The sequence below is a fragment of the Lethenteron reissneri genome, chromosome 24, assembly GCF_015708825.2.
Source record: "Lethenteron reissneri isolate LAM-NWPU_2019-01 chromosome 24, ASM1570882v1, whole genome shotgun sequence".
Classification (NCBI taxonomy): Eukaryota; Metazoa; Chordata; class Hyperoartia; order Petromyzontiformes; family Petromyzontidae; genus Lethenteron; species Lethenteron reissneri.
In genome coordinates, this window is record NC_083802.1 from 1,945,549 (window position 1) to 2,089,727 (window position 144,179).

Sequence of the window (144,179 nt, forward strand, 5' to 3'; positions counted from 1 at the left end):
TGGCCCTGTCTGTCCCTGTATCCTGAATTATTATTTACGACCACTTAGGTCCCGTACTATCCTTACTTGACCCTGTCTGTTCCTGTCGCGTCAATTATTATTTACGGCCACGAGGCCCTGTACTGTCTTTACACATGTGTAGAGTAGTTGGTGACATGACGTCATACGCGCGGTGAGGCGTGATGACGTCATGCCACGGGGGATACTTAAGGGGGACCCCGTGACGAAAGCGGGGTCGTTGTGGGAGCCGGGGATGGTGAGCGGCTGAAGGGGAGCCGAAGAGACAGCCAGGGGTTGGACTGATAAGGGTCTGCAAGAGCCGGCTAGGTTTGTGTGAAGTGCTGCTCTCCTCGGTCGGGCGGTGTTGGTTGAGCCCCTGTCCCGAGCCGAGTGAGAGAGCCTTAGAGATAGCCGAGCTAGGGACCAAGAGAGCCTGAGGTCCGAGTGAAGGGCCAAGTATAGGGACACCTATCTCTGATGTGTAGTGTTAACCTGTGTGTTTAATAAACCGGCGTAAGCCCTTACCAGAAGATCTGCCTCCGAGTTGTCGTGCACTACACAACACATGTATGAGAGAGAGCGCGAGAGGGCTGTTTGATTGAATGGAGAGAGGAGGTGATATAATAGGGGATCTTGCACTGTGGTTTTTCATTAGGCGTTACATTTGATGTTTTGTTCCGATTTTTTTTATTTTCAGTAATTTGTATTTCTCATGTTAAAAAATGTTGTTCAAGAGTGGAACATTTTGGGACTGAAACGTAACTCGGCTTTTAACATGGGAGTCAATGGGGATAAAGATAATATCTGCCTCCCCAGATCTTAGGGACCTTGAGGGGACATATGGGTGCAGCATGTCAATGATGTAGGCTGGGGAAAGATGGTTCGATGCTTTGTAAATTAACAATAGGATTTGAAACTATATTCTATATGAAACTTGAAGCCAGTGGAGGGATGCCAAAACGGTTGTAATATGATGTGAAAAGGTGTTCTGGCAACCGCATTCTAAACATGCTACTAATTGATTGATTGACTTGTGGTTGAAAATAGCATTTTACATTCTGGTTCCTTCAAAAACGTTAATCATGATATAAAAGTTTACTTAAAGCTTTCGTGACTGCAGGAATTCATATTCTTTGGGTCTTTCGGTAAAATCACGGAGATAGAATAAAATAAAAATAAAAAATGTACGTGGCTTTACCGAAAGACCCAAAGAATATGATATAACACGTTTGTAAAATATACTGTGCAAATCACATTACACAACAGCTTTAAAAAAAACGCCCCTATTGTACTCAAAATAGTTCATGCCCGCCAGCTTTATAACACCACCACTACCACCACCGCCGTGCTCGCGTTTAAAGTCCAACAAACAGAGCATTGCGAACGGCTACACAGCGGCGACCGCGGGCGGGGGGAGGGCGGGGGAGGGGTGTAGGGAGGGCGGGGGGGTGTGTAGGGAGGGCTCGGGGGAGGGCCGGGGGGTGTAGGGAGGGCGGGGGGGGTGTAGGGAGGGCGGGGGTGTGTGTAGGGAGGGCGGGGGGGGGGGTGTAGGGAGGGCGGGGGGGTGTAGGGAGGGCGAGGGGGGTGTAGGGAGGGCGGGGGGGGGACGGCGGGGGGGGGGGGACCGGCGCCGCTTCCGCGGATGTCTAACACGTGACGCGTCACCGCCACTGCCACTGAGCAGTTTCTCAGCGCTCGCTGTTGGAGGAGCCGGACTTGTTGCCGCTGCTCGGGGTAGACGGAGCCGTCCGCACACACCGCGCGGGCTACAGGATCCCGACCGCTGCCGCCGCTGCCGCCGCCGCTGCTGCTCGGGTAAGAGCGGAAGACGACGAGAGTCCCGCGGTGACGGAGAGACGGCGGCGATGTGGGGTGGGGAAGGGAGGCGCCGCGCCTTACGCCCCGCGGGGATGTCTGGGGTTGTGGAACGCGAGTGATGGGAGGGGGGGGGTAAGATCCGACGGTGATTGTCCGTCTGTTAACCCGCAACGCCTGGACCCGTCCCTGTGTCGTGACCTGCCAGCGAGCCTCAACGTGCACCTAGCCTGGCACGGGGTGCCGCTGTTTAGATCGAGCGCAGTCCGGTTGAGCGTCTAGGCTCGACTCGGCTCTCCGGCCCCCCAGAGCCATTAGCCGCTGTAATCGATAAATGTTGCGTCTCGCGTGTCGCCTTTGTTGCTGCCCGTGTCGTTCACGGTGGCAGGGAGGCGATTCGTCTGTAGGTCTGAACACACAAACTCCACCCACCACCACCACCGTAGGTTTAAAGACAAGACGCACATCCTGTGTGCTGTGTTCTGTGCATCATGCAAAGGCAACGTCAACAACAGGTTCCTGTGTTAACGGCCTCCATCAGACTACAGCAGGGTGGTCCAGATGTCTTGTGACACCCCCCCCCCCCCCAAAATTAATTGACCCCCTAACGTTTTTTTTTACACCCCTCTTTGCAAATCAACTTTTGCTTTAAATAGATCTTGAAAAAAAATATAGGTTTTAGATAATTAAATGTGGGTCACAAGACATCTGGACCACCGTGCAGAAGTGACGGGACAGGGGGGGGGGCGAGTTTGGCTTCATTAAAACTCTTCGTTGCTTAAGGGAGTCGGCATAACAATTGGAATAATCTCTCAATAAGATGTTTAGGCACGATTCGAAGCCCGTGTTCTGATTGTAAGATTTTTTTTTGCCACGTTGTGTGAGGCCTGTCTCGTCGCCAGCCCTCCGCTTCGCCGCTTTCGAAACTGTCGCGTTCGTCACGACTTAATAATTCCCCTTTATCGAAGTGTAAATAACACCGTACGTGTTATCGGGACACCCTCGATGATTCTCTCGTGGACGATTCGATACACGTGTCGAGATTGCAAGAATAGATATCAATGAAGGTAAACGGGTCAGTTTCATTTATAAGACACTAGCTTTACTACTTGGATCCACCACGCCCGGCCGCCTTTGTCTCTCCAGTGGCGATGTTCACACACCACACCAGTTACTCGTTTAAGGCTGAGTCTACCTAGGGGAGGCCCAGGACCGATTAAAATAATCGTCACGGGTTCGTAGCGCAGCGCGCTCACCACTACACTACAATGCGTTGCGCTTCCACGTGCGCGGGTCACGTGACAGACGTGACGTCACAGCTCATTTGCTGTGCAAAAAATAAATGCATTATTGAGCTCCCCCCCCCCCAAAAAAAAACTAAAGTGTGTTTTTATAATGTTTGCATGGTGTACAGTCTGGAAAGTACTCACATGGCAAATTTCAAGTTTGTTGCATGTCGGGAAGTAGCTAAACATTTTGAACAGACACACATAATCACAACTTTGCCTTTTATATATATGGAGATAGCCCTGTGAGCCATTCGCCTCTTGAATCGATGCGACGTTAAGCGACAAAACTTCCAATTCGGAGCTTTGCACAATTCCAGCTAAATTCGTACTGATTGTAATCGGCGCTGGTTTCTTCCCATGGGCGGGGAAAGCTTTGGTGAAAATTCCACATTATTTTTGCTGGGGGGCATCCATCGCACGCCAGAACTGCTATTGAATTGGGCTAAGTCAGGGGTCTGCAACCAAAATAAGGGGCCGTCCATAAATGACGTCACGCACCTAGGGGGGGGGGGATCAGACATGTGTGACGATGGGGGGGGGGGGGTTAGAAATGTGACGTCACATCAAAATGCACAACTTTAAATAAATATAGACAACACGTTCTACTTTATTAAATAGACTTTTTTATAAATGTTTTCTCCTAAAACATCAGACTGCAGCGCCACATTAAATACGCACTACAATGACAATAGTTTAAAGCGATTTGAAGCATGTTTGAAAATTTTTTTGGGGTGGGGGGCAGAGCTTTGTGACGTCATTTGAAGGGGGGGGGGTCTGACTTTTTATAACGCCGTGTGACGAAGGAGGGGGGGGGTAAAAAATAGTCCACAATCGCGTGACGTCATTTATGGACGGCCCCTAACAACCATTTATTTCGAATTCGATAAACCCGCTAAGTCGACCCCCCCACCCCGACCTGGGTTTGAATGCTCGCAAACTTCCAGATCGAGTGCGGAGCTCACGCGGATTTCTTTGTGACGTGCACCAGCTCCTCCCACCCCGAACCCCGTGATGTTGGAGGCCGCTCTCTCTCTCTCTCGAGGGCAACGTGCATCCTGGTGGCGGTAGAGCAGCAGCAGTAGCAGGGTGGCTGGTGGGACTGGTGTGTTTCACGAGGTGCATTAAGGTTGTTTTTATCGCTGGAGTAACATTCACGAAATATTGAGGTCGCCATAAAAAGACCATATGAAAGTGGAAGTCACCTTTGTATTTACTACGGTGCGTGGATGTCGCCAACAACAGACCTGAAAGTTAATGGCCTTTTATAGATGGTTGCCAATGTATTGACAGGGAGTACTGAGCACATAGATACTTTGCTAAGCAATTGTAGATATATGTCAATGACAACTTGAAAAACTGCTAAAAAGTTCACCTAGGATGACTATTGAAATCATACCGCAATGAACATGGTTAAAGAGGCAAACTAGAGCAGGTTGGAGTGCTTTTCTAAAATTGAATCAATGTAAACTAACATACCAATGAACTGTGACCCCCCCACCCAACTCCTGACCAGAGCATAATTGTATCGATGGAATTACGCATGCCACTAATGGTGGCTTGCAGGTTCTGTAATGCACACGATCAGGTGCTGTGCAATGTACTCGCTGAAGAAAAATTATAAATCAGCTTGTACTGCATATTTAATAATGTATTGTGTGATGCGTGGCCTACAGTATGTAAATCTAATTTTTCTGGCTTTCACTATACAACTTAGCTTTCTTTGGTTAATTTTCATTGTCGAGAAAGCACGTTGGACTTGTTTTTAGGCAGAGATGATTCCTATGTTTATGAGGGCCCCGCAATATACGAGAGGATTTATGTCGCTATGACAGACAGGCATATGTGGAGTTACAGTAAAGGGCAACACTACAATTTTTAAAGGATACACATAAATGCTTTATATTAAGTTAATATAACGTGCTACGAATGGGCGTCAAAGCTCAAACACAATTTATAGCCTCTGGTGTTGTGGTGAACCCGGAGTGCTCTACAGCATCACTATTGTCCATCTTGATTTAAAGCTTTCGTGACTGCAGGCATTCATACTCTTTGGGTCTTTCGGTAAAGTCACATAGATAGAAAAATAATAATTATTATTATTATTTAAATAAATATTGTCCATCTGAGAGGGTATTAAAACTTGCTTTTAAACAATAGCATTGGCTCTCGTTAAAGAGCTTCACTCATGCATTGGCAATTGTCAGTTCACATCCCAGTCAGGGCGTGACTTATCTATTCATCCCTCCACGGATTATTAAATAGGTATCACTTTATGGAAGGCCAGCAGTGGTTAAATTAACTGCCCCCTGCCATGGGAATGTGTGATTTCCAACCAAAACTCGTTTTAGTGAGGAGACACTTTTTTTTTGCACAGAAAAGCACAAGGTTGCTTTTTCCAGTAGACCGAAACTTACAAGGGGATGCAAAGAATAAACGCCATCTGTTTATGTACGAGATGCATACACAAATCCATTGTACCTCATTGACCACCTCCTGGACGGACTCAGTATGGACATTTTGTATGAACCTTATGTGTATACAGGGAGGCCCTCGTTTATGTCGATTTGATCAATGTTTCTTCATGATACTATTGTCAATACAATAGGGAACATATTCCCTTATAACGTCATGATGTTCGCTTTTATGTCGTCACTGCTAGCAACGGGAACTACTTTGTGGGGCAGAGAGCATCGTCATGTGCAGCACAATGCGGCATAGGTCCGGCATCCCTTGCGTCCCGTCTCTCTCTTTGGTACATTACACGATATTGTTGCGTGTGAACTGAGAGTGATAACATTATATTGTGCTGTTGTAATATAATCCTTTCGAACTATGAGTCGCAAACGGCCATACGCCCGTTTCACATCCATCATTGCTGAGTGTTATCTTATTAAAATGTACCTAGATTTGTATTAATTCTATTTGTATTTATTTTCTATTATGTTGCTGTATTTCAACTTAGAAAATGTACACTGGAACGTAACCTCAGACTTTACTTTATTCCCTTTGGGGAAAATATGTTCACTTTATGTTCCGCTTAAAGTCACACTTTTTGGGAACGCAACTACGATGTTATGCGAGCACTCCCAGTATATGCGATGGAGTGATGGCATAGTGCAGGGGTCGGCAACCTACGGCTCCGGAGCCGCATGCGGCTCTTTACGGGCTGCTTCTTGACGATATGTACGTATGTACAGTATGTACTCAGATGCATTGCGGCTCTTGAAATACTGAATTTTGTACCGAATTGGAAAGAAATGGCTCTTCTTGTTATTTTGGTTGCCGACCCCTGGCATAGTGGTTCGCGCATTGCACTATGAACTTGGCAATATAAGTATGAATCACAGCTACGGCTAATATCAGTGGTGAGTTATATCTGAACTTGTCCTGCTGCCCCTTTGCCCTCCAATCTGCACTGGCATACGTGGTGAAATATGATCAACCAAACCTCAGAACCAACACAGTGTGGGAAGGCCTTCATCCAGTTGTGGAATAAGAGAGAGCTAGAAATTAGAAGTGATATGATATGTATTATCTACACGTATATGTATCTTTTAAACGAGATGAAAGCTTATTGAAACCAAAAGTCTTTAAAGGCCTCAGAGGACACGAAATAATATGGTTAACATGCTTGTTATGCAGGATTTTTGGGCACAATGGAATTGGTAAACAAATAGCTGAATCAACCCAAACAGACAATTACTATTTCAGCTGTGCACACCACAGCAGTTTTACACACCTGGTCATGGCATTCTTCTGTATTATGTACAGTGTGTTAATCGTGTGCCATATGTGTGGGGTTTTCTCAGGTCATTCTCATGCTCTTGTATCCCCTCAGTCTTCATAGTGAGACTGTGCCTCCATCAATGAGTGGTGATAGAGTGCTGACCCGATTCACTCAGCCGTCCCTAGTGGTGATGACATGGGGTCACCACAGCAACAAGACTCACCATGGCGTAACTCGCATCACTCACCCACATGGCCCTGCCCACTTAAAAAAAACCATGACCAGAATCTAGAAAATACATGCTCATCCAAATGAGCAAGTTGAGTTCATGAACAAAATTTGGGTTACGAACAATTCCAATGATGTCAATTGAAATAGTAATAGATTCCATCCACACTGTGTAATAATTTATTTACGCATTCATGCCCTATTGAGTCTGGAGACTTTTTTTGTAGGGTTCTTGACATGTTTCACTTTCAGTCAATTGAAGACGGCACATATCATTACAAATGAGTTTGTTTAATTTGGTTTTTGTGACAGTCTTTCCATCAAGTGACCTGTCTCCGAAGTCCGAATTCAAGTTGCATATGGCGCACTGTGCCATGGGGCTAAATAGTTGGAGCGCTTCTTTCCTGCACTCACGGCAGCGAATCCTGATGCAGGAAAGGTTGTGCAGGTTTGGAATTTTTACCCGAGTATCATGACATCAACGTGTACATTTTGCTGCAGATGGAGCTAACCAATCAGGCCCTCATTCTTAACACATGCAAGCATTTATGTGTATTGTCTCGTAACACATGTACACACAAGCATACTTATCCATGTAGTGAAGGGAGGTCCAGGACTTCAGATATTACTTGCCAATGCTTTTTTTTTCCATGGCTGGGAATCAGACTCGGGGCAGTGGCTCATAGAGCAGTGTGCTAACCACTGCACCGTCAATAATTTTGAAGATATAAATGAAGCTGACAACTTTGGCTCCCCCCACATGTATACAGTAACTGCATTGTTGGCATTATCCAGGCTTCCTAAACAACACCAACTGTAGAAACTTTACAATGGGGATCAGACATCCTGTTGTCTGTGTAGAAGTTATATCTATATTAAATTACACTTAATCTGACTTGCATTATATACTGCAAGAGGAAATCATTAATGGAGAAATATGTTCACATTTTGGTAACCTTGTAGCTTACATGTCTGAGTTACAGTGCCTAATTGATGCAATGCCATATGTTTTATGTGGAAATCTCTTCAGCTATTCCACTGCTTTGTTGTTGTTGAGTCTATATTACAGTAGATTCGATTTTATTGAAATATATTAGTCCACTCACACCGTAGGTTGACTCTACTGTCATTACATAAGTATTGAGATGGATGCTTTTCATTAAGGAGTAAATGGATAATTATATATGTGTAGTGACTGTGAATGTCACTGTGTGGTGCCGAGCTTGCGAAGCCATAGCGGATAATATGTTGTCATTATGTGGGCGTAGTACCAGCCCTAGCGGGGCTTGGGTGAGCACTGGTCAGCGCGGAGGCACCACGTACAGTGTGCGGTGCGGGCTCCCAGTGAGGGAGCGAGAGGGAGTGTCAGCCAGCCAGGGTTACATTGGGGCATGATACGCTGGTTGACCTGCCGATACGTGACCGCATGATATTGGAGGGGGGCCACCGGTGCATGGGGGCCGCTGGGCGGTCACGTGGTATAGAGGAGCTCTCGGGAGTCTTCGGGAAAGAGCTCGAGAGATCTAGAAGGTGGCGTGGTGAGGGGCGGAGCCAGCCCCAGCCCAGGCCGATATAACGGGGCCCCGTGAGGGGCTCGGGGTTCTTCGGGTTGTTGGTGAAGAAGATCCACATCGGGTTGAAAAAGCCTCTAGCCACAGTGGTCCGGGACCCAGCTCATGGTCTGGACCGGGATCGCGAACCGTGTCTAGTTCTGCCGTAGTGTGGTTAGATGGCCGTTCAACACCGAAGTGTAGGTTACGTTATGTTGTGTTGAGTTGGTGTAATAAATAGTGTTGCTCCCAAGACAACGTCAGCGACTCAGTTGGACTCACTACATATGTGTTAATAGTGGTCAATATCAATTATTGTTATTGCACAACCTAAGTTAGGTCAGTAATTAGAGTGATGGGTGTGCTTATAGGACATCTCATAAGAGAGATGTCCTTTGCCTTTAGGAGTGCCTGTTTTCTTTGTTAAAGTTTAGTTGCAGGTAGAGTTTCCGAAAGTGACAGAAGCAGGTGCCCACACGACTATAAAAAAACAGACCTATTACAAAATGTGTGAGAACTGTAATAAAAGGCATTCGGTCAGTATTGTTTTTAGTAGAAAGAGTAAACTTTTACAATTATTTTACGAGGAAGTGAAACATCGCTCCAGTCATGGGAATAGTAAAAGGAAGAATCTGTCACAACCAGGTTTGTGCAGAAGAGTTTTTACTTTTAAGTATTGTTCCTTTATATTGTATTTAATGTAGCAATATCACATGTATTCGAATTTTTTTTTATCGTGAAGGTTATTCACATAAGCCAAAATAAGGCCCAGGACAAAGAGCAAATATCACTTTTTTTGCTGTACGGTCACTATTTTCAGTGGGTAGTGCTGATGAGCAGTACATCACTGCCAAGAGTTGTAGACAACTTTCACATTTGTGTGACTGTAAATGGGGATGGCGCTTAGTAGCATGAGCCTTTGACAGTTGAAAGAAGATTGTTACAGTTACTATAAGGTTGTAATGGTACTCCTGATGTTATTTAATACATTCTTAAATTGTTTCATAAAGGCTTATTTATTGTTATGAGACCACCCTAAAAGTAATTGCCTTAGACTTCTTGATAAGGTGTCGACAATGAAAGAAAAATAGACAACACTTTAGAAAAATTCGATAGACTCAGGTCTGAGTAAAGAAGTTAAAGAGTAAGTCCTACTTTCAGAGAGCCATGCCGAATCCGCAATTAGCGCACTGTCTTTGTGCTGCGTCTCCACGCTACGTCACTATTAGCGTACGGTCTGCATGTGCCGTCATTGTGGCTTGGTGTTTGTGTCAGTTGAGGCACATTGTTGTGGACTCCCCATTGCCATAAAAAAACCTCGCATGTGTGGCATCTGTAAGCAGGAGGGACATGGTTCCTCAACCTGACCCGTGCGGTCACGTCAGCAGGAAGAAAGAGGCACGCGGAGGCGTGCGGGTGACCTGCACGCAGGTGGGAGCATAGGAGGCCTCGCAGGTGGGGGTGTGTTCGAGAGGCCCATGGGTCATGTAGCCACATGCCCAGCCACGGCGTGCCCAAGCAACATCTGTTTGGCTGGATAGATGGTGCTACATGGACATGCCACGGGTTAGAGAAGATATTGACTGATGTGGTACAGAAGGATGTGGAGTTGATTATATTTTCCGATGACTGTTACCAGCAGTGTCAAGATCGGCCTCTATGGAGGAGGTCCGTGAAGGATGCTGCTGGGGAGGTGGAGGCAGTCGCCCTCCAACAACAGTGGAGGGCAGAGGAGCAACAATGAGCAGAGTGCCGGGCCTACAAAAATGCATACAGTTGGCATAGTGGGGAGCACAGTTGCTGCATTTGCCAGTCATCTCAGTCAGTCAACCCATGGAACCTGGGTTTGTTCCTCGACCTCCTGCCAGCGGGCCTTCAACACTTCACTTGACTTCAAAGTGCACTTAGCATGGTATAAGCACCGTGGTGACGTCACCGCCAGTGGCGGTTGTTGTTGAAGAGCCATGGGGGGGTCACGCACGGGTGTGTGTGGAGGCGACCGTTAGTTAGCTTGGATACTTCCGCTACTATATAAGCATTTAAATAGGAATATAGTTATTATTTACATTCTATACGTTATTTATATCATATAAGTCAGGCATAAAATAATCTGTTGGCATTTGATAAATGTGTCTGGAAGAAAACTCATGGGAAGAGAGTAAAGTATTGGCCTTGTAGAAAGACGGTCATGGGTAGGATGGCCGTTTAGGACAGGTAATTTGAAGGTGACAGTTTATTTTGATAGGCATTAAAGTGGACACCCCGTGATGAATCCTGAATAAGACCTGAGACCATTTGTAGGATAAAGTGATATTATAGTCTGGTGTCAACTATATAACTACTAGCTTTTTTGCCTGTCCAAGGACGGGTATATATTGCAGTACATCTGAAATATTCAATAGAAAAATTGTTCAGCTTATCATTATTAATGAGGGGGGCGTTGCCCCATGTGGAATGACGTCACCCGCTAATGGTTATTGGGGAGGGGTGCAGCATGTGGAGTGCGCGACCTTCTTGTGCATTAGTGTAAATTTCCACGCAGACATGAATATTAATGAAGGGGGGGGGTCTCTTTCGCAGTGACGTCACGCACGGATGTAGCACTGTGCTGCATAGATTTTTTTTTTTTACCATCACTTTCTGTAAAGAAACGTCATATTTGAAGCGACTTTGCATAAGTAATTATTTAATTCAGCTCGACCTTCCTCTGCATTAGTGTAAAAATCCACCCACTCATGAATATGAATGAGGGGGGTGGGGCCTCGTGTGAAGTGACGTCACGCGCGGGACGGACAGACATTTCTGGGTGATTATAATAGGTAAAATGTATTTAACTACGTTTTTTTATTTACCAGGTAAGGCTTCATGAGATATATAGCTCTTTTTCAGAAGCGACCTGGTCACAAATAATAGCCAAATGAATTGGCTTATCATGTGGAAATTATAGCAGCCAAATACTTTCCAACGTATGTGTCTGAATGTGGAGAGAAAAACCAGATGACCCGGAGAAACATTTATGCAACCACGGGGAGACCATGCAAACTCCAAATAAACAGTCAGGATCGAACCCACAACCTCCAGTATACCAAGCGAGCTAGTTAACATTTTGCCAAAGCGTCAATGAAAGTAAAATGTAATACCAAGCTGTGATAACCTCATTGACCTCCTTCATAGAATGATGGCCATTTATGGAAAGAGACTGATGTAATACAGAAGTGTGTTCTCAAAGATAATTAATTTTCTGACAACTCATTATAGGTGATAAGAAATCACGAAATGCTATATTTAGTTTTAGCATCTAGGCTACTGCCAATTTTGGATAAGTTTATATACTGATAACCATCTCGTGTGCAATGTAATGTAAACATCACAGATTTTGGAAGCAGATAGCTTCATATTATTATCTCTGTGTTGCCGTGTAAGCTTGTCACTATTCTTTGGGTCTTTCGGTAAAGTCACATAGATAGAAAAAATAATAACAATAAAATTATAAATATACAATGAAAATGAAAATAAAGTGAATAAAAAATTATAAAAATATCACGACGTTTCGATCGCAACACAAGCAATCTTCATCAGGATAAACACGCTTCAATGAAATGTACCGTACTCGTAATGGCAGAACTCCACGACTCCAGGAAGTGGCCGCAATGCTTGCCACAACGTAAGGGGCCGTGGTGATTTACAGCCAACGTCAGTTGAACGTGGACAATTAGAGCTAAGCTGAAACACAACATATAAAAAATAAGTTTTCAGTCGATACCACATTGGGAAGTGGGTTAAAATTGAGTTACAAGATTTGAGGATACGAGAACAACAACAGATAGAGTGAGTTAATAGAAAGCGTGTAAAAAGATGGGGGAAAGCTGCTGAGGAAAGCTGTTTTAAAGGTTTGAAATGGGTGTAGCTCAAGGGTCATAAACGAAATGGGCGGGGCTCGTGATGTTAAAGTAATAAATTTGCATGTAAATGTAAGATCTGTGAGCTACCTCCACGATAAGGGCACGGAGGTGGCCATTGTATTGTGAGAGATTAGCATGTGAATGTAAGATCGCAGAGCCGCCGTCGCCACATCGAGGACACGAGCAATGGCGGCTGTGTTAGTGTGAACCTGTTAATGTAAAATCAGAGAGTCGAAAATAACTGCTAACATCGGAAGGTAAGATGGAAACATCACAGCCAGTTAGGACTTAAACTGCTTAATAACGTTCTTCTAATGATTGCTCAGTTTGTACCCATCTTCTCGGTTGAAATTGTGTCTGTGTTTATATACCTGGATGGCTTCATTACGAATCTTTGTTGATAGCCATTGGGTTTGCAGAGTATCTTCTTCTTGGAGAAATCAATTTCGTGTGAGCCCACCGCATTAAAACAATGATCAGCCACGGCTGCGGTATTGGTCCATCCGTGTTTCAGATCTGCCTTATGTTTACGAACACGGTCCGAGACATTTCGCTTAGTTTCCCCAATGTAACTACTGCTGCAGATACAGCTTAGTTTGTAGACGCCGGGGTATTGCATGTCAGGGATCACATCCTTCACAGATGGGAGCAGATCTGAAACACTGATAACCAACGCATTTTGAGCCATATTATAAATAAGTCACCTTCCCTGTGAGGTTTTGGAAATCTTATTGTGCAAAATGTTGTCTTATGTAATTGCAGTAACTAGCATATGCTAGTTAGTAGACTGTTTCTGTTTTAGAAAAATCATTACAAATATTTCACAATGATTTTTGTAATATATTTACAAAACAGTATGATTCATAAAACATCTTTATGATTCTCAAGATGCTCTACAAGCAGAGTTGACATGTGAATCATGATTGCTTGGAAGGAGGGTAGATCAGGGAAAGGGATTTTTGCGATGACAATGGTTGTTTTGTAGGTGGGTTAAGAGACATGTGGCTGGGGGGATGGAGAATAGAAGCGAGTGGCAAATTACACTTCTGGATAGAGGGAAACAGTGAGAGGCGGGGGAGAAGATGAAGGTCTTAAGTCTGGCCTTGAACATGGAGATGAATTCAGGTGTGAGGAAGAGGGATTTGAAACAGTGGGAATGATAAAGAAACATAGGAAAGGGAGTGACCTCTTGAGTGGAGGTTGAGTGGATATCGACAGAAAGAGCTTGGTTGCTGGAGCAGGGGGCACAGAAAGGCGAGTATGCTAAATTCCTCTTCATATGCACATTCTTTTTGTTAAGGCACTCTTCCACCTTCAACGCAGCTTATATATAAGCTCCTAGTTTGGTAGTGTCTCATTCTTCACCTGAAGACGGCTGCTTGCGTTGTAGCCGAAACGTCGTGAGAATTATTTTATTTTATTATGTTTTATTTTTATTATTTTATTACTTCCCTTCTACGTGACTTTACCGAAAGAACCAAGAAGATAGATGAAGATGATATGGGAAAGGTTAGAAATGGCAAATTAATATCCAAATTGTATCCAGACTGGCCTACTGCATGAGCAAATGTGCAATGCATGCCATCACAACTCAACATTTAGAACTGTTCATTGATGAATTGTTCTCTTGGAAAGATAACGCATCCTATGACTGTTTGAAGGATCCTAACGTCTAATGTAGGATACTAGAAGATTGTGTACTGGAGCTTCGTGGGTTCTTCTTGACATCGGTCGTGGTGGAGAGGGGCCTGAATACTTAACTTTGTGGATTATTCGTGTAGGAATGATTCATTATTTTAAAAGCAATGTATACATTTGTAGAGGAGTAGAGGAGAGTGGTGGCGTCGTGTGCGCTGTCCGGTGCGGTGACCTCACGGGACGTGGGGTCGCACGCGCTGGGCAGCGCACGTGACGTCACCCCTCCTAGGGTATTTAAGGGAGACCCCGTAACGTAAGCGGGGTCACTGGAGGAACGGGGATAGTGGAAAGGGTAAAGAGGGAACCAGGGTTAGTGATAAGTGTTAATAAACCCTGGCGGAAGCCCCTAACTCAACCTCCGTCTCCGAGTACCTCCGTCTACAACACAACACATTCATAGCACTGTAATGAAAGTATTTAGTTATTCATTTGCACTGATTCACCACTTGCCCCTTGGAGGTGAAAGGTATAGACAGGACAATGGACCCAATCGATCCTCTTGGAGCTTTTCAATAATACAATAAATAGTATTACGCTGCCGTAAAAACATTTACAATGTAACTAGATTATAATCTATAACCAGGCACATTTAAGCAAATGGTAATTATCTTTGATGATAATTATCATTTGTTTAAATGTGTTTTATAATTATGTGTTTTATAATTATTTGTAATATATGGTAGTTCCATTTAAAACTAATTGCTGGTAATGTCTCACCCCGTAGCTAGTTCACTGTACTGTCATCATTTTCCCTTGGTGGTTGCACATGTTTGCACCTTTGCAGTTTGTGCATTGAGCTCATTTTCGTGCCAAAAATAGGTCCAACCTGCAAATGTAAATTTCCACTCATCTGCCTTATTATTTAATGGCTGTTTTAGTGTTTGTTATGTTTACTCTTGTCCAAGTAATTACAATTGTTTCTTATTGAATGCCTCCTAAACATGGCTGCATCTCTCATGTACAAACCGAACATTTGTAAATCGAGGGATACCTTTACTGTATGGCTTATAGTATAGATGTTTCATTGCATGAGTAAAGGTACATATGTCAACCAACTAAACAATGACCAAACTGAAATGTGTGTGTGTGTCTTTTTATAGGTATAACCTTACTGCAACCGTTTCTACTTTGGGTGTAACCAGGTTATGAGATCATCATGACAGGTGAGGATGTTTTTTGTCAACTGATAACCTAACCACATCGCATATTTCAAATGTGGTCATGATTAAACAATTTTACAAAGATACAAAGACGTTGTCCAGTTTATTTTCTATCGCAATTACTTACATTTATGATAACATAAATAATATATGAATACTTATGCTTGCATACCCTCGTCCTATATCATTGTTACTTTACATAAATTAAGAGGAGGTACTACAGTTTTCTGCTTCAAGGAAATATTTTTATTCCTATACATTCATATTTGTATTCATATACATTAATATTATAAATGTACAATCCATAACACACATTCAAATTTGAACAAAGGTGTTTTCTGGAGACCCAGCTATGAACATCAGCATGTACAGACTTCATTGGCCAACCACTGCGGTGGTTAGTTATTTACAATTGGAAGTGTAATGAGGAAATATATTCACTTTCCTTCATCTTTATTGATATTATCTTCCACTGTGAAACCACACATTTCATCTGTGCAGGCTACAAACTTTGACTCGATTTTCCAATCTAACCCCATTTTACATGACCATGAAAAACTGTGCTCCATCTAGAACGGGTGAACAACTTTCCTCCACTGCCAAAGTTTGTGCGCTTGAAGCCATGCTTTTATCAAGACTTCAATGAGGATATCCCTGAGCCGCACAGACTGTCTGTCAAACGGCTGTACTACCTGTGGATCAGTAAGTGGTGGTGTGATCTCGAATGCTTCCGCTTGAACAGTTGTTCTACGAGCAGTCCACTGGGGAATGTTAATTGTTTTGTAAAGGATGTGTTTACACTACCTCAGTCACACAGTAAGGCACTATAACCATATCATTATATCCCAAAATGGTAGTATCCCTCTGACAGTCTTATTTGCCCACACCTACTGCAAGTGGTGACCCAAGTGTTTGTAAGAAAGATGATTGAACTACATAATCTGTAATTCCACGATAAGGGTGGGTGGAGGAATGGTGCTTGAAGGAATTTGCATCCGACAGAACCGAGGTCTGGTAGATACACGTCTGCTCTATATGGTTGATACCAATACCCTAAAGCACTGGGGTGCTACCTGGGCCACATTATCGTGCAAAACATATTTGTGTTGAATTACCTTCTCTACCCACGTACAATGTCAGGAGAGGTGAATAAGATCGCAATGTATCTAACTTTCCCTCGGCACCGGTGAAGCTGTCACGTCTCTTAAATTAAAGCAACCAATGATAATGTGATGCCTTTCACCTGAGACCCCTACGTGTGCTGCAATCTAGCGATTCTAGTACTTCGTTACTTATAGGATACATGCTTATATGTTGTGATGGACCCCTATATTTCAAACATTGAATGTCATCTTGACACCTCCATCTGATGCCCTTTATAATACTTCAACCACTACATATATCCAAACATTACAAGCTTACAAAATAGCCACTGTACAAACTATGCTATGTCTTTAAAATATCTTCTCTGTTGTTTTCTCTAGTGCATGGTATTACCCTGGTGGTGAATTTGATTGGATGTCTGGCTTGGTTAATCGGTGGAGGGAGTGCAGTCAACTTCGGACTGGCCATCCTGTGGCTGATCCTTTTCACTCCCTGCTCCTACGTGTGCTGGTTTAGAGCTGTCTACAAAGGCTTCAGGTGAAACAGTAGTTTAACTTCACAATTTAGACCCTCATTACAAACACGGTGTGTTGCTCTTCTTAAATGGGACTTGGGTATTGTTAATCTCCTTTGGTAGTTCTGAGCCCATGGTGGAAATTCAATATTTCTATGATTAGTGCCAGATTCTCTGAGACATCCACGTTTTACTTTCCACAAACTCGTACTTTTATATTATCCACTGTGAAAAGATGATGAGCAAAGTTGACCTGCACCGAGGTTTTTATTCCAAAACGTTCTGATTGTTATTCAAGGCACTTTATCACAGCACAACCCAGCTGCATCAATAGGACACCATTGCAAGATTTCAGACTTAAACCATCATTGGTTCAATACAATAGATTTACACATTTTATGTAGATTTGGTGGTTTTTATTCACTTTTTTGAATATTTTTTTACAGTGTAGAATGCAGTATAGTTACTAAATACATTATAATAATGCGATATATTGTATTTATGACATGTAAGACGTTTATATTTATTATATTTATACTTTATTCAATCTTGACATTTTCCTATACTGTAGCCTCAAAATATAATTATCAGGACTGATATGTACAAGTCAAATCAAAATGTATATTTTTTTTATTTTCAGAGCTTGAATTTTGCCAATTAAGCAAAAACATCTGTAAATATGTAAGTGGTTGTTTTGTGTGCAGCCGTTTATTAATGGAACAAGACTGCCAAATTGTTGAACCCATGATCTCAGCATTGTCAGTTCAATGCTATGACCCCTCAGGCAACCTTGGCTCAATTGTCGTTTTTTTTTACCTTCAACAGTAATTGAAGTTGCCTTAATATGTCAATATGTTAATTGTCTGGTTGCTTTTCAGGAGTGACAGCTCCTTCAACTACATGCTGTTCTTCTTCACCTTCTCCGGGCAAGTGGTACTGAACATCATCCAGGCAGTGGGCATCCCTGGTTGGGGAGTATGGTAAGGGCAGCATTCATTACTCATTTTCCAGGGACATTAGTGGTTCATATAACATTGCCAACCCTGATTCATTGGGCCAATACTTATTTGTGAATGTCAGAAGATGTTTATTTTACCAGATCTTCGATGGCTTCATTGCACCAGTTTATAATGCGTTTTGGATTTATTTAAAATACAAGAGCCAGTATGAGTGTGTAATAGCAGCACTTTAAGTGTGTAAACTCAGTAAAACCTATGCCAGCCTGATCTGGCAAGCTGGAAAGTCCAGCCAGTTGCTACAACAATGAGCGTCAATGGCAATAAATATTATAACACAGAAATAACCCCATTAATCATGAAAATAAATGACACGATAAGCATTACAAGTGAAATGTACTGACAATTATTTTTTAACACTTGATGTGATAAGGGAATGCAAAGCAAAACCTTGCAAATTGATTCAGACTATGATTCAACGTCTAATTGGACTCTACTCTGAGTCATTTCCTTGACATCAGTGTGAAGCTGCGTTGTATATTATATTCAATCTTTATTAAAAAAAATATCACAAACTTTATAGGATATCTTAATACAGTGAAAATTGAAAAGTAGAATATTAATGCTTTAATAGCTATATGGTCATATGGTCATGTGTGACAACCGGAGTTCCACAATTCACATCTAAAATAAATATAATATAACAGAGGATGTGGGCAAATTATATTGGTGTCTTTCGTTTAATTTGTGTTAAGTTCACAGGAAACTTTAGTGTAGTCAGTTGATTTTGGGGAGAAAAAAACGGTCGTTTCTTTATTAGACAGCATATTTGTGTCATAAACCATTGCCCAGTGGTATTTCTTATGGGCAATGGTTCTGGAACTCTCTACCTTTGAGAAGTGTTACGTTAGCAATCCCACATGGATGAGCCTGTGTGTCAGACCCATAACATTTTGTTAACAAAGTTTTTGTAAATAGTTTCCTTTCTTTTTTTATTCTCATAGTTACGTTACTACAGACTTATGACTTTATCTTAGCATAGTTTTTGTAACTCATATGATAAATAATGTATGTATAAGCTTACGTTTACTTCCAATTACTTTGGCTATAAATATGTTACTTAGACAATTTGACTGGCTAGCCTTAAAACAACTGCCCTTTGCCAAGGAGTGGTGGTGACATTACCATAGTGCTTGTGTCAGGCTAGATGCACTTTGAGGCCATGTGAAACGTTTAGAGAAGGGAAGGCATAACTGTGGCTGGTAGCTTTCGCACAGTGTTATGCAACTCATAAAAATACTGATTGGAGCAACACCTCTGCTGCCAATCCGGAACGAATCTTAAGCATACTTGTCCAAGTATGGGAATTCCTTAATTCTCTCCACAACTGCTCCATCACTCATGGGGAGTTGAGGGGGTGCGGAGTGTTTGATTATATAGAATACCCAGGCATGTGCTTAGTTGTGGGGCTGATGGTAAGGCCCCACCTCTTAGTAGCCGTTCAAGGTTCAGCAGCAGAGACTCCCAACTACTCAGATTGAGCAGTAATTAACAGGTCATCAGGATCATCATTTGATTGACAAATAAAGAGCCATCCCTTGACTGTATCCAGGCATCGATCAGCTTCCCATTGTACCTGTACCAGATATAAATTCCTCTGGTACAGCCATGGAAAGCTTTTAGAACTCTGTGGTCCAAACAAATGTTAAATATTGGAGGTGCAAGAGGGCATTCCTGTCGTACCCCAAAGTAAACAGAGAATGGCTGTCACTCTCGGCCACACAGATTTACACAGGCCTGCCCACCATCATGGTAATGATTGTAAGCCCTATTTTCCTCATAAGGTCTATTATTTGTCAAATACGATTTTGCCCAACATGGCATTTTCCAAGAATGTAACCCCTGCATTCGGCGAGGTTTTCCCATATTTACCAGTTACACTTGCTAATGGCATGGTGATCGCAGCCCATTGAAAAATAAGCACTGGAACTTCAAATCGAGATTTGGGGGCCTTAAAATGAAAAATCTCGGATTTTCAGATGTTCTTGCTGTTTGTGTCCGAAAAGCTACTGATGTACCCACATTTCAGCTTCCTACCTTGTCAGGAGTATCCTTGAGGTTTTTGAGACATACAGATTCAGGTCTTATTTATATATTTGTTCACGTGAGATCTGCTGCCACTAGAGGTCCTACCATTCGCCATAATTGTGCAATGTACAGTACATTATTCAATTCAATCTGATCACTGAATCGTTACCATCCATACATTGCCAGAGAGATTAATCATTCTACCACTAGTGTCATTGCGAAATTTCAATTCTGGATTTCAGAATTGTTGGCTCAGTAGTATTATGATGAGGACATGACGATGATTGCTTGTGTTGCAATCGAAACGTCGTGATTTAATTTATTTTATTTTATACCTACGCGATTTTACCGAAAGAATCAAAGAGTATAGACATTTGTTACCTGAGGACTGCATTCGTGTGTTTATTGAAACAAAGACGGTAACTTATTTTTCCACTCAAGCAAACGAGGATGGCCGATGCTTTCTTCCTGAGCATACTGGCACTTAATGGCTGTGGCTATTGGTAAAGTATATGTGCGGGTGAGGTCCTAGGCAACTTTGCAGTGTGGTGTGCATGACCTGAGCTCTGGGGTCAACCATAAGTTATCACTAATGAGCATACGAGCAGTGTTCTTAAGATTGGCCGAGATGATACACTTCACAGATTTATGACTTGTAATAAAAAATATAATCGCGTAAAATACTAGTTTTACTTCACTCAGAATGTAGTTTGGAATAAATCTTATTTTTGTATGCTCGTTAAATGATGGTAATTATGTTCAACCCCTTGACACTGTTTGGTTGTGAGTTTGTTATAGTTGAAATGGCACCAACATTTTTAAAATGAATAACAACCATTTGTGTTAATTATGTTGCTTATTTCAAAGCCTAAATTATCCCACTTTCATAAAAGTATAGAAGTGCTTGTCAGTATTTAGGATAAAAAAAGTTTTATGCAAATGGCTGTGTATTGGTGCATATATAATTAGCATTATTTAATAACTATGTAGTAATGCATTTATGCATTATTGTTTTTATTTCAACAACAAAGATGTTTTACTTTGGAGCAGTGCAACTTAGCAATACAAGGGGATATTATTGTATTCTTGTTCAGCGCAATTTGTTGTAATTAGGATACGTGCAGCTCATTATAATGCTGTTTTGTGTTAACCTCCATTTTTGTTCAAGTACAAGCCTAAGGTGAAATTGTACCTTGTAATGCCAACTCAAATATAATTGTTAGAGACAATGTCTCAGAATAACACTGTTATTATACATGTTGCGCTTTACAAGTATGCAATTTTTCGTGTATGTACAGTATCTCAAGTAATGCATGTAGATGCTGTATTAAAATACAAAGATCCTCCATCTAACCTTAGACTGTTTGAGCTAGTGCTGTGAGCACGGCACCTATTAGGCCGGCACAGAAACACGGTGCGGTCATTGGTCAGCACCATGCCCAGCTGCCGTCGTTCCTCCAGTGCTGATGTTTACACACTGCACTAGGTACTAATTTAAGGCTGAGTTGACCGAGGGGCAAGCCCAAGTCTGGTTCTCATATTTTCCGCTGTTATTGGTCGTGAGTGGGAATCAAATTTGGATCACTGGGTTCTTAGTGCAGTGCACTCACCACTGTACCACTGCTCTCCACGCATCCCTTAATATGCATGTTTATATTTCTCTGATTTATTAAATGGGACAGTTTGGGGTTTTAGATTTCCAGTGGCAGATGTGACTAGTCAGTACAAGCAATGGCAACAATTTAAATAATTTCCTTAATAGTATTGGCCACATGCAGTTTTTATGAATTTAATTTGTTTTTATTGATGACTTGGAGAAAAGTTAATGTTCACCCCGGTAGAAATTATGGAACCAACTTAATGCATTTCCAATAATCAAATACAGGAGAAACCCCTCTTATCCATGGTCTTATCATCGACCTCTTGTTTCCTGGTAGCTGAAGCATCCACACAACTATTATCCATCACTTTTCACATAAATCTTTGCGGAATGGCATCTTATTCACAACTTTTTTGTGTACATTATAAAGACAGAGAGAGATAGAGACATAGAAGCACAGAAACACATAACAGACCTCCCACCGCTATTTAAATGCCAATCCTATTCATTATGTTTTCTTGGTTAAAAGGAGTTGTGTGCAGCAAGTACATTTTACCCGTGGGCTTTCATGTTTTACCCCCCAGATAAGAGGAGTGCTATCTTAGAATAACCCCATGATTAATAGGATCTGTGATATGGTTCCCCCACATTAACATGGATAAGACTAGTGTTCTGTATGGTCCAAATGTATTCACAGAATTGGAATTTGCTTTATTTGTCTGCACAGCATTGGATGCAGAAGAATATTCCCACTGTGCTTGATTATGAAACTATGGCATTACATTAATTTGGCTTATTATTCCATTTGTCACGTATTGTTCAAATATAGGTGGTAGAATGTTGTTAAGCTTTTGGTTTTTGTGAGCATTTTTTTTAGGTCTCTACAAACTTCCAGATTTCTTTCACGGGTTCCAGCCTATTCACAGGACATCCACTGTTGATTTCCTACAAATTGGTATATAAATGTAGAGATGACCCACGGTGCCAATTTCAATTCACCTGGTTGAATGTTTCTTTTCTCGTATAGGATATGCAACAAATACCCAATACTGTTTATTTTAAAAATAAAAGTAGGACTGTATATGTTTGATACTTTCCTCTTCATGCTGAGAATATATATACACATATCCATTAGTTTAAGAGATAATAAAACTGTCACAGTTATGTAACCTTAACATTACACCTTTTGGAATTAAATGAGTGACTTTCCTGATTTACAGCATTAATCTCACATAATAATAATTGGCATTCAAGCTACAGCACAATATAGAGTGATGACCAGAATACTAAAGAACTGGAGAGCATAATGGGTATTGGTGTAATGAATTGTGTTGTAATGTTGCGATTTGTTTTTGTTCCTGCAGTGGATGGATAGCTACCATCACCTACTTTGGCACCAACATAGGTGTAGGAGTGGTGATGCTGTTTCCCACAATCATGTTCACGGGGCTGGCTGTAATCTCCTTTTTAGCTCTAATTAAGGTGAGACACAGTTATATTTTTTAACACTAAGTAATATGATTAATGTCTTCTGATGAACAGTATGCTTATTCAAATGTCTCGTGATCGTGATTTTACAACTGCAGAGTTTGTAAAAAAAAATGTCTAAAGTACTCTCAATGCTTATTCATGATGCAAAAACAATCTTCTGGAGTGAATGTTTTATTTTGTAAGTTTGGAAGATTCACAAAATGTATGTGTGTGGAAAAATAGTTGAGTGATATGTTAAATTATTTTGCCTTTTCGTACAGTAGTATTTTTTTCCAATGCATCTCAGAAGTCAAAGTATCCGCTCAAAAAAGACATGTGGCAGCACTCGCCTATGCTGTTGGTCTTGAGCCAGCAATGTCAATTCCACATTCTCATGGCAGGGGTCATTCTCTCCCAAGGATAACCACGATTTACTTCTAGCAACGTGGTATTCGTGTCTTTGACCCTGGAAAAATGATAGGTTGAGTCACCATCTCAAGCAGGAACCAGGATATCATGTCACAGCCCTCTAGTTTTGCCTTCAGTGCTCTTCCAACAGTGCAATCAGGATAGAATCAAATTGTGTATATATCAGTCTACATGGATATATATACGTACATTTTATCAATCCACTGCTGAAAGAGGGCATCCTCACACCATGTAGGCCATGTGGGATTGTAAAGGTGGGGAGCAGAGAAGTCAGAAGCATATAATCACAGTACAACATATAATCACAGTACAACATATAATCACAGTACAACATATAATCACAGTACAATATATAATCACAGTACAACATATAATCACAGTACAACATATAATCACAGTACAACATATAATCACAGTACAACATATAATCACAGTACAACATATAATCACAGTACAACATATAATCACAGTACAACATATAATCACAGTACAATATATAATCACAGTACAACATATAATCACAGTACAACATATAATCACAGTACAACATATAATCACAGTACAACATATAATCACAGTACAACATATAATCACAGTACAACATATAATCACAGTACAATATATAATCACAGTACAACATATAATCACAGTACAGCATATAATCACAGTACAACATATAATCACAGTACAACTTATAATCACAGTACAACATTTGGAGTTTTCTAAACTGCCCTCTGATTATTTGTTTTATGTCATTTAAATTTGTCATTAGAAAAAATATGACTACAAATTCTGACTATAAAAGCACATAAATGAATAACTGCAGCTTTGTATAAAATACTATTTGGTGATATCTATATTTAGAAACATTACAAAACGCCAATTTTAGAGTAACTATTTCAATGTAAGTTATACACGCACTAAAGCCATGTTTTGGTTAAATCATTAAAGCCCTAAAAGTTGAGCTTGTCTTGACCAAGCTACCAAATGCATTTGCAGGCCTGATGCTTTGTCTTGTTGCACACAACGGCAGGTGCACACCTTCTACCGTGGGGGTGGCGGCAGCATGGGCAAGGCACAGCAAGAGTTCTCCACTGGTGCCTGGAAGAACCCATACGTGCAGCAGTCGGCACGCAATGCAGCTGCAGGAGCCATTCCTGAGGCCTTCTGATGGCAGCGGTCTCTACTCGGCCACCGTTGCCGCAGTCCCGAGTTCCACATGTGCTGGTCCTGTGGTCCTCCCCTATTTAAATGTTAAAATTGATGTGACATTTAATTCCCTCCCCAACCACCCTCTTCCTCCCCAATAAAGACATTAATTAGATCATCTTGTGTAGGTGTTAACTAATCCTTCGTGATGGAATCTCAAAATGCATACTTAAATTTACGTTGAATTAAATGTTATTTTTAATTGTCATTTAAACTACTGGACCAATTTTTATAACCAACAGCACCTTCGAAATATCTTAATCTAACTGGAAATAGGCAATTAGGAAGTATTTTTGTATCTTTACCTTACCCAATGATCAATGGAATAAATATAATTCATTGATGGGATTTTTATATTCATCTGGAGAGCCACAGTACAACAATGTTATTTCAACAGTCATTTTTTGTTTAATAACTTTGTAACCTAAAACAGTGCTATTTCAATGGAAATTGCTTGTGAAAAGGGCATGACCCTGCTACTCATGTACAATATATGTCAGATTTGCCACTATATGGAAGACATATTACTTGATTAAAGATAGTGGCATCCATGTGTAACCGCAGATTAGAGTTGCAGCAAATTATTACAGTTTATATTTTATCCTTTGAGGGTGTAAATAGGGAAATTTATCGACAAATGTCATGAAATGGAGAAATTTTATGAATATTTCTACCCTCGGAATGAAAAATGGATAACAGCTGAATGCATTTCTGTTGTGCAGTAGTGCTATCAGTATCACGTCAATGGGATACAAATTATCCATTTGAATCTCTCACAGCATGGTAGAGAAGGTACCAGAGCAGCATGTGATGTCTGCCACCTAGCAACCTCTTGAAAAATAATTGCACAATAAGTACCAGGGTCATGTCCCATTCACTTCAAAATAATTCACTGGGCATAGCTTACAGATTAAAAGGCTTATTACTGATTAAAATGGCTGCAGTTCACATTGAAATAATTTGTACAAATAAATCCTGATGCAGTTTAGCCTTCCATTACAATATTTTGTGGAATTCTGTCGCATATTACCTATGTACACATAAACAATACAGTATAGTACTTACAATTGCACTGTTTTAATGGAAAAGCCAACATCTATAACATTTGCATAGTCCACATGAAACTGCATGGCAACAGTAATGTGCCTTCTATACAGATAGTCACAGTTTACAATGGCATTCTTGATACCTGCTGTCAGGTTAAAGTAAAGCCACATTTAAGCACATACTGGTTTTGGCACACCATTCCATTGCAACATATAGGGACTATGTATTAACATGAATTAGAGCCTTGTCTTTGTGTAAGAACATGCAAAGATATTAGTTTGTTGTAAATATCCAAAGTGCTTGGATTGGCTTAGATTACCATGTCTTCTGCTGCAAATTGCACAGCTTGTGCATATATGTATTGCCAACAATTTGAAAGCGATGGGCATTCCATCTGGAAAGTCATTGGGATTATCCCAGCTCTGGTTCTAATACAGCTTGTGGAGGGGTGAATTATACATCTCTAGAATTTGGAACTAATTGTGGAATGGAACAAATGAGTATTCAAACACAAATTAAGTTCAAAGAAGAATCCAAGAAAACAAAAACTTAAGTCAGAATTAAAAAAAAATCCGAAAATATTAGAAACTTAAATATATTTTGGTAGAATGTTATTTTGGAATATTACAATGGGAACTGGAAAATATACAAACCAAAATCCACATCAAACTGGAAATTAAACTGGGTTTCGAACCTCTCAGAACATGAAGTTAGCAGGACGTTTTCTATAAATAGGTGTAGTTGGTAAAAATAATATATTGTAGTTAACAAGCTGGTAACCCAGTTTATGAAGGCTCTCTATTTTTTGGAGGAAATAGAACGATATACTTAAAATAATTCAGATTCCTAAAAATCAGAAGGGAATTCCGAGCAATCAAAAGTTGGTCACCAGGTTTCAATGTTCATGTTTCTTATGTTGGGTGTGGAATGGCAACTGCTAATTTCCAAACGTTTTTTTTCTCCAATTGTAGCCTAATTATGCTATCAGTATCATGTCAATGGTATACAAAGTATCCATTTGAATTTCTCACACAACAATGCAACCCTTCATGGTAGAGAAGGGTCCAGAGTAGCAGGTAACCAGAGCTACATCTGAATACATTTCAAGTGACCTGGTCCACACAGCAGCAGACAGCACTTTCCCACCCACTGTCACACAAGAGTAATTCATATTCGTTGCGTGACAGTCACACCGTTTTTTAAAATGTCAGAGGTGTAATGCATCCAAATGAAGTTAATAACCTAATTTAATTTGATGGTTGTTTTGAGTAGTCATTCGACTGATAGCATTAACGAATTGCACCTGAGAACCCAGAATATATACAGGTGATTATCTGGAAGTGAACCCAGAACCTCAGCAGAACTCAGGCCTCTGAACTACCCAGCCTACCTCAAACGATCCCAAACTTTAATCGCCATGTCCCACACCTCACATCCATTCCAATAAAATACTACAAACGCTTATATACTTAATCATGTTATTTCAATAGTGATGACATGTATGTATGCTTTCTCGCCACAATAGAATCAGCAATGTGCTCTAGCAGCATACGTTAAAGAAAAGAAAGATTAAATGTTTGTGGCCGAGTTGGTTGTTTAATGTAACAATTACAGAAATGAAAGAAAAAAATATGCATTCTCAACTATATTTCGATGTTGTATATTTCATTGCATAAAACTTGGGGCAAAAAATACAAAGTATGTTGCCAGAAAGGATCACAGGTGGACAGTGGCCAAATTATACTTCTACAACAGCAGCAGCACCACATCAAATATGGGGAGATAAATTCACCATTTGTTCCATTCCACAATTAGTTCCAAATTCCTACCTGCAAATGTATGATGAAACAATATCCTCATATAAATGTATGTTAAAAAGACAAACTGTATGTTTGCACATTTATATGCACTGTACTGTATTCACAAATAGACAGATGAGGGCCGAGTTGATATTTAGTCATGAGCCTGAACGTGTGTAATGTGACGCAGGTGGTAACGCTATCATTCCTTTGCCTTTCTACAGCTGCCATAGAGTATAACTGTATACTGAACTGGATCAATACAAAAGGTAACATTTTCTAATTTCATCAAAAATAAAGAATGAAACGAGAGATCTTTATTAAATATTAACATTCTCAGTATAGCTTGGTGCCAGGATTTGTTTTGGTCAAAGTGTCCATTGACTGAGTTTCAAGGAAGGCATACGTATGTAAAGTAGAGTGTACTGAAACCATCAACAATACACATACAAATGCTTACACTGACTGACCTATTTCTGTGAAGAGTCGGCATATTGTAATAAAACAAACTAAAGGGATGAGTTTTATGATGTGGACATGGACAAACTGACAGGACAGCTGAATATAAGACAACCATGGGTATGAGCACAATTGTCATCATAACCGCATCATAGATGTGCGTTGTCTCCATCACTTGCCAGCCTCTGATTAAAGCATGGGCAAGCAGGACCTTTGTCCCAGGTCTTTGATCTAGGGTAGGTTAGTCAGGTAGGAAGCATGACAGTGCATTGTACCATTTGCATATAAAGTTGTCTAAATCTTATAAGATAACGAGTTATTTTGATAAAAAACATGTCTTTTTTTAAAGTCCATCTAGGATATTTCCATCTAGGATTTTTTTAAATATAACCTGCATAGATATAAAATCTTGTTTTCATTCACATCATGCATATGCTAAATTTATTGTAAAATGCAGCATATATCCCAGAAATCCAGTGCAACTTAATTTATAGTTCTTTTCATTTCAGTCTTTTGTGTTATAAAAATGTTAAAAATACGTTCTTATTCTCCTGAAACCAACTTCATCAGTTCAGAGGACGTAAGCATTCAACTACCCTATTTCTTTAAACGTTAACTTTTATTTAACCCTTTTCAGGCAGACCCTGACAATTGAATCTCATTGCCGGAGTGTAACGTGCACATATGTGTAGAAAGTGCATTGATTAGATTATGCACAGATATTACATAATACCATTTCCCATTGATTAATGTCAGTTTAAGGAACAAAAATAATTATTGCATTATAAAATCTCATCTTAAAACGTTTTTCAGTGCAACGTGTGAAAGCAAATTCTTGCCATTCTCTATACAATGCTTGTGCTTGCCCAGAAGCATTTCATGAGATGAGGTTATTCCAACAATATTTGAAGTCCCAATGCAGCAGAATTTTCCCAGTTTTGAGACAAGATAACTAATTACCCTCATAGCTCTGGTTCAGCAGTCACTATCTCAAGAATATCATGACTACATCAGTTTTTTACTTTAAAACTTATTTTGATATATGTTTGAGTACGATCTTTTGGTTGCTATTTATTTTCCTTAACATATTACTAAAATTATACAAGTTCTGTGCATCTTGGTAAATATGGCATTGTTAAATATTGGCGTAAATGTGATGGCACGCTGTGAAGTTATGGATATTTAAATGTTCTACAAGAATTATCATTCTGTTGGGAAAATGTTAATTCACGTGAGATGGTGTGGACATGGAATACATGTTTGATCATGACACACTTTAATAAAAAATCAATAATGCTAATTGTAACAGGTCTTTAATACATATTTTGTATAGCATATTGTGATAGGTGTTTAGAGATAATACATTGAATAGTCCTTATGTAAGGTTTGATGTGATTATATTGTGGTCCAACTGGTAAGATTGAATACGGTCTCGCTGTTGTGTTTGGTTGTTAAAGTTTAAAGACCCTAACATTGCGATTTTGAGAGTTACAAATTTGCTCTTCTAACAAGTTTAGATTCTGTGTAATTGGTTGTTCATTAATGGTGTCCCTTCGTCAACAACTGCAGCTCTTCGGATTTTTTCAGTTCAGGGAAACCCGCGGGTTGGAGAACACGTTTTCTGACGCTCATGCATTGATTGTCTGATGGTATGGTCATGTGTTTTCATTTATATATATATATTTTAAAAATTGCTACTTACGATTGTGTAAACTACACCCGCTATACTTTGTAAGCCTTTGGTAAAGCATAGGAAAGCAAGAATCTTGCACACCTGGTCAGGAACTTCGATCAAATTTGAATTGTAGCAAACTAAAAGACAACTGTAAACCTACTCTATGATTGTACAACTGCAAAGGTTGAATAGGTTTCTATAATGTGTGAATCTGTAGGTGCTCCTACATGACCATAATTAGGATGTGTAACTGCTGGTGCATATACAGTAATATGTTTGCCATTCAACGTGAATCATGTCAGCACAGTACGGTGGTGTCGGATTCATTAGCCTAGGACTTTGTATGGCAACGCATGGTAAGAACAGTTGCAGTACTGTACTCAAGCAGGAGCCATTTTTTAATATCATGTTTACAGTGCTGAGTCATCTCAATTTGTATGAAACGTAAACCTTGGAACACAATAAGGAAACACATTTTCTTATATACTATAAGCGTACACCTCCACAAACAAACCCAATGGGAATTAATATTCCACAACACCGCATTTGAGGAATGTTTTTTTACAGGTGGCACTTTTTTTTTGTATGACCTCTGGATGGAAATACTATCGCTGTTTTTAAGTTAATTAAGGGGTGGGTAGTATCCAGGGTTGCCTGACACCTAGGGCTTGCAGCATCGTTTAGAAAGACCCAAGTACAAGAATGCTAACCACAGCTGGTAATATTGTTGTCAGCTTATGTTATATAGTTTTTATTTCTGTTTTAAACAGAATTTACCTTCGGCAGATGCTGTGAGTAACATGTTAAGGGTTTAATACTGTTATGTTACGTGCCTTGTGGAGTTCTATATTTAGATAATTTTTGGATTTACACGTGCAAGCCAGCAATATATTTCAGTTTTAAGTCTTTATTTGCCTTCATTTAATTGCCAAACATAAACATTCTTACTAGGTGAAATTATTTTCCCATTCTTTTAAACTGCCAAATATGAAGTTTGGAAATTGTATGAATATTAATAAGTGTCTTTTACATATCTGTACAACTTGTTGATAGTTTCTGTCAAACCAAAACACATTTACATTTTCTGACTCATAAATTACAGCTGTTTTAGACCATAAAGAACAATGTATTTATATCCATTGTAAATTCTTTCATACTTTATTGTGATCGGTGGTGGATAAAAAAGACTGTTGGCACAACATCTGATGCTATGTGATAACAAAGATACTCATTTACACATTGAAATACGATGATATTGTTTCCAGAGACCCTTTCTAAAAAACATTTTTGGCAGAATAAATGTAACTGTACATTAAAAAAATTTGTTCCCTAGATTTTATTTTTCCCGAGCCTGCACGTTCTCCACATTGTGAAAGTGTATGGACGTGGGTTGTGTGGTGTATTGTACGGTGTGGTAATAAATGCTTCAGAATAGTGTGAAGTTGAAGTGTTCTTTTTTACCTATAACCCTCTTCATGGTACGTTAAATGTTGAAGTTTGTTTCTTTATGGAATAAAGATCAAGGTCAACAAGTCCTAGCTAATGGCAATGCCGCCACACATTTCCGCCTCTTTTGACCTGCCAGATCCTCCAGCTGTTGCATAACCTGATTTCTAAGATGTGCTTCGACAATTTTCTAACGTCTCGTTTTATGATCGTATCACTACAACCCATGCCTGATTAAACCAGACTCGTTTTTTATCAAGTACAATTAAATATTTAGTTTTTATATATTTTTTTCAATCTCTTCTTTGACGACTTATCCAGCTCTAGAATTTCTTTTTGCAAAATGTCCTGTTCAACGTTTCTCAATTAGTCCTGTCTTATGATGCCACTTAATTCAGAACATAGCTACAAACATATTTTCATATCTCAGTACTTCCACCTCTGAAAGTTCTGCCCAGCTGCTATTTTAAACTGATTACTGTATAACCCATAGTGTAGCGACTGCGATTGAGGGGCTTGAAGGCCGATGTCATTGATATTGGTGTTGGTGATAATGAAGTGGGGGGATGTAGTGAGCCATGAGTTCATCTTACACTGGGGAGAGGGAGTCGCATCAAGAGGGAGCCAATCTTGGAAAATCTGCCGGGGTTGGATCATAGGAGAACCAATTGGGAAGAAGACAGCGAATGGTGGGAAACAGAGACTTTTCCCTTGCGAGATTTATACATTTTAGGATCTAGAGGGATTTCGTACTTGGGGACTATATAAAGAGACATTGAATGTCAAATAGAAGGTTGAGTGACCTGGGACACGAGTATGCAAGATATCCATAGAATCCTCCAGGCAGTGAGTTTCGTCGGCTCCGAAACAGCGTTGTGGATAATGCAGAGTACCACTGCACGTCCTAGCAAGATTGCGGAAATTGGCTCACTGCAGTGATTGCTAGGGATGACATCATCACACCCGTTACACCAGCCAATCAGCTGTCATGAAGACAATCTTGATGCAACAGATGCTATACCTACGTGACTTTACCGAAAGAACCAAAGAGGATGGATTCCTGCAGTCACGAAAGCCTAAAATCAAGATAGATGCTGTAAAATCATCGCTCTTCATTCAGTCTATAGCTGAGGTAAGTTTAGCTTGACTTAAAGCGGTCGTGACTTTACCAAAAGACCCAAAGAGTATAAGTGTATCTTACACATGCTTTTTAAAGTAATTGGAGTGTTAATTGTGTGCATTTATTTGTGCGAGGTGTATGAGTGTGTGTATGTAATGGTTTGAGTGTTATTTTGCATGGGCATGTCTACGTGCTAGGTGTTTGAGAGTGTTTTGTGTGTTTTCTTTGTATTTAATCAGAATAACATGTATCTACACTGAAGGAATCTTATCAGCTATGACGCTCTTTTTAAATCCTTTATATTAAGTTTGCTTGCTTGCTTACGACCGTGCAAATATTTCGGTCGTTTTTTTAACCCACTTCCCGTGATCCAATCGAGCTGACATTTTCCACACAGACTCGTTGTGCGTGACAATTAATGTTCGTGAAATTTTTTTTCAAAAATTTTACACTTTTTAGGACAAAAATATATTTAATTACCAATTGCTTAATGGTGCAATGCAATCATCTGACCCATAGGTGGCAGCCATCTCAAGCCAGAGGACGAGAGGACTCTAGCCGCCACGCATATAAAGGATTTATAGTGAAAAACTTTGTTTTTACGGGTTATACTTGTTCACATGTCCAGTTGGGGCGGTGCTAACCTTAACAGGTGCTCGCTAACAGTGTTAAAAGGTTATATGGGGGATATTTGACAGTGCGTGTCTGTGTGGGGGGAGGATTTGTATGGGGTTGTGCACGCGTGTGCTTTGGTGTGTGTTTGTGATGGATCCTGCAAAACAACCCCTCTAATTCCTCGTTGGTGCCGAACGGTAATGCTGTGGTAAGCAGTGCCAAGGGGGGGAGGGCCAATTTTGATTGGCCAATCCCCTCATGGTGCTTGTAGCCATCACAATGGCCACAGGGGGCTTTGGACGGGTGCGAGGGGCTAGTAACCCCTCCACCTTCAATTAATTACCACTAAACTACGAAAAAAATATCCAGCTAAACTTGTGCTGGTGGCCCTGGGGGGGGGGGGGGGGGGGGGGGGGGGGGGGGGGGTTGGCAGGCGTCTATGACGTCTCCTGACCAAATCCCATTTGGCGGAGCCAGGAGACTGAATCCTTACCCTCGGAGCTCCTCCAGAAACAGTTAAAAGCCACTGCGGGTGGCCATGTGGAATGTTCGAACGCTCACTGCGGAGGAGAGGCTGCCACTCCTCTATCGGTAGCTGGACCGGTACCGCCTGGATCTCTGCAGTATTCAGGAGGTCTGATGGACCGCACTGGCTCCTGCCGCCATGAGGGGTGGACAGTCCTCTACTCGGGGCAAGAGACTGCAAACAGGGAGTGGCTCATCTTTTGAACAAAAGAATGAAGGGGGTGTGGGAGCGTGGCAGTGAGGTCTGGGAAGCTGTAGACACCAAGCTACTTTGGACTCGCCTTCCCATCAACCAGAGGTGAAGAGTGGTGGTCATGGTTACTTATTCCCCCACCAAAGATGAACATCAGTGGAGGGATGCAAGGCAAGGTTGATGAGTCAGATTCCTTCTATGACATTCTGTCACAATATCTAGCTCAAGTGACTTTAATGCTCGAGTTGGTCATGATGCTGGCACCTGGTCTAGAGTAATTGGAAGGCATGGGTCAGATCGACTCAATAACAACGGTAGGAGGCTGCTAGACTTTGGTGCAGCCCATGGGCTTATAATTACCAACACACTGTACCGGCATCGGCACATCCATATAACATCATGGATGCACACTGGGTCCAGGCAAGAACATCTGCTGGACTATATAGTGACAGAACAGCGGATGTGGGCCCATGTCCCTGACACCAGGACCTACCGTGGAGCTGATCTGCCCACTGACCATCGGCTTGTCATCTGTAAGATGCACCTGCCATTCTTCCACTCCGGTGGTGGGTGTACACCCAGGCGACAGGCCGACTCTCATCGTATACAGCATCCCACGTCAGAAAATGAGGAGGCTTACCGCAGCCTTTGCTCGGTGGTTCAAAGAGCCGTGAGGCGCTGCAAGAATAGGTGGTGGTCGTGGGTTGCTGAGGAGATGGAGTCTGGTTCAGTGGCCCATGATCATACATCACTCTTTAACTCCATCAAAATAGTAACTTGCAGCACCACACCGATCACCATCCTGAGGGGAAAGGTGATCCAATCTCCCACCCCTAGGAACAGGTTTGCAGATTTGCTGAGCATTTCTGTGAGGTCTTGGTGGAGGGGAAACCCCTCAGCCTAGAACACATCTTGGGGCAAAGTGGGGATGACACTGCTGAGGCTGTGGTGCCTCAACTATTGGAAGTAGGGACCCCCTGTGAGTGGCTGGCTGAGGTGCCATCTGTTGAGGAAGTATAGATGGCGATCCAGAGTCTGAGACCAGGAAAGGCACCGGGCAGAAATGATTTCCGAAGCGAAATGCTGAGGGAGGGTGGCGTTTGTGCACAAACTGCTCTACATGACGTAATAATAACAGTTTAGACCACTGGATGGGTTCTGTAGGACTGGAAGGATGCCCTGGTGGTCCCCCTCTTTAAGAAGGGGGACCGCACAGACTGTAACAACTACAGGGGCATCTCACTCCTCAGTGTGCCGGGTAAGGTCCTGGCAAGGATTATTCAACATCGTCTTGCCAAGCTCACTGAGGAGAGGTTAGCGGAGCCCCAATGTGGTTCCAGGAAAGGACGATCCTGCACAGATGTCATATTTTCTGTCCGTCTGCTACAGCAGAGGTGTAGGGAATTCCAACAAGACCTACATGTTTGCTTTATTGACCTGGCCAAGGCCTATGATACCATCAGTAGGCCTGGGCTCTGGGTTGTTCTTCATGCTTTCAGAATCCCTGACTCTCTGCTCACAATAATTAAGGTCCTCCATGATGGTGAGTTCGATTCTCACAGCCAATACAAGTGATGATTAAGCCAGTCCTAGGCCTCCCCTAAATCGACTTAGCCTCAGCTGGTGTAATGTGTAAACATCGCCACTCGGGAGTCAAGGATGGCCGAGTATGGTGCTGACCACCCACCCGTCATGCATCATGCCGGCCTTCATAGGTGTTCGCTAATGGCACTTTCCCCAACAGTCTGTTGAAGGCTATATGGTGGGGTCTTTGACTTTGTGTGGACGTGAGTAATGGCAAACTTACGGGTAGTCTAGATCACCCCTATGTTCTCATGGAATTTATGTGATTTCTGGAATTGGATTGGGCCTGAGTAAATTTTTGCAAGAGTTTGTTTATTGGATGTGAGTGATATGTCGGGAGATGTTAATGCCACGGTTAATGGACAGAAGCAAGGTTAAGGAAATAACTGGGGGAATACATTAATGAATGCCCAGGGAGGGGATCACAGATGTTCAGAATCGTTAATTACAAGACTTGGAAGATAATCAGGATGTGTTAAGGCAGACAACATTTGATTTAGATATAACTTAGTTCATTACACATGATACAGGTGCTGTAAGGCTAGTACGCCAGAAGGCATACAGGACAGCCGTACTTAAAAAGGAAAACATTTTGCAATGTGTTAAAGGAGGTGCTACTGGCAGACATAATTTCCCCATCCACAAGTCCGTGGGAGGCCCCAGTTATTCTCGTAATAAAAGGCTCCACTAAGTTTTGCATTGACTATCAGGTCGTTAATTAGGTGACAGGGGATGCATATCTGTTGCCCATGATCGCTTGATGCGCTGGCTGGAGCCAGATATTTTACCGCATTGGATTTGTTATCAGGATATTTACAATTGGCTTTCTATTAACAAAGTACAAACATGGCATGTATGACACTAGCTGGAGTGTTCGCATTTAATGTTTTGCCAATGGGTCTGAATTTGGCACGGCTACCTTTCAGAGGTTAATGGAGTTGGGTTTTATGAACTTGCAGTGGGAGACGTGTTTAATAAATTTGGACGATGTCGTGTTTAGCAGCACTTGAGGAACTCGGTCCTAAGCAGGTTGACATTGGTTTTTCAGCACCTTAAATAAGCAACCATCAAAATTAAAGTACCAAAATCATCGATGGAGGTTTGGCAATTTATAGGTCTGGCATCCAAGTACAAACAATGTGTGCTGGCATTTACCTAGATTGCACGACCATGTCATGTTTTGACTGCCAAAAACTGTAAATTCAAGTGGAAGAATGGGGAGCAGATGGTAAACATTGGCTCATTTTGGCACCTATAATTGCATTCCCCTGATTTAAACAAATATTTATTCTGGACACGGATTTGAGTGATAAACGAATAGTGGCGGTGTTGTTGCAGAAGTAATAGGGTAGGAAGTTTGTGGTTGTATATAGTAGCAGAGCATTATCAAACACGGAGAACAAATATTGCATGACTCACCAGGAACTTTTTCTAGTCATGAATTTTGTGACAGCGTTTAGACCTTACTTATACGGGACGTCGTTTATTGTGCATACCGACCATGCGGCCTTACAATATGCCCGAATGATGGACCAACTATCTGGCCAATTGGCCCATTGGATTGAGAGGCTGCAAGAATTTCAGTTTATAGTACAGCTTAGGGCAGGTTGTTAGACATAACAATGCCGATGCGCTGTCAAGGCTACAGCCGTGGGGCGGCAGTGAGTGCCGCTATAAAATGTGCATTAGGACGGTTAAATTGTGGGATATTTGAATGGAGAAGAATTGTGGGAGCAAATGTTCGTAGCGAAATAGGGGGTGATGATGACTCATGGTTGTCTTGGGAGCAGTGTAAATTGCAGCAGCAGGGGGGCGACTACTCAAGCGTATTGTTTCAAATAAATAATAAAATAACAAGAACTGGAGCACGGAAACCAATTCCTCAATGAACTGGAGCACGTACATCAAGCCCTGAAGATGAATGGATTTTCGGATTGCACAATCCGTAAAGCTGTCACCCCAACCGTTGGGAGAGAACCACATGAGGACCCAATCAAAACCATCACCTTGCCATATATGGCAGGAGTCACCAAAAAGATTTCCAAAATCATGAGCAAACACAAGATCCAGGTTCGATTCAACACAGTACATAAAATTCGTGATCTGATCCTATTTGTGAAGGATGTAATCTCTGACATGCAATACCCCAGTGTCCCTCCCCACCCAGCCCCTCCCCACCCAGCCCCACCCATCCCACCCCCCACCCAGCTCCACCCTCCCCACCCAGCCCCACCCCTCCCACCCAGCCCCACCCAGCCCCACCCCTCCCACCCCCCACCCAGCTCCACCCTCCCCACCCAGCCCAGCCCCTCCCCACCCAGCCCCACCCAGCCCCACCCTTCCCACCCCCCACCCAGCTCCACCCTCCCCATCCAGCCCAGCCCCTCCCCACCCAGCCCCACCCAGCCCCACCCCTCCCACCCCCTACCCAGCTCCACCCTCCCCACCCAGCCCCTCACCACCCAGCCTCTCCCCACCCAGCCCCTCCCCACCCAGCCCCACCCCTCCCACCCCCCACCCAGCTCCACCCTCCCCATCCAGCCCAGCCCCTCCCCACCCAGCTCCACCCAGCCCCACCCCTCCCACCCCCTACCCAGCTCCACCCTCCCCACCCAGCCCCTCCCCACTCAGCCTCTCCCCACCCAGCCCCTCCCCACCCTCCCCTCCCAGCTCCTCCCCACCTAGCCCTCCCCTCCCCACCCAGCCCCTCCCTCCCCACCCGGCCCCTCCCTCCCACCCAGCCCCTCCCTGCACGACGGACACCAATAACCCCCTGTGGGCTGGTGTAACCAGGACGACTCCTACCAGTATAATGGATCGACTCCGCTAATTGACGCAGCCGTAGTCGACGCACGAGAATCGATCGCCATAGAATCGAGGAGTCGCGTACTGCGCCGTTCACCGCGCACCGCTGTGGCCTAGCCCACTGAAAGCTGCCGCCTCGACAACCTCCCCCCCCACGGCGCGTCGCACGAGCACGGCTCGCCATGGCGGACATGCACGGCCTCTTCGGCAGCGACGACGACAGCGAGGCGGAGCGCGCGTCCCATGGTGACCACCACGACTCCCCACCCCATCCGACCCCCTCCGACCCCCCCCGCCTCGGATAGCGACGCGCGGCCGGGGAACCCGCGCTTCTCCCGGTAGCGCGGCTAGGCAAGGCGGGGTTCGGGGCCCGTGCCCGGACAGGCCTCGCGGGACGCGTGGGGCAGTGTTCGAGATAAACAATAAACAATGTCCTAGATGTAAACAGTCTCCTAGATGTAAACAATGTCCTCGAGATAAACAATAGTCCTAAACAAGACAAAAACCCCCAACCCACCCACCCGGGTATCTTTAATAGACTGTTGGGGCAAGTGCCTATGAAGGCCGGCACGGGCACACAAGACGCCAGCACCACGCCCGACCGCCTTTGTCTCCCTCGTGGCGACGTTTTACTACACATCGCACCGGGTACTCGTTTGAGGCCGAGTCTACCTGGGGGAGGGCCCAGGACCGCTTCAGATAATCATCACCGGTGTTGGCCGTGAGCGGAATTCGAACTCGCTGGACATGAGTTCAGGAGGTCATCAGTTGTTCGTGGAGAAGGGGGCGCCGGAATTTACACAAACGGCTGATAATCACAAAGTTATTTAAAATAGCTTACTTTTGCACATTCTTGAATAACATTAAATATACGTAAATAGACATAAATGTCCGGTAAAAAGTTACTTGTACCGTACCACTCCAAGACTCTGCATGTGATGATGTATGTACTACTACGCTCTTTACTCTTGAGTATGGATCCTTGCAGTCACGAAAACTTCAAATCTAGAATTACTACGCTCTTGTTTCAACAACTTTGTGTTTGACGATCGTCGGACTGATGCAGCCTTTAGACCGGTGCTCCGGCGAACGCCAGATCGCACTCTATATTTTCATTTTTGTATTACTGTACCCATTAGTCATGAAAACATACGTGCATTATTTTCATTGTTTCAGTTACGTAGTGTATAATGTATTTGACAGTGAAATCAAGCATAGCTACTTGTTTTACCACACACGTAGTGCCGATTTCGCCGGATCGGTCCAGGACCGCCGGATAATGTTGCAAGCAGCCGAGATAATCGGTGATGAGCTGTACACACAAATATAACTTAATCACCGTCATGCGATATGATCGCAGTTAACAATTATCAGTAGCATGTTTCTTCCCATAATTATAGCCAAGTAGAGTTGTAGTACGTGAATAATTTGAATGTAATCATAAAAAAACATGACAAATAATTAACACGAGCATCTGTCACTCGTTTTTGTTTATGCCCTCCTAGTATTTGGCTCCGATTCGGAGTCTGAGCATGAGCAGCATCAGCAACAGCAACAGCATGAACGGGCGGAGTCTCTGAGCGGGAGATCAGCGAGCGGGAGTGAGCGGGAGGGTGCTGGTGAGGAGGAGGAAGACGACGAGGATGATGAGAGGCAAGTAGCCCAACCCAGCAACAAGGAGCTGTTTGGTGATGACAGTGACGAAGACGCTGCCTCCCGGCACAGTGACAACCACTCCGAGCACTCTGCCGTGTCAGCCGCGTCAGTCGCGTCTGCACACAATGATGACAATTACCACTCTGATGCAGAGGACCACCACAGTGGCTCAGAGGCCCACCACTCGGACGTGGAGGAACACCGCAGTGGATCGGAGGGCCACCACTCAGACGTAGAGGAGCACCACAGCGGCTCCGAGGCCCATCAATCTGATGCGGAGGAGCATCACAGCGGCTCGGAAACCCACCACTCGGACGCAGAGGAGCAGCACAGCGTGTCCGAGGGCCACCATTCTGATGCAGAAGAACCACAGAGCGGCCGCTCTGAGGACGGCCGTCCCTCGGATGTGGAGGACAGGCACAGTGAGGGGGGCCTGAATACAGATGTGGACGAGGGCGACCTGTGGGGTCCCTCAAGCCCCAGATCAGCAGCCGAGGGCTCGGACAGGGAGCACGCGAGCCCCCGCTCTGCAGGGGAGGATGAGAAAGCCCAGGAGTCTGACGAGGAGAGGGCTCATTCTGACAATGAACATGAAGACAGTCGGCGTGTATCTGGTAAACTGGCCACCACGACTTATTGATGGAGTGATATGTTTCTTAGGATTTTAACTGAAAACTGTTTAACATTCTTACTATATTCACAGTTATTGGCCTTTAAAGCCATGCTTTATATACCCATGCATATTACCGTAATGAGGATATTTAAAATCGAATTGTTGCTAAACAATATGTAATTCATAATGTAATAACATTTAGTTTAACATAAAATATAAAAATGTAATGACGTGGTTAAATATAATTGTGAAGCTTTTTCATGACACAGCTTTTAGACACTTATTTCATTAGCAAGTTATAAAGTACTGTACAATATTTGGAGGACGTTTCATACCCTCAGTGCCCATTCTATCAAATTTTACATTGACTCCACTTACCCTAAATAAAGCACACATGGTATGGAAAATAATAACGCTGTTAGCATTGTGATATCAACCGAATTACGATCTTGCTCGATATTATTTGACACCTGTGTACATATGCGCACATACTTGCAGATACAGAGCAACACTCGGCGCGTGGTAGCGACAGTGAAGATGAAATTGGACGGAAGCCCAGGAGGACTGTGGCCACGCACTCCGGCTCTGACAGCGACTCTGACACTGCAGCAGGTACATTCCTAAACATCTCGATGTCACCACATTGGCCACTAGCATTGAGTACATCATATTTTAAGGAGAGGAGTAGAACACATCCACTGGTAAGGAATTAGAGAAAATTAACTACACAAAACTTTAGAAACTACTGCTTCCGGCTTGTCTGTGGTTTCCCTTTGGGAGCGAGCAAATAATGTGTGTGTTAAAAGTTGAAAATATAAATATAAAAACAGCTGCAAAGTTGGGCTCATGAATAATTTGAGGAAAATAAAGGTCATGATAATTAGATATTGTTTGGAAGGATTAAACTGGAAAACAATAACGTGTACCTAGGACCGTTATTGAAGTGTACTGGAATCAAAATGATGAGAAAGGGAGGTGGACAGAGCTGATGAAAGTTATTTTATAAGCTGAACTTAATAGTGCGAAGCAACGTATCAAGTGACCAAAGAAGAAACTGTTGAATCGGTGCATTTTACTTGTGAAATATGGATCCGAAATGTGGACATTAATGAGGAAAATATAATAAAATCTTAAAGGGGCATGAAAAAGTATGGAGAGATGCTCGGAATAACATTGAGAGAGAGATAAAAAAAAAGAAAAAATTGAGATAATAGGTTATAGGCGTTTTATTTAGAAAAGTAAGTGGGTTTCGGCAGGACATGTCGATAGAGAACGACATGGCATTCAAGGGCAGAAATGCATCTGAAAGTACGTTTACCATGGAGATAGTCCACTCATCCAGGTTCTGGGTGAATTGTTGCATCACAGGTTGATCATGTCTGCTGATGAATAAGGTAGAACCCAAGCCATTGTAACATATGGCTAATAAAGCACAGTTTCAGCATTGTCTTTTGAACAGCTCTGTTCCAATATTCACGTGTACACATCTTTTGAGAAGTTAATTAAGTTTGCCATGTACTGCACTCATGCCGTTTGTTTGGTTATCATTGTGTTCATGTTCGAGTTTAATAAGGATTTCACATCTCATGTTTTAACAGGATTACTTTTTCTTGCGGTTGGTAATTGAACTGATGTTTACGTGCATTACTCCTCCCGTAGATAAATGACAGTTTCAGCTTGCTTAATATCTGTTTACAGTTAAATTATCCTGTGAATAATGTGGATTTTCTAAAAAAAACGCTTTGAACTGCAAACATTTTCTCAGACTCATTGAGTATGGAGATACCTTTATTTAAACATTTCCATACTTTTGCATATATTAGGGCTTGCATATATGTGGAAAAGCAGTGTTTCTCATACATTTAAGTGTCTTGCGTGTTAGTGTTAAATATAAATTATTATACTTGTCCATTGAACTGCAGTGCACAACATTATGTTTCTGTACTTGTTGAACACCCATCTCCTGCCTCAGATAAGAAAGCCACAGTGGACACCCTGTTTGGTGATGCGGATGACATCTCGTCAGACAGCGATGAGGAAAGAAAGCCTGCTACACCTGGTCGGCCACTGGTGAGTAACAAAAACTGCAAATTCGGTTTAATACAGTTGTCTCCGAGCCAACTTATAGCAAAGTTGTGGTGAAATCGTTATTGCAAATGATGTCTTAAGGTAGAACACAAATTTCTGATGTATTTGTGTTCCTCACTGTGTGCTCCTGGTATGTACAATCTGCATTTGTCTTATTTCCTGCAGATCAGTGTATAGTTGAATTATTTATCAACTTTCTACCGTTGTTTTAATTAAACAAAATGTGAGATTTATTTTTCTGAAATATAAATTATTACATTTTAAGTAAAATAATTTAAGTTAAAACTACATATGTAATGGGTTCAACTGAGTCGCAGACGTCGACCTGGAGGCAACACATTTATTCAGTTCCAACACACGGGGTAACTTTCCCCTTAACAGAATAACAACCTATAGTCGTGACCACCAGGCTAACTACACTAATTACAACGAAATTGCTGCTACGGACCGGGACCAACAGCTTCGGCCCGGGTCCACGTGTTGGAGACTCATTGAACAGAGATCGTAGATGAAGGGTTCTTCCAGGATGAACAACAACCACCCTGGTCCCTCCCGGGGACCCGGCTTATATTCTCTGTGGCATGGCCGGCTCCGCCCTTGGCCACGTCCATCTTCCAGAATCCTCGGGAAGGATCTGGGTCCCAATCACGTGACCACCCCTAGCCCCCTCTTGGGGCCCCTTTGTCAACTTAACTGGTCAAGTGTCTTCCCAGGTCAACCAGAGTGCCATGGCCTCACGTAACCTCATCCTTCAGCCGGCACCCACACACTCTGTCTTGTCGGGGCGGCACTGCACGTAAAGCATGGTGCCATCTAGTGCTATTATATTCGGCGTTCACCGGGCCCCTCTAGGGCTGGCACTGCACCCAGCATGTTGACATCCAGTTATGTCACTACATATACATTATTATGTGTTTATGTGAAATAGGCTTGCATGTGTGTTTCGTGTGTGCTACCTACGTGTTACACACTTTCTGCTGGTGTGTAGGACGGAGAAGATGGTGAACAAGAGCCAACTGAGGCACCTCCTCCAGAGACTCGCATCGAGGTAGAGATCCCCAAAGTGAACACAGACCTTGGCAACGAGCTGTACTTTGTCAAGCTTCCCAACTTCCTCAGCGTGGAAACAAGGTGCGTGATTTCTTGGGGCCTTGCTGTTATGTTGTCTCGTCGAGCAATCATTGACATGCTATTAAATTATGTTTGGCACTAATTCGAAGTCGCATTTATTTCTTCCAAAAATGCTCTGCCTTGGTGATGATGTAGCTAGTGCATCTACTCTGAAGGCTAATCTCTGAATATGTTTTGGTAGATAATATTTTTGCTTAAAATTTTTATGTAAGTAGCCTAAATATAACTTCGTGGCATCCATGGTATTGAGGCAGTATGTTATGAAATAAGAATAGGCAAGGAGGTAACACTTAATTTAAAATTACCATGTTAAACATTTCACTAAATTATTTTTTGGATGCAAAGTAATGTTTGAACCTATATCATTAGATGCCATCTATTTTTAGCGAAACGTGCACTTATATACTTTGCAAAGTTCTAATTTTAGTCAAATTTACAATATACAGGGATATTTATATTTTTTCTTCACATGGCAGAACCAAGGAAGTTATGTAATCCTATGGATGCCACGCAACACATGTTGCCAAAAAACCATTACAATATTTCACCCTTGAGAGAAATGTTGCAATGGTTGCATATGTTGCTAAAATTACGAGATTCTCCCTTGCAGTAGCCTATCCTCTGGCTCCCGGAGTCTTTACCTTGGTAACCAACCCTCCATTCCACAAATATATCGTTGTAATCTCCCTTTCTTCATTATGTCTGCAATGTTTTTCTACCACGTTCTGGTGTGCTTCGAAATTAAATTATCCTGCCATGAAATTCCAAGTATCCTTCACAACCTCTGAATAATGTATTCACTGCATTTAGCACTTTACTCCATCAAGGCATGAAGTCCTTTTTAATGTGAATTGAGTTTCATGAAAATTCAATTAACCAGTCTCCATGTTAACTGTCAGTAGCTGCACCCAACATCACAAATGCATCATAATTCCGTTTAATCCACCACGCCTCACCCGTTGCTTCCTTTTACTATAACCTGAAACTGATGCACAGTTAACATTGAACCTTAATGTTCGATCCTAGAGTATCCTACCATTTAACTCAAGGTCTTTTCTTCATAATACCTCACTTGAAAATCAACTCGTTGCATTGTTGCACATGTTCCCTATGCATCGTAACATACACTTTCTATTTACCTATGCATGTTTCCTTCCCCCATGTTCTCAATGTACATCTAAATTACTTACCCCATCCTTGTATGAAAATCAAGGAGTTCTTTTTATCATGTACTTGGTATAGCTCTTTGACCCGTACAGTAACACAGACAGTACTGCTGTCTTAAACATGCATACATTATTTATTTCTTTTTTTATATTCCAGCACTTTGCCTTGGATCATATTAGGTGGATCCAGGACATAATTTCTTATGTGTGCATTCTCATGACTGTGACATGTATTTTACATTCTTATGACTTAAACATTGATGGAAATGTACTTGCTGGACAGCATATGCTCCATTAAAAACTAAACTTAAAAAAAACTATTTATTTTACCAGGTAAGGCCCACTGAGCTACATTGCTGTTTTTCAGAAATGACCTGTGATAGCTCAACAAAAGTGGCTTATCACGTGGTCATTTATACCAGCCAAATACTCTAAACGCGTTTCTAAATATGGAGGGAAAAACCCGAGGACCTGGAGAAAAATCCACGCGACTACGAGGAGAATATGCAAACTTCAAATATACAGCAGCAGCAGGCGTCAGGGTCTGGATCGAACCCACGACCTCCTGTATACCAGGCGACGTAATTAACATCTTTCCACCATGGCGTACATATTGCATGCAGGTCTCAGTGTATTTAATGTTTATCCCTTTCAACAGGCCATTTGATCCCCAATATTATGAAGATGAGTTCGAAGATGATGAGACAATGGACGAAGAGGGACGCACGAGATTGAAATTGAAGGTAAATGGTGTTTTGATCGTTAATCTAGTTTGTTATTTGTTCTTCGTCACAATAAACTAAAAATTAAAAAAAAATTAGTTTGACCAATTTCTGTCATCCGAAAGGTTTTTCCTGTTTCACAATTATACCTAATGCCATAACGATATTCTTAAATTAATTTTGGTGAGCCTATATCATTGAACCTGTAGCTCTACATACAAATCTCATGATTTTCAAGTATGCGAGGCTTGCTTGAAGAGGAGATAGGGATAAAGAGGAAAATATGTGTGTGTGTGCATGACCGAAATCAGTACTTTCCTCCAATGGGAGAAACTTAATGAATACCACTATACTGATTTTGTTTCTTTACCTTGGACCTATCACATGCGTGACATGATACTTTCATCATCTGTGAAGCTGTAAACACTACAGCAGGGGAACTATTGAGGTGATTAAACAATATTTGTGGATCTATTTTGCATCTGGCACCCATCATTTATTACTTGAACTTTGTGTAAGATCCGTCACATAGGATTTATCGTAGACTACATTTTTTTTTATTTGATCAGGTAGATTCTTCTGAGTTATTCTTTTTCAGAGATGACCTGGCCACACATGGTAGTTCAACGAACTGGCTCCTCATATGTGGGAATTTAGAGTTGTCAAATACATATAATGCATGTTTCTAAATATGCATTTATATGCAGAATACAAATATACAGGCATCAGGGTCTGGATCGAACCCACATCCTGCCCATACCAGGCTAAATTACTCCATTCACATGCCACACCCATAGTGGAATGAGAGTTAAATTAGTTAAATTAAGAAATTATAAACATGATCTGCATTCCGGAGTGCCTCATTTCTTATACCACAGGTTGAAAACACAATAAGGTGGCGTACGATACGGGATGATGATGGAAACGAGGTGAAGGAAAGTAATGCACGCTTCATCCGCTGGTCCGATGGCAGGTACTGGATCCGCACAAACGTCACACTGCTTCTATTTGTCTTCCGAGATGACTGCCATAGAGCAGCCCCATCCTCACTAAACTAGCCTTGTTCCATTTCTTCATACAGTTTAAATCTATGTTCCCACTTTTGTAAACCAACTTTACTTGGGAAATTGGCATCGATTAACAATCTTATGCCCAGTCACTTATCTATACTTTACGGATGTGGTCTAATTTTTCAGGTTAAAGAAAACTATTTTTAAATCAGGCCTAGATGTGAAATTTTCTCGTATCTGTGACCTCAGCCTTCGTCTCCATCTACCTGTAAATTGCTTTGATTTACGTCATTTTGATATTCGTCGCACTTTTAAGGAATGCATCCCCGTCATAAACCGAGGTCTTAGTCTAATTACTTTGCGTGTGACATTTATTTCATTATAATTATCACTGCAAAGATGATATACATTTTTAAATCCTTTATATTAAGTTCACTTGCTTGCTTGCTTGCGTGCTTACGACCGTGCAAATCTTTCGGTCGTTTTTTAACCCACTTCCCGTGATCCAATCGAGCTGACATTTTGCACACAGACTCGTGTGTGACAATTTATTTTCGTGAAAATTTTTTTCCATAACTTTACACTTTTTAGGAAATTTTTTTTTTATATTTAATTACCAATTGCTTAATGGTGGCAGGCAATCATCTGACCCATAGGTGGCAGCCATCTCAAGCCAGAGGACGAGAGGACTCTAGCCGCCACGCATATAAAGGATTTATAGTGAAAAACTTTGTTTTTACGGGTTAATTTTTTATTAGTCCTACTATAGCAGAGGTTTAAAAATTAATTAGGTATACAATGGTTAATTTATTGCCATTTAAATTATTTGGTTTTCTTTATTTAGAATCAGATTTTTAGCATTTTTGTCAAGGATTTGATTACGAGATTCAGTACTTATCTGTGTTATGTGGATAATGGTCTGCTGCTTAACTGTGTAATATCTACTGTTGTGAACAGCATGTCACTGCATCTGGGAAATGAGGTGTTTGATGTCCACAAGGCCCCATTGCAAGGCGACCACAACCATCTCTTCATTCGCCAGGGCACTGGGCTGCAGGGGCAGGCAGTCTTCCGCACCAAACTCACCTTCCGGTAAGAACTGTTTAATTACCACTCTTCACAGAGGTGTGAATCTACATTAAGTATGTTATCATCATGCATTATATATAAAAAGCACTCAACCTCGTACAATATGCAAATTCATCAGCAGTTCCTGAATAACTACATTGCCATTCTCTTGTCGAAGGACACCCTTGAATTAATTTGAGTAAATGTGACCTACAGGCAGCATTGAGACTGAGACAATTTCCAACCCACGAACGCAACCCTGTTTTTCCCATAAGGTCTATGATTTGTCGAACCCGGTTTTGCCCAACATAGCATTTTTCAGGAACGTAACCCCTGCGGTTCGGCGAGGTTTCATATACAGTGGAACGTGGACATTGGTTGGCACAATCGGCCTTTGTCACTTACGCGTTCTGATGATGAGGACTTCTTTATTTATGAAGATAGGTGCAATGGTTGCTTGAACAAGAAAATGTGTGTTCAACTTGACATCTGTGTCTAATAATCTAATGGCACTGTAGGGAGGGTGTTTGTACAGTGGTTCGCGCACAGCGGTATAATTGTGGATAACCGAGTTTGGTTATTAGCCACGGCTAACATCAGTGACGAGTGGTATGTAGACCAATTCTGGACCTACTCTTTGCAAACTCCATTCTTGTTGGTGTGGTGTAGTATTGATTGGTCGTGTCGGGTAGTGGAGGTTTGCGACACATTTATAAATAACGCGATTTCTAACTCAAAAACCTTTATTATGAATAATATTGGCCGCGAAAGCCTACGTGTTAAACTGAATGAGCTGTGATGTTTAATACTGATGTGTAATTTGTATTTGTGCACCGCAGACCTCATTCAACAGACAGCGCCACGCACAGAAAGATGACGCTGTCCCTGGCAGACCGCTGCTCTAAAACACAGAAGATCAGAATTCTGCCCATCGCTGGGAAGGACCCCGAGTCCCAACGGACTGAGATGATTAAGGTGACCCACGCGTGTATATTTTTGCGTGCATTGTGCGTATAAGGATCAATGCTAATGAGCTGGTGTATCTTTATACTCTTAATGTAAATTCTTGACTGGTGTTGATACAGAAAGAAGAAGAGCGTCTACGGGCATCGATCCGACGTGAATCTCAGCAGCGGCGGCAGCGCGAAAAGCAACACATGCGGGGTCTGAGCTCCAACTACCTGGAGTCGGACCGCTTCGAAGAGGAGGAGGAGGAAGGGGAGGAGGCCATAAGCCTCGCGGCTATCAAGAACCGTTTCAAGGGCAACATGCGTGGTCAGTAGTGTGTGCACATTTTAATAAACAGTTGCATTACTTTACGTTCCATTGGCCATTCTGGTCATAGTCGATTCCATCCGGCCGGCATTGGGATAAATTCCAGGCAGCCCAATATCTACAATAATTGGCATCGAAATGTATGGCCGGTGCATATGTACTACAGCTGATTATTGATTATCCAGCGCAGCGCGCGATTATCCGGCTTCCAACATCCGATCTGGCAAAACCAGCAAAACCGCTCCAAAGGCTGTACCAGTCTGGAAATTTGGAACCATGTGCTTGACAAAAAAAGTAGCTATGCTTGATTTCAGTGTCAAATGTTACAGTACGTTATACACTGCAAACAACTATTTAAATAGTGAAAATACTGCACGCAGATACAGTAAACCCTTGTTAATTTGACAATTATGGGGTTCTGGCCTTGCCGAATTATCCAATATTCCGAATTATGTACAATGGTATTTCCCAGTGCCTCCTGCCCCAAAATGTTTTGTTTTCCAAACTCTTCACACACTATACGCATTGACACATCTGCATCAATTGTATCCAAAATATTGGGTTTGTCTCGCAGACTAAGGGATTTATGCTTCAGTCCCTTTCTATTACTATTTGATGTAGGTGTAAATGACATTTCTGAGAGGGTTGGCTTGCACAGAGCGCATAAACAAAGTAAAGTCCAAAGCAGCAGATCTGTACTAATGCTCATCACGCATGCCACCACTAGGCTGAGTCATTGTTTTGGTTGTGGTGTACGGCCTCGCTCCACGTGTATGCTGAAATTGGACCATTCAGTGCGGCAATTCAGCTCATGGCGAATTACTAATACTGTACATATGAACCTTATGGCAGGACCCCGAGGTCCCATAAGCATGAACTGCGTTGTGACGTCATTTTATGTTTGTTGAGGGCGAACGATACGGCAATGTATACCTCTCGACGAGCTCTACACTATGTGCTGATCAACGTTTCAAAGTTTTGTTTATGACTACGGCAATTTTGGCAACGATGGGTGCTTGGTGAAGAACGAGAGGATTTCTGGTGGGTCGCGACGGGTGAGCGGGTCTGAGGTAGCGTAGGTGAGTGCAGCAGTGGAGTTGTAGAAGCTGCCGTGTACGGAGACGCTGTGTGCGGAGACGCTGAGAGCACACCTGCCGAGGGCAGGATAAGTTAGGTGTAACGTAGATACGAGTGGGAAGAAGTTAGATCTAAGTGACCGTACAGATAGCTTTAGGAGTGCCTACGACTGGTGCAAGAATAGGTCAAAGTGTAAGCAGGTGACTTGTTACAATGTGTCAGTCTGAGTGATTTTTGAAGACACTACACATTTACTGTACAAGTTATATTTCATGTGTGGGTTAATGTAGAGTAACATAAAACAAAAGGAGTGTCGTATTATAATTATCAACCATGAACCAAATCTTATCTTTCCACATACCTTTGAGTTTTCGGATCGCGGACTTTTTTGTTATTAAAAGACAATGCATTGCGTGTATGTGATTGCAGAGGAGCGAGCAAGGATTTACTCATCCGACAGTGATGAGGGCTCTGAAGATGATAAGAATGCTCGTGCAGCCAAGGCCAAGAAAATTGAAAGTGATGAGGTTAGCCTTGCATGCTTACAGCTTGTATGTCTCGTGTCAAAAATCTATATAATTAAAGAATTTCTCCAGATTATCCTTGTATTGTTACAGAAAATATATAATCTAGGACATCGCATAACTCGGTGTTATCCATTTCATGTAATTTTCCTAATTATACTGTTTGATGTGAATGTTTTACATTTGTTTTTTCAAGGTATGTTTGAAGTAATGTAAAACATTGATGTAGGTTTTCATGGCTTGATGTTTGATAAATGCTCTTAAAAGCTGCTCTGCTCCTTTCTCCTCTGAAACATTTTGCCTCTCACATTGGAGATCTCTTAAGGCAGTATGATCCAGCTGAGGGTTTGTTACTGCATGTATAAGTCCTGGCAACTCACAAGAATGTGATAATCATTGATTTGTAATCTATTGTGTAGATGTGTATTCTATACAATTGAAGAGTACGAATCAATCATTATCGCACATTCCTTGAGCCACCAGGACTTGTATATAAGCAGTAGTAAAACCATAGCTGGATCATACTGCCTGAAGATGCCTCCAATGTGGGAGGTGAAACATTGCGAAGGAGAAAGGACCAGTGCTTTCTTATGGCTATCCCAAAAGAGCAGCTTTGAAGATCATTTATCGTAATGTGTGAAACACTTGATTCTCTGACATTTAGAGACTAATGTAAAATGCTTAAGTGCTGCAATGATCCACGTGAATAATTATTCTGATAAAGTGCATTATGCAAGTATAAACGTATACCATGAACCATTGATAAAATAGAGCCCGTACTTTGTTAAATGTGGTTATAATAACTATCCATTGTCATCGCGTGAATGTTTCCTGTCATCAATCACCAATGTCAATTACAACTGCGTACACGAAAACCTGTTTCCAGGCTGACACGTGCGCTTCACTCAAGATGACCCTGAAAGTGCCGAGAGAGCTGTGTTTTTACAGTTGGGTGAAAATAAAGATGTTGTTCCTTACCGTTTCACAGGAGGGTACGGAAGAGGGAACATCGGGAAAGCGTAAAGCAGAGGAAGAGGAAAAGGCCAACAAAAAGCAGAAGAGATATATTATCAGCGACGAGGAGGAGGAGGAGGATGAAGAGGACTAGCAAGCTACTCCTTGTTTTTTTTCGGTAAAGTCACGTAGGTAAAAAATGTAAGTAAATTAAATCACGACATTTCGGAGGCAACACAAAGCTTCCGTCCACCTGAAGACGGAAGCTTGTGGTTGCCTCCGAAACGTCGTGATTTAATTTATTTTAATTTTTGTGCCTACGTGACTTTACTGAAAAAAAACAGTATGAATCCTTGCAGTCACGAAAACTTCAAATCTAGAATTAAAGACTAGCGAGCTGGCAATATTATGTGCAACCCGTGTAATTGGTGGCCAGGTGATGTTGAAGACGCTTTCTGTGTGTGTTCTCTAGCATATTTCTTCTTTCTCAGGGTAGTTGAACAGCTTTGTATTTATCTTGCTGACCAGGTCGATTTCCAGAACTCAGTAATTTCTCCATAGAATAAAAAACAGTTATAAATTAGACAATTTCCAAGAGAACAGCACATTAAAGCATTCACAGTTCAAATAAAACATTTCTAAAATGATCCACAATGTAAAAATGTTTTTTCTTTTATAACTATGGTGTACCATGCAAACGTGAATCTTAATAAATATTCACCTTGGTATAAATTATTTCCATCTTGATCCTTTTTATCTCAAATGCCTGCACGCATAAGTTAAAGAAATACTTTGGAATTAAAATGTCCATTATGGAAATTGAATAATTTTCTAATTGATATACATGTATTTAGCACCGTCTCATTTATTACGTTTGTAGTGACACAGAATTGGTCACTACAGTAGCATATCGCTGGCTGCTGGTAGGGAAGGGAATCTGCAGCTTGTAGCAGCCCTGACTGACAGCAGGCCACGTGATATACCCGAGAGGGATCTTGGGTCAAGGTTATGGAAGGGACACGTCGAGAGCCCGATAGGTTCCAGAAGGGGGGCGTGGCCGGGGCAGAGCGAGGCCACGCTAACAGGATAAAAGGGGACCCAGAGCAGGAGCTCGGGGCTGTCGATTGGAGTGGGATCCCAGTCGTCGCTGCTGCTGAAGATCGTCGCCATCGCCGCTGTCGTCTCAACTTGATAATTGCGCTGCTCGACGTAGTTGGCTGTCTTAGTTCAGCGCTGTCAGTGTCGGACAGCTAGCGTTGTGTGTAGGCGAGCAACCAGTGTAGAGTTGCGTATAAGTGACATACAGTATGTAATAGTGTAGGGTGTGTATTGCATGTTATACACTGATTAAAATGTTCCACATTCTGGTTTACAACTTAACTGTTCTTGTGCTTTTGAATTCTGATGGTTGTTTTTTGCAAGTCATTTTTGAAAAGGGTGCTGGTGTGGGAGTCTTGGTGTGTCTGGGGCTGTCCCCTGGCCAAGTTGTGGATGTCCTTTAAAGTATGTAGGTGACTGGAATGACCCAGTGCTCACAATGTGCTCTAACCAGTGCCACTTGGCCTTTCCAGAATTTAAACCTCTAGTGTTTTCAGACTCGGCACAATGTGAGATTAGTTACTGGAGCGCATACGATATGCATATGATTACATTCTTATTAATTTATAGTATAAACAATGCATGGAACCAAATTACATAGCACATTTGTGTTGAGGCCTTTAAAGCCTTGAGCATATTGAACTGTGAATAATTTTTCTTATGGTTTCCAGTCTCAGGTATCGACGATTGGAACCATGTTGTTCAGCCACGATGTGGAACTGAATTCGGCTCCTAAAGAAGTTTCCGGAAACCAAAAATATCTTACAGATACATTGCTATGATTTCCTCAGCCTTGGTCATTCATGCTGAAGCACAATGCGTTTAAATTGCCTGTCAGGTAGGTCACGAATGATGGCTTTACTATACTTTAGCTTTTAGTTCGGGGTAGGAATTCTACGAGCTGCAAAATCACCTGCAGCACTCCCAAGTGTTTCAATCCTCGTGCCAAATGTGGAAATCATTCTCAACTTGTGCTGAAATGTAATCAGATGTAACTAAAAGTGTTAAATTTTGATTGAAGAGAGGCTTTAATAAATACAAGTGTTAAGAAGTTCAAACATTAAATAGACACCTATGACAAGGCATCAATTCTGCATTAACCACATACTTGCGGTAAAACATGCAAAATATGCTTTGTGTTCATTGTCCATGAAACTGATTGGCCTCTATAACCTCTTTTATTATGGCTTGGTCTCACCAGTGCTAGACCAAAGGACACCAAAAGGCAAACAGTACAAGGCCGATGCAAACACCAAAGCATTAAGAGCTTGGGTTAAGCAGCTTTTCAACCATAGGTGGTACCGATTTTTGCTGTGACCCATGGACTTTAAATATTTGTTCAGCATCTTTCAATAGAAAACTCCCTGCCATTATATCATGTTTCAGCCAGTCACTTTATAATCTATCTTTTTAGAGCGTTACTTGTTTACGCAACTCTTAAGTATTTTCTGCCTTTTGAGTCTTGCAGTTCCTATATCTAACATAAATTGGTTACTGCACAATACTTCATATCTTCTCTAAATAGTAGAAACCACTGTTAAAAATAAAATTATTTTAATGCTGTTTATCGAACCCTCCTCTTACCATACGTCCTGTTAACTGAAGACAATGTGTCCCTCTTTTTGCGTAAAGCTGCCGGGAACAGTTGTTGCAGAGCTTGAAAAAGGTAATACTCCCGTGGCATTACCTTGCCAGCATATATGGAGTGTGTTAACTCCAGTGATACATTAAGCATTATAGAGCACGTTACCTAAACATAGATCTACCTCAATATTTCCATTTCCTACTGACATGTGATTTGGGTACACAAGGCCCATCCCTGCCCATGGATATCAGCTTTTTGAAATGCTTAGCTGAATGGCCCACTGTCAAGCTTCCATATTTAAAACTGCCAAATCATTGCCTATCCAATGTCTTGGGCAAAACACCTGCTGTACATGAACAATAAAATGTTGTCGAATATATCATGTAGCACTCTCTATATGCTAAAGACTTGCATCTTAGTGTTGAATGCAAGTGGCCAAATTAAGTGACTAGTTCTAACTAAAATGAATGAACTGTGAGCAGTCCATAAAAAGGGTAATACATTTTTAGCACTCTAAACAGTTCACCCAATTAAATATTAATGAGGATTTAAAAACATTCTGAACAGTTGAAATTAGGTTTGCAAAAACGCGTGATGTGTTAAATGGTGGAACCATACAAATTACATAGTTATAACATTTTGACTTATTGTTTGACAAATTATGTAATTAGTGTATTGTTTCCAAACATCGCACTACACAAGGGAAGCAAATGTGAAACTTAACTTCACAAATCATAAAGAACAAGACCGATATGAATATATAAATTCAAATATTACCAGCAAACATTACACTTCAAAAGACTCTCACGCAATCCATATAAGGTGCAAGTTTAATACAAAAAGCTTTTGGAAATATCAAGTAACAATGCAGTAAAACAATGTACATAAGACACTTCATATGTGGCTTATTTATAGCACCAAAAAGGATAACTACCAGAGGACTGTAGTATCTAAAATTACACTACTTAACTGAAATATTGCTATTAAACAATGAAACAGCAGCATATCCTAATTGATATATATAAAAAAAAATCAGTTATTGCTTCAATGAAGGTTATATTTTTGGTTAACACAGTATATGTTCTCAAAGGCACAAGCACTGTTTATGTATAAAAGCAAAAGTACATATTGGTGTAAAACCAATGCATAAAGGCAACATTAACCATCTGGTAGAACTGCAGGTCACACATCCTACACAACAATCCTACCTTTCAAATGTGCAATCAAATGCATTAGCCCAAGGCACATTTTTGTTTGGTAAAGCACACATGTGCTTTAAATCATATTGCAACTCAAACTTTCTAATTGCATTTCTACTGATTTTAGCACTCCAGGAAACCAACCTTGAGATTTAGTCATTGTTTATTTTTTTAATTGGCACACTTGCCACAGCCAAAGTAAAACGTGTGGCACAATAAAACATTTAAAACTGCCGAATTGATTTTCATTGATTTGGTTCATGTTGAAAATATATCAACATTATGAGATAATGTTGAAAATTGTAAAAAAAAATCACTAAAATGCAAAATACTGTTATCAACATTTCTTGTTACAACCCTATCACAACCTACTTCATAGTATATAAATATAAACCAACAATGTCCCCACATGTTAGTTTCTATAGTAAAGATGTCCAATACATTTTATTCCTAAAATCCTTCTTATATAGTACTGCAAACATTTTTACTTAGGACTTGAGAAATATTTATGACTAATACTTTAACTGGTTCACATTGAGGGGCTGAGGGAAGAGTGCAGCTAGAGGATAATTCAAGTTATAGTTGCTAATGCAGACCACTATCAGTGCTAGACCAGATAGACTAAGAGGCCCTTTCCCACAACCCACTCTATAATAAGCGAATAAAAATAACTAAAATGTAATCATCTTAAATTATAACTCTCTGGATGTGAAATAACTGCAATTAAATATGAAATAACACCTCTTATCCGTGGTAATGTAGGAGACTCGAATAATGGATTCTATTATCCGTAAATTTACTCTGCTTATCCTTGGGTTAAATTCAGATAATAGGATGAATTTGCTACACCGGTGACTCTTATCCACGAAATAGCACAGATACTACCAGTAGCTGTGGGGGAGGTCGGTCTTTGTGCATCTCTCTTTGTTTTGCGTGTCTCTTGTTTCTGTGAATGTCTCCATGTCTGTTTCTTATGCATCTCCACGTCTCTCTTTTTGTATCAATGTCTGTATGTTTATCCATGTCTCTGTGGGTGTCTGCCTTTGTCCACGTGTGCGCCTCCATGTCCGTCTGTGTGTCTTTCAATGTCTGTGTGTTTGTGCGTGTCTCTTAAAGAACTTGAAGAGCTTGACAGGAGAGAATGAACAGAGCTGATGTACGCAAAAGTTATAGATGTCAGAAATATCTAAGACGGGAGCAGTAAAATAAAGAAGAATGAGGAAATATTGACAAGAGCCAGAAGACATTTGAAGTAGATGAAAGAGGTACACATATAAACGTTATGAGGAAGGAAAGCCAAAGCTGGAGGACATTAGTTTAGAGAAAGCAGAAGTAGACATGGATAAAAAGGGCCCAACATAAAGAGAATAAAAACAGCCATTAAGCCCAAGAAGAGGAAAGTTGAAGGGATAAATGGGTTGCCAGAAGTTTCTGAAATACATTGGAAATAACATGACCAAAAACTACATTTCCTCTTTAAAAGCATGTACTAGCAAGGTAAACGTCCAGAAACGTTTACAAAAATAGCCGTGGTACTTTCGAAAAAAAGCAGAAATGCAATGGAGTGCGGAGACCATAGAACATTTATCCTTGTTTCACATGCATCCGAGATCATGCTAAGACTGCTCATCAGAAGAATAAATACAAAGACAAAAAATGTTATTGTAAGAAATCAATTCGGTTTCAGGAAAATATGCGGGACATGCGAAGTGATAGTGGTAATGAGAATGTTGTATGAAAGGGGCATAGAACTCGGATATTAGTTGTATGTGTGCTTTGTGGATTTCGAGTAGGCCTTTGACAGGAGGCTTTCGCGACCAATATCATCCATAAGAGGTTTGAAGCTAGTTGTAATTACTGGCGAAACGTCGTACTTAGTTTGTAAATGTTGTGGCTTGGCTCTCCAACACACCGGTATGCTGTACTAGTGACGAATTGGCATGTTCTGTTAACGTGACAACCCTTACTAGTTGGCTGTGTCGGGTTTTAACGACACGTTTATATATTTATGCGATCCAACCCAAAATCCTCTATTATGGAAAAAGGGTAATGTTGATGGAGATACTTAAGATAGGGGCGGACTAGGCAGACTGGAGATTAATATGTCGACCGTGTAAGGAACAGGAATCAGTGATCATGGTAGCAGACATATGAAACCAGGCATTATTAGTACAGTAATCGAGCAGGAGTGCTCATTATCACCGGCCTTGCTGTTAATGCAAAAATTATAACTGAGGCAACAGAATACAAAAAAATCAAGGTCAAACCTGAAAGGATGTACGGTTTGCGAATGATCAAGGGATGGTGGCAAACAAAGACTTTAAAGGTTGATGGATGGGTTAAACAACATGCAAAGGAAAACAGTATGAATATTAACATAAACAAAACAAGTAATGAGAATATAATGGGAAGGTGTAGGAACAATGTATATTATAATTGAAGGGCAACTGCGGGAACATGTGAACATATTCAGGAACTTCGGTGCATTAATCACAGAATATGAACAGTGTGCAGCGGAAATATGATCAAGGCTTGGTGGCAGAACCATTCGGCAAGACGGAAGATTGTTTACTTAACAAGAGAGTTAATACGATGGTGTGGAGCATAGCTTTGCATGGCATGGAAATGAGGACACTGAGAAAGGATTGAGACGGTTCAAAGCTTTTGAGGTGTGGGTGTGGAGAAGGATGTTGAAAGTCAGCTGTATATAAGATAATACCAATGAAGAAATATTGAATGGCATCATCAAAAATAATTGTAATGGAAGTCATCAGAAGGAGAATTATCTGAATTAGACATTCCACGAAGGGATTGGTTTTAGGAAGGACATTATAGAAGGAAGAATGGAATTAAAAAGAAGAGAAGGCTAAGGATTTAGATGGAAGAGCTGAAGGGAGAGTTGTTTGTAGAAATGAAGAGAGCAGAGAAGAGAGGATTGAAAAAATGCAGCCAAGGACCTTTTGTTAAAGCAGAGCAGCAAATAAATGCTGTTCATGTCTGCGAGGGTCTGTGTCTGTATGCCTCGGTCTGCATGTCTCCCCGTGTCTGAGTTTATTTGCCTGTGCGTGTCTGGGTTGTGTCGTGCAATGCGTCATCATCGCAAATGCCACCAATGAACTCGCTTTGATCATAGCACATTTTATGAAATGAAAAATCACGGATAACCCATGGACAATATGGTATGTTTGCCATGCAATTTCTCTTATCCATGAAAAAAATAATCGAGGATAATAAGATGCCGTTTTGCAAATACTTATGAGAAAGTTTATGATAACAGGAAGAGGAGAGCCATGGATAATAGGAGTTTTTTGCAGATTCTACAGCTGTTGTGGATAAGAGCAGTTCTGTGTTTTAGGTTGATCAGAAAATTGAGGCAAATGGAGTGTATTCATCAATGTGAAACAAAACAAAACTGTATTCCACCCCTTTTAACACAGATCATGGGCTAAGTTAAAGAAACCAATACAGTCCATTAAAAAACTAAATGTCAATGTTCATGAACGCTCATTCTGCTTGCATTAGCCTGAGGGCTTGATAGACTGAGGCTGGGGTGGCAAATGCAAAGTACTGGCAGCACAACCAGTCTTCAAGCCGGATGATATGCTCATGTTCTAGATATTTCTCAGCAAAACAGATGGTGAGAAGTGTGCGTTTCAACTCCAGCCAGTTTTGCAGAACAACCTCTCTGTTCACGAGCCCTGTGGACTGCTGCTCGTGCGCCGCTTTGCTTCCTACCAAATGCACTTGCCGGGCTGGCCTACCCGTGCCACTGCCTTCTGCTAGGCTATGATGCTGCTCACTGGGTTCTTCCAGTGTGCATGGGTCGCTTGTGCTCAACATTATTTTGTTGAGGAGTTGGTACCGGGGCCCCCACAGCAGACACTGCAACAAGCCGCGGCCTTGTGAGATGTGGATGCGCTCCATGGGGTTGGGAAGGAGTAGCAAGTGAGCTAGCTGCTCCAGACCATAGGAATACACCGACAGTGTGGGCATTGCAGGCAGGTCCTGACAGACACATGACACAAAACAAAATACACTTCTTAATACAGCCATATATTCGAAATACGTGCCAATGTCAGTTGGATTTTTATCAACACATATGTTCAGCTACGGTTATTCAGTCTTAATATTAAATATTGGAATTGTCACCAATATACAAATTACATTACCAAGATGTCCTCTGGTCTAACACCGTTTGAGATAAGATAATACTAGTATTATGCAAATACACTACATAACGTTTATTTTGTAACACTTTACATCACAACCATCGACACCAAAATTTTTACCAAAATGTTTAATAACTACAAGAGAGCTAACTAATCTTCAAGTGGTGGTCATCAAATTAACAATTGGCAGGCTAATGAATGCACTGAGGATATTTCTACTAAAGTGAAGCCCACAAGAAGGAAGCCACTGGAACTATCCATTTTTAAATCAAGATTGAAAACTAATTTATTTAGAACGGTTTTGTTTTTAGTTTGTTCTTCCCCTGTACCTCTGATTAGCACAGTTGGCTACGTACATACAGCAGCTTTGTGAAGCCTGCAACGGGCTTTAAAAACACTGGGATTGATCCATGTGCCACTCATATCCACTTGGACAGGGAACGGCTGCTACAACTACCTATGGAGTAGGTACCTAAGGTATGGAATGCGCCTTTCAAAATTCCAGAGCTTCAAAAAAAACAACACACTACAGAAGCTAACACACTCCCTTCAACCTCTTCAGGCTGAGAGCCTTCATTGCTGGAAACCCTTTATCTTTAATTTGCAAATAAGATGTTTTGGATCCTTCAAGAAGTGCTCTTCAGGGGCAGTAATTATAATGGAATGTGTAATGCGCGCAACGTTTTGCAGACTTAAATGACCATGACTCTTGAGGCATGGAGCCACGCTCAGAGTTGCTCGGCCAACAGACAGTGAGTGGGCTCATTTTGCTGATGACACAAACCCTGAACCCTTGAAGCAAAATCCCAAGTCGAGCCTGGGAACACGCAAGCCATGCCTGACCTCTGCCTCATGACACATGATGCAACTGAACTCTAACACAGATGTTTACTTGGTCTAATAGACCAGGCGGTAACAGCCCAAGATCGTAGTATGTGTTACAATGTCCCTTGATATTAAGTGCCTTATATTCTTGGTTCTTTCAGTAAAAGTCACGTAGTCGAAACGTCGTGAGAATGTTATTGTTTAATATTTTTATTATTTTATTATTTTCCTTCCACGTGACTTCACTGAAAGAACCAAGAATATGAATGCCTGCAGTCACGAAAGCTTTAAATCAAAATTAAGTGCCTTGTTCTCAACTGCTTCTATAATACAACAAAAACACCTTTAGTGGTGTCAAAGGCAATTATCACAGGTGCTAGTTCCAAAAATCAGGCGATTTAAGGTTAATGTGCAACCCTAAAAGATTTACATCACTGAAAGTTTTATGGAGAGGAAGTGGAACGATCTAGAAACTCGTGTGTGAAGTTATGTCCCTGCTGCCCAAAGCAGTTTGGGTTTTTACAAAAGGCAACAGGTAGTGTGTTACGTGCCGTGAGACAGCATCGTCGAATGGGAACTTTGATATCAGCCGAAAGTTAGAGGTGAGCTGTAAGTTAAGTGACGCACATTTCTCACAATTAAGTGTTTGAGAGATACAAAAGGCTCAACAAAAATGAACGTGAAAGCAGATGTCTTGAAATGGATGAAGTCTATGTCCTTAAGAATTACATGTTTCTAGCATGAAGGCAGTAAAACACCGCTGAGACTAATGTATACATGTAACAGGGGCACACAGTCAAACTTAGCTTATCCAGGATAAATGGGATGGGTACACTGGTTCCACATTTCCAGAGGCTCCAACTGGAGATTAACTCGTTAATCTGGGGTGCATGACCACGGACAACCCCGGATAATTGAAAGAATTTTCCAAATAACTCCATTTATCCATGGTTTCGACCAAAGATATTTGGAAAAGCCCCAATCACCTTTGACACGTGACAAAAATGTCACGAAATGGAGTGTGGCCAGCAGGCAAGGACGTGGGGACTCAAGGAACTTTGTGACAACATTTACATCATAGATCAATGTCACACAATCATTAGGTGCTTACCTCTCATGCACCAGTCTTACACAGGGTCTCTAACATGATGGCAAGCAAGCTCCGTTCCCATTCACTGGTGGCTAACAGTGAATGCAGCACTGACTGCAGGCATTTCAAGTGCTGCTACAATTGAGCAATTGCTTCTGAGTGATGGGTATTGGAAGGGAGCTAGCACACCTCAACAATGCGGTGTAGAAATCGCTGCGTCGACAATAGCATCTGTACCTGAATTGGCGGACGGAAGAGGTCCTAGTCTGTTCACCCACTTTACCACGGATAACCCTGGATAACCCCAGATATTTGGAAGCGAGAACTGGCTTTTTTGTAGAATAGAAAACAAAATCAGATAATCGGATCACGGATAAACTGAGTTTGATTGTACGTTGGGAAAAAAGGGTATGTTTTATTCACTTCACACTCCAATTTTGTAGAATAACAGCAGGTTAACCTTGAACCACCCTTATAATCGAAACTGACACGAAATCCTCATTGCAGATAAGCTGTGTACTAGGCATTTATATTAATTATGCATGTATGTATGAATGACACTCCAAGCCTGGGGCGTGTCATTCAGACGCTGTCTTCTCGACAGACCTGTTTCTTCACCTGAGGACGGCTGCTTGTGTTGTGGCCGAAACGTCATGAGAATTATTTTATGTTTTATTTTTATTATTTGATTACTTCCCTTCTACGTGACTTTACCGAAAGAACCAAGAAGATGTAAGGTGCTAGTTAATGTATACCCCATATGTTACCATTATAAAGTGTACAATAGTTATGAAAATTACTCATAACTTAAGACTAATTGAGCATTTTACCCCCTGAAAAGCTGACAGGGAAAGATAGGTGGTGGTGATTTTGTACCTCGGCTGTGCCAATGTTGCAGATACAAAAAAGGAATGTTTGTTTTCTGGATCTTAAGATAGGTTTTACTTTAAGACATTTTAAACCTTTAATTATACAACAAAAAGCAAAAAAAATTGGTTGTGGACTGAAAAACACTGAAGTCCTTGTTGCTGGGTGCAGCTTTGGTATATGGTGTAACATGTAAAGTTGAACAAAATCACGTGATCCATTGTTCCATGTCAAGCCATGACTAACCTTCGGGTTGTAGTCTCTCTCACGCAGCTCAGGCCGCTCAGCAAATGGATTTTGAAGGTGCAGCATTTCGTAGACCAGGATGCCAGTCTGGAACTCATCACATTTTCGGTACTGGCTTGCGGTAGTGAGCTCGGGCGCGAGGCGCGACTCTGCTCGTAGCATTTCTGGTGCCAGTGCCCCCACGCGCAACTGCTGCTTAGCCTGGGAGAAATTGCTGACGATGAGTCGGGGCAGCTCCGCACCAAGAGACTCGATGCCCTTGTGTCCTGGTGGCCCAGCACTCTGTCCGCTCACCAGCAATAGATTTTCCATTCGTAGGTCACTATGGCTCACATGATGCCGTTTTAAGTGCTCAAGTGCATAGCACAGCTGAAGCAGTAGAAGGCATACCTGTAGGAGAGACAAGCTAGTGCTTAGACTCATTCAGATGTTGATGAAAATGTACACCTTACCAGGGAATTCATGCAATGCATTCATACATAGTCATACTGGGAGATTTACAGGGCGCTTCAAAAAATGTTAACACTTAGGAGAATTTGCAACAATACCACGAGAAATGTGCCTCTAGGCTCGAGAGACCACCTGGAGAAGATTCCAGGCATGTGTTGACAATGATGGCAAACGAGTGGAGACTGACTTTTTGAAGCTATTAACATACATTTGTTATCATGTGAGTGTATTATCCGTTCTTTTTCCATTAGAAACGATAGCCCCGTATATGTGTTAACATTTTTGAAGCACCCTGTATATTGGGATAAGAGAGGCAATAATATAAATAAAAATCATGTTATGCAGCCGAGAACATCACTTCAAAAATAAGTATAACCCGTAAAAACAAAGTTTTTCACTATAAATCCTTTATATGCATGGCAGCGAACTTAATATAAAGGATTAAAAATATATTCACCTGTGGAGGACGCGGGGATCGATCCCGCGACCTTTGGCATGGGAAGCGAGGGCGCTACCAACTGCGCTACTCCGCCACGGCCTGTGGAGGGGTTACGCTCTGGGCTCTTATACTGTGACGTTCAACCAAAGCCAAGAATGAGTTCTATTTGAATATATGTAAAAGAAAAAAATTTTGCCTAAAAAGTGTAAAATTTTGGGAATTTTTTTTCACGAACATTAATTGTCTGGCACAACGAGTCTGTGTGGAAAATATCAGCTCGATTGGATCACGGGAAGTGGGTTAAAAAACGACCGAAAGATTTGCACGGTCGTAAGCAAGCACGCAAGCAAGCACGCGAACTTAATATAAAGGATTTAAGAAGAAAATATCGTAATAACTCATTGTAGGTAAGGGATGCGTTAATGGGAAATGCTACTTCACTCGAAATTTCTTAAAGCAAACTCTAATTTCTCAGACAATGTTCAAATCAGGGGTTGCATTCCTCGCTGACATTTCTGTAAAAATAAACGTGTGAAAAAATGTCACGAAGGCTACAAAAATGGATATGATTATAAGTTGGCTTACATTTTAACTCATAAGAAATACACTGATTTCAATCTGCAATCCAGACAATTAAAAGTCCTTCCATATTTTCTAGAATGCTACATCTGCTATACGAGTAATTTTAGTAGCAGTTAAAGGTGCCATCTTTTGAGGATGTTCTAGAATTGTTCCTGCATTAACTCAAAAAATTCTCACCGAGGTCGTGGCTAGGACAAGCATTCTGGCAATATTAACTGCCTTAACTGCTTCAAAATGCTTTAAGACTTATAATTTACGCTCTAGATCAATACTTTTCCCTATGCCTTTTCTTGCCAAAGGCACCAACATCGTTTACTGTGCATGGTGCACTTTCTGAGCCCTCTGTACATCTTTTGATCTATCACCTTACACTATTTCTACCTCATACCTGCAAAGCGATCACACAAAATGGCGGGCTCTATAGCATTGTCACATGTCCACCTATGGCTCAGGTGGACATAAAGGGCCTGACATTGAAATAAATTAGGAGACAAATTAAGTAGGAATGCAAACATTTAACATATTAACCTTTCTTCAACCTTACAAAATACCAGCAGATGACACTGACCTGCCTTTCGTAGAGCTCTGGCTGGGAGCGGTGCAGGTTCACCGAGCCTCGGATCAGATCAGCCACATTGCTGCAAGGTACCTCTCGTGTGATCACCACCACCCTGCTCTGACCAGACGAGTCTACCGAGGATAGGTCCGGTGGCTGAGAGTTCGCCTGATCCGCTGTCTGAGTACACACTGGGTTCCCATCTCGAAGACTGGCAGCAGCACAGTCACATGGTAGCAGCCTTTCCGGGACATCGGCCACAAAGTGGCCGCAGTCCTGCTGCACATTGAAGTGCACGGGGAGGCTCTGCCGCACAGCCAGGCTGTGATAGTATTGCTGTTGAGAGTCTTTCCCCTCGATCTTACATATCTGAAAACAACAAAATATATACCATTACAATTACACAGTAGCTTCAAAACGTTACAAAATATAATTAGTAACCAAAACCAAGGCTGGTCAAATTTCAACCTGCTCAGGGCATACAACCTGAAAAGAGGAGTCAATATAATTGTACAATTATCTATGTCACGGGTTTCCTTGGCTGGCTGGACTCCTCTGCAACTCAACAACAACTGTATTGTGAGTGAATGCAGGCCGTTGCCATCGAAACTAGCAGGATTACGAACTAAATGGGATTTTCTGTGGAACAAATAATCAATCAGTTGAATTGGCAGAAGAAGATTGGACGACACGGTTAATTTTACATTGCTGTGTTCCAATCTATCATCCTATAAATGTAATTGTTTCACCAAAATATTCTTTAAATCCTGGATAATATAAAAAAAAACTCACCATGCAAGATTTTATTATTTTAAAAGGTAAATTACTCTTAGTGCTCCGAGTCCAGGATTGTGAGAAGAATATGAACATGACGTTCGTCTCTCATTTCTGTTGCAAAGCAAATACGTTCTCAACTAGTAAGATGAAAAAGTTAACACCTTAACCATATCCAAGTCACTATCACAATGAAGCAGATGGCAGGCTGAGGTTCATTTGATGTGGAAGGCTGAAGAGTTTCTCTTTGGGCACGTATGTAATGTATACTTGCTAAATGAATGAAATGATGAGAGCACTCAGAGCACATGGCATCCAAAGGAAATGGGTTCACCAAACTCCTTACAAACAGAAGTGTAAAACCTTTATAAATTCCGGTGCAAAATGCAGTTCTCTGTAGCTGGGGAAAAATCGACTTACACTTCATGTTAAGAAACGCATCTCTCGAATCTCCTCACCATCATTAGCATGGCGCGTCAGAGTTTGGTTTATATCTAAAAAATATTTTTAACTATTTTCAGGTCACCTTTTGAGCTTGCACAAATTCTGGCTGACTACTGTCGAGTCTTAATAGGTTTTACTGTTTGGATTAATTGAAGATCACAACAATTAACCAATTTCCTCTTTAATTAGTATTTATTATGATGGGTATATTACTGCAAGGGGTGTAGAGGTTGTGCAGTTGTGCTTTATAAACCCATTAATCCGAATTTCATTCTCAGCCATGGCTAGCTTAATTGCCGAGCGATATCTGTCCTGGGCCTACCCTTCATCAATCTGCATTGACCAGCGTGGCTACTTGCTGCCAAACAACATTTATATAAGCAATACGGCATAGCAACACATTAATCTAGCAATAGATTGGCAAAGGGACATACATTATTACTGCAAGACTTTTTAAAAACATCACAAGTTAAGAATGAACTTACCTTAACTGCGTACAAATGCCCATGATCTTTGGCATAGGAAGCTGTATAATAAACAGCATCGCCGGCATCACAGCAGGGCTTGTCACTGGTTAGCTTGAAATTGGACCAGCTCTCTACGCCAAAGCGAAGATGTTCCTTCTGGCCACGCATGAAGTTGTCTTCACACTTTGCACACAACACATGCAGAGTCTCTGCATGCAGGCTACCAATCCGGGCAAACACCTCTTCAGAGCTTTCCAGTCCTTCATACAACATAGCTGGCACTGTTGTACCCACCCCTGTGTCTTTCTGCTCCTGTCCTTTAGTGGTCAATAGAAAGTTTGCAGGTTTGCTTCCACTCTCCAAGCTCTGGGCTGTCTTTTCCAATATATCTTCAGCAATCGCAAGCTGAACAGCACTAGCACTGCCAAGAAGGGATTTATTTTGTGGCTTAGAGTATACATTCCCTTTAATGGATTTCGATTTGTCACGAACTTTGGTATATATGCATGACGGGTCATCATCAACCTTTAGTAGTGTATCTTTTTCTGATACTGTGTAAACTATACCTTTCTTCTGATCTGTACAGGAAACATGATCTTTTATGCGAGTGGTTTCAGAAACTGGACCCTCTAAGATTGTCATACATTTTCCCTTTGATGCATTTTCATCTGCGCCATTAGAAACAAAAGATTGTGTGCTGCAAGCTTTTCGTTCTTCCTCAACAATATAGAGGGGGTTAAAAATAGATTTGAGGTCTACATTATCTGCAGAAATCGATGCTCCTGCTGGGTCTGCAGTCAAGACAGCTTTGGCACGCTGTTTCTTAGGCAGGGGCGGAGGGGTGTCATGCACTTCCGACTTCTCCTTCGCCACAGCAACAAAAGCAATGGCGTCAGTTATGGCCCCTTTATGCTGGCGCCCCTGCTTGACTGGGATTACGTTGGCCCTTGAAGAGCCTGAAAGAAACGGATGCATGTTATTGTGAACACACGTTTAAGTGATGTGACCATGTTAGGTGTTTTCAATTTTAATCAGATTATTTTATCACAATTTAACAAACTTCAATCCGCACCATAGAAATAGGTATTATTTGCATCTAGTTGATTATTCAAAATAATAACAGGTTTAATTTTTGTTCAGAAAAATATTAAATACAGTTAATAATGTGTTGTTAGCTATTAGATAAACATTGCAGCACCTTCATTCAATGTGATGTCGCAGTTCGGTGAAGAGTCATGATACTTACCCAAGTTGCTGTAAGTGGCTGCATGGCCGACAGCCTGAGCCATCCCCGTGTCCTGATGGCACACGATGTCCTTAGGCTCCAGAGTGCGTGCAGACCCTTTCGATGATATGCTTGACACTGTACTGGCAGGATCGAGCGACTCTTCACCATATGCCTCCTTTGTAGATGTACTGCACAAAGTAAGTGGGTTACAACACCACAATATTAATCCTGAGATGCCTCTGGACAGAATTATTCCCATACCTTATTTTCTTCCAAGAGTAATGTAGCACTGATACACATAATACATCAGAGAGAATCCTAGCCAGGCACTAAAGCAATGCATAATAAAGTTACGTGCGTGCACTAACGTTCAGACAGGATATGAAACGGCCAAGCGCATATACAGGAAGGTGCATTTGATTTGTTTTCTCACTACTGTCTCCCCATTGTGCCGAGGTAAAAAACACTAACACAATACCCATGAGGCTTGCGACTTCCTGCAACTCACCCCATACATACACTGTACTGTGTATACATGTAAAAACACTACAAAAAGGCATTTTTTAAAAATCTCTATTTCAGTAAGTATCCACTTTCAATGGAAGCTTTCACGGGTATTAAACATTACTACATCAAACGAGGCAAATGGTAAGGTTAATGTTTGTTTTCCCTACGTTACATTATAAACACATTAATTATCATCAACATCCCTACCATCAGTGATACACAAAGCACTGTATTATAGTAGATGTGTGCATACAGAATATCCTTTTGCTCAAAATTGGGAATTAAATTCCCGTTTCCAAAGCACATTAAACTGGGATTGATTTTGATTTGAAGCTTTCGTGACTGCAGGAATCCATACTCTTTGGTTCTATCGGTAAAGTCACGTAGGTAGAAAAATAAAGAACCAAAGAGTATGGGATTGATTTGTTGGATTTCAAATCATGGACAAACCAACAACAACCACCATTTGCCACTCAGTGGCGGTGCTGTCACCACGACGCTGTGCCGGGTGACGTGTACTGAAGCCATGTAAAATGTCGAAGGCTCGCTGGCAGGTCGAGCGACAGACCCAAGTGCCATGGGTTGACTCAGATGACTGGACAGACCATACAGGTAACATCAGTAGGCTACCCAGTTAACTCAAACAATCTTCGATATTTTCTGTCAGCCATGCATCTTTCTTTCATGTTATGCACAAGTTTGTGTAAAAAGATATCCATGTGAGAGGAAAGTTGCAGTTGTAGTTCTCTAGAAGGAAACATGTTTCTAAGCTCTTTATTTCCCCAAGAGGTTTGTGTTGAACGGTTAGTAAACTCCTTAGCACGTGGAAGGAAACTGGGCTATCCAGAAAACAACAATGTTGGGAGATAACACTCAATCGCTCGGACGGTAAATAAATGCACTATTTACTGTCCATCTTGTACACCTAAAGTTTTAGTCATAAGCACATACCACCTACAAGATCACACTGATGGTTTACTCTCCAACTCAAAATGCTGGTTTAGAGGATAGCAAAAGCTTGCTCGACCGTGTCCCGAGCAGGATCGTGGTCCCATCTCACCTGCGAGGATTGTATGGGTGCACTAAAAACCGTGTCATCCACTGCTTCGCTAGACTGATGACGTTTTCTAAGCACACTTCCTGTTGATGGAACTCCCTATTTGTATTCTTCACTTGAATGCCATCATTCACGCAGCATTTCTGTGCACCTAAACGCTGTATGCCTTAATATGACTATATTTGAGTTCCCTGGGTCACTAAACATGACCACAAAGAGCTTTTATTTTATGTTTATATTTCAGTTCCATTCATTTTAGCTATGGGTAATGCCACCTTACATGTCGTGTTGTAATTATGCTTGAGTGTTTGATTTAGGTGGGCACAAAACTGTCTTGTGCCATTTTTGCACAATATTTTGAAACATTTAACTTCTCGTGAAAATAGGGTTTCCCCTTTTTTCTGGCAACAAAACAGGTGTTGAGATGTTAAAACACCAAACTGAAACCTTTTACAAGGAATCATGTCTGCATTAACCACAATACTTGTGGTCAGAATGCCAACAAAAAAACATACTCTGATAATATATGCATTGTCTTTGAAACTGATTGGTTCACACCAGAGACAGCTTTCTTTTGACCTCGTCTCAAAACGGTGTTAGACCAGAGGACAACGCCTTAGACCAGAGGACGCCGAAAGAACAACGCCTTTTGGCGTCCTCTGGTCTAACACCGTTTCAGTATCACCCAACAAACTAAATAATTGTGGGGTCAAAAACGGATTTTCTGTGCCCACATGAGGCCTGATTATATTTTCTAAAGAAGACAAGCATAAAATCTTGACTTAAAGCTTTCGTGACTGCTTGTGTTGCAATCGAAACGTCGTAGTTTTTGTTATTTTCTTTGAACCTATCGACATGACTTGACCGAAAGACCCAAAGAATAAGACAAGCAATGTGAAATCTAGCTGTGAAAACCACCAACACCAGAACAGCCATCAGCCATTGCAGATATACAACTTATCTTAAAAATACAACGTAACAAACATGTAACTCTTACTTTGTAGTAATTAAATAGGCTGTTTTTCTTGGCCTGTACATCAAACAAGGGTATGTGTTTAATGATAAACAAAAATACATTAAATTTACGATAAGGTGCTCCATTATGTGTTCCAGTGGTGTCACTGTAATCACTTCCGTGCATTTTAATACATCAGTGCAATTATGTCACGAGAGTGCTATGATGGACTGAACTAAGATTGTAAAGTCTTTTTTAATCATTTACGAATCCTAAATCCCAAGTACGATAGCTTGGGACAAATTGCCTTGGTGTAAACTTGCAAGCATTAAACGATTCGTTTTTTTCGGGTTGCGTCTTTCATTGAGCGGGTATACAAAACTGAATATTGACTTAAAGCTTTCGTGACTGCAGGAATTTATATTCTTTGGTCTTTCGGTAAAGGCATGTAGATAGGTTCAAATAAAATAATAAAAAATAACAGAAAACTACGAAAAAAAAGCCTTTTTTTCCTGACGACCGCTTGCGTTGCGATCGAAACGTCGTAGTTTTCTGTTATTTTTTATTATTTTCTTGATCATATCTACGTGACGTTTACGGAAAGACCCAAGAATATGCAAAACTGCTTGAATAAAAACCAATGTCATAGTTCCAACAGCTCTAGCATGTGTCAAGACCAGATGGTATTTGATCCAATTGATTATGCTCTACAACAGTGGTCCCCTGACTTTCTGGACCACTGACCTACTGTTGAACCTCAACACCCTTTTCACAGACCACCACCATGCAGCAAAAAAATATGGTGTTTTGTGAAAAAACAAATCACATCTTGAAAATTCTGCAGACGACTTAACACAGCCTTGCACACTATCAGTGGTCTGCGGAGCACAGGTTGGGAACCACTGCTTTCTAACAAACCACACTAGATTATGTGCATATTTCCAATTGCTTGTGTTGCGATGGAAACGTGATTTTATTATTATTTTTTTATCGACGTGACTTTACCGAAAGACCCAAAGAGTATGTTTGTAATATTTTAATACAAATTGTATAAGATGAAATATTTAATGAAGGACATGATTTAAAAAAACATCTCTATGGCTAAGCGTATTGGGCAGTATGTGGTAGTGGTGCAGTAGCCTGTAAAACATTTAATTGTCTTTGAACTACAGACAGTAAATGGCAAAGTGAATGGAAGAAGAAAAATAACTTACAAAGTGAAATGTTTTGAAATGTTGATGCCGTCTTCCGATTTTTCCACTGCAGCACTGATAACGTTTCCACTCTCAGTTTTTTTAACGTCAACTTCAGCTCGGTGAACTTTTACACCACTTCTAGCTTCATTCAACAAATCAACATCCACCGTGGCAATTTTGATGGCTTGCTTATTGCTGCTGTGAGGTAGATGCTGTGATTTCCATAAAACATCACCGTCCTCTTTACGATGTGCTCCAGCATCTGAACTTTTAACATGCTCATTTGATGGATTTACTTCAATTTCCAAGTACTGAGTTACAGCAACCTGCTGCTCAACGCTCTTATTATCCTTGTCATCCTCGTCATCATCTGCTTTACGCCACTTAAAGAGGCTTTTCAGAGATATCTTTCGCTTGGGCTTCTGTCTTGCGACATGTGGCTGTGGTTCCAGTATCAAAGTGGGCACATCTTTCTCTGGCGATTGAGGTGGAGATATCACTTTCCTCTTGCTGCTCACCTGTGCCTTAGGTGTACTGTAAGGTGGGGGTGAATATGAAGAACTGTCCTCACGAGACTTCTTACGGGAGCATCCATGCGACGGCTGGGTAGTGAATGCGCTCGAAAGGGCTTCAATCCTTTCCCTTATGGTCGCCCCCTTTGCGGTATGAGCATTAGTTTTGCCATTATCCATTTTGGAAAAGGACAAGTTTTGTGGCCTGGCTACTTGAAAGTTAAATGATTTTGAACGTACAACTTGCATAGCATGGGAGGGCGATTCTGCAGATGGGCTATCTGGTTGTTGATTGTGAATCAGTTTTGGTTCCATCGGTAGTTTGGTTTGGATAACTTCTGGCTCATCATACATACATTTTTGCACGTCTGTTCTTTGACTTGTGCAAGACTTTTTGTAATCTTCAACAACATGTGGTCTCTCAGAAAGAAGACTCTTCACAGTATCTTCAGGACGTTTGTAATCGTGTGCATGTTTTAATTCTGAAACACTTTTATTCGAATTATTAAAGCTACCTTTGCTCATGATTTCAAAGCTACTAAGAGCTGGTGTTTTAATTTCTTCATAAGGATGATTTTTGGGCAGTTTAGCCTTACCCCTTTTCAGAACATTTCCTGGTCCAACAAAACTTTCATAACAGGAAAGGTTGTCATATGCGCCTGGATTTATTACTATGGGAACCTTCACTGCTTTCCTCTTGCAGCTTTGTGAGTAATATGGCTCGTCATGAATGATTATAGGAAATGGGGGCATCCCTGCATTGTTGTAGCTATTAAATTTGATCTCGCATGTTTTTGGTGAGGAGATATCCATAATTTTTGTAGTCACTTTTGAGCCAGTTGACTTTTCACTGCCAGAATTCTGCAATTCTGCATTATCTTCTGGAGGAATGGGTGCATTTTCCACATCTGATGCAGTGTCCTTGATTGTGCTATGAAATCCTTCACATGAACCATTATCTTTCAAAACTAGTGGATTGTGAGAGCAGGCAGTCCACATTTCATGATAGAATTTACCCCCATGTTTATTCTCAGTCTGCGAGGATGGCATAACTTGCGGTGTGGCATACACAGTAGTCGGTTGCAATGTAGTAGTTGATTTTGGATCTGAATTTGGCATTTGGTTGGTTTCTGAATTTTCAGAATCTTTTTCGTTCACTACAGACGACACATCAACAACCGTGTAAGGCTTGCAAACTGTAACAGGCTCAGATCTAACAACTCTATATGGCTTCAATAACTGATCTCTTGGTGACTGGACAGCATTATCAGTTTGTGTTTTATCATCTTCCATACTCAACTGGCGACTCCTGCCTTCCAAATGAATTGTAAGGACAACCTTCTGTTTTTCTGCCTTTTTTGTTATTAAATTGTCTTTCATACCCTCGTGGAATTGTATTTCTGCATTCTCTTCATCACTAATTGTGGCATAATCTGGCTCAAAGTCACGACTATTTTCTATCTTTTCACATACTTTTTCAGTTTCAACAGTTGGAGGTTGTTTGCTTGGATTTGCTTGTAAAGAGTCTTTTGGCTGGCTGTATGGGTACAGTTCTGCAAAATCTGATGAAGAGGACTCAGAATCAGAGGATGTATCTGAGGCCTCAAAGGTCCCCTGGCTGTGTCCAAACTCTGGATACAACATAGCTAATGCAGGATTCCGAGGGTCACATTCTAGAATTTCATCATAGCTGTCATCGTATTCCAAAACACAAACTCGCTCCATTGACTTTCTGCCCATAGGCACAGTATTCCATTTTTTGCTGAATCCACCGCCTTGTTCACCCTCTGGTAAATCTCCTTCTTGGAAATCAGGCAGCTGAAGCTGAGAACTTGTCACAGGCATTCGTGAAATGGATTCACAATAGCTGTCTTCCCAACCCTCCGCCACATGAATATGTTGCACTAACCCTTGGCCCTTAAGATTGTCTTTCTCTTGATTGGCAACCTGAAGGTTACATCTTGTAGACTGTGACGTTTTTGAACTCTCGGAGCTGTGCGTTGGACTCACATGCTGAAAATGCGAACCTCTTAAGCCATCTGGGTTTGAATACATTAGTTCAGTAGTCCTAGTGTTCTCAATGCCATGTGTTGACAACACCGGGGCCAAAAATCCTGTCTCTTTATACATTCTGGCTTGTCTCCAGCCCTGCTGTTCTTGTCCACTATGACATAAACAAGGTCCTTGTAAATCTTGTGTCTGCCTATGCTTACTTTGTGAACCAGCTCCACGTTGCTCAGAAGCTAGAGCACCTGCTTGCAATTCAGTAGCTCTTGAACCTACACCACCAGTACCGCCTCTGCTTTCTGGGTGTAATTCATCTTCCTGAACTGCAATTACCGGTGATACAAATAGCGGCCTTCTTTGATCAGAATGTGACTGTTCTCGTTCTTCACCCATCCCCAGGTCTTTCCCTTCAGAAGACATACGAGTAGGCCTTACAGCAATGGTAGGTTTATTCACAGAAGCTGTTTTTAATGACTCCAGCCCAATATTACCCTGACCTGAAGAATGCATTTTGATGCCTTCTGCAGCTACACTAGAAATTGAAGGAGGCTGCCTCCCACTTTCAAAAACTACCGCAAATCTGTTACTTCCAGCTTTGGTCACGTCAGATCTGTTGGAACGGGAAAATGCAATTCGTTCTGAATCCGTCACAGCCGTATGGAGGGTCTTTGATTTAAAACAGTTCTTGCATGCGCCTGGTTTCCATGCATGCTCGGTAAATGAGTGACAGGCAGACATCTTCGGTTAAAGTTCCATCCAGCACTGTACTTCTTTTCTTTGCAGTCTGCGTTAAACCTGTAAAACAAAAGTTGTATTTAGGGAATAATATTACTATTCACAATCAAATGTTTTTAAATATTTGACGGCATGTTTATGTAACTATTTGTCAATATTAATTTTTTTAAACCCCAATATTCCAGTTAACTGTAATATGGAATTATTTTCGGACATTGTATTTTCTAAATATAGATTTTTTTTTATGCATTTTAGAATATTGTTATTTTTTTAAATATGTAATCAAGAATTGCATACATCAAAAGAAAAAAGTGATGTAATACATAGCATAACTCCAATATATTGTGGTGATATGGGAGCACCATATCGCAGCGCACTGTTGATGTTAGCCCTAACATCCACAAAAAAATGTTCAGTCGCAGTGTGGCAAATATTACTGGAGCAATGAGCTGTGCAATTCTATTCATTCACGTAAAAACATGCGATTACAGGGGAACAGCAGCATGTGACTAGCAGCTCAATCTATCTAGCTACAAGTTTTTTTTTATGAGAAACCAAATGGTACAAATCTGCAATATTGGTCTAAGGTCAAGGATTTATTTTTACTTAATATTGAAGTCTAAAAGAAAAATTATTAATTCTCGTAAATAAATCACATCAGCACAGCTGATCTGTGCAGATGCAAAATAAAAAATATGCATTTCACCTACCTTTGCAGCTCTGCAATTATAATTGCATCTCCACAATTATATCTGCAGATGCACTCATTAAACACTTCACAGAGTTTGCATAGTGCATTGCGCAGACCATTAAAAACATTTATGGTAAAGCTAGTGAAAGTTATCGTCATCGAACGATGGTTCACCCCCACCAACATGCCCACCTCCAGGTGCGTCCCCCCTCTCTCACGTGCACGGGAACTCATCGCAATATTTGCCCCCTCACCTACAGCTCCCCAAGGTTCCACTCCCTTCACACATCCTTCCCTAGCCCTGGACCCCTCCCGGACACTGATATACAGGCATACCGCTTATGGCACTCAGGATGTGTTCTTGTTAAATGGAGGGCTATATGAAACAGCGCTATAGGTCACTATAACATGATTGCAATGAAATTGCATTCTGACAGCGCAATTTTTTACCAGAGCAAAATATGAAGGTTCTATTGAGGTATCGGTCATAATCTTAATAATGTTATTGGTACACAAGATACATTAATTTAAAATAATTTTAGAAATAAAAATAACTTTTAATGATATAAAAAATACAATCAATTATGCACCCCACTAGTGCATTCAGTCTGTGCTGACGTAAGATTAACCACCATCTGCCATAAACGCACGTTCCACGGGAAGCTATACTAACCAATGGGATTGCTCAATCCATGGTTCGCCAATGAATCGATGCAGTAATTAACCATCGCCAAATCGATACTTTAACGTGGCTGTCGGATCGACTATGAGCAGAATTAATACAATAGACCATATATTGACAAAGACATGCCCTTACGGTTAACGCCATCTCTGCATTTCTTCCATATATGGGCTGATCCGTGTGGGAATATTCCTCTAGGATAAAAAGCATGATAACAAAATAGCGTTATAAGAGGCAACCTTTAAACTCATATATGAGTTTGCAAAATGTTAGTGGCACGCCAAACCAAGAAATCCCAACTGTGCATGCCCGACAAAGGGAGTTGAGAGGCTAATGGCTGTCTGCCGCACTGCGCTGCGACCAGTGAAGAGGAGAGGGTGGAAGTTGGGGGGCCGAATCAGCCACTGAATGGCACAGCGAGTTTGTCTGTCCTGGCTTGTGAAGTGAGGTTCTCGCTTTTCCGATAAGTCCAAAAATACCACGGCACACCTGCGACTTTGCCGTGGAACATGGTTGCAAAACACTGTTGCAAAGCGCTGCATGCAGGATTCCTGCACAGAACCATTTAGTAGTCTACATAAGAGGAAAACATTTTCATTTTCTGGGTAGGAGCATAAAATGTGACTTCATTGCATCTTTTGATGTACAAATATGGTGTTTCATAACGCGACAATAGATTTTGAAATGTATGGAGGATGCACTTTGATTTTTTGCTTTTATAATGCACAGCTGTATTTCATTAATTACTTTTAGTTTAAGGCTGTGAAACCTAGATAAAATGTTAAATGTATCAAATATTAATATTTACATAAACCATGGCCCAAAGCACAGAATTAGTATAAAAATTATGTTTGGCATAAAGATTTGCCTACCGCGGCATTTTCCCGGAACCTAACCCCCCGCGGTTGGCTAGGGATTTTTGTATTTCAAAAATGTATTGTGTTGTTTTTATGGTTGTGAAAAGATAATCGGTAAACCCATAACCGTTTTTTAAATCGACTGATTCCAAAAGTCATGAATATGTAATCGATTCCAGTGGAATTTTAATAGTGAATACATCAATTGCCAAAATTTGTTGATAATGCTGTTTTCCAGAAAGGCTTCCAGCAGAGGGAGCTCTAGAGGGTATTTGGTCTACCATTGGAACCTCCTTTGCCAGTAGCAAAATATGATAATTGTTGTTTTACCCTTTTATCTGGCAACAAAACTGACACCTTTTTTTACAAGGAGTCATGTTTGCATTGACCACAATACCTGCGGTCGGAATGCAAACAAAAAACACAACTCTGATAATGTATGCACTGTCCTTGAAATTGATTGGTCCACACCTGAGACAGCTTTTCTTGGAGCCTAGTCTCGGGTGTGGACCAATCAATTTCAAGGACAGTGCATACATTATCAGAGTTGTGTTTTTTGTTTTCATTCCGACCGCAGGTATTGTGGTCAATGCGAACATGACTCCATGTAAAAAAAGGTGTCAATTTTGTTGCCAGTTAAAAGGGTAAAAAAACAATTATCGGTATTTGGTCTACTCTTCAATGCTAACTAGGCGTATTGGAAGCGGTGGGCGTACCCATAATTTACCCCAACACACACGACCCGCCAATCGACTTAACTATAGTGTACCCATTTATGCTCAATGGGTGGACAGGCAGGGGAATTTAATAACCTTACTCCATTGTTTCCACTGCTGAGCCGGGAGATCTAATCAAACCAGAGATATCTGGATTCCAAATACAGTGAGCCAGAACATTACACCATAGCAGCTCTTATAATTTATCAGTTAGAAGTTGAAATACTATGTTTTTTGCAAGACATTTCTTTATGTTATCAATAACGCACCTACGATTAGCACGGTTGACTACGTAAGGTGTGAAAGATTTTTAATAGACATACCATGCAAAAAACGATTCTGACAACCTTACTTTAGACTGCAACTAGAACATTGCATTATGTAGCCACTGACTAGTGTACCTGCTGCTCCACTGATCTAATTAAGGAGGTCAAATAAGCCGTTATTTTGTATATCTCAGTATGACCCTGTTGTTTTTTCAAATATCCTTCAAAATGCAAAAAAAAATCCTCAGAACTTGACAAAAGTATGATCCAGAATGAAAATAAGGTAATTAATGTTATACATAATTTCCAACATGTTTGTCCTCGTAAGCATTTCATAATTCCAATAATAATGGTAGTGCTCACATCAGGCATATGGATAGCAATAGTCTGCAAGGCTACGGAATGCTACGAGATAGAAAATAAAAAGGCTTGACACGCCATGTTGTGAAGTTATGTCACTTGCAAGGACACATGGGAAATTATGTCACACGCACTAAAACATTTGTAAACCCGTGACTTAATTTGGCTGCTTTTGAATAGGGTAATTCCAAAATAACACATTTGGCAGAGCATTTAAAGCTTACTCACTTTGTTCATTAAATCATATATTGAATGAACAAAGATATCCTACTGTTTTCCCAGATATCCTACATCTGTGAACGAGCTTTTCGCTCATCAGATTTCTCCAGTATAAATAAATATTCTGATTCAGATATTTTCAGTGTTCCATACATATTCTATCGTTTGAAATATCGGTTGGTAAATTGTTTTTATACTTTCATATTTTAAAAGAACATATGATGCACATATTTTGATGGCCTTGCATAGACATATTTTTTAATGAGGATAATAGTGTTCCCTAATGATCTTTCCTATAATATGAACTGATATTTCATTTCAGGGTCGCATTTTTTTCCCACTTCATGATCATTCTCAGCACAAAAAATGTCTGGACAGGATGCCCTATCCAACATTCCGAAAAAATATGCTTTTTGTTCGCCAAAAAAATACAACCCAATGTTTTTGTATTGTAATGAAATGTTTGCAATTGTTTAATTACACACATCTGGAAATAGTTGGTGTGAAGGAAATATTTTCTATTACAGTTAGCACAAAACAACATTACAAAAGCCATATATTTGCCTCGTTCAAAAATGCAAAAATTTTCCTACCACGGTCACAATTAAACATAATGTATTCTTGTCCATTGAGCCACAACATATAACAAAACAGCAGTACACAAAGGACATCTACACCAGTTAAATCGCAATCCCTACATAGTTTTAAAGTATTATAAAAAGCCCAATATGGGGCATTCCACAGCAAGCGATATAAAAAGTAGTGTTTTAACACTAACGGGTGGTGACATGAGCCCAGCAGTAGCGCGTTTGCCGCTCATTGCAGCGGTTCACAGTTCGAATGCAGTTGTCGCCCTGATTATTACCCATAGGTGTAATAGACAATGATATTCACCGTCTGCTTCACAATGGACATTAAAGATTCCCCGACATTGTAAAAAGGACATTTGGCAAATTTGAAAAGTAATTCATTGGGATTATACATATCAATTATCGCCCCCTTCTGGCAGACTGTCACTCTTGCAAAGCCACTATACAGGCAAACCTTATTTAGTGCTCAAGATGCGTTCCTGGAGAAGTGAGCGTGAATCGAATCGGCGCTAAAAGCGGTCATTATATGGGGATGTGTTCCCGACAGCATTATTTCTTTCGCATGAGCAATATAAGAGCTTCATTGGGATATCGGAACAGTGTTAATAATAATACAGATGGTAAAGATTATTTAATAAATAAAATAAGGTATTATGTCAGTATTATGTACTCCTCCTACATGGCAGCGATGGAGGAGCTGCTGCGCTGCCAATCTGGGTCATTATTAGAGAAGAACTCCCAGACCTCCATGATCTTAGTAATTCCCTGTACTTTACCAACCCCGGATTTGTCAACCACGGCCTTTTCCAGGAATGTACCCCCTGTGGTTGGTGAGGGATTTCTGTATCTATAAAAAGTTGCATATCGGACCCTTGGTCAGGAATGTAACCTATTAACCAGTTTATCTGGGATAATATAATTAATCGGTCTTGACCTAAATCGCCTATATTTTTCTGCACTGTCCTATATGCCTAAAACACCTGTTATATGAATGGAGGTCACCCACTCAAGCATGATCAAGGCTTAGGTCTACTTGGTTAGTGGTTTCTGATGGGATCAGGCAAATTCCAAGTGATTTGGTATTCATCTATTTTATCGAAATTTATTGTAAGTCTTAAAATATGTAAAATGTCTTCCAAACCAATATTTATATACAGTTTATATCGTTTAAATCCAATCATTGTGTTATTTTGAATGTATCCCAATACAGATCTCATTCATAAACCCAATTGTATTTTCCGTATGCTTGGGACTGTGGTACATGCCCAGGCATGCCCAGTAATAGCACTTATTCTTTGGGACCATAAACAAAGCCTGCAAAAGCTGGGACATGTGATACTATCGACATAAAAATGCAAATCGTTTAAAAGTCAAATACTATATTTAAAGTTGTGATGCCTATGGGTCATTAAATAATTGGATCCTCACAAAATGATAAAACACAGCAAGCTTATTAATTACATTATTATTTTCCACAATAATCTTCAAAATGGTGTCACGATAAGTAAATTTGTGGATGATGCGGTACGAGATGTATGATAATAAATATGATTAAAGCAAATGTTTTAAACATGTGCTTTATTTATTTAAATATACATATCTTTGAGGAGAGTTGGAATTTGTAATGTAAACGTGTTAATCTCATTCAACATGAAAAGATTTGAGAAATCAATGGACCTACATTTCTAATCAGTATTTTCCTTCTTGTTCGAAGGGCTAATATAAAGGCTGTTGTCACCTTTACCACCAGCAATCCTTAGTTCACCCCATATGCGACACACACCTGCCAAAAGGTGGATTAACCTATAACCTGAAAAGGTTGACATTTATGTTGAAAATTAAAACTTAATATTCACAAACTGATACATCACACCAGGAAACCAGGATTTTTATTCAGCCTGAGCTATCTTGAATTTTTTAAGTATTTATCCTTAATTTTATATAGATATCAACTTATATCTTTCACACATGAAGAATATTAGTTGAGGGAGTGTAACATAGTAGGGACATTGTTCAGGTATGAGAGAGAGCCCCCATTCCTTGTTGATTATGACAAGTAAGCACCATAAACACAACACTCAAGTGACCATCACAAATCTTACTGCGGAGCACAACGTTCACGGCTCCACCTCCTCTTATACACACAGGAGTGTTAATGGAAGTGAGCCGTTGTGCCTAGGGAACAGCTGCTTTGATTGTAATTATTTTAATGGTTTCCCCACATTATAAGCATTTAAGTCTCATACTGAATTCCAAAAGCATGAAAACAATCTGACCCGAAGCGCAGCTTCATGTGCTCGGCCCCCATCCCTGTCCCCCAGACCCCCTCCCCATTCCTATCCTGAGGCCGGAAGGAAGTAATCATAACTTATAAACGATTTTAACAAGGTTTAATGCATGTTTGGATTAGCCTACACTATCCCAAGCTAATATATTTCTTTTTTTACATGGCTCTGCAGTTGACTTATGTAAGACACTATTGATGGCACGTGCCTCGAGCACTGACCTTGTGAAGTCAAAAGTTTAAGAAAATCCCAGCGAAAATGAGTAACATCATTGGACAAGCAAAGGTACGTGGCCGAGTAAAACCAGACCGCATGGTTTGGCTACAGCGCAATTGGCATGGTTAAGGCTGCCGAGAAAAACCGGGCTCTGCCCATTTGCACGGTTTGTTCAGTGACTGTGGGAATGCTGCCTAAGAGGGGATACACGTCACCAGCGGCCCTTAAATAACACAAACTCCAATACATCTACAATGCTGCGGTTGTCATGGAATGTTAGGCATTAGCAGATTTTTTTTAGCAGATCCTAAAGGATGTATAGATACCGTGAAAATGTAGACCCATTGGTTGCAGTGGATAACAGTATTCATGGATATGAGGATGATAAAAAAAATAGCTTCCCTCGATTCTACAACAGTTACTATCATACATAAGATGTCCGAAGAAACATTCCTAACAAACCACTCATTACAAGATACAAAGGGACTGTTTTGGCAGTAATGCACAAGCATAAACCTATATTTCAACAGTACTGCCTTGCAACAAAAATACGTGATTTTTGGGCAATGTCTTCAGGGCAGAGAGATTGACTGACTTGCACAGTAAAAACATTGGCAAGCCAGACTTAGGCAGCACTGGTCTGGCTAGCTGCTACAATAATGAAACCAATACGAACAACACTCTGCATGATACCTATTATTAGAAACATCTATTTATTGTAATTTAAATTTTCTAAAATGTGGTAAAACAATTGTGGTGAGATGTTAACTCCTCGCCTGCTGTACAAGTCTTGGGTTCGATCCCGACGCTTGTATATTTGGATGTGCATGTGTCTCTCCCCGTGGTCGCTTGGATTTTTCTCCAGGTCCTCCAGTTTTTCCCTCCACATTTAGAATCAATATGAATTTTCAGTATTTGGCTGCTATGCATTTCCAGGTAATAAGCATTTTGTTGAGCTATCATTTGTAGCCAGGACGTTAATGAAAAAGAGCTATATAGACCAGTAGGCCTTACCTAGTAAAATAAAAAAAGTTTAGTTTATAGTTTATTTATTTGGGCAATATGGTGTGGCTATATAGAGCACTTGTAAAGTTTCTCCAGCCATACCTGCAGTCCCCCCCCTCTCCAAACAGGCCCAAACCCTTGGCAGGGGGGGGGGGGGTAAACAGAAAGAGGGGCGAGGGGCCTAAAGAATAAGGGGCAGGGCTTAAAAAGAAAAGGCACGGAACCAAAAGATGACATTGGGCCGAAAGAGGAAAAGGCGGGGCCTACAGAATTCCCTTTTGATTTAAGGTAATAGGATACAATAAGTAAGTGCAGCAGGCAGCATTCCTTTAGTGCTGCAATTTCGGCCACAGGCCAACTCGTTGTATTGTGTTGCCATCCACGTCGTAAACCAAATAGTATCCTGAAGCAAACAATACACACGACCACCCGACTTCAATAAAATAATAAATTCCAACTAAAATCGAAGCTTGAAAGTCGACACGATATCACGAACATAGCTGCTTTGAAGGAGATACAAGACACTGGGAACACATGGCGAGCATAGTGGAAGTGGGGGGAGGCAAGAACTGCTTCCACTCGATGTTATTTAGCCGACCTATGGCAGCTAAATTCGAAATCCGGCTCACTGTATTTGGAAATTCCACCTTCCATTTTAGACCCTGAGAAAACTGGGCCATTTGAATAAAGTTTACAAATAAAAAGTTTTGAATTGAAATGTGAAAGTGTTCTACAGCAGACCTATTTGATAACAAGCACAGGCAGATGTCTCCTACACACTACATCATTTGTAAAAAGCTTAGGATGAAAAAATAACCAGGTCAAATCTAACTTTTTTAAGCATTTGCAGTGTGTATCTTTTATCACTACGAAAACGTTACGTTCCAAGAGCAGAATCAGTACAATATTTATAGGAGCTAGCAAAACCACCTAGTACAACTGGATTAAAGCCAAAAATATATTTATGGATTTCTATATCGCTCTGACAAGAGTTAAATATTGAGGCAATATAAAAAAAGAACCCTATAAATTAGCATAAAAAGACAAATACAGTACAGTTAAGCTGTTGTTATCCATGACAGGGAAGCAGGGTCATGGAACGAATTCATGAACTCCTGTAACATGAGCTCATACAAGCCATGGCAAACATTACTGAAGAATCATGTCCGAACCGTTCCTGATTCTCCCACTTTACCAACTTGCACAGACCAGCCATGGTGAAGCATGGTACAAACAATCCCCATGGCCGATAGTGTTGGGATGCCTTCAACATCGGATTGGCAAGGGCTGTCAATTATTTTAAGTATTTAGTAGTTCCCTCTGGGCAACTAAAATTACCCAAGGTCTGTTCACCTTGAGTGCTTCGTCCCTGTGCTTTCTGGAGTGCCCTATACACTGTCACATGCCACACGTAGCATGATGAGTGGCGTCCATACATTAAAATAACCAAACACGACAGACACTGCACAACATGGACGATGACTCTATCTGACTCACAAAGCATTACCGGAAAAATGAAGCATTTGTGCTTCTGATATATCAACACAAATTCATATGAAAGTTTTCTCACACTGCAACATTTGTACAAGTTACCATGCCCCTGTTACATATGGACAGAGCATTAAATACGTTCAGCTTTCGTTCGAAAGCTTAAAAAAAGAATACGTTTGTCCACAATGTCAACCTTTTCGTTAAAAGAACATGATCACTCTCAGACGAGACTCCAGATTCATTAACAGTTGTGTCGTCTTGCAGTGTTGGGTATCCCGGCCACTTAGGTCTGGATGTGTATTGTGCCTACCAGTCGCAGTAAACAGACGAATACTGTTACACAGCAGTGGCCAGACGGATTAGGGGTTAACAAACATCCTCTCGACAGGACACTGAGCCAGCAACCACTCCAATCGTGGGTTGGAATCTTGGCAACTGCGTTTTTAAGCAGTGACTTGCTGGTCTCAACCAAGTGATTAATGACAACAAAAAGTAAAGTGGAAAGTTCGTTTTTAAATGTTCAAGTCCTTCAGACTACTATTCTGCGTTTGTCATTCAATACGTTTCATCGTCATAAAGATGGCTTTTGTATTGTTTGCTACAAGAGGGGCTTTTTTAAAAAGGGAATTCAAAAGCAGTGCTGTGGCATTAACTTCCGAGGCCGTTCCCTGGCGTGATGTTATATGCTGTTCACTGAGCGTCTCACGATATGATGACAGTATAATTGTACCATAACTGGGCATTAAAGAAAGCGTTTACAATTCAAAGAAAGTGGACTATGGTACCGAAGACAGCAGAACAATTTGCCTAATCTCCCTCGCGTGCATGTTGGAGAGATGAGGCAATTCATTTGGGAATTTGGCTTGTCTGTAGCTTGTCCTACGAAACTTCGTAGACATCACAATTGGCAACAACCAAAATCACGGTTCAGTGATGGTATTAATTCTGGCTCACATTACTTTTCTATGCATGACCAATCCGTATATAAACAATGCATTATATGCACCACAGGGACATCGTTCAACAGTATGTTGTTATTGTTTGTGTCTTTTGGTAAAGTCACGTAAGATAGCTACAAATTACTACAAATTATAAAATAAACAAAAAACTCAGACGTTTCGATCACAACACAAGCGATCGTCATCAGGAGGTCCTGATGACGATCGCTTGTGTTGTGATCGAAACGTGACTTTACCGAAAGAACCACAAAGGATATGAATGACTGCAGTCACGACAGCTTTAAGTCAATATTTAGTATGTTGTTGAATATATTGTGTTGACTACACCAAGCCAGAGATGATCGTTTATAGTCACAGGCACTTTCTGGAAAGGTACTTTATATAACGGCTGTATTTTAGTGGGTAAAGCAAAAAAATATGAAGAGATATAAACCTTTATGTTCAAGTCTGAATTACCATAACATAATCAAGACCAACACACCGTGGATAATCGATTGTGGTCAGTGATTTGCCCTCTTGAACCTGTCGTTCCGAGTTCGATTCCGGGTCAGAGCTAACATCCTTTACCAACCAGCAGAGTGAATTTGGGGTCATGAAATCTCAAGATCGAAATGCCGTGAAGAGGCTTTAATCCAACAGTGGAGTGACAAAGAACTTTAAAATATTGTTGTACCTTGCAGGGATTCATCTTCTTGGTTCTTTCGGTAAAGTCACATTGGAGCGCTGTCTTTCAGACAACTCTGTTTTCACCTGAGGATGGCTGCTTGTGTTGTGGCCGAAACGTTGAGAATTTTATTTCATTATGTTTTATTTTTATTATTTTATTTTGTCCCTTCTACGTGACTTTACCGAAAGAACCAAGAAGACATTGCTGTACCGTTGTGACAAGTTACTAACGACTTGCTCATTGTACGTTTAGTACTTGGGTACTTGAACACATTCGCTTCACTTGTTGACAAGTCTCGTATCACCTGCAGATAAAGTCGTCGTCACTCAGGACATCAGCAGAAACACGCCGACACGATCCACACAATCGACGCGTGAGATCTGGAATGCTATGGTGGTGGCCACTGCTCTAAACAATACAATCTTAACGTAGGCTCGTATTCTAGGAGCTGTAATTAAGCCGAAAAAAACAGCTGCCCAAGAAGACAGGCCCAGACGCCTCCAGCAGGCGACACAAAACGACTAACTATAAGAGCACAAACTCCGACAAACAAAACTGTGATTACAACGGAAGCAATCGCATTTGCTATTAATTTAATTGTAATTTTAAAAAAAGTGTCTGTAAAGCCACAACAACAATAACAACACGAGAACAAAGAGCGCGCACGGGGGGGGGGGGGGGGGGGGCTTGCAAATCAACAAAGTTTACAGAGCAACAATAAACACCGAAGCGTCGTAGAGGCAACAGCAGCGGTGACCACCACAGAAGAAGATGATGATGATGAAGAAGATGAAGAAAGCAACGTCAGCAAAAGCAGAAGAAACTAAAATAGCGACAAAGGGAAGGAACCAAAATAAGCATCAAGAGACGGACGAGAACGCAACGGGACCCACCACCACCACCACCGAAGCCGCCACAGAAAACAACAAAGACCCCCCCCCCCCACTGTAACAGACTGTGAGGGGCAAGTGGGGTTAGCGAGCACCTATCAAGGCCGGCACTGTGGCACACGAGGGTGGTGGTGGTGGTGAGGGGGGGCAACACCACGCCCGGCCGTCTTTGTCTCCCCAGTGACACGCACAGAAACAATAACGAAACAAGAGCGGCGCGCGGGCACGATAAGTCCCCAAAACGTCAAGAAAAAGTACAAGTTACACGGCTAACAACTGAAGCAACAAGTACAGGACCAACAACAAAAAACAACAACAACAGAGAGAGCGAGAGAGCAGCGTGGTGCTTCTGTTGAAAGTTGTGGCGCCGTGATGGAGAACCCTCTCCTCGAGTGCCCGCGCCTCCCTGCGAGACCGGGGCAGTCTGTGTGTGTGTGTGTTGTCTGTGTGTGTGTTGTCTGTGTGTGTGTGTTGCCTGTGTGTGTGTGTGTGTTGCCTGTGTGTGTGTTGTCTGTGTGTAGCTAGCACCAACAAACAACCCCTCTGCTTGCCTGTGGCCGTGTAATCTGTGCGTCATGCCTGTGCCTCCGATGTTGGAGTAAAGTTGGGGGTGAAAGATTCTTCTTCTTCTCGGCAGAAGTTTCCACTCCACGCGGCGGCCTAGGCCCGCTCCGTCGGCGGCAGCCGAGACGTCTCGCCGACGAGCCCTCGTCAAGAGACGTCGGCGGAGGAGAGACACGAAGGCGGAGAGAGACTGCGGTTGCCCGAGTAAAACGCGCCAAGAGGTCCCCCCCGGAGGACGGACGCGGGGCGAAGAGACGCCGCCACACGGGGGGATCGGTCCTCTGCCGCCTCGCTGCCGCCACGAGGGGGCGGCGCCAGGGGGCGGGGCCTGGGGGCGGGGCCTGGGGCCTGGGGCCTGGGGGCGGGGGCGGGGGGGAGGAGCCACCGCGAGTATTGGCCACGCCCATCGCCACCACTGGGATGGGATGCATATTCTTAGGTTTTTTTCGGTAAAGTCACGTAGGTAAAAACATCAAAATTAATGAAAATAAAATAAAACAAAAAATCACGACGTTTCGGAGGCAACACAAGTCGTGATTTTTTTATTTTATTTTATTTTCATTAATTTTGATGTTTTTACCTACGTGACTTTACCGAAAAAACCTAAGAGTATGAATCCTTGCAGTCACGAAAGCTTCAAATCTAAAACTGGGATGGGATTTCGATTTAAAGCTTTCGTGACTGCAGGGATTCATCTTCTAGGTTCTTTCGGTAACGTCACGTAGAACAGGTCTGTCGAGAAAGACAGAGTCTGTCTTCTCGACAGACCTGTTCTCCACCTGAGGACGGCTGCTTGCGTTGTGGCCGAAACGTCGTGAGAATTATTTTATATGTTTTATTTTTATTATTTTATTATTTCCATTCTACGTGACTTTATTATGTTTTATTTTTATTATTTTATTATTTCCATTCTACGTGACTTTACCGAAAGAACCAAGAAAATGGGATGGGATTGTCGCGATTCTGGAAGAGGATTGGAAAACAAAACCAGATTTTAAAACAAACTTTGTTCCGTTTGTTTGTTTGGTTTTTTCCACCGTTTGTCTCACTTGAAAGTGTATACTCCCATTCTGGTCTGTGTTGTCACAGCAATGTTGCTGCTGGTCAGCGAGGCGCGTGGCTTTTCTCTCGAGTAGTTTACGTTGTTGCGTGTCGAGGCATGTTGGGTACCACCTTTATTATTATTATGCTAACCAAAAACAAGCATTGTTGAATTGTGCGTGTGAGAATTATTTTCGATGTGCGCACATTTTATGTAAATACGGTACGATGTAAATGTGAGATTCGCACATCCGATTAAAAATACCAAGAACACGCTAGATCAAACAAGACATTTAATCATGACAATTCAAATTTCTGTAGTGTGTACACGTTTAATAATGCTGCTGATGATGATGGATGGATGTCCATCATAATCATGCTGTTTATGACCTTGCAGCTGATGTTAATGATTGACGAATTATTGTTGGAAGATGATGGCGATGTGGATAATGATGATAATTCTGCTGATGACCAGATTGTGATGTTTGTTTTGTCCAGGAATTGTCACTTCAGTTTTAAGAATATATGTTATATTCACTGTAGTTGGCTAATTCTGCGGTTTTTTGGATACGTGGAATTACAAAGCAAATTCATCCTACTGCCTGTGTTTATTTCCAGACAAGACGCACACCCAGTGATAAATGAGATCAATTATACAATAATATTTTCAAATAAGAGGTATTACCCGTAAATTCTGGCAAATGTATAAAATTATTTGCATGTACCTGTGAAAAAGTTATTTTGAGGATAAACCAGACTTTAGTTTAATACGTAGGCTTTCGCGAACCAATATTATTCATAATCAACGTTTTTGGGTTTAGATCGCGTTATTTATAAATGTGTCGTAACCCTCCACCACCCGACACGGCCAATCAGTAAAACAGTGTCACGTTGACAAAAGACAAATAGTTCACTGCATTAGCCCACCGGTGTGTTGAAGCGTGAAACCACAACATTCACCTGAGGACGGCTGCTTGCGTTGTGGCTGAAACGTCGTGAAAATAATTTTATTATGTTTTATTTGTATTACTTTATTATTTCCCTTCTACGTGACTTTACCGAAAGAACCAAGAAGAGAAAAATACATGATGGAAAAGAGAGGTTTGAAAAGGGATGATATTACAAAATAATGAATACACAAAACTGTAAAATGATTAGGAAAATTAGAAAACAAATCAGTGCAACACAGATATAATTGAAGTTATTGCAAGCAATGGAAACAGTATGAGAAAAGTTTTGGTTTATGATGGGTAATTATTAACCCTCAGGGGAAAAAGATGGAAACATAACATGACAAAAACATAATCTTAACGTTTGTGGAAGACTTATACAGATATCTATAGCAAAACAAATCCATATACCGTATCTTAGGAATAAACAATGTTTCAAATGAAGACAAGGAAGTTCCACATGTCATACTAGAAGAAGTAGAAGTATGACAAGGGGAAATCTATTCTTGCACCATCATTAAAGAAGTGGGACCAGCAGTTGGAACAAACCCAGTGATACATATTTAATAATATATCCACAGAAAATGAGTATCTTGTTTGTGATTGACACCTAAATTATTCATCTATTCAAAAGGGAGACAAAACTGGCTTGAATAATTAAAAACCCATGAGCTTCTTATCAAATGTATATGTACATTGTCAGGAGCAGTGGATACACCATGACTTGACGATTATGCCTATTTCTATATGAATATGCATCTGCTATCTGCACTCTTTAGAGTTAGAATAACCTTTTAATGCTCAGGGGGGGGGGGGGGATAAATCTCATTATATGAGCAAATTATAATTTTGACCTTCATTTAGTAAAATCCGCAAAATGTATTCGTTCACTTTTGAGCCTGTCTCATTAGAAATAATTTGCCCTGGTGGTGCAATTAGAACGGTCTGGTTGTGCGGTGGCATAGGACCAAAATATACTGTCATTAAAATCAAGTAGAATCTCAATAGGGTGGCTTAAAATGGTCAAATTCATGTACAATATAGTGTTGCATGCCACAAATACAATTATTTGGAGGCAAGGTTGGCTCACACAGAGATGGAACCTTAACGTCCATGCATTTATTATATGCAGGGCTGTGATATCATCCATCACCCATCATCTATATTATAGTGACACGGCCTTCCCAAGCCCACTTACTTTATTAACGAATCAAGAGGCCACCTCTAATTTGCATTTGTTCTCTTTCTCTCATTTAATTCCTTGCAGCATGGCCCATGCCAACCCTTGCTTTGGCACTGTTTGCAGACTTTTTAAAATCTAGTTATTAAATTATTTCCTCTAATTCATTGTCATTTGTTATTATAATAATGAGTAAATCTGAGATGATTGACATTCTGCATTTATGTTTATATTTTTCTCCAATTCAGTTTTGGACGTTATATCAACATGCTCTTCATGCCAATTGACATTCTACCAGTGGATACTCAGAATAATGAGTTTAGCCAGTTTAATACACAAAATGCATGCAGAAATGCATGTCTGGAATTACACTAAAACAGAATAAGGAACGCATGGATCAGGGAAAATATGCAAATAGACATTATAAAACATATGTAACATATTGGTTGAAGGGATGATCACTGATGAAGAACACTCGTGAATGAATAGCAGCCAAAGTAGAGAATAGGCCCGTGAGGATGCCGACTGTCAAGATGGAGCTAATGAGGTCAGTTGGATGCTTGCATCGTAGGAAATTGATTGTTGCATCGCAGGAGGCCTTCAACCAGCAGTGGGGACTTTCTGGGGGTTCCATGATAGTGGAGAATTTTGATTGAAATTCTTCCACAAAAATAGTCTGGAACGAGTCGTCACTCGCTAGCTGTGGTCACTGGGCTAATGTATGTCTATGCAGGCGGATGAGTTTTGTCACCATTGATGCTGGAGTGGCCCCCAGCGGTTTGTCACGTGGAAAGGGGTAAAAATAGTCACTGCTCTCTGCCTTGCAGTGCTACGTCGGATATAATATAGCAAAATCCTTACGATAACTAACAAAAACATTTGTACAGCAATAGATACTGCCCAAATTACGTGACACCACTGGAGCGCTATGACGGCGCGCTTGAATGACTGTTTTCCCCCATTTACAAACCCTCCAATTTCATGACAGTCCAACTTAGTTATTCCGACGGTGAAGCAGACTTCTTTTCATATTTCCTCTTTTTTTTAATCCATGTCTCCCCGCGTCGTTTCGCTGATGCCTCCCCCTCTGTTTGTTTGACCATTCGTCACCCATAGCTGTCAACTCATACACGGTTTACCCCGTATTCTTGTGCAGGGATGTTGAGTTTTCAGGTCCATACAGCGTACAGCCGTTTCAATATGGACAAAAACATGTGTTTTGTCTATTTGTTTGTGTTTTTCCCTATAAAGGGAAACGGGGTGACCAACAAGGTCTGAATTTGTCTGTAATAAGGTAGACACTGATAAGGGGTTGCCAGGTTTTTAGTATAGTGTATAGCAGGGGCGGTTTCTTCATTAGGGCGATTGGGCGACGCACCACCAATGTCATTGAACCACAGAGTCACGCAAGCCGTCACTGTGCCTCTGGATATAGTCCAATCAGCGTCATGTCACGTTCTGTGGAGTACCGCCTCTTTTTGGGCGATTTCACTCCGGCTGAGAATCGCCCCGAGTGGCCCCATAGACTTACATTCAAAGATGTTTTTTTTCGAACGGGGGGCGCTCCAATGCATTCTCTATGGCTTCCGGGAGGGCTCGCCCTAATGTGCTTACGTCATCATACGTGCTTACGTCATCATACGTAAGCACGTTTCATCCAACAATATAATTTGTGGCCACCTAGTGGAATCTTTAATAAAATAAACTTGAGTGGTTTGTTTTAATAGTGAGTATAGAAACAAACAAGATGTATTGTAAGAGTCACTTTATTTTTCATTAATATTAAAGAAGTGAAGTTGCCTTTACATGCTTAAGCTGTTAATTTATCCATTGCATGGGTGGACCTTATCCTTATCAATCATCCAGACATTTGCCCCCCCTGAGAGATTTTGCAGGAGCCGCCACTGGTGTATAGTGTAGTGTATAGGATGAACGTTGAGATTTATAAAGGAGCTCGGGTTGACCAACAAGGTCTGAATTGGTGTGTAATAAGATGGGGCACTGATAAGGGGTTGAGAGGTTTTGTCACTCTCCGGTTCTTCTGGCAAAGTCACGTAGAATAAAATAAATTAAATAATAGAATACGACGTTTCGATTGCAACACAAGCAACCGTCATCAGGTATAACTACATTTGAGAGAGAGAGAGAGAGACAAAATACAGACACGGAGACACACAGACAGACCAGTGGCGGCTGGTGATATTTATTTTTGGGGGGGCGCATTTTTTTATTTTATTGAGGGGGGCAAATAAATATAAAGCAGTACCAAAAACCATTTTGACTACTTGAATATAAATTTTGATGATCTTTATTTACATTTCAGACCAAAAGAAGTACCAAAAAGCATGTTTCCTACTTGAACATAAATGTTTCTCTTTTATATACATTTCAGACCAAAGTACCAAAAAGCATGTTTCCTACTTGAACATAAAAACGTTAGTTTCATGCTATTATCAATATGGCTGCGGCTACTTTCATGACGTTTGCATTTGTCAGAGAGATGTTTGAGGTCTCTTACCCCCGTCGTTGTCCACAAAACTTCAGTGCCGACACTTTGAAATAAAAGACAGGGAAAACAAAAAAGAGAATTGCTAACATCACATCCAGCCACCCACCTCCGTTTCTCATAACAAGCGCGGGTGAAGCTTCGTGTGTAGCTTCGTCCTCTGTCACTGGCCTGCTGCTGGATTTGTAAATCGGGTTGGTCCGGTCCGAGATCCTTTATCTTTTTTATTTCTTCCAGCGAAAGCCTTGTGAAAGGATTTTTTTGTAAATAAATTACAGAATTTGGATGAACTGCTGCCATTGTTTACACAAAAAATTTGATTAGCCTAGCAAGTGTCAAAGTGGTGTCGCCGGCGCACTCGCAGTTGTGGCCCAGAGCGTAAATTTGAATGACAGGTGACGAGAACCAATCAGATTGGATAAAATAACATGTATCCAATTCTGATTGGCCAGGGACGCAACGACTTGCGCCCCGAGGAGAATCTTCAAGAAACCAATTAGAGACCAGCTTCAGGTCACATGCTGTCCGAAAATTTTAAGTCTCACATAGACATCCATTTGTCCGGCGCCCCGCATGAAACACATTGAAAAACATAGAAAATAGTTGACCGATTAAAGCCAGTTTTTATTAAATGCTGATGCTTTTCTTACTACCAGCCGGCACATCGTATGAAAAAAAATATTTTATTTATGTATTTTTATATAAATTTTGTATATCTATATGTCTTGAATATTGATGGGGGCGGCGCCCCTGCGCCCTCTATTGACGAGCCGCCACTGAGACAGACACACAAGTAGAGAGAGACAACACAGAGAGAGACAACACAGCCAACACAGAGAGAGACACACAACATAGACACACAGAGACCCAATGCCTCTCCCTTTGCCCCCGCCCCCCTCTCTATTTAAGGCCACGACACAGAGGCATTGGGTTTCTGTGTGTCTATGTTGTGTGTCTCTCTGTGTTGTCTCTCTCTGCTTGTGTGTCTGTCTGTGTGTCTCCGTGTCTGTATTTTGTCTCTCTCAAGTTTAGTTCTACCTGATGACGATTGCTTGTGTTGCAATCGAAAAGGCGTATTCTACTTAATGTATTTTCTTTCTACGTGACTCCTGCAGTCACGAAAGCTTCAAATCAGTGATGACGCGCGTGTCGTCACAGGGGGGGGGGAGGAGTCACAGCACAGAGCGCGAAGCCCCTCCCCCTGGCCTTGCTGTTGGGTGGCCGATTTAAAAATCGCGCTCCGCCCTCCCCCCCCCCCGTCGCCCCTTGAGCCTCGTCGGGCACCGTCCCCGCCATCCCCGCCATCCGCAGGCCCCGACATCGCGACAAAGTGAGGCTTTGCCACTCGCTGCGCTCACGATACACTCAGCTGTAGGCTCGCAACACACGCAGTCGTACTCTATACTCACAACGCACTCGATGTATACTCGCATTAATGTCGCCGTACTCAACACACGCTCGCAATACACGCACTGTACTCGCAATACACGCACTGTACTCGCAATGCACTCACTGTACTCAACACATGCTCATTGCTTATCCACACTTTACTGACAATAACCCACTCTACTGACAGTATACTGACTATACTCATAATACATTAAATACACTCACTATTCGTACTCGCAATGCACACTATGCCAAACACGCTCTCTCCACAGTCTATTGTGCTCACGATATTCACAATACACACAGTATACTCACTACTCAACACACGCTTACTGCACTCGCTATTCAATACCCTCACTATATTCAACACTCATTATATTCAACACGTGCTCAATACTCACAATACACACATCCATACTCGGTATACTTACAATACACTCACAATGCACTCACTCGCAATATACTAAATATACTCAACACGCTCACTACGCACTTACTATACTCACAATGCACTCACTCCACTCGCAATATACTAAATGTACTCTACACACTCACTACGCACTTACTATACTCACAATGCACTCACTCCACTCTGCACCTCCGATTAGCACGGTTGGCTACGTGCAGTGTGAAAGAAGTTCAACACACATGCAGTATACTCGCTATTCACAATACACTTGCTATACTCACAAGACTCAACACAAGCTCACTGCACATCGTACTCATTATACACTTACTGTGTTCAATTCACGACACACTACTCACAACACACTCACTACTCAAACACGCGCTAACTAAATCGTATACAGTACTCAATACACTATACTCGCAATACAGTACACTCACAAATACTAGCAATACAGTAAAACATACTCACGATACTCAACACATGACCACCACATCAGAGGCGTAGCTGGGGGGGGCAGGGGGGGGTACATGTGTCCCCGGGCGCCAAGGTAAAGGGGCGCCAAAATGAGGCTTACAACGTTACATTATGACTTATTGCGGCGGGCGCGGCAGCCTAAAACTACTGCACAAATCTACACCTCAACCTAAACGTTTATATATCCCGCCACACACAGCCTACATGTCATGTAATTACATTTTGGTATGTGATTAAACAGGTGGGGCGCCAATTTTATAGTTCGTCCACCGGGCGCAAAATATCCTAGCTACGCCACTGCACCACATACACGAAACTAAATACATTTATTACTGTATATACAACGCACATTCACTTTACACTCGGTCTAATCACAATACACACACTATACTAACAATACACTCAATACGCTCCACTTATAGTGCTGGGCGATTCTCACGATTCCCAATTCAGCATTGAAATGTGATCATTGTAATTACCCTGATATTGGGATCTTTGAATTGTGGAATTACAATTTGCGGTCACAATATTATTCAAGAATCAATTTCGTGTTACTTCTCGATTGTTATTTTGCACGGTTTTAACTAAATTTGTCTAAATGTAAATATTCTTACCCACGTGAACGATTTCATGCCTGTAATCACTTTGAATCGATGACTGGATGCGTCATTACATTCAATATACAGTATGTACTATGTGAAATTGTCAAAGCTTGCCTTTTTAGTGGCAACGGAGCACTGCTATTTTCAATATAATTACATTCATTTGAATGAAGGTGCAGGAATTTAATGGCGATGCATACTTTTTTCACGGACGAGTCGTAGGCTATAAAATAATCGCTATTCAATTGTTGTTACTACTCTAAATGAATAGTATAGTGGCGCTTTCAACTATTTCCACTAGGTGGCATACGAACCTTGCTATAATCACACCCGAATGAAGATTTTGAAATGGGAATTACTGTACCCGGAGAGAAAAAATGTTTCCTGTAGCAATTGGCCACATTGGAATTGAATGCAATTCCTACAGGAATCGTTTGCATTACTCCGTAAATACTACACTCACCACTCACCAAACTCACTATTTACCTCACACTGCCGATATACTTACACTACGGAGATATATTCATGCGTGTAAAATATTCATTTAACATAAAACACGCACACATATATTACACTTTCACAAAACTAAATTGACCTTGAAACATAGACAAAGACCTGTATTTTATGTTCCTACATATTAACAATATATTTTGTATTTTGTAAGAGCATACGTTTGCACGCACATAAACAGGAAATATACACATATTTGGTAAATGTACAATAAATCGCATGTAGATAAACTACCATAATGTACATTCACAACGGAGTATAGAGGAGCGATGCTCACAATAGCGCTGGCCGGCTAAAACGCAAAGATTTAGCACAATGGGGAGCACAGTTGGTGCTTCTGTCAGTCATCTCAGTCAGTCAACCCATGGCAATTGGGTCTGTTTCGTGACCTGTCAGCGGGTATTCGATACTTCACGTGGCCTCAAAGTACAAGCGCTGTAGTGACGCCACGCCACTTCGTGGTGAATTGTGGTTGTTGGCAATTACAAGCATAAATACATGCACAGCTGCTACCAATTGCCACGAGGTGGTGGTGCATTCATCACTGCGCTTGTGCCAGGTTAATTGCACTTTGAGGAGTGCCAATGGCTGTTTGACAACACCATTATCGCCCATAACCTCCACCATCTCCCTGCATGACATTAAGAACAAATTAGTTACACAACAATTTTACTTGGTGATTTCTGAAAAAAATAATTAGACACGTATATTTTTGCATGAACACAAATCGATGTTCTGTTACCATATCTTGTAAAACAACTCTTGTTTGGTTTCATAGTTGTTTTATATATGTATAAAAATTAAAGTGACATTGCATTCTTGTTTGATTCACCAATTTGTACTCTGCACGAGCTGGTGAAAATTGAGTTTTTGCAGAGTAGAAAAACATTGTTCCCATGCATCACTCCGCTTCCTCTTTGATCTTTCCGAAATGGACCACCAAACGATCCCAGTAAGTTATCTTGCTATTAGGCCACTCAATGTCTGTCAGGACTCTCAACCTTCCATCCTCACAGCTGAGCCTTCCCACTACTCGTGTGGGCTCTTAGTTGGCTGTCAACTCTGTTTAGCTTTATAATCTGGTCAGTGTGCAGAAAGTTAACTTTGCTTATGCAAAGATTCTTCACAGGATGCATATATATTCATATTAACAAGTACACTGCTTTGATAAATACATATTTTCTTTGTTTTCTTTGTGTTTACCATTCATTTCAGAACCTACCAAGACTTCTGACCACAATGAGTTTGCGGAAACAAACCCCAAGCGATTTTCTGAAGCAGATCATCGGTCGCCCTGTGGTGGTGAAACTCAACTCAGGGGTGGATTACAGAGGTAACACTTCACTTAATGGTCTTACATTTTAAACATACCTATGTTATAGAAATTGGCATAAATGCATTGAAATCAGATTAAAAGATTACATTTAACATGGAGTATTGCCAACTAGGCATTTGATTATTCACATTTGGGAACTTTTTTTCTAGTAGCAAAATAATGAAAAGAGAATATACTTTATCCTGTCTGACAATTAAACATGTGTTAAGGTGTTCAAACACCAAATAGACACCTATTCTAAGGCAACAAGTGGAAACGATCCACACAAACATGTTCTGATAATATATGCATTGTCTTTGAAACTGATTGGCCTTTGCCAGAGACAGCCTTCTTTATGGCATTGTCTCACCTTTGTTAGACCAGGGAACACCAAAAGGTGAACAGCATAAGGCAGTGAAAATATCAGAGCATTAATCGACGTAATGACTTGCAATAGTTGTCTATTTAGTGTTTGAACATCTTAACACCTGTATTATTGGCAGACATTTTAAAGCCTAATCCTTTTTACTCATTAAGCAAACTGTTAAGGTATTTTATTAACTTTCACAGTTGAATACACTCAATGTGTTATGTTTGTTAATTATTTTTTGTATTGCCTTCTCAGGTGCTCTATATTGATCGTTATATATTAAAAAGTACAATAGTAAGCAAAGGCGTGACGAGCACATGACTGCTGATGAGAATCAGAATGTTGTAAATAGGACAGTTTGCCTGCTTAGCAAATATTGTGGGTTAACATTTATCTAGGAGACCCATCAGCTAATGGACGAAAACGTTCTTTTATTTCATAACATGAATAGACTTACTCCTGGAATTACTCGCTTATTTCTATAATTTTGTTTATAATACATATTTCAACAACATTTGATCTAAAATGCCAACATTTTCCCAGAGCTAATGTTGAGTGTTTCCTGTCCCCTGAATAATAGATCAAAGATTCACTTCATACTGTATATGTATCTTTGATATATGTCGGTTTTATGTCAATTTACCATGAACACTGAAATACTAATTACTAAGTTATCTCCGTTATTAGATGCACATTATACAACTAAATACTCATCAATTGTAAGTGCATACTTGTTTGAAATGTACTGCATGTGTTTGTAAGAAGTATATTTGGCCTGAGGTGCATGTGGTGAAACTGTCGTTTCTAGGGGTTCTGGCCTGCCTCGATGGCTACATGAACATCGCCCTGGAGCAAACGGAAGAGTATGTCAATGGACAACTAAAGAACAAATATGGTGATGCCTTCATCAGAGGAAACAATGGTCAGTTTACTTTAAATTGTTTTTTGTTTAACTGATGTAATCACATTATTTTATACCTCATGTGTATTATTAGAAAGGAGACGTTGACCTGCTATACATGCTGTTGGAAGCAGTTTTCTTAACTTAAATTGTAAATTGGCCAAATTAGTAGGAATTGATATTCTTGGGTTTTTTGGTAAAGTCACGTAGATAAGTTCAAAAAATAGCAAAAAACTACGACGTTTCGATCGCAACACAAGCGGTCAAAATTTTGTGGGAATTGGTGATATAAATAATAATTTCACACTTTTCATCAACCTTATGTTAATCCACTTCTCGATGAAGTCCTTTGCATGGGTAATTTAATCATGGGAGTTTTTTTAAGTCATACTTTACCATGCTGGTCAGTGTCTGTTGGTTAGGACCCTGGACCGAAACAGATTATAGATATCACTCGCTGCTGATGTGAGCCATGGCAGAACTTTTTTTAAAACAATGATTCACATTAAAATATTGTCATATACATATAGTTTAAATTTGTATATCCTAATTAACTACTCCAGAAATTACCAATGGATTGGAAGAAATACTGACATGTTACGTGGAGAGACAGATATGAAGGAGATTGTCTGCTTATTAATGTTATTTATATTCTCCACAATGACACTCATTACTATTTTGTGTGGTTATATACACATTTTGAACTAGAACCCATCTTAAACAGACAGTCCTTGCCTATAACATCTGGCAGTTCATAAGTGTTGATGCAAATAAGCTTGACTGCTGATGAGACACTGTCGAAACCAGTTAAGAGTTTTCTTTTGTTGCTGAAATGATGCACTGTCATAAGCCAATAGGCCGAATCGTTGTGTAAGAAATAATTATATTTTTTTGTTATTGCATTCGTTGGTCTAATTAATTACCAATTCATGTAAAGGACAATTAACAATACATTGTCTATGCTATTTGTATTTTTGGCAGTGATATGGCCAAGCGGTAGAATGTTCGCTGCTTTTTTTGCGGAGGCTCAGGTTTGAATGCAGCGACTACACTGAGTATTACTGTGGGTGTATTGAGCACAATACGTGCCATCTATTTCACAGTGGACGTTAAAAGATCTGACATTCGCAAGAGTAGGCCGTTATGTGCAGGTGTCAGGGTCCAAATTTTTTAATTACTTATTACAGTGTAAACAGCAATCATCATCTCTACTGGCAGCAGAATTCTCCAGGTCATTCTTGCAAATCAGTTTTCATCTGGTTAAACAAAAATGTTTTTTAACGATCATTTTGTTATGTATTGCATGTTGTGTGTTAACAGTCCTTTACATTAGCACCCAGAAGAGGAGAATATGAGGTGCAAGTTACAACAAGATCCAGCAGTGAAAAAAAGAAAAGGATCAAATCTGTGCTCTGATGTGCATCACCTGTATTTTACTTTTTGAAAAATATCAAGAATTTAGTATTTTTATATTCTTTGTAAAAGTGCAAGGTAGTTATTTACTGCATCTAAAGTCAAACCATTTTTTGTCAATCTAAATGGAAAAAAAAATACTAATTTAAATGTATCTATCATTTCTTGTTTTTGTCTTTGCTTTTTGATGTGTAACTTTTGGGGGATTTTATACCCCAGGCATATGACTTTTGCAACTGGAGAGTGTCTCATACAAGTACAACTGTTGGATAACTATGACTTTGTTGATTGATCAGTAAATACAAGAATTGAGAGTACCAAAAGTATTTTACGTCTCTTTATTTACAATGACAGGGCCTGGATCTGTCAATGCAATCCATTAGGCCATGGTAATTTCTCCACCTAATCACCACAATGACACTGGTGCCATTTAAACTCCAACTTAAAAATTACATTGTCGCACTTCCTATTTAGCACCAATTTAGCACCAATTTAGCATACAATGTCTACCAATTGTGCACACATCCGTGGTATTCAGACATCTTGCACTGCTCGGGGCCAATCTGCACCCACCATGTACTCTCGCTCACTGATCAAAATAATTTCCTCTATATACCGTTACGAGGGGGTAGGTGACAGCAGCACGCCCGGCCGCCTTTGTCCCCCCAGTGGCGATGTTCACACACCACAGTAGTTACTCCTTTGAGGCTGATTCCACCTCGGGGAGGCCCAGGACCAGTTAAAATAATCGTCACTGGTGGTGGCCGTGAGCGGGAATCGAACTTGGGTCGCCGGGTTCGTAGCGCAGCGCGCTAACCACTACACGACAATGAGTTATGACAGATGTGACGTCACAGCTCACTTGCCGTGCAAAAGATATATTATTGAGCTCCCCCCCCCCCCCCTAAAAAAAAATCTAAAGTGTATTTTTATAAATTTTGCATGGTGTACAGTCTGGAAAGTATTCACATGGCAAATTTCCAGTTTGTTGCATGTTGGGAAGTAGCTAAACATTTTGAACAGACACATTCACAACTTTGCATTTTATATTTTTGGAGATAAAGTCTTATGTATTTCACTCGCAATCACTTGGTCAACTAGCTGATATTTTTTACACATACAGCTATCCTTATGTAGAGGTGATACGCGCTGGGATTAGGGATCGTATGCCAGCGCGTAATGATTGGCTGTGTAGGTGGTGACGCGCGCTGACGGTGGAGGATCAGGGGTCAGCGCGGGGTCGTGGGTTACGGGGTACTGATTGGCTGTGGGCCCGTGACGCGCTGAGAGGGAGTGATCGGGTGGCAGCGCGGTGTGATTGGTAGAGGAGTGTTAACACGCGCTGGGGAAAACGGATCGTAGAGAGAGTGCGTCGTGATTGGTCCACTAGGGAACGATGCTCACGTCGACGTCCGGATCAGCTCCGTCTCTCGTGAGCAGGGGCTATAAAAGGGGATGCACACAGGCGTAAGGGCAGTATGTAACCAGCGAAGAATGAAGACGGGGATGAAGACCTAGGGCCCTGCGGTACCTAGTCCCGCTGTCCTAACGGGACCGGGACTCTGTGTAACCCAGAGGCGAGTGTAGTGTGTAGCCAGAGGCATAAGGTCTACACGAGCCGAATGCATTGTGTGTAGCCAGGGGCGTAGGGTCTACACGAGTCGAGTGTAGTGTGTAGCCAGAGGCATAGGGTCTACACGAGTCGAGTGTATTGTGTGTAGCCAGAGGCATAGGGTCTACACGAGTCGAGTGTAGCGTGTGTAGCCAGAGGCATAGAGTTTACACGAGATTAGTGGAGTGTGTAGTCGGAAGAAAGGAGACCACACGTTGTATTGTGAACGTAAAGATTTAATAAAAGTGTGTTACCCGTCAAGAAGTTCCTGCCGTCAATTCCAATACTTCAACTGGCGTCAGAAGTGAAACGGTCTTCCAAGCATGGAGACAAGGAAGACCCGTCGGACCCACAGGATTGACCGCGGGGACAACCTCGACGACTCGGGCCAGCTGGCATCGGGGGGTGAGGACGAGGAATTGCCCATGCTGCAGGATCCGCCGACGGCGCCGGACGAGCGACGGGGGACCGACGCCGTGCTTCGCGAGGAGCACTCCCGCCTGGCGGAGCTGCTGCTCGCCGCCGCGTCCATCCTGGCGGAGATCAGCTCGTCGGGAGGAGCGGGGACGGCGGCGGACGTTCTGCAGGGTCGCCCCGCAGATTCCCGCCAAAACAACTTGGCGATTCCCGCCATTTCATCTGCGCCGACTTTTGGCGGGAACGGCCATCACCACGTGGCAGCGGTTCTCCAAGCGCGCCCGCTTACGTCACCAACGCGCGCTGCGGACCGCCATCAGACAACCGCCACTGGGGCCGCCATCTTACACACCGACGGGGCGGCGGAGAGGAAGCACGAGGAGGAGGACGACTTCATCTTTCAACAGCGCCTTCCCACGTTGTCAGCCTTCAAGGCAGAAGGCGGGGATTGGAGCCAATTTCAGCGCAGGTTTTTGGCGCATCAGGAGATGTCCGCCTGGTCCGACGCTACGGCACTGCGGGCACTGCCTGCCATGCTGGACGACAACGCGCTCGCGGCCTTCACGTCCGCACGCAGGTCGGACCGCTCCACGCTCAAGGATGCGCTGGCTCTCATGGCCAAGGTCTATGGTCCTCCCTCGGCGTGCCGCCATCATTTTTATGCAAGACGGAAGGCGGACACGGAGACTGTGCTCGCCTACCGCACGGCGTTGCTTGCTCTCGCCGACGCCGCGTTCCCTCGTTTGGACGAGGAGGGCCAAGATGCGATGGTTTTGGAGAAACTGCTCAAGTTGGCGCAGGACCTGGGGGTCCCCATCAACACGGCCGACGAGACCGATATTTCTTCCTTACGGGTCGCTACGAGCATACAAGCGCACGAGGTCCTTCAACGTAAACAGGGGGTCGTCTGCAACGCTGCCGTGGCCTCAGCTCCGGGCCCGGTAGTCACCGTGCCCCAAGTCGTCAGCCCACGAGAGGAGGCGTTCATCGCGGAACGACCGGGGGACTGGAGGTCGGGGGGCCGTTCGCCTCTGCGAGCGGCCCGCAAGCTGGAGCAACCGAGATCTCCGACGACTGTCATCACGTGCTATAACTGCGGCCTCCGGGGCCACGTGGCCTCCGGTTGCCGCGCCCCACGTCAGCGCGCCATGGGACCTCGGCTGGACGACGAACAAGGCCCCAAGTCATCCCTGCAAACCCCGGCAAGTCGCGGCACTTCACATGCTCGGCCCGCATACTCGACACGTATGGGTCGTCGCGTTGCGGCGGGGGAGAGCCGAGTAGAGTTCGGGGATTCGGTTCGGAGAGGGGGGTTCGGCCGGGACCGGGGGGACATTAAATGGTCGGAGTTGGGGCACAGAATAGTGGCTGCCTCAGCGGGTTCATCCGTCGTTACCGGATCTATTGATGGGGTCGAGGTCAGGGTGTTAGTGGACACGGGGGCATCGGCGACTATTATATCGGATCTCATTTATAACATTCTCCCTGTACAATGTCGTCCGCTTCTTCCGGTGGATGTGCCATTTTACGCCGCTAACGGGGGATCATTGGGCATTATCGGTCAGATTAGGGCGTCCATTTGCATTGGTGATATCAAATTGTCGGGACCCGTCTTCGTTTCGTCCTCCCTGGCGGTTCCCTGTCTATTGGGCACTGATTTTTTGGCAAAAATGCCCATCAAAATTCTCATTGATCAGCGTTGCATTGAACTACCATCGGGTCGCCGTATTTCATTTTTGACGAGCCCTAATGAAATTCGGACGGCGTGCGCTACCATACAGGCGTTAGCGACACAGACCGTGCACGTGCCCCCGGGTTCACAAATGTTAATTCCCCTCCGGTTGCGGAAGCCATGAGTGAGGGAGGCCTCGGAACAGGGCATGCTTTTGGGTCCTTCTAATAGGGCTGTTGGAGGTCTCGATTTGTCGGTGGCTCACACTTTGGTTGGGGCTGACAGGGATCCGTTTGTGATGGTTTTAAACGCTGGGGCGCGGCCGGCCGTCATTCAGCAGGGCACCGTGCTAGCTCACGCGGCGCGGGTCCCTGCGGAGGAGAGGCTGGTTGCGCAGGCTGATCCGAGCCCCACGAAAAACGTAACATTGAAGGAGGACCTCGAATGGGTTGATTCGCTGTGCGCGGACTCTGACGATTTGTCAGTGGTACAGTTGGGTGCGCTGCGCGGGTTGCTGATTGAATTTTCGGATGTCTTCAGTAAACATAAGTATGACATTGGGTGCACGGACCTGCTACGCCACCACATTGAAACGGGCGATGCGGCACCGGTCAGGCAAAATCCCTTCCGATTGAGTCCTGCTGAGAAGGAACATGTTCAGTCGGCAGTTAACGATATGCTGGAAGCCGACATTATTTCGCCTTCTTCCAGTCCTTGGGGAGCACCTATTGTACTTGTTAAAAAGCAAGACGGGTCCCTGCGATTTTGCGTCGATTTCCGTCGCCTGAATAAGATCTCTGTGGCCGACGCGTATCCGCTCCCCAGGATGGACGAGTCTCTCGACGCATTGTCTGGTGCGCGATACTTTTCGACTCTTGATTTACTATCCGGATTCTGGCAGTTGCCACTCGACGAAGAGTCTAAGCCTAAGACTGCATTTCGGACTCCGGGGGGCCTGTTTCAGTTTAACCGGTTACCCATGGGACTTCACTCCTCTCCTGCGACGTTTCAGCGTCTTATGGAATTGGTTTTGTCGGGCTTGCAGTGGGATACGTGCCTCATTTACCTTGACGATGTCATTGTTTTCGGTAAAACGTTTGAAGAACATCTCCAGCGATTGAGAGGGGTGTTCTTGCGAATGCGATCGGCTAAATTAAAGTTTAAACCGGCCAAATGCCACCTTTTTCGTAAATCCGTGAGGTACTTGGGTCACATTGTCGACTCTTCGGGGATTTCTACCGATCCTGCAAAGACGGACTGTGTCAGTTCGTGGCCGACGCCCACGTCAGTGTCAGACGTGCGCAGTTTCATCGATTTTGCTTCATATTATCGCCGATTCGTTGAGCACTTCGCCACCATTGCAAAACCCTTGCACGCTCTAACGGCGAAAGGAGTGAAGTTCCGATGGGGACCGGAGGAGGAGGCTGCATTCTGCTCCCTCCGGGACGCCTTGGTAAGGGCCCCACCCTTGCGCTATCCGGACTTTGCGAGTCCCTTCTTGCTGGACACGGATGCTAGCAACACGGGCATTGGGGGAGTGCTGTCCCAAGTCGTTGGAGGGGTCGAACGAGTGGTCACCTATGGTAGCAGGGTGTTGTCGCCGGCAGAGCAGCGCTACTGCGTCACCCGTCGCGAACTGCTTGCCATTGTTTTTTTCGTACAACAATTCAGGCCATATCTCTATGGTCGTCATTTTACGGTCCGGACGGACCACGCGGCGCTCCAGTATTCATTGCGGGTCGCCCAGCCCTCGGGCCAATTGTCGCGGTGGTTGGAAGTCCTCCAGGACTATCAGTTCACGACTACATACCGTAAAGGGTTGCGACACACAAATGCCGATGCCCTGTCGCGGTTGTTGCCTTGTCACAAATGTGCGTGCTTGTCGGGATCGGCGCGCTGTAAACCGCCAGTTACGGAAGGTATGGAGGAGTTGGTTGCGACCGCGGGCACACCAATTGGGGATGTTCCCGCTACCCCAGGGGGTCAGGACTCGCTGCTCTCACGGTCGTTGATTGAGTGGGGCCGTCTCCAAATGGCGGACAGCTCCCTGCTAGCATTGCGCCGCAAGACGAGGGGTTCCGAAGGTGACCATGAACGAACTGGCTCCTACGTGCTTAAGCAGGGCCTGTTGATGAGATGGGACAGTTTGTCCCGGCGGCACGCGATTGTGGTGCCTTCTGCTGTGAGGGGGAAGGTTGTCTTGGCCGCACACGAACGCCTCTTGCATTTGGGAGTTAACAAAACGCTTGCCCTGCTTCAGCGTGACTATTATTGGCCGGGAATGGGGGGTGACGTGGTGAATATTCTGAAGGGTTGTGTTGAGTGCGCCAGACGGAAACCACCGCCTGTGCCAGCTAATCCACCGCTGCAATCTATTCAGGTCTCGCGCACTAACGAGCTCGTTGCACTCGATATTCTGGGGCCTTTTCCAGTCACGCCTAGGGGTAATAAGTACCTGTTGGTGGGGGTCGAATATTTTACCCGGTGGCCTATGGCGTGGCCACTCGCCAACCAGTCGGCGGCGGCTGTGACGGACGCCTTTGTCCAGGGCTACGTCCTGGACAAGGGGGCTCCCGAACGCTTGCTGACCGACCAAGGGAAAAATTTTTCGAGTAAATTACTGCAAGAGGTGTGCGACCTGTTGGGTACTAAGAAGGTGCGTACCTCCCCGTACCACCCGCAGACGGACGGGATGGTTGAGAGGCTCAACAGGACATTGACTTCTATGCTGTGCCAGCAGGTGTGTGAGGCACATGTTGATTGGGACCTGCAGGTTCCTGGGGTCCTCGCCGCGTATAGAATGGCCCCCCATGCAGCTACGGGATTTTCCCCGTTTTATCTGATGTACGGTCGGGAAGCCGACCCGCCCATGGAAACGCAGCTGGGTCTGCCCGCACCACGGACTAATTCGAAATTGGCAGAGCATATTAAATTTAACATTCATAAGCTGACAGAGGCAAGGGAGGCCGCACGGCTTAATTCGCGGGCTCGCCAAATTGCAAACGAGCGGTTGCGTGCACGGAAGGTGTCCGTGCACAACTGGGAACCAGGTGACAGGGCCTGGCTGCATTGCCCTCAGGCACCTTTGGCTACGTCGCCTAAATTGTTGAAGCCATGGCGGGGACCCGTGGAGGTCGTGCGGGTTGCACGCCCCCAGTGCGTTCAGATAAAATGGGGAAAACGCCGTTGGTACGTCCACCCCTCCCGACTGAAACCGTTCTCGCCTCCATATGGCCTCCCCTTGTGTCGTGAGGGCCGAGCATGTGACGTGACCGACGACCCTAAGGGGGGATTGTCTTTGCCTGCTCCTCACATGTCTCAGCCTGGTCCGCTCCCAGGTGTCTCGGAACTGACAGCTGCCGACCACCGGCGGCCGGATCTTCGCGGCGGGGCCGGTCCTTCCAGGCCCGATCCGCGCCGTCTAGAGCTGCCGGAGCCACCGGACGTATGCCAGTGTCCCGTCCCATACGACGGACCGGCCAGACGGACTCGCGCTAGGTCGCGCTACTTTGTGTGACCTACCATGTGAGGAGTCGTGGCAGACGGAGCGCCTCGGCACTGCGTTTAGTCACAGAGACACGTGGCGCGTTCGTTTTCGGGTGTTCGCTCTTATTGTGTTGTTCGTCGGGCTGTATATTGCTTCATATTTAAGTGTTGTGTTGTGTTGTTGTTGTTACGTTACGGGGCACACTGGGAAGTGGAGTTTCTTTATTACTGCGTTGACGTTAGGTTGTGTTGTTGGTTAACAGCCGGGCCGGCTGCAAGCTATGTGGGAGGGGGTGATGTAGAGGTGATACGCGCTGGGATTAGGGATCGTATGCCAGCGCGTAATGATTGGCTGTGTAGGTGGTGACGCGCGCTGACGGTGGAGGATCAGGGGTCAGCGCGGGGTCGTGGGTTACGGGGTACTGATTGGCTGTGGGCCCGTGACGCGCTGAGAGGGAGTGATCGGGTGGCAGCGCGGTGTGATTGGTAGAGGAGTGTTAACACGCGCTGGGGAAAACGGATCGTAGAGAGAGTGCGTCGTGATTGGTCCACTAGGGAACGATGCTCACGTCGACGTCCGGATCAGCTCCGTCTCTCGTGAGCAGGGGCTATAAAAGGGGATGCACACAGGCGTAAGGGCAGTATGTAACCAGCGAAGAATGAAGACGGGGATGAAGACCTAGGGCCCTGCGGTACCTAGTCCCGCTGTCCTAACGGGACCGGGACTCTGTGTAACCCAGAGGCGAGTGTAGTGTGTAGCCAGAGGCATAAGGTCTACACGAGCCGAATGCATTGTGTGTAGCCAGGGGCGTAGGGTCTACACGAGTCGAATGTAGTGTGTAGCCAGAGGCATAGGGTCTACACGAGTCGAGTGTATTGTGTGTAGCCAGAGGCATAGGGTCTACACGAGTCGAGTGTAGCGTGTGTAGCCAGAGGCATAGAGTTTACACGAGATTAGTGGAGTGTGTAGTCGGAAGAAAGGAGACCACACGTTGTATTGTGAACGTAAAGATTTAATAAAAGTGTGTTACCCGTCAAGAAGTTCCTGCCGTCAATTCCAATACTTCACTTATAAAGACCACGGAATCTGCATCTCAAGAGCCTTCACTTTATTTTACGAGGTATTTGATCACAACTTTATGCTTGAATGACATGTCCAATTTAATCATCTTGCTTTCAACAAGTGAAGTGCCTCTAGGCTACGGGTGACACTGTATGCTGTACATAATGAACTTGAATGATGAAGGCTAAAGGTATTAGAAACGGGACTAATCCATTGGGAGACGAATCAATTCCAAACTTCAGCTTCGGATTTGAAACCGAATTAGGTTTTACACAAGTATTACTCGATGTTAAATAATATGAAAAGACATGGGCAATCATCTTCTTGGTTCTTTCGGTAAAGTCACGTAGAAGGGAAGTGATAAAATAATAAAAATAAAACATAATAAAATCAAATAATTCTCACTCCTGCCACCGTTCTCCCATTCACATGTTTCATTGCTTCTACATACTATTAACATGCCCTCCCTTTGTTAATGCTACCCCCCTCCCTTTGGTGCTGCTGATCCTGCATAATGCATGGGCATAATATGACTTTGAAACCCCCCCGCCCACCTCCTACGCATTTGCCATGAATATGCTAAATGCCTCTTGATAGGCATATTCGTTTGTTAAGGCGCTCTTCTTCTTCCACCTCCAACTCAGCTTATATATAAGCTCCTAGCTTGGCAGTGTCTCATTCTTCACCTGAAGGCGGCTGCTTGCGTTGTAGCCGAAACGTCATGAGAATTATTTGATTTTATTATGTTTAATTTTTATTATTTTATCACTTCCCTTCTACGTGACTTTACCGAAAGAACCAAGAAGATGAATCCCTGCAGTCACGAAAGCTTTAAATCGAAAAATGGGCAATCATGTTTGTGATGAATATGGTGTTTTGCTCAACCGGTGGCCACCGCCAGACTTCACTGTTATGAAGAGATGAATATGCCATATCCGTCATGGCGTGGAGGAGGCCGTGATGGCGGGGTGGATGCCGTGATACACTCACTCATCTTACACTGACTCACTCACACATCATACACTGACTCACTCATACGCTGACTCACACATCATACACTCAATCACACAACCACTGACCCATTCACTCATCATACACTCACTCATCATACGCTGACTCACATCATACACTCACACTACCATTGACTCACTCACACATCATACACTGACTCACTCATCATACGCTGACTCACACATCATACACTCACTCACACTACCACTGACTCACTCATCATACGCTGACTCACACATCATACACTGACTCACACTACCACTGACTCACTCACATCATACACTGGGAGTGTCATGCTGCCAACTATGGCTGCAAGTTTGGTCGTACATGTTATGTATATCGTTTATTATTAAATTTGAATCACAGTTCCTATGATTACTGTTGTTACATTGTTTTTATAGCTTTATTTAGGTGATTTCGAAAACATATGGTTAAGCCATGTTTCTTGCGGAAGTGCGGAGTTGGCCTTATAACTTTAATCTAAATTGTCTTATGGTTGTTATTGTTTGACTTGCATCACACTGGGATTTTTGCACATAGCGTTGTAATACGTTTTTTTTCCTGGAAGATTTGCTGGTTTATCCAGGATGTTTCTGTTGCGCGTCGTCGCTTTAAGATGTTTTCTGTTCATATTTTGTTTGTTGCGGTTGTACCCGACTCAAGAGCCGCATGGCTCACAGGGCTATACCTAATAAATGAAACTTGAACTTGAATATCCGCGCCAGCGCCAGAAAACCAATTTAAAAACTGCAAACGGAAGCCCTGCTCCCCGAGGGGTCGTGGTGAGGTGCCAGTTATGTACACTTTAAGCCTTAACTTCAAGATTTGCTGTACTGTGTTCCTTTCCTACACTTTGCCTGTTCATCCGCCAAATAATCAGTCTGCACTTTTAATCAATTAAATAGTACTATCATTGGTATCTTCCCCATGTGGCTCAGTGCGATGGTTCTGTAATTTTTACAATCGGTCAGATCTTTCTTGGGTATCGTCCCAAGTATGGATTTTGTCGACTTCGCTGGTATTTTTCTTTATCTCCATACTTTCTTGCATAGCTCATGGATTTATTTTATAAGTTCCTTCCCTGCAGCCTAGAAAAATTCTCTCCTAATGTTGTCCACTCCTGGACTTTTGTTTTTCTTCAAATGTTTTATTGACGTTTCTACCTCTTCGTACAATATATCATTTTCATCATTCCTCGGTGGTGGGGATATTATTTCTAGTTCATCCAGCAGCTCTTTATTCTATTGATCCGTATCCCTATACAAATCTCTGCAATACTCGGTCCATCTCTTTTTTGTCTATTCTTTATCAAGATCTTACCGTCCTTGCCTTTTATTGCTGTTTGCCATGGTTGCCACTTCCTATTTGTGTTCTTGACTAGTTTGTCCACCTCCCTGGTCTTGTATTCTCCAGCGTAGTATTCAATGTCGCTTCATTGATTTTCCAGCTATTTCTGTTTATCGTTTCTTGCCGATGTTCTTAGCTCATTGCATAGCTTTTTGTACTCCGTCGCCATCTCACGCGATTCCTTTAAGCTTAATTTTTTTATTTTCTTGTGCTAGTTCCAATGTTATCTCAGTTAATAATTTTCTTTTAGGTTTTACAGCTTAGGCTATTGCTGCTTTTACTGCTTGCTCCACTATCTTCTTTAATGCTAATGCCTTGCTGTCTATGCTAAGGTGTTCAATTTTTGTCCCTCTGATTCTACTCTATTTCCTCCTTATATTTCCTCCTTATCTTCTCGTTCTCGAGTGCATCTATGTTCCTCTTCTCATATTGCGTTCTGGATATACGTTTTAGTTGTATGTTGCATGCTACCAAGTTGTGGTCTGATGACATCGGCTCCTTGGAATGTTCTGCATAGTCAAACTTATATTTTTCCAGCTTCTGTCGACCATTACCAGATCTGTCATATGTTTGTTTTCCATCCAGTGCTCTCTGTCCATTTTCTGAAGTATTTTAATTTAAACTTAGTATTACATATTAGCATGTAATTTGGAGCAAATTCTAGCAGTTTCCTGCCTCTTTCATTTCTTTCTCCATGTCGATGAAGCGTTCCCATATGGTGTTATCCTTCCCAATTTTTGCATTCCTGATGGTGTAGCTACTGCTGCTGCTTTCTGGTAGCTCTTTTTTACCCAATCCTGGATACTTCATTGGAGACGTGGACCTTGTTGAACTGGGTGACATTCAAGGCTTTTGTAGTCGTCGTGCATTCAATTACTTTTTCTTCATGGTCAGAGTATCAGCACCTTTTCGCCCGACCCTCCTTTTTATCAAGGCTTGGGACTAGCTCAGATATCCATTGGATTGTGGACCTCTGATGCGGAATTGCCTAAACATGCACAAACTATTTGCGTTGGCACCTGGAACATCAGAACCGCCTGCCAACCAGGTGCAATGCACATTCAAAATAACTCGTGAGGGGAAGAATCAACATCATGGGTGCGTTGGCTTGGGACTGATGAAACCGCTGCAGGAAACTACACAGTTCTGTGGTTGGGACCTCCAGATGGCTCTCCCCGGCTTGCTCGGGTGGCTATTTCCCTTGATCGGACACCAAAATTAGCCCTAATAGCATGGCACCCAGTGAATGACACGCTACTGGTTTCTAGATTCAGGCACACTCTAGGTGATCTATCCATTGCTGCGACCACATCAAATATCACTTCGACCAGTATCTGGAACAGTCACTAAACCTCGGAAATTTCAATACAGGCTCTGGCACTTCTAGAGATGACCTGCAAACTATGATCGGCCCACATGGCAGTGGCATACTTAATGATAACTCAGAAAGGCTCCTGCATATTTGTGTAGGAAATTAGCTTAGAATAGGTGGCTGTTGGTTCCAGTACCGCGACATTTACAGGTTTTCAAATGAGGGACACACGAAGAAAAAAATCGACCACATCCGAATTAACTCCAGATGGAAAGATCTGCACAATTGCAGAGTTTACCGAAGCATGGAGTTCGACACAGATTATCGACTGGTTATTGCAACCTTGAATGATTGTCCAGTAGGATTTTGTCTCCATCTACCTGCTACAACATCAAAACACTTTCAAACCCATCTTTTGAACAGCAATTCAGTCACCATTAACAACCAATTTCCCGCCCTCTCCAATAAGAGCTGGCAGATTGGGACTGGTTTCGAGACTCAGCCAATAACGCTGCCAAAATCTGCATTGGAACCATAGAAATGTTACAAAAAATAGCAGATCAGCAACGAGACATGGAACTCAATTAGCAAAAACCGTAAAGCATGGCTAGCAGGATCTGATCAAGACTACAAGGAGCTGAAAAATCAATGAAAGAACCACATCTGGGGCGACTGCCAGAGGTGGGAAAATGAGAGCGCTGCAGCAGCAAAGCGAGCGAGAGTGCGCTAAATGGCCAAGTTAAGGATGTATTTGCTAACTTCAGGCAGCTCCGGGGAGCCTACTGCACAGTTTACAGCCCAATCATGGACTCTAGTGGCCTCCTGGTCAGTGATAGGAGGCAGAAACTATGACGTTAGAAATAATTCTACTCTCAGCTGCTAATTCGCCCTCTTTTATCCTCCTCTGAAGAACTCTTGCAGGCCGCAGCAACAACAATTGAAATCCCCAACATCTCCTGCTCCAAGCCATCTGAGGATGAAGTGAGGGCTGCTTTAAAAAAAAATAGCAGGGCATCCACAATTAGCAATATATTGGCAGAAATGCTGAAGTCCTGATGCCCAGCTGTAATCAAATCGTTAACCAGTATCTTCCAGCACACGTGGAGGACAGGCTCAATACCAGCAGAGTGGAAGAAAGGCATCATCCTTGCCTTCTACAAGGGCAAGCAGAGCAGACATGAGTGCAATAACTATGGCAGCACACTACTCTCGTGCCCTGGCAAGCTATTTGCCTCAATCTTGCTGGCCAGTTAAAGAAACACTTTTAGAAGTACTCCTCAGGGGGTGAGTAGAGTTTAGTACCGCAGAGGTGGTTTTTCCAGTGAAAGGCCGCAGGATTTCAGACAAAAAACGAGCCAGTTTGTAGGTGGGGGAGTTGATAGTAGAGACAGTGGGACGAAGGGGTGTATCTTCTTTATGTAACTTTGGCAAGCCGTATAATCTTGGTGGTCTGGCTGCAGAAGGTTTCAACGAGAACTGTTTGGTTTGATCAATTAATGCGGTTGAATCAGTTGGTATATTGTATAGCAGATTGTATAATAATAAATAGTATAAAAGTGTAATGTTTAATATAATGTATAAGGTAATATATAGTATCGCAATTGTATAGTGAATATACAGCAGTGTGGTATACAGTAGGGTGGGTAGAATAATATATAGTGTAATATTACAATGTATAGTCTAAGGTATAGGGTGGTGTATAGTAATGCAGTATATAATTTAATGTTGGGTTTGTCTATGGCAGTATATAGTACGGGGTAGATCGGTACATTTGCCATAAATATGCTAAATTAATCTGTTGATATGCAAATTCCTTTGTCAAGGCGCCCTTCCTCCCCTAACCCAGCTTAAATATACGCTGCAAAGCCTGGTGGTGCTCATTCAGACGCTGTCTTTCCGACAGACCTGTTCTTCACCTGAGGACGGCTGCTTGCGTTGTGGCCGAAACGTCGTGAGAATTGTATTTTATTATGTTTTATTTTTATTATTTTATTATTTCCCTTCTACGTGACTTTACCGAAAGAACCAAGACGATGAATCCCTGCAGTCACGAAAGCTTTACATCGAAATTTAACATCTAGTTGTGTGGTGCTGTTTATAGAGCACTGGGCTGCCAGTAGATAGGTTGCCAGATCAATTTCCAGTGAGGTATTGACTTCGCTCATTATGCCCCTGGGGTGGATGAAGTAAATAGCATTTTATGGAAATTCAACAGATCGGGGCATCCACCATGAGAATGTGGAATTCCCATGAGTGGGCTCAGGGCCGCCACCAGAAATGCTTGCCGCCCCAATACTTGTATGAGCATTAACAGACTTGTTTGATGTTGTAGGTAATTGTCCTCCGCTCTTTGTATCACCCATTTGTGACGTGAAACGATACCTATTTTTACACATGGAAGGCTTGCAGCTACTACTGCACGCAAAGTGCAACATTGTTAAACTTTCTTTTTCAAGATTTGCATTGTCTTTTGTTTAACTATTATTCAAAATGTGAATACGACGCCTGCCATATATGATTTGCACGTAAAAAAAATAGCCCACAATACCCACAAATATGTTTTTGTTAATTAAAACTGATTTTCGTCAGCATGATTTTGTTCAAATAATTAATATTCTGACAGTCTTTAGCCTCGTAGACTTTTGTTAATCCTCTGAAATAAACCGTATTGTTGCTTATCTAGATATGCACTGACATTCAGATATGATTTAATGTGCATTTCCAGAAAAGGCTACACAAATGCATAAGATAGAAAATGGCACAAGACATATGTGATAGCTTCTGAATTTAATGTTTTTTCTAAGTGTAACCAGTATCTGCATCAGCGACATACAAATTTGAGAGCTTGTAATTGGAACTATGGTAGTTGATGGAAGAGTGGATATATATATCACTCTGGGAATGTTTATTCTGTGATTGTCCTTGTAAAAATATATTCATGAATAATAACATAATCGTCGTAATTATGTAAAAAATGTTTCGCCCTGTACATTGCCAACCATCTTAATAAGCATAGTCATAAACATTATGAACAGTTAAATATGTAAATGGATAGGCCGAACTCCTTACGCTTTCCTCACATTTACCCTTTAAAGCTCTGCATGAGGTCCTAAAGTTTAACTTGCCCGATTTTTCCCAACACTCATAAATATGTATTGTGCTTGTCCACTTATGTTATTTAGTCATATCTAAGTCGACAGTCATTTTCCTATGCAAAGACGATTGCCTACCACAGTAATGTCCAATATCCGTCACTGGCCACCCCTGAAGATGACCAAAGCATCACAGTCGTCCTAGATTTATTTAAAGCTACATCTTAAATCAATATATACATTAAACGGTTAGTTAATTTGTTGAAAGTAAATAATATGAAAACAATTAATTACATTTTAATCAGTATGTTTTAAAACAAAGTAATCAGCGTCTACATCAATAAATCATCAGCAAGGTGTAGTCTGTTAAACCAATGCCACTGGATTCCCTGATGTTCTGGGAAGTAGACATCCGTGAGCAACATGGAACTGTACAATGAAATATCGCAAGTGTTCCTTGTTATTTACGTAGTAGCTTTCCAATCATACATTTTTATGTATTTATGTAAATCAATGGTAATTCTACATTTGATATACATATATTATGACCAAACATCATATTAAATTGCTCCTGTATAAAGCTGAGTAGGAAGACTGACTTTGCATTGGGGTTCAAGGCAACCTGAGGGCTGATGGAAATTGATCCTTTCCAACAGATGAATAGCTAGTCACAAGGGGTCTTAGCTCTCTTTGTGTCAGTAATGATTTCTATAAACACTTAAACGTAGCATGCATTCCTTTTCAATTATTGCTTAAAGATTTTTTTGGGACAAAATCCACATTTCAGCAATTGACTGCACTGTCTTAGTCGATGGTAGAAATGCTAAAAGGGTTATTGATCCCATCCGTGTTGAGCAAAGCCTGCCATTAACCTAGTTCTTCTGAAGGTAACTGCAATTAATCACAATGACCCGTGATGATGTGATGATTAACCTTTTCATTACACCCCCCCCCATATTGAGTAATCAAATACTTATTAGCCTTCACATTTCGATAAAATTAATTTATATGAACAACAAAAAACATAGTGGTGTTTTTGTGCAGTGCTTGCTTATCAAATCAGCACTGCATGTTTAATTGAAAATACTAAATGTAAATATGAAAGATTATATTAAGAAATATTTGTAACTTAAAAAAACATAAAAAATGTTTTTATTTAAAACTCTAATCTTTTCTGTGGTATACATATTAACATCTGTTTCTTTAGCAATGAGCACTGATGTCCCTCAATGGCATAGTGTGTGGAGGTTTTCAGATAAGGTGTCATTTTGCATATTAATATTTAGACAACACTGTATATCAGTTGAAGATATTAAATGTTTATTTGGAGCCCTGCTATTTCTTTTCAACTTATAAAAATACAACAATATGCAAGTTATATATATATATATATTTTAAATGACTTTTCCACATTATATGAGGACGTAACTTTTAGACATTGTATGAAAGCATCTAAAAATACTTTTAACAAAGTGTAAAAATAGATCAATATAAAAATACAGCCTTACAGCACAGTTTAGGATGTATCTCTCACCTTAGGATCTTTCATAAGTTACTTTTGTTGGCTATTGGAGCCTTGAAATTTATGTAAGAATCATAAATATGGTCTGAAATGACTTAAGCACCTTGCAGCTACAGTACAATTGTTATCTTGATTTGAAGCTTTCGTGACTGCAGGCATCCATACTCTTTGGTTCTTTCGGTAAAGTCACGTAGTTATAAATAAAATAAATCACGACGTTTCGATTTCAACACAAGCAATCATCATCAGGTGGGAAAACCACAGCAAGAATTTGGATATTAACATGCTAATTTCTCACATTAACACCATGCTAATCTCTCACATTAACACCATGCTAATCTCTCACATTAACACCATGCTAATCTCTCACATTAACACCATGCTAATCTCTCACATTAACACCATGCTAATCTCTCACATTAACACCATGCTAATCTCTCACATTAACACCATGCTAATCTCTCACATTAACACCATGCTAATCTCTCACATTAACACCATGCTAATCTCTCACATTAACACCATGCTAATCTCTCACATTAACACCATGCTAATCTCTCACATTAACACCATGCTAATCTCTCACATTAACACCATGCTAATCTCTCACATTAACACCATGCTAATCTCTCACATTAACACCACACTAATCTCTCACATTAACACCACGCTAATCTCTCACATTAACACCACGCTAATCTCTCACATTAACACCATGCTAATCTCTCACATTAACACCATGCTAATCTCTCACATTAACACCATGCTAATCTCTCACATTAACACCATGCTAATCTCTCACATTAACACCATGCTAATCTCTCACATTAACACCATGCTAATCTCTCACATTAACACCATGCTAATCTCTCACATTAACACCATGCTAATCTCTCACATTAACACCATGCTAATCTCTCACATTAACACCATGCTAATCTCTCACATTAACACCATGCTAATCTCTCACATTAACACCATGCTAATCTCTCACATTAACACCATGCTAATCTCTCACATTAACATAGCCACTTCTATGCCCTCGTCTAGGAGGCCGCTCTTCTATCTTACAGTTACTTGCTAATTTGTCACATTGACATCACTAGCCCCGCCCACTTCTTTATATGACCCTTGGGCTACACCCATTTCAAACCTTTTAAAACAGTCTGCCTCAGCAGCAGACCATGCTTTCCCACCTGATGACGGACGCTTGCATTGCGCCCAAAACGTCGTGATTTATCTTATTTGATACCTACGTGACTTTACCGAAAGAACCAAAGAGTACAGTTTATATATGTTTGTTTCGATTTCCAGACCTCTTAAGTCAATTACACTCATATCTGTTGTGCCAAGTTTCCTTAACAAAAGAACATATATACTCAAACAACCATTAACTATTCAATTATAATTTTCCACGATCATTTTGATTCATATGAAAAGACAATATAATTGAGACAATGAGTATGGAATATTTCTTCACACTATATATATATTTAAACATAAGGGTATATCCACGATAGAGTAAAGAATCAAAATAACCCCTCGCTCACTTTTGAACTAAGTGACCTCTTCCGACAAAGAAACAAGGCATTTTCCATAGCAAGGAAACCAAAAAGTTCGGAAGCTACTAATAAATGTAAAAAAAGCATGTATTTGTGTACTGCTGAAATAAAAAAAAGCCAAATATGAATACTCTAAACAATTAATATATGGTTCCAAAGACAATCCTAAAAAATGTTGGTTTTCCTTAACAGTTCTTCAGAATTTGAAAACTAAATGCCCCGCTATTCGTAGTCTATTTATAGACGGAAATGCATTTTCTGGTCAAAATAACATCCTTGACACTTCTCTTTGGTTTTTTCGGTAAAGTCACGTAGGTAAAAAAAATAATTAAATCACGACGTTTCGGAGGCAACGTCACAGCAAAACTACTTGCCGAAAAAAACCAATGAGTATGGACTCTTGCAGTCACAAAAACTTCAAATCTAGAATCCTTGACACTTTTAACAACGGCACTGTACGAACAACGAATACTTTTAAAACAAGAGATCATTTCATGCCACTCATTTTTCTACTCCCAACCCAAATTATTTACCCCCTCTAGTTTATTTCAGAACATTCGGATTCAGAGAAGTAGAAACAATTGTTACAAACCATAACCCCTAAAATATTGCTGGACCAGACGGCATTGCTCCAATAAAATACAATCTAGGTGCCAATGCCCTGGCACCCTCAATACATTATCTGTTTAAGTTGTCAATATGTTCCAACTGTATATTCCATTGACTGTGGATTAAAATAACCCGTCTAGTTACCGGCTCATCTCTAATCTCTGTATATTGTCTAAAACTTTAAAAAACTGATTATAAATAGTTGACCAACTACTTAGAGCCAACCTTTTTGAGTTTGTGGACCCCTTTTCAACCTCCAAACATTTCGCAGACCACCACATGCTCCTAGCTGTTCGAAATTGTATATTTCCTTGGTGAGGATGTTATTATTATTTTTTTACGCGGACCCCCTGTAGTAGGCTCGTGGACCACCAGGAGTCCATGAACCATATGCCGAGAACCGCTAATTTGGAGCATTAACAAAAATTCACAGAACATCAATCCCGCTTCAAACCTAAGCATAGCATTCACTTACAGTTTTAGACAACATATATACACACTTTCACAAAAGGAACATCTGCTCAGCAGCCTTCGATTCTGGCCTGTGAAAAAGCAACAGATTGTTTTTTTTAATTATTCAAATGGCAGAAAAACAGTGCGTAAGACTGAGAAATATTTTCTCTGACTTCACTCCACTAAGGAAAGGTGCTCCGCAGGGTTTTGTGATCAGTCTAATGCTATTCTATTCAATCGATATAAACAATATAGCATCACATCTATCTGATTATAAAATACAACTTTATGTCAATTACATGATTTAAATACCCCAGGATTTTCGTTTGATAATGTACAACTAAATTTAGAAGATGATCATACATGAGCGCCAATTACTACAGATCGGAGCCACTGCACTTTGTCAATAGCGAGTCCCTGCAATACAGCAATTGAAAATGTTTCTTCAAAGAAGTATCTTGGCATCCAGCTCAATTATCATCTCAACTTCTAAACTCGCATGAAATGTTTGAATAAAATGTTTAGAATAAACCCTAGGAACTTTTTATATAACCTAATCCTGTTTCTCATCTGCTACAAATACACATTGTATAACTACTAGCTTTATACCTCTCCTAGACTATGCTGACATATACAAATCAACTGCTTTATCTTACAAGTTATTGCACTCATCAATGTGATATGTACTCTAAGACCAGTGATCATCCTCTTTGAACGCAGAGAGAGATTCATTGGGCCAAGTTGATCTTTAATGCATACACACATAACTCACTCCCTTACCTATCCAAATCATTTAGGACAACATTTTTCAAAATCTGAAATGTTCCACATCACGAAGCTACATTTCACTGAAGTGAAAAAAAAACCTCATATGGCTCTCACTAATTCTGTATTAATTGCTTTGTTACTCTACCATCTAAGTTACAATATGATGCTATCTTGTTGATTCTGTATGATAATTTCAATTCTAAAGTCATTGCCACATATTCGTGTTTGTTTATGTATTAGTACTGTAGTTGACCTATATCTGTGTCTAGTTTTGGATGTTGTGCTATGATCAATCTGGAGGTAATCTGCCAAAGACAATTTGCACTGCATGGGATTTCATATTTAACTTTTATTTTACATAGAATCATGTCTGGAATATATTTGATTCCTTATGTGATAAAATTATTGCTGCACTTTATTTGATTTGTTTTGCATTTTTCATTCTTTTCACCCAGGTAACCCTTCCAAATGATGCTATCCTGATCAATTGTGTTTTCACCTGGTTAAACAAAATAAACATAAACTTGAACATTGCAGGTCATATGCATTCATTTAAAAACTAAATTTTTTAGGCACATTCGCAGGTCAGTTTTTATAATAAAGTTCAGCTTTCCAAAAGTACTCTTAACTGCACGTATTTGTACTCTTTACTGTAGCATGTGTGTGAGACAAAAGTAACCTGATTGGTCTGTTGGTGACGTGAGCATGCTGACATCACCACATAGGTCTGGAACTGAGTACTGAACTTAGGCAATTATGTAAATTGGTCCGAACCACCCTTTGAACCGTCATTACTCACGTCCACACACAACAACAACTGCCATTCGCCACTAAGTGGCGGTGACATCACCACTGCACTTGTGCAAGGCCAGGTGCACTTCGATGCCACGTAAAGTTTCGAAGGCTCACTGACAAAAGGTCACAGAACATATACAGTGAGGGAAAAAAGTATTTGATCCCCTGCTGATTTTGTACGTTTGCCCACTGACAAAGAAATGATCAGTCTATAATTTTAATAGTAGGTTTATTTGAATAGTGAGAGACAAAATAACAATAACAAAAATCCAGAAAAACGCATGTCAGACTATATGGCTTACCAAAAATCCATAAAGAAAGTACACCCCTTCGTTCCATCGTCACCACCATTGGCTCACCCACCTACAAACTGGCCCGATATCTGTCGGAGACCTTGCAGCCATTCACTGGTAAGACCACCTTCTGTTCTTAACTAATTTCACCTGGTTTTATCAATTACTCTTTGGTTCTTTCGGTGAAGTCACGTAGGTAGAAAAATTAAATAAAACAAAAAACAATATATCACGACGTTTCGATCGCAACACAAGCGGTCGTCCTCAAGCGGAAAAAGAATCCAGCAGTGGAACTGCTGAACCATCACCTTGCCTTACATAGCAGGGATAACCAAAAAGATAAAACATTTTTTTAACAAACACAAGATCCAGGTCCGATTTAACACAGTGCATAAAATTCGTGACCTGATCCCATCTGTGAAGGACAAGATTCCTGACATGCAATATCCCGGTGTCTACAAACTAAGCTGTATCTGCGGCAGCAGTTACAGTGGGAAAACTAAACGACATGTCTCGGACCGTGTTTGTGAACATAAGGCAGATCTAAAACACGGCAAGACCAATACTTCTGCTGTGGCTGATCATTACTTTAATGCGGTTGGCTCACATTAAATTGATTTCTCTAAGACGATGGTACTTTGCATGCCGATTGGCTATCAACAAAGATTCGTTCACAAAGCCATCCATATATACAGACACAATTTCAACTGAGACTACGGTTTTAAACTCAGCAATCATTGGAAAGATGTCATCAACCACTTTGGGTCATGACTTGATTTGTGTTTTCTTGTCAACCTCTACCGTCAGCAGTGTGGATGTATTTTCACGTATTTTCAATAAATTTTTATTTTTTATAAAAAATAAGAATTAAATTTTACCATTTTAATTGTGGTTGTTTGCTTTTATTATTTTCAAATAATTTTTATTTTATTATTTTTATTTTTGGTTTTCTATTTACGTGACTTTACCGAAATAACCAAGAATAAGATTATTGCCATCATTACATCTCTAAAAATTCATGACATTTATGATTGATTTCACCTGTGAAATGACATTTAATCGAGATGTTGTAGATGGTACAGTTTGTGAAGAGGGACCACATGTTGTGGGCTGTTTACCTTGGAAATATCTATTTTCATTTGCTATATTCTTTCGACCCATTGGATGCTTTGTTCATGTAGCCATGACCAGGTACATTAACTCCCGACCATGTCCTTCATGAGATGTTATTGATCGCAAGAATGTTTTGCTGGATGAGGCATTAGAATTGTTTGTAAGAGATATTGCATTGTGACAGTCAGAAAGTATGGCACAGTGGGTTACGTATCAAGCATGGTACTCGTTTTAAAACAGTGGGAGGCACAATTCACCTTGAGAGGGCAACAGTAGTTTGTGCATGTGTTTGGTTCAATGCCCAAGATTCCATTATGATCTCACTATTGTTCATGTCATGTTCATTGTATTTGAAAGCCACATTCTAATGTAAACTTGTCATTTATTTTTTTGAGCATGGCATGTCAAATGAGACTGCAAGGCACTGCTTTTCTTTTTCAGCAAAACCAAAAGTATATATTGTGAAGGCACCATTAGGTGGCGATATCTTACTTGAAGATGGGCTCATAATTCTCGTAATTAGCCTGGTGTACTGGCCATATATATGTTCTGGCTATTATATTTATTTCCACCTCAACATGAAATAGTTTCATATTTTGGAGATACTTGCTGAATGAGGGTTTGAAATACGTAGTCATCATGCACATACAAAAAACATAACAGTGATGCAAACATTTCTGAGCTTTGAAAGGTACTTTAATGAGGTTGCCTGTTTTCAATTGCCAAGAAATGTGCCATGTTTGCGACTATTTGGATGCAGGCACATATCGTTTGTCATTCACTTTAGCTTATATCTGAAATTGCTGGGTAAAGAAGCATTGATAAACAACGTTTATTTCTGAAACACTGCCATGAAAGCACAAATAATAATAAACTAAAAATCCACCAGGTAGAAAAAATTAATCAATAAACTGTTGACAACTACAGTACAGCAAAACCTTTGTTATCCAGCATCCATGGGGAATGGAGGGTTCCCGTTAATCAAATTTGCCGGTGATGGGAGAGTTATACTTACGATTCACCAACTTTCGCAACATAACACTTTTCAAGAAATAAACCAAGCCTATATTTTTACTCCGATAAAAGTAATAATGTATTGCTTTACAGAGGTACTCACCAGTCAGTTGTGGAACATTCTACGTTAATTGTAGAGAAGCAGTGGGGCCGTCAACAGTCCATCATGGCTTGGCTTCGCGAACGAAGATCTAGGAAGGACATCCACGTCTTCTGCAGGCACGCTGGTGGCTGAAGAGGCCTATGCGGGACAAGCAGGTCCTACCACAACAGCTGCAAGTATAGGTCTCATCTGGGATGGGTGCTGAGGGATCATGGTTCTTCCTCCTTCTCCTTTTGTCCTCCATACAGGCCCTGCGGGTATCTTCGAAGAAGGAGGTGGCCTGGTGGACTGTGTGCCGCCAGGAGTTGCGATCAGCTGCTTGTGTTGCCCACTGACGGTGAGAACAGTACACTATAGAGAAGTACAGCACCCTATGTGCAGATTTCCACGAGTGTCACCTCTCACATATCTGTTGGAGTTTTTACGAATATGTGAAGGAAGATTTGTATTAAATCTTGACTTAAAGCTTTCGTGACTGCAGGAATTAATGTTCTTGGGTCTTTCGGTAAAATCACGTAGATAGGTTAAAAGAAAATAACAAAAACTACTTTGTTGTTTGATTTGAAACTAAAATTAAAAAAATACTTTATTTTCTTTGAACCTATCTACGTGACTTTACCGAGACATCCAAGAATAAGATTTGTATTGCCGTCTATGACAGATACCGGTTAATAGAGCATTCCAGACGGTAGAATGCCGGATAACAACGTTTTTGCTGTATAATTGGGAAGAAATCCTTTCCAGTTATGTGCAATGTCAGCAACGCTGCAATTACAGCAGACATCACGTAATTTAAGATCCAATAATTCGTGAATCCTGCAATTCATGGATTATTGGCACTTTGCAACCGCTCCCATAATACACCACACACCGCGGCAGATAGAAAACGCTTCCATTGACTGCAAATTCTGATCCCAAAAAAAGTGAAGAGCATTGCAAAAGAGATGATGCGTACGTTCTTGGCGCAGCTGCAGACTGTCGAGCTAATCTGTACATACGCATACGTGCGGAAGAGCAAAGCAGCGTCATCAGGCCTAGGGGCACAATATGGAGCATCCTGACAATTTACAAGAATTTGCGTACGGCACCACCTTATGCAAATAAAACTTCCCTGCCGTTCTAGCACTCGAGTTCATAATACAGGTGTTTTTGGGTTAGATCGTGTAAATCTAAATGTGTCGTTAAACCCGCCACCATCCCACACAGCCAATTAGTAAGGTTTGTCACGTAAGCAGAACACGCCAATTCGTTACTGGTGTGTTGGAGAGTAAATCCACAACATTTGCAATCTGATTACGACGTTTCTCCAGTAATTACAACTAGCATCATCAGGTAACATGCAGATTTGTGGAAAAATCCTCCTGTGTCATTCCTTAAATGGATAGATGTGATGGCGTCACTTGTGAGCCTCTCACGTGCGAAGGCCAGAGGGGGAGGGGTGGTTAATTAATCCACATAAATGAATGCATCTATGTGCATTACCGGTTGGGTTATTCATATTCATTACCATATGAATAACCCAACCGGTAATGGATACCAATTGTAATTTATATGCATTGTTTAACCCCACCTGCTCCGCCTCTGTATTATGGATGATATTGGTCGCGAAAGTCTACGTGTTAAACTGTCTTACTGCAATTTGCATCTTACTCAAGTCTGGCAAAAGATTCACTGTCGCGATTTTGTGTAAAATACTGATATACATGATGGGAAAAAAAGGCACACTTTTGGGGAGTTAGTAAGCATGGAATGTAAGTATGCCCTTGCCTGTAAAAATATTTGATTAGGCTCTCGTGAAGCATATAGGTAGATGGATTATTGGTCATTAGACCTGGATCCTGAAGATGCAGTTTTAAACACTAATGCTGCAAGCCTGGATACAACCTGACGACTAGCCACTACCACCCGAAATATGGCCTGGCAAGATATTTGAAGAACACCATCACAGATTTCAACATTTTTTCCCCAACTAAAGAAGAGGCCACCTACACCACCACCATCACAATAGGGAAACTAGACATTGCCACTGTTTATAAAGCCCTACTTCGAAATGGCCTAAGCATGCACGACACGCAAGGCCTTAGAAATTAACGTGCATGCTCGCACCCAGCACAATTGCTACACAATAACGCACACATACCCGTGTATACACACCAGTGCACACATCCATGCACACACACACACGTGAACACACACCGTTGCACAGATGTGAGGACCTGTATTTTACACAACCATGGTGGGAAAAGGCAAGCGATATCACGCATCATCCAGGAATGGAAGGATCATGTCATCATAACAGAAACGAGATCCTCTTACACCATTGGAACCTCATTTGCCAGTAAAAAATGTGATAATTGGTTTTTTACCCTTCTATCTGGCAACAAAACTGACTATGTAAACATGACTCCTTGTAAAAAAGGTGTCAGTTTTGTTGCCAGATAGAAGGGTAAAAAACCAATTATCACGAGATCCCCTTATTCAAGTTCTGTCCTATTGATCCGTAAAAAGACTGGGGAGTCCCATCTTGAAATTGACGACCAGGAATTAAACCAAAAAACTCAAGAAGATAAATACCTTCTCCCTAATATAGATGATAAACTTGAACAACTGTCAGGCTCCACGTTGCACACTGTACTGGATCTGGCATATGTCTACTTACAGATACCACGAACCGAAGAGGCAAAGGCGAAAACACTTTTTGTTACACCAGATGAAACTGGACAATTTGAGCGTCTCATTTTCAGCTTGACCAATGATCCCGCGGAGTTTCAGTGGGTCATGAACTGAGTCTTTGGTCAATTACGCGACTGGGTGGCTATGTGCTACTTAAATTATGTTCTGATCGCAGCTAAGAATTTTCGGCACAAGCTAGAAAACCGAGAACCTCTTCTGTAAGTGCTGCAAGATGCCAAGTTAACCTACAAAAGCAGCAAGTGCCAATTTGGCCAGACAACTATTCAATAGTTGGGATTAATTCTAGATGCCTGAAAATTGAAGCAAGGACCACGTACAGTCCAAGCAATTACTGCGTTTTAGAAGCCTACGAATGTGCATGAAGTCAGTTGTTTCCTTGGACTTACAAGCGTATTTCATCACTTTGTAGAGCAATATGAGCAGATTCATGCAGGAAAATGTCGACTTCAACTGAACATATGAGCAACAGGCAGCCTTCGAGGACCTCTGAGCCGTGCTTATCCAAGAACCAGTGTTGCAACTATATCTTACCCGCGACACCTCATCACAACATGTATTCAAAGCGCTGTCATCTTTCATTAATGAGCACGGACTACCTGCTTGCATCATCAGAGACCGAGCTGTCTGTTTCACCTCAAGGGAGTTTACCAAGTTCTGCGAAACAAATGGAATTAAGAATATGCTCAATTCGACCAAACACCCACAAGGAAATTGACAAGTGGAGTGTGTTAATACAATGGCTGCCCCTCTCATCGCGAACCTGAGCCAAATGGAAGATGATCATGATTGGGACAGCAATATTAAAATCATTGAACACAATCTATACTGTGCTCTGAACCAGACAATAGGGAAGAACCCTTCCAACTGGTTCATGGCTAGATACTGCATTTTGACGATTGAGCCCTGTAAGTTTTGGCAGACGTGGACGATGTCGAGCCTTGGCAACCACCAGCTGAGCTTCAAGTGGTTGCACCAACAGATCGAACAGAAACAGCAGTATATGATGTGTCACCACAGCAATACAAAGTTTGCCATGGGTGATATTGTTATCATGTGATGGGAGCCGATGCACGTGCAGCTCAAGTACAAAGTTCCGTTAATAGTCACCAAAGTAGTCATCACTACCTGCTGACACATATCATCTTGAGAAGTTAAATGAAGAAGCCAACCGCAGATACATCACATGGCACGTCCTGACTGAGTTTGACGAGAAGACAAAAGCGACAGCTCTAGTGAGGAGGTGTCACCTGAAACACCATTGCAACAGCATCAGACGGAGACGAGCTGTGTTGATGAGATGGAGATTTCTACAGACATTACGTTGGAGACTTCACCCTCCGCACCATTGGACATACATACCAGTGTCAACACCACCCACTGGCAAAACTTGAGCACTATGTGTTCAAATAAAAGCAGAAGTGCTTTTGCACCACAATGTGGTCTACGTTGCTGGTGTATAGCATTTAAATATTTGTTTTGCTATTAATATGAATGTTAGTTCTAGTTTAATTTGAAATCGATGCCTATATAACTGTCAGAAAAGGCTGAGTGTAGATAACTAACATCTGTTGTCATGGTGAGGGCGGAGCTATGGTGTGATTTGGAGTAAGCCATTTCGTTGTTGTTCCCGTATTTACACTTATTATTTTTATGACACACTTTTAGTTACACACTTTTATTGAACTTGCCGTGTTGTCTGTTTATATTCTTTCAAATCTTTGACGTTATAGTCAACAAAAAGTTTACATCCTTCAAAAGGAAATTCTAGGTTCACTCGTGTCAACCAGAGGTGTGGACTCGAGTCATGTGACTTGGACTCGAGTCAGACTCGAGTCATGAATTTGATGACTTCAGACTCGACTTGGACTTGCATAACAATGACTTTGTCCCACCTCTGAGGTGTGGACTCGAGTCATGTGACTTGGACTCGAGTCAGACTCGAGTCATGAATTTGATGACTTCAGACTCGACTTGGACTTGCATAACAATGACTTTGTCCCACCTCTGGTGTCAACTTACAAGATAATTGTGGCGTACTTGCCTCATCCTAGCTTATATATGCCTGGGGTGAAGTTATATAGGAACCACCCGAGAGTTTAACTTTGTCACCTGCCTGAGCGACCCTGCACCTGGAATTCTGCGAGCTCAACCTCGTCAATGTCTGAGCGACCTCATGTGTGATTGCTAATTGTCGTCTGCACGATAGGGGAACTGAGTAGGAATTTTCAGTCAAAACACCTGGCTTTAATTCAATGAGCCCTGGACCTTCGGGGTAGACCCTCAGACATCCCCACAACATCAAATAAGAATCTTATTCATCTTCTTGGTTCTTTCGGTAAAGTCACGTAGAAGGGAAAAAATAAAATAATAAAAATAAAACATAATAAAATAAAGTTGTCACGACGTTTCGGCCACAACACAAGCAGCCGTCCTCAGGTGAAGAAATAGAGCTGTCTGAAAGACAGACAGAGCTGTCTGAAAGACAGCGCTGTCTTCACCTGAGGACGGCTGCTTGTTTTGTGGCCGAAACGTCGTGATAATTTTATTTTATTATGTTTTATCTTTAATATTTTATTTCCCTTCTACGTGACTTTACCGAAAGAACCAAGAAGATGAATCCTTGCAGTCACGAAAGCTTTAAATCGAAAAATAAAAATAATCTTATTGTTGCATCTTGGTTCAGAAACTTTAATTAAGGTTTCAACTGTGGGATGGAAAATATCTACATATGTATCCATCTGACTGCAATTAACAAGATAATAGGAAGTAGACGTCAGAATTGGAGCTTTAAAGGGAGTTACTATAACCAGGAACACTGACCTAATGTTCTGAGATTAACGCCACAATATGTCTAAATCATTACAAATTCATGTGTGATAATGGAGGACATTGGAACGTTGCAACGAAGTGAGTGGCATGCCAAACATGTAATGTTCGTTGAAGTAGATTATGTAATCACATGACACTTCAACCCTTTCAACTGCTTAAAGCACCTATCATACACTTTCCAGATTTAATGAATATAGATTGCTACATTTAACCATATGTGTTTGACAGAATCCTCAGGCTATTTCTGAATGTAAAATGTAACATGCTTTTTAGGATAAATGAAGTCGGAATCAAAATGTTGCCGAGCCAAAAGGAAACTGGTTTCGTGATGAGGATAAAACAGCATATTATATGACTGTTATATGATGTAAATAATGTTGCGTATTGTAAATAGAGAATATGAAACAAATTTGGATAGATTGAGTAATATTTCCGCATTTTTTGTTAGATGAAGTGGCATAAAAAATATTTTAACATTCTGTAACAGGTAATCAGGATTGCAGTTATACCAATAATTACGTGGCAGCGTGAGTTGAAAGTAAAGTAAAAAAATCATTGAAATGTTAAATTGTTGCTGCTACAACATACTTGCAAACATGCCATTATGGGTTAACAATTTATACTGCAAGTAAGAGGTCTTTACGATTCATTATCATTGGCTCACTAATAGCTAATGGCAGTGGTCAAAGTTTTCCCCTTTTTATCTTGACAGCTGCCAATCAGTTATCAGTGAGTTGCAGTACAATGACCTCTTGGACATCACTGATTAGCCAGACTTATTTACTCAAGCAAAAATCACATTCCAACACTCAGACACTGGAATTACATGTAATTGTATGTCACTAAGCATAATCAATCCAGAATGGTTACGACCAGCAGAGCATCATTTCATGTGGGGTAATGGCCCTGACGTGGTCAGGTAAATCGGCCTATCGCATCAAGGTTATTATTTATAAAATGTGTTTTAGTTCAACAAAACATTTACTCATAAATAAGAAGAATTATTGTACATTTGCATGTAATACTGTAATTCATATTGTAAATAAAACATAAAGTAAAGAAAAGAACATCTTTTTATCTTCACTTGTTTCAGTCCTGATGCCAGACACTAATGAGTCTCAAGCAGGATGCTGGTACTCATTAAATCTCGTGGAGGATCACTCTGCGGAACAAAATAGTTCCTTGGTTCAGTTGGGAAGTACAACCGAACGTCAGCAAGTCAGATGGTTACAATAATAACATATTATGGCGGTTCATTCATAAGTGTGGATGTTTGTAAGTCGGGCGTTTCTATCTTGGGGACTGCCCGTACTCCCGCCGCTTTAACTTTCCGATAACGGGACAGGTCTAGAATTGGCGGAAGGTTGACTTTCACCAAGATATGCATTGGGTGATGACATTTAACCATAACAAAAGTCTGCCAAATATATTGAATAAGTTCACACAAAAATGGCCAATATTCATAAAAAAAATCTGACAAATATTTCGTTTCATCAAGAGAATGATACTCAATATGAGGGGGTAGGTATGTAACTATGTAACTATTTATTAAAACAATTACATATGTTCTGAACCTTGGGATACATGCATTGAATTAGGTGTGGAATAATCAATGTTTGTCTATGTATGTATGTACATTTTATAGTCATATTTGGGCAAATGGAGCTAAAAAGATTTACAAATAAGACAAAAACAAGACAATATTGTGAATATTATAATTTATTTAACGCTTTTTTTTACCCAGTAAAGCCCCACAGAGCCTCATGACTTTTTCAGGGAGTCCTTGCCAAATTTGTGTAGCAGGGGGTGATTCTTGCTTTGTATATTCAAATTTTGTCATTTGAAGGTATTTTTTCAAATGTAACAATAAATGAGACTATCAAAGAATCAACTCATGTATTGAATCACGACCCTGAATCATAATAATTCAAATAATATCTCGGGTGGTGTGATAGTTAATGTATTGCATGCCTCACTTGTATTGCCTGTAAAGTGTTAATTTAATAATCAGCTAACATTTTAGGATCTTATAGTTGAATGATGTCAAATTAAATGAGAACACGAATTCTAATTATTGGCTTTGGTGACTTGGCTAAGGCCATCAACTGGACATATGTGAAAAAAGAGCTTTAGAACTAATCGCATTCCTCCAGTATAAATACATATTGTGATTCTGAACTCACTGCATTTAATAATCAGATTTGTATCACCTTTGGCTGCCCGGATTTAATCTCTGGCTAGGTCCTCCCACACAGGCATTCCCTTTTTCAGCAACCTTATCGTGACTCTACAGTGTGTGAATGTCTCATAAGTCATTTTACTGGTGGAAATATTTGATTACCAGCTTACAGCACCACACTCCTCTAGACTCATTTACAATCCATTATTGAACTACACAGCTGCACAGTGAAACATCTGTACTAGGGATGTGCAGTTGCTCCACTTAAAGCAAGTAGTGAGCTCTACCTGAGGATTCGTAATTGCAGGTGACATGAAAATGTGATTAATTAGAGAAGAGAAATATGGAGGCAATGTTTCATTACCCAGTGGGGTTGCTGGGCTCTTCGTTTACCTGTTCTCATGACAGGCTACGTATATTAATCTTCTGTAAAAGCTGAGGTGGAATTATTTCTCCTTTAAACTGGACTCACAGAATGTATCTGATCTGTACAGCCTCAACAATAACCCAAAGCCACACTGACGTCAGCTCTGTTTACAAGACAAGGACCCAATTTCCACATATTTGCCACAATGTTTGGTACATGACAGACGTCCATATTTTTTTTCGTTTTAATTTTTTAAGTTTAACTCGTACATCTCTCATTTATTTGTCATAGCCATTCAAAATGGTTACGTGGAATATCTGTCTGCCCTCCATTTGCTTCAAAGCATGTGTTATGTCCCCTGTAGTCGCAGATATGTTTGCTGTGTATTTGGACACGTACACGTTCATATATTTGGCCAGAACATGAGAGAAATATATTTGATGACTTTGGGAGCAAAAGGAAAGAAATGAAAGTATTGTAAAGTTCTAGATAGAGGTTAGACACTGTCTCAAGTGGTATGGTGTCAATAATTATTATAATTAATTTTAGTCATATTATTTGCAAGCACTAGATGAGAGAGAACTACTGAGAGGTGCAAGGAACCACATGCAAGGGGGGGGGGATTTTCACTGCGGATAGAGGCAATATGTGCACGGTATCAGCGTGTTTTAATGAGTCTTGCAAGGATTCTTCCCATGGAAGGAGAGGGGTCGTGAAAGAGTACAGAAGAGTCACGAACATTCCATATTTTTATCTTCCCACGCCTAGCCACGTGGTATCCAGCCCGTTATATGTCGTCCAGCGGGCCCACCGCACCTCACTGTCCCGAAGCATGCACAAGTTTACTATATTTGTAGAATTAATTGTACCAGTGCTGTTATTATATTCATTATTATGTATGTATGTAAATAACATAACGAATTAACTCTGTACCATGGACATCTTTGCCGGACCTGGTCAGTTAACGTTATCATGCCGCCATATACTGCTCCCGCGGATGTGCCCTGACTGCGCGACTTTGCATATCCGGGTGGAAATGACCGGGTGAAGGGGGAAAAGTGTTATGCCGAATCGGTCTAAAGTCAAGCGAGGGCGGGCGGGGGAATAGAGGAAAAAAAGCACCAGGTGCAGGGGAAAAGGTAGGGCGAAGGTAATCGAGTGGTGCAAGGCGATCGTTCGGTCAGGTAAAGCAGGGGTCCCCAACCCCCGGGCCACGGACCAGTACCAGTCCGTGGCCTGTTAGGAACCGGGCCGCACAGCAGGAGGTGAGCGGTGGGCGAGCGAGCGAAGCTTCATCATCTGTATTTACAGCCACTCCCCATCGCTCGCATTACCGTCTGAGCTCCGCCTCCTGTCAGATCAGCGGCGACATTTGATTCTCATAGGAGCGCGAACAATTCTGTAAACTGCGCATGCGAGGGATCTAGGTTGCGCGCTCCTTGTGAGAAGTCAGAATCTGACACTTATTTTAGTCCGCTCGTGGCCTGCCCATTATTTTCTTTACCACTTACGTCCGCGCCTCTTTCTTGCACTGCGCACTTGTCTCAGTCACAGTTTTGGTAAGCCCACAAGCTGCTAACCCCTAGCCAACATGAGTAAAAAACAAACGTCGCTGGAGAGCTTCTTTGAAAAGGGGGAAAGAACCAATGATGACCCCCCCCCCCGTCCGTGAAAAAATTGTCTTCCACGAAACCGGTCCCTGGTGCCAAAAAAGGTTGGGGACCGCTGACTGGTAAAGGATTTGTGGCATCAAGGTATCAACGATGTAGTCCCAGCCTGCACCAGTCGCACTACCCGAAGACCATCCAATCCCGGCACATTCCATCACTGTCGTTTCATGTCCACCTTTGGTCCCTGATGCATCCCCTGGATCTCCTTACACCCCATTACCTCAACAAGGGTCAAAGCCCAGTTTTCTTCCCCCAATGTGGACTCGAAGCTTGGCCAGGTAGAGCAGTTGGGAACAGACCCTGGCTCTCCCCACCAGGTCCCTGGCTCTCCCCACCAGGTCCCTATGCAGGGGCAGGAGAAGATTCCTCTTCTTGGCATCCGCTGGGGTGAGGTCCGAGGTGATGAAAACAAGAGTGCCCTTCCCTTTTGCTGTCCTAGCTGCCTTCAATGCTTCAAAGGTGCCATGGTGGGTTGCAAACAGGATTAGCAGGGGATGAGATCCCACGTTATTAATCTCCCTCAGGTTCCTCCCACCTCTCCTCACCACCGGAAAGCCTGTATTATCCCCTTCGACTTAACAGGCTGTATGTGAGGAACTTCCTAGTTTCTTAGAGCTTCGGGTAGGTGCTCCTGAATGTAGGTGAGAGCGCTTTGATGAGCATTGCCCGTAACTCTCTCAGGGCTTTAATTTCATGCTCCCCCATATAGCCTAAACAGACTGTTGGGGCAAGTGCTATTAGCGAGCAACCATGAAGACCGGAATGGTACACGAGGGGGTGGGTGGCTAGTACCACTCCTGACCACCTTTTTATTTTTTACACACTGCACTGGGTACTCATTTGAGGTTGAGTGGACCTAGGGGAGGCCTAGGACCGGTTCAGATAATCGTCACTGGTGTTGGCCGTGAGCGGGAATTGAATCGCAGTGCACGAACCGCCACACTACTGCTTACCACACACACACGCGCACATACATGTGTAGTGACACAGCGCCAACTGCTGTACAGCAGCAGCAACTACAGCGCACACGCCATTGAGCATATACAAGGGTGTGCCAGCAGGGTGGAGGAACTGGGGCAAGGATCACGGAAGACCTTATAGAGAGGCCCTTGGAACCCTCCGGTGGGTTCAAGAAGGGAGGGGCGGCTAGGGCAGAGCCAAGCCGCGTCGCGGGGAATATAAGCAGTGGAGAGTGAGAGCTCCATGGCTGTCGATTCTGGGAGTGGACTTGTCTCATCATTGTTGTCATCGTCGCCGCCTTCATCAAACCATTGCGTGGCTGGTAAGTAGTTGTCTGTCTTGGTCGAAGCCGTCGGTGCAACACAGACAGGGTCGTGTCTGGACCGCGCTGTACGGCAGCGTGGTCGTGAGAGAGGAGGCCGGAGTTGGTGGAGTTGAACGAGATAAATAGAGAGACAGTGCCTCCTGCAACCTCCGACTGAGTGTGTGCGCCGCACGGCACACACACACACACACGCCTCGGGAAAGGAGGACACTGCATTTGGTGTCAGAAGTGGGGTGTTTAAAAACCCACCTGTAATGTCGTCGGGACGAGGACGGTGAGACGGTCATACCTCCGACAGCCCCGGGACCTGGGTCCTCGGTTACGAAGCCCGTTGGCAGCGAGGCAGCGGAAGAGCTGCCGTGGATCGGCCGGACAGCCGCTACGCAATTTCGGGGAGAGCGGCTACGCATCTGCAGGATAGCCGCTACGCAATTTCGGGGAGAGCGGCTACACACGACAGCAGGAGTGGCTGCGCATCGACGGAGAGAGCGGCTGTGCATCGACGGAAAGAGTGGCTGCGCATCGATGGAGAGAGTGCCTGCGCGTCGACTCGGAGAGCGGGAACTGCATGTCAACGGTGAGAGCAGCTGAGATTTTCCCACGGTCACGCGCCGACCAAGCAGCATGGATGAGGACCGCCGTGTGGAAAGGGGTCTAGGACGGCATGGGGAATGTATCCCGGGCGACGGCGCGGAGAGGAGTGGGGAAAACCCAGCGGGAGCCTCTGTCGGAGCGGGAGCTCTGACAGAGGCTCCCACCCAATCATTGCGCGGCCGGCCAGTAGTTGGCTGTCTCGGTCGATGCCGTCGGTGCAACGCAGACAGGGTCGTGTCTGGGCCTGGCTGTATGGCAGAGTGGTTGTGAGCGAGGAGGCCGGAGTTGGTGGAGTTGAACGAGATGAATACAGAGAGATGGTGCCTCCTGCAACTACCTCATCTCCGACTAAGTAATATTCATAATGCAATGTATAACGCGCGCAAATTTGCGGACGTAACGGCCGCAACTCAGAGTGTGTGCGCTGCATGCCACACGCACACACGCCTCGGGAAAGGAGGACACTACACATGCACACTCACTTTCACACACAGGTATACTCACTTTCACACACACAAACACTCACACCCTACAGGATTCTGTGACTCGTTACATCTGACGGAGGATCGCACTGCTGAACAAAATAGTTCCGCAGTTCAGTTTGCAAGTGCGAGTTCGCGTTTGTAAGTCGATGTTAAAATAAAAAAAATATCTTTTGGAAGCTGGTTCGCAAGTCGGGTGCTCGTAAGTCGAGGGCTGACTGTATTGGGGGATGCTGTAATTAAACAGCGATAAATATCAATTATATTTTGTCCACAACACAGTGAAATTAGTTCGTCCATTTTTAGTTCTTGGCTCAATAAATATGATTAATATTATATGCTGCCTAAGCCTATACAAATACACTGGTGAGAGGCTTGTTTTATTTCCTAAATTAAACAATGTATAATCATCCATTTCCAAGCATGTTTATGGGTCATTGTAGTCCAGTCACATTTTTAGTAAAGTAAATTAATGGGTATAAGGATTTGTTTGTTTAATCACAAAAATGAAATACAACATTGACTCTTGACTCGTACTTGCCAACCCTAACAATTTAACCAGTAAGTTTCAAAATTTTCAATGCATTTACCGCATGACAATTTTCCTAAATAATTAAATAAATACTTCTTTATAAAGTGGTATGATTCGCTTTGAAAATCACTGTGGTAAAAATGGTTTAAACATGTGCATTCTACCACTTAAATCGGTAGGTTTGGGAAATATGTTGACCATACATTCCAATACTATTTACTGTCCATTGATCCTGAAGACTGACTGATTAATGGAGTCGGTGTTTTTTCCTTAATTACCTTTTTGTTGATAATATCAATGCTCTACAGTACTGTATATAAACACAACAGCTACTGCACTTTAATAATATGCAAGTACAGTGATCAGTTGACATTGCATTTTAATTGAGCTATTATTTACCATCCATTCAAGTCAATGCCCCTCTTACCTTTAATGAAATGATCAACCTGTTATCTGTGTACGCCTACATATCCTCAGATAAGTTACAAGACAATACCTTTCAGCATGTCGCCAATACTGCTGTGATATTGCTGTGGGGTCATCATTATTGAAGCGCGTGAAAACCCCTGATGGAGCTTGGTTCACTGGCTTTAATGCAATGGTTGCAAGCTGTGTATGAACTCGGGCATTACATCGTGACCTTCCTCACTGTGATAGATTGTGGACAGCTGATGTTGACTTTGCTTGTTGCTTAATACATCCCCTGCATGTTATAAGAACTCTGGTGAACACGCAGACGATATCTTTGGCAGTGAGATGAGGGATGTACGGCATTTCCATAGGCTTTAATGCTGGCAGATTGGTTACATCTTGTTGAATATATTGTCTATAGAGATTATAATAATCTCTGTTGCTGTGATATCATTTATTACATTTACTGTATAAAAGTGTTTTAATTTAAACTTCCAGTCGCGACATTAGCAATTTTAATCTTATTATAATTGTCATGTAGAGATGTAGAAGTTTGACTACAATACTTTCAGGACATTCTTGCGTTGTGCTAAACCATGGCAAGTATGACAAAGTGGGCCATCACACCTCTGCCAGTAGATCCTGCAAACAGAAATGCCATGGCTGTACTTAATGGCTGCTGCAAACCATCCAATTCAGAGAGATATATATACACACTATATACGACAGCAGCCTATAACACGCATCATTCTTCCTTACATTTCTCACCAGCCAGGCACAAGTGGGGTACGAACCCAACATACACACTGGTGATAGGAAGACAAGGCCATGGATACAAAACAATGCTTTGTAGGCAGTTATGGTTGCAGCAACCCAAAATGTCTCCTCCATAGTGCCCCTGCTTTTAGCACCAGTAGTCTGGGGAGTGGGGGAGCTCAACCAAAGTGTGGTACTGCTCCATCACCACATCAACAATTGATAATTTTCAATTTGCAATGCTAATGTCATGATGCTTATGCCAAGCTATGTTCGCTTTTAGACAATGTGGAGTGAAGGTTGGCTGGAAATCGGGTCATGAGAGACATGCTGATGTTATGGATTAACATACCAAAGCAATAGGCAGAAACATCATCTGAGCTCCTTACAGAGCCAACTTGCTGTGTGTTAGCTACACGACATTGCTTTTTGTTTTGAGAGTTCTACCTCCTTTGGTTGGCTACCACCTGCTGTCCAGTAGCATCTATCACAAGTCCCCTCTCCAGAGGTCAATCCTGACACCACTGGTATTATTCATTAGAAATTCTACCTCCAGGTCTTCATGAACCTCATCTGCCTCGGTATTCTTTAGTTCTTGGTGACAGCCACTCTGATCGCCCTCGAGCAGATTTATTATCATGGTGTGTTTCCTGGATATAAGCCATCTGTATACATACATATTGGACAATGACATGACCCAGCAGGAGTGCATTATTGCTGTGGGTGTAATAGCCATCGTAATATGATGCGCAGTCTGGACATTAAAGATCTTCTGACATAATTTGCAAGAGTAAACCATTGTTTGCTGGCGCCATGGTCCTGATTTGGAAAATTCCAAAATTGCCGATCATTGCTACAACTCGGTGGGCTCTCATGAAATTGTATTTTCCGAGACCAAGGTTCTCTGCACACCTCCTGGCTACCATCAAAGGTTTGTACACGAAGCCATACAAATATACAAACACAGACATAATTTCAACCGTGATGACGGTTACAAACTGAGTAATCATTGGAAAGATGTGATTAACCATGCAAAAAAGATTTAACTACACTTATTTGCCAATCTTATTTGACAGACAACCATTACAGTTTTACCATGTTTAGTGGTGGTCTCCCTGTCACAGATTGAGTCACAAACCGCACCTCTCCATAACAAAGGCTCAGCCTTTGTTATGCAGTTTATTCTTAGTCTTAAGCCTCACCTTACCATATTAATAATAAGTATGCGGCCCTTGCCCCACCACCTTCTCCAACCATTATATAAACGGAGTGGTAGCTCCTGCAATCTCTCATTTACTTGATACAGCTGTCGTGGCTGTGACGGTACCACCTGAAGACGGAAGCTTGTGTTGCCTCCGAAACGTCGTGATTTTTATTTTATTTTACTTTTTAATGTTTTTACCTACGTGACTTTACCGAAAAAACCTAAGAATATGAATCATTGCAGTCACGAAAGCTTCAAATCTAGTACCAACAAACTATTCAATTGAGATTATACGTAGCAATCATTGTCCCCTAATGGTAGAATAGTTCCCCTGGTCACTCTTGCAAATGGGATTATCCTGATCTCTTGAGTTCATCCCTGGTTAAACAAAATATTATTAATTTCAGTTTTTGGGCTGTGTTAATGACAAAGCAGGTGAGATTTGTTTTAATGTGCGTACACTTGAAGCAAACATAGGTGGCTGCAAAATATGTAGGGAATTCCATGTCATTAAAATGTAGTGTCAATTAATTTTTTCTTTAATAATTTCAAGGGTGGGGGTATGATCCCACTTATTACATCCTCCCTTAAATCCACCAGTGATGAATATGGCTTTTACAAATAAATAAATGTATATTATCTGAAGGGAATTGCTCATATCCACATTCTGTCAATGAGTGTCTGTACCCTTCATGGAAAATAGAATTGAGATGTAGAAAAAAGCAACACCTCAACTATATCTGTTATAATTATAGCTTAGATGGATTTAATAAAAATATCCAATCAATAGCAAGGGCAAACAGTTAAAGACTTTAATATATATTTTTAGTCGTGGGCTCTTATAAATATGAACATTTAAAATGTTTTGACCTAGTGTATGTCTAGTCAAGGGTAGCATATGCTAACAGTTAAAACACAAATTCCCATATGTCACACAGATTGTTATAGAAGCAGATGGACATGAGTGTCATCTCGTGGGAGCAGGAAGATACTATGTTTTTGATATTTAGTTGAACATTTATATCTAAAAAAGGATGGCTTCGTGGGCAAAAAAGCAGGAAGGCAGTCTAAGCTGTATGAAAGGAGATGGTTGAGTGGAAGCATACACACCCTGGTTGTTTCAGCAGAATTACATAAACACAGATGTGTGATTCTAGTCACTAGCTAAAGGAAATTGGACATTTGTGGTTATTTTCCATTTCAAAACAATTGAGAACCATTTCACTATACCATCGCAATTTTGTTCTGATCTGGCCACATTTTTCAAGCTGATGGGGAATCTTTTTGGATTGTTATTTTGCCAAAATTGAAGACTGAAAAAGTGTTCAGCATATTACACCAAATACAGACATGGAGGTGCTCTTGTGTGTTTAAGTGCTTTTTATGGTACATGAAAAAACTATGGATGAGGTCAGATGTCTTGAGATTAAGATTAAAGACTCTTACACGGTACATTTGTGTTTTATAACTAGAGGCCGGTTAAAGGAGGGAGGATGAAAGAGATAGGTTTCCAAGGTCAGAAGTCCCACCTTTGCTAAATTCCAATTTGTCACAAAGCAGATCGATTTTTTTTGAATTGCAACACATTGTGGCTGTGGGCATCTTAATCTTCTTGCACAGAGCTGGCTGATGCAATTTTTGGTTTCCTTGAACGTTATTCTTTGGCCTTTTTGCTGCCATTGAATAAATGTGAATCTGGCATGCATCTGAATAACATGTATCATGATATTGTAATTATTTTAGTTCAACTATGCAAATGTTTTTTTTAAATCTACAAACGAGATGTTCATCAAAGCCAGATCTGATTCAGTTATAATTCTTACCTGATTTGACAAAGTAACATTTTAATAACCAGATAATATTGGCGTATATCCTGTTATCATTGAATATAAACCAGTTTCAATACATAAAGAAACATTCAAAGAATTACATCCCTTGTCAATTAACTGGTGGATGAAGGCCCCCTCTTGCCTTTCAGTCATGGGGGGTTATATGATCATACTTACCATGCTGGTCAGTGTGGCTTGGTGCAGCGTTATGCGTGCAGGAATGGTTCAGATATCACTCAACAAGGATGTTAGCTTGGCTGAGAATTGAACTCAGGTCGCCTGTTCATAGTGCAGGACACCACCGCTCCACCTCCACATATACGGGGCATTGATTTAGATGTAATACATACTGTTCACATTTTTGTATTCAAACATTCTACACACAATGCATATATTGGAATGTAACATACAGAATATACATACATAAACAGTATCGTAAAATACAATAGAGTATACACATTTCACTTGTAGATGTGTACCCTCCACATACGCACATATAACGTGCACACATTTAATACATAACAAATGCAGACATACATTTACATAATATTCACATGTACATACAAACACCAAACACGTGGGCAATAAATACACACTTGTGTTATTTCTGCAACGTACGCAGCATGAGTATGCTATCCTCTTTGGCCCACTCTAACCCTGCCTTCCGCTGTTAACCTCGTCTCACCCTCCTGCTATGCTGTTTAGGACAGGGGTGTTTGCACCCATACAGCCGCACACATCATTTAATTAGAGGCTGAAAAGCAACTTACCAGTGTCATCATTAATGCCTTAAAATATATAATAACACAATGTTTCAGGCAATGGCTCTGCTTCAGTGCACAGAGGGCAGTTGGAATTGAAGACAAACTTCTACATTGTGTTCTTAGAAAGGATTGGAATATACACCATTTCATTGAGAGGCCAATTGGTAACACAGCATATTGGCACCTTTAACGAATTGTGAATTGTTGCTGGGTACACGAACTGGAATTGACTCCACAATCCGATGGCAAATGCATTCCTTCTGATAAACCTCATTACCATTTACCCAACTAATAACTGAACCAACTTGTCCTAATGTAATGAAATTAAAGGCATTTCCTCATTGTGAGGTCAAGAACTTATAACCTCTCTACACAGTCTCATGTATGGGTATTCTGGGTAACAACATGAGTATTTTTGGTGTCGTCTATTGGAGCTACCAAATACATTGACTATGTATCTCAGAGGATTATAACAAGATCGTTGGAAGTTTGTTTAGATTTAATTCTAGATTTTGGAAACATGAATTTGTCAATGTTTTTTGAACAGCTTGGATTTGCATTTTATTGTTTAAACAATTACATGCAAGAATAACATCCATGCAAACCTAAACAATGCAGGTTAAAGGATAGACTCAACATTTGAGAGCAGAATTAGATTTACTTGGGTCCCAGCCAGAAGAAAAAAAAACTTTGCAATCAAATGTATCAGAAATAATGTATTGTATGTTAACAAAACAAATCGGTGCTGTAAAATCTAATTATGTTCTTATGGTAATTTAGGATTCAAATATATATTTAACCATTAGGTTTATTTAACTTAAGATTTCACAAGATTCACTTTCGATTAGCTCTTCTGGAAATATTGGGTGAAAAGAACATTTTGCATGCCTTAAACTTTTATCTTGCAACAGCAGGGAATGCGTTTGCAAATGATACCTTATTCTCATGAGCATAATATTTGCTTAGCCTTAATCAACCTCTGTGAAATACAGAATCATGCATGGGCCTTTAAACTTTCAATTATGCAGTTCCCAGGAAGTAGATGAGGTCTTAGCTGGTATAAATCCCTCTAATCCAGCTGGTCCAGATGGCATTCTGTCACTCTTGAAGATATTGAGAATCTCTATCATTATTTGAGTAAGACATTTTTAAAAGAAATCCAAATATATGCATCTTGATTGTAAAATAGCATATGGACATCCCCAAGACAAGGAAGGTGATGCAAAAAAAGTAAAATTACAAATATGTTGAAACGCACAAGATCTGCAACCCACGTATTTGTAAACTGTGGTCTCAAATCTTTCTGTAAAAATGCCCATTATCCGTCTGATTTTCCCTGTCACTTTTATTTCTCTATTTCCTTCCCTAGGCCACTTACTTTCAGGTCCAAATCTCCTTACACATCACCAGACATCTGTCTTCTCTACTTCCACATTCTTTCTATTAATTTCTGCTTCATGGACTCCAAAAATATTTTCTTCAGCTTTTTGGTATCAAGCCACCTTCATTACTAAAACATATTTGGTTGTTAATTTGGAATAAATAAAGACTTGTACTCCACCACCAGATCTGGAAGACTCAGATCAGATCGAATCACTAAACTCTGGCAAGATATAAATCAGACTTGTACTCTGGCCTTATTGCAAATGGTGTTGGAAATCAAAATCCACTTTTAATGCTGTAAATTCCCTCCTATGTCCCCAACATCTAATCTCTACAAGGTCAAGTTCTTTCTGATTAACCAACTGAAAACCCAGGAGATCAGAATAGTCCAATTTACAAGAGTGATTTGGGTCACCAAAATGACAATAGAAAACACAAGCAAAACCAATTACAGCTCATAATATAAAGCAATCGGAACAAAATAAAAAACCAGGAATCTAAAATACTGCAACCATAAATCAACGTTAAATAAAAGCTAAATATTAAATTACCTGGAGTGCATATTGGCTAGGGCAGATTACGTTGTAGATTGATCATTGATTGATCCACTACTCTGATAGTTGCAAAGTTTAAAAAAATATCCTATTATTTTTATAAAAAGGTCGAGAAAATCAGGAATAGCATTCTAGTGTCTGATTCGGTTCCTCCCGATTGTCTCTTTTGTCTCCCCACCACCTACCCTTGGCATCTTCCAGCCTATCACCATAAGCAACATCATTGATCTTCCTACCCACCTTGGCCCCACGCATTACTAGTGTTAGTACCTCCGATTAGCATGGTTTGTCTACATAGGGTGCAAATGATTTTTTTACATACAAACGTAATTGCAGAGGTAAAGCGATATACTGTATAGATTATATGATGTTATTCATCTGACGCTGGAAATTCAACCAACTGGTGTGTATCAATTGAAGTTTTGGTTGCTTTTTTCCTACACAGGTTGTGACAAGCAGGTCACAATACCATTTTTTTTCTTCTCTTTGGGAAATAATTTGCTTGTTATAGCTGAAGCATGTTTTTCATCGGTTCAATTTGATTATTCTTCGACGTAACATTTCTTAAAGATGACATCTCAGGTTACTCTTGTGTTGTTTTTACGTGTTATTGTCTCTGTATGTCAAGTTAAGTGGGTGGAGCTGCTATTGTATGTGTAATGAGATGGAACCTCTTGGATTAAGGCAGATGTGTACTGTTGTCACTCTCTGCTCTTGAGCCATTGAGTAGAATGAGAAGTGGGAATGATCTTCCCCATGACTCATGGTATACAGGAGTGAAAGGTCAAGTGTTGGGAGATTCTGAGAGTAGGTATACGGGTGATTGGACGTTCAATTCATTAAGGTGATGGGTGGGCTAAACTGCAATGGAAGATACTTATAATAAAACAACTCACTGGCACAGGCAAACGGAATTACAGAGTTGGAACCCAGTAATCATAGATAGGCTCACATTGAGCGTGACTATGGCCTGACCCACATACGTAATAATCTGATAACTCTTAGCAGGTGGCTGAAGGATCCTGTACTTTGGATGTGCTCAGACATAAATTGCCAATTACAGTACAAATAAGGGTGTAATTTGGCAACACTTTCACAGATCAGCACACCATTGGGAATGTGTGAGCAGAGCAAAACCCCAATGGGTCTTTCATTGATAATCTGGCAGGCACATGTGAGGCTGCAGACTTGGTTCAGTTCAGACTGCTATAATTGGATAAACTTAAAAAATTGGTATAGCTTAGGGCCCTTATTGCAGGAACCCACAACATTGGCCAAGTTTCGACTTAGCCCTGATGTTCGTGAATTTTTATTCCCAACGTTTAATAACCCTATGGGGTTTGGAAGGATTTGGTAAAATAAAAAAAAATACAAATTGTTATTCAAAATGAATATAATTATCCTCATTGGTCACAGAATAATGTGATGCTCATGCTATTGGGACTGTGCAACATCCTTGAATAATTCTGTAAAAAAAATTCAGGTTTTATTTTTAAATGTAATAAACATAGGCATAACTTAATCATGACTTGAGCACCACTACAATTATGGCACTGTAATTAAACATTCTGCCGCATTGTGAATCAATCATGAAAAATAAATACA

The 144,179-nt window shown here is 41.6% G+C and overlaps 4 protein-coding genes across 6 annotated transcripts; 3 read left to right on the forward strand and 1 right to left on the reverse strand.

Annotated features, from left to right (window-relative positions):
* The first annotated feature begins 1,666 nt into the window (after positions 1–1,666).
* SCAMP5 (secretory carrier membrane protein 5) lies at positions 1,667–31,156 on the forward strand. 3 transcript variants are annotated; one of them, XM_061557942.1, is made up of 7 exons: positions 1,667–1,815; positions 15,310–15,372; positions 15,943–16,071; positions 16,854–17,010; positions 17,866–17,967; positions 22,996–23,113; positions 24,564–31,156. In XM_061557942.1, exons 2-7 carry the CDS (start codon positions 15,366–15,368, stop codon positions 24,699–24,701), a joined length of 651 nt encoding a protein of 216 aa, XP_061413926.1. In that variant the 5' UTR covers positions 1,667–1,815; positions 15,310–15,365; the 3' UTR covers positions 24,702–31,156. The 3 variants fall into 3 exon arrangements, with proteins under 3 accessions (XP_061413926.1, XP_061413927.1, XP_061413928.1); XM_061557943.1 differs by lacking the exon at positions 1,667–1,815 and adding an exon at positions 10,801–10,823; XM_061557944.1 differs by lacking the exon at positions 1,667–1,815 and adding an exon at positions 11,409–11,428.
* A 6,902-nt stretch (positions 31,157–38,058) lies between these two features.
* On the forward strand, positions 38,059–52,026 carry LEO1 (LEO1 homolog, Paf1/RNA polymerase II complex component). The gene is made up of 12 exons (XM_061557945.1): positions 38,059–38,253; positions 39,513–40,277; positions 40,775–40,888; positions 42,249–42,346; positions 43,353–43,495; positions 45,320–45,404; positions 46,262–46,356; positions 47,351–47,485; positions 48,301–48,436; positions 48,547–48,736; positions 50,243–50,340; positions 51,326–52,026. Exons 1-12 carry the CDS (start codon positions 38,190–38,192, stop codon positions 51,443–51,445), a joined length of 2,043 nt encoding a protein of 680 aa, XP_061413929.1. The 5' UTR covers positions 38,059–38,189; the 3' UTR covers positions 51,446–52,026.
* A 2,764-nt stretch (positions 52,027–54,790) lies between these two features.
* Positions 54,791–87,036, reverse strand: PEAK1 (pseudopodium enriched atypical kinase 1). The gene is made up of 7 exons (XM_061557946.1): positions 86,753–87,036; positions 71,044–74,339; positions 67,329–67,498; positions 66,101–67,038; positions 64,410–64,766; positions 62,371–62,760; positions 54,791–59,178 (listed from the first exon to the last, which is right to left on the reverse strand). Exons 2-7 carry the CDS (start codon positions 74,280–74,282, stop codon positions 58,678–58,680), a joined length of 5,595 nt encoding a protein of 1,864 aa, XP_061413930.1. The 5' UTR covers positions 74,283–74,339; positions 86,753–87,036; the 3' UTR covers positions 54,791–58,677.
* Positions 87,037–93,641: 6,605 nt separating this feature from the next.
* LSM6 (LSM6 homolog, U6 small nuclear RNA and mRNA degradation associated) lies at positions 93,642–99,923 on the forward strand. Its single transcript, XM_061557794.1, has 4 exons — positions 93,642–93,744; positions 97,014–97,131; positions 98,292–98,405; positions 99,705–99,923. Exons 2-4 carry the CDS (start codon positions 97,038–97,040, stop codon positions 99,737–99,739), a joined length of 243 nt encoding a protein of 80 aa, XP_061413778.1. The 5' UTR covers positions 93,642–93,744; positions 97,014–97,037; the 3' UTR covers positions 99,740–99,923.
* The last annotated feature ends 44,256 nt before the right edge of the window (positions 99,924–144,179 follow it).

Excerpts from the sequence above, each read along its gene's own strand:
- SCAMP5 (XM_061557942.1), top strand. Across the intron at positions 17,968-22,995 it reads ATCCCTGGTTGGGGAGTATG|TGGATGGATAGCTACCATCA; the intron begins GTAAGGGCAGCA and ends TTGTTCCTGCAG. Across the intron at positions 23,114-24,563 it reads CCTTTTTAGCTCTAATTAAG|GTGCACACCTTCTACCGTGG; the intron begins GTGAGACACAGT and ends ACACAACGGCAG.
- LEO1 (XM_061557945.1), top strand. The coding sequence starts at position 38,190 with ATGGCGGACATGCACGGCCTCTTCGGCAGCGACGACGACAGCGAGGCG. Across the intron at positions 38,254-39,512 it reads GGCGGAGCGCGCGTCCCATG|TATTTGGCTCCGATTCGGAG; the intron begins GTGACCACCACG and ends ATGCCCTCCTAG. Across the intron at positions 48,737-50,242 it reads TTTCAAGGGCAACATGCGTG|AGGAGCGAGCAAGGATTTAC; the intron begins GTCAGTAGTGTG and ends ATGTGATTGCAG.
- PEAK1 (XM_061557946.1), bottom strand. The coding sequence starts at position 74,282 with ATGTCTGCCTGTCACTCATTTACCGAGCATGCATGGAAACCAGGCGCA. Across the intron at positions 64,767-66,100 it reads GGCATTTGTACGCAGTTAAG|ATATGTAAGATCGAGGGGAA; the intron begins GTAAGTTCATTC and ends TGTTGTTTTCAG. Across the intron at positions 62,761-64,409 it reads CAGAGCTCTACGAAAGGCAG|GTATGCCTTCTACTGCTTCA; the intron begins GTCAGTGTCATC and ends TCTCTCCTACAG.
- LSM6 (XM_061557794.1), top strand. The coding sequence starts at position 97,038 with ATGAGTTTGCGGAAACAAACCCCAAGCGATTTTCTGAAGCAGATCATC. Across the intron at positions 97,132-98,291 it reads CTCAGGGGTGGATTACAGAG|GGGTTCTGGCCTGCCTCGAT; the intron begins GTAACACTTCAC and ends TGTCGTTTCTAG. Across the intron at positions 98,406-99,704 it reads CTTCATCAGAGGAAACAATG|TCCTTTACATTAGCACCCAG; the intron begins GTCAGTTTACTT and ends GTGTGTTAACAG.